Here is a 129,700-nt window from a genome sequence, read left to right on the forward strand (position 1 = left end):
GATGAGCTGGGGAGCCAGTGGCCCGCCATACCCTGCACTGTAGGATAGGAACCAATCAGCAGCTAGGCTGACCTGATAGGGAACTGAAGCCTGTCTGTGCTTGTGTGACTACAGGGCTGTGATTGGCTCTCCCCCTCCTACTGTGCTTCTGGCAGGGACCGTTAGGACACACCCACCCCTCATTTGAAACCCAGACAGGGACCTGAGAGGATCTATAGGGAGCTCCAATAAAGGGGCCATTGTTACAGATAGGGTTAATGTTTAGCCCAAAGGGAAACCAGCACCGTATATTATTCATAATTGCCTACAGGGTTAGGGGTTTTCCCATATATCCAATATGTCCCCCTTTACATTTGCAGTTCTAATGACTCCTAGCTGCATAGAAGGTCTGTGACAAGTGCTCTCTCATGTAGAAACAATATATGGTAGAACGTCTCCTTCTCAATCTTCCCCCAGGCCCTGACACAGTCATAGAGTTGCCTCATCCTCTCCTGGGGGGTGCCCTTGCTTCTCACTGTGTCGTACTGTTCTTGCTTCAGGATGTCATTATTCAGCAGCCCATCCAGGATTAGATCAATGTTGGACACCCTGGCAATCAGAGCTGCTCGGTGCCTTTCAATAAAGTGCTGCCCGTCTGTGGGAGGGAAGGTAAAGCAAAAAACATTGCTGTAAACCAGGGGTGGGCAAACTACGGCCCACGGGCCACGTCCGGCCCCTTGGCCTTTTTAATCCGGCCCGCCGAGGACGCCAAGTCTCATCACGCGAGACTTGGTGTCATTGGCGGGCCGGAACTAAACAGACTAAGGGGCGTAACGCTGGCCTGGCCCTGCTCGCCCTGGCCCGGTCTGGCCCGGGGGTAAGTAATGTGGCCCGTAAGCCAAAAAGTTTCCCACCCCTGCTGTAAACAATCACATGTCACTATCACCCTTGTCAATTTTTTTTTGTTTCCCTATATATATCTCTCACTTGAATCAGTTCTTAGTTTAAAGGGGACATATTGTGGGAAAATCAATATTGTGCCAATGAATTGTACTCATCTAAATATAGAAGGAATGGGCTTTATAAAGTAGTGTTTAAGGCTGATTTATTGTAAATTTCTCCAAAACCCCCACTAGCCCCGCCCATCTGTGCCACTTCCTGCAAGATTAGTTTTTTTTATTGTTTACCTTATATGTCTCCCTTAAAGAATTTCTAGAACAGCAAATATTGAATTACCTTGAATATCACCCTATCCGATCCCCCACACACAAGTGGGGGTATCTACGAGAGCAAATGACCATTCTCCCCAAACTGACCCTAATTAATAAAACAATTCCAATTACTGTATATACTCAAGTATAAGCCGATCCGAATATAAGCCGAGGTACCTAATTTTACCTCAGAAAACTGGAAAAAGGTATTGACACGATTATAAGCCTGGGTGGGAAATGCAGCTGCTACTGCTAAGTTTCATCAAAATAAATACCAATGAAATTACATTAATTGAGGCATCAGTGGGGTATAAGTTTTTAAATATTTATTTCAAACAAAAACAGTAAACTAGCTCTGTAAGTGGAGAAGAGGATCAACAAAAACAATATGGTATCAACAATGATACTTTTAAGCTGGCCATACACATGGCGATCTGACGATGTTTCGTACGACCATCGGTCGCACAAAACATCGTCAGATCCGCCACACACCATTCAGGGCTGAATCGGCAGGTAAGGAGGTAGAAACAATAGGATTTCTACCTCCTTCTGCCGATTCAGCTCTGAAGGGAGAATTTTGGCCAGGCGCCTTCTATGGCACCCGATCAAAATTTTCTAACCTGGCCGATCGGCGAGCCGATTGATTTCAGCAGCTTCCTGCGATATCGGTCGACTCGCCGACATACCATACACGCACCGATTATCGTACGAAACAAGGTTTCGTACGATAATATCGGTGCGTGTATGGCCACCTTAAGAGTACTACCCCCTTAGCTCAATCAGCAACCAAGGTAAACACAAAGTAAAAAACCTTCAAAACTATGATTTATATAAAATATAAAGTGCAATTATGAAGATGAATTTGGGAGCGGGCCAGGGCACTGGAGGGTCTGGTTGCGGGAGGCCTAATTTGCACACAAAGGACAGAGGGTGCTAGTCTGGAGGGGCCCATGGCACCCGACTCGAGTATAAGCCGAGGGTGACTTTTTCAGCACATTTTGGTGCTGAAAAACTAGGCTTATACTCGAGTATATACAGTAACACCACATCTTAACAGCTACATGTGTATACCCCAAAGTAACGCCGGGCAGGGCAACTGTATGTAACCCAGTGATACAGAGCAGCGGCACATGGCTCACAAGTTAGAAACTAAAGGGAACACAGGAATATTTGCAACATTGGAAGAGAGAATACCAACCTTGTGTCACTTGGGCTTTTGGTTTCAAGTCTTCTAAAAGAGAAAACAGGGACAGGGGCATTAGTACCATAGGGCGGCGCATCTCTCAGGCATCTTTCAGCACAATGCAATGACGTTTTATAAAATAGTAGAACATGAGAAAACCAGACAGGATTAATAAAATCAATCCATTCGTAAAGCATTAAAGGAGACATACAGGATAAAACCCCTAACCCTGTAGGTAATTATGAATAATATCCGGTGCTGGTTTCCCTTTGGGCTAAACATTAACCCTATCTGTAACAATGGCCCCTTTATTGGAGCTCCCTATAGATCCTCTCAGGTCCCTGTCTGGGTTTCACATGAGGGGTGGGCGTGTCCTAACGGTCCCTGCCAGAAGCACAGTAGGAGGGGGAGAGCCAATCACAGCCCTGCACTCACACAAGCACAGACAGGCTTCAGTTCCCTATCAGGTCAGCCTAGCTGCTGATTGGTTCCTATCCTACAGTGCCGCCAGCCCCCTGCACAGCCTGGGAAAGGAGGCAGCAGGAAGTGGCACAGATGGGTGGGGCTAGGGGGTTCCTTCTATATTTAAGGGACATTATGGGGCAGATGTGTGGGATAAGATGTGGGATAAGAGCTCATCAAAGAAAAAAATCACCCACTTTCCATTCATTCCTATGGGACTGATAGAATTGTATTTATCAATAGGTGAAAGTTAGAGTTCACCATTTGATAAATATGCTTCTAAATATCCCACTGGAATGAATAGAAAGTGGGCAAATTAATTATCAAAATGTTAGATTAGAGTTCATCACAGAATATGTCTCCTTTAATTACTTTTGAGATGTAAAGTACTTAGAATTTGGCAGCTACTGCAGGGATGGGACGGCGCCAGTAGACAGACATGAGAGTGTTCCCATTAGAGAGACAGCAGATGAAAGTTACCTGCCCTGAGCCGGGTTTGCCATGCCAATGTATTTTCTCCTTCACATGTCAACTGTAAGTGTATTTTATCCTCTATTTCCTCCAAGTATATCTCACTGTAATTATACAGCTCTGACTTGACATTAAAGTACAGCTCCAGTTCCTGAAAGAGAAAATGTATTTACTCAAGTTAAGGCTTATAGGGATTCATAGATACCCTGCAGCTGGGGAACAGCCAAGGAACCTTCCTGCAGGGTAAAGCTGTTATTAACTGACCTCAAATAATAAAGGGGATAACTGGGGAACAAATTGGACTCTGCACCAACCCAATTCTGAGAAAGTACTGTATCATTTGTAAATAGTGATGAGCACGTTTTTTTTTTTTTTCGCCAGGCCTGGATTCGCTGTGACATTGCGCTTTTAGACATTGGCAAGTTTTTTTCTTGCAAAACTGTTGCAAAAATTTGCCGGGCCAAAAAATTCACTAAAAAAATGCCCATTGACTTTAATGTATTTGGAGTGAGAAAAAAGTTGCATATGTAAAGTAAATAAGTTGTGCGCATAAGAACAAATTGTCGCACATAAGGAGATCACGCTGTAGGAGTGAGGAAAAAATGCCCATTGACTTTAATGCATTTGGTTGGGATAAATGGAAAGTGATTGGGAGCTAAAGGTGACATCTGGCCAAGCTCTGAGGTGACCAAAATATCACAAAAACTCTGTATTTAATAAAGATGGAAAACAAACACAATTCCCTGGGTGCTTGTACCAAACTCACCTCTGGGTTTATCTCTGCATCCTCTGGCCCCCTAACAATGTATTGTCTGTCAGTATAAATAGTTCTGGTCCGAGGGGGTTTGTCCATCCAGTAAAACCCATTCCCAGTCTCCTTTTTATGCACAGCCTAAACATATATACATATATAAATATATATAAATTAGCCATAGATCAGATATCTGAGTGTTCTGTATCTGTGGGAGGAACATGGGAACTCAGTTACCTTCTTTAATGAGACATCATGTGGCATCAAGTAGAGATGGATGGTGTAACCTGTTTTGTATCTGCTGTATAACAGGACAATGCCGTGAGTTGGGATGTTCCGCCGGCGGCCATTGGGCGATGGTTGTAACTTAATAACCCCCACTGGGGAGAAGGTGGGATTTTCCAGTACAACATAAAATGGCTCAATGCTGGTTGGTGATTCCAGGATCATATTGTCATCTTTATAATGAGCCACTCGGAACGTCCTTATATCCACGTCTCCTCCTGTGGGGGAATCACATGATTAGCCTCTAATATTACCTACACTTATAATAACACATAGCAAGGGTTCTATCTATGGGCCCCCCAGAGTAAGTTTGAGCAGAATACTGTAGCTAATGATGCGCTGCTATTCATGGCTAATAAGTGGAAGGAAGTACATAAAATAAAACAGAATGTACCATACAAGAAGCACAGGAGCCAGCGCCATGGAACAGGCCATATGAGTTGGGTAACCAGGATTCGCTTATAAACACCTGGTGGTGGCACATTGGGTATTGGATAAGTACAAATGAGCTGTGCTATAGACTTGCCAACACACAGTCACTTCAGCCAGGAATGCCTGATAAACCAGCCAGCACTCCGTTCTTAAAAAGGACTGTTGTCATGAACACTAGGATATAGGCAACAAAACGAGTAAATCCCTAACTGATTGCTATTGGATTATTTTACTCATTTAGTGTTTCTGCTCCTAAACCCTATTGGTTACTTTCTCAGGGCGGCACTTACCCCTCAGACACACATAGTGGGGCAAATACACTGCTGATACCCGCCCAGATTTGACAGTGATGTTGAATAGGGGCCCCACAATATCATATCTGTATTGGTGCAGGAGCCTCAGGAATTCTACCCAGGAGCCAATTTCAATCTCAATATCGGCCGGTGATTCCACACGGAACTGTAGTCCTGTCTCTGAGCAGCGGAAGAGACCTTCCCTCGGTACAACCAACCTGTAACAGAATGGGTTAGGGTGAGCAGCATCCCACTGGGCTATTTATAATAGTGTTTTGCCCCCCATTTGCAGACACTATTCTCCCCCCTCCCCAGAAGTATCTATGATCTCAGCCACTCCCCCTTCTCACACAGGCCCCTCCCAGCACACAGATCCTTTGCTTTGGGTGCAACTGGCCGGCAATGCTGCTACGATGGCCAATCCAATGCCAGTTCCTGCACAGAGATTACTGACCACTCACTGTTTCCCCCTCCTATCAGATAAAAATATGAAACTATGCTGGGACATTACATTAGCAACCCCTATTACTTTCATTAATTAGAGACCTGCCCATGTATACCCCCAACAGAACCAGAACATAAAGTCTATATACAGATCCAGCACAGCCTCCCTATTAGCAGCAGCCACAGCAGCCACATCAGCCAATAACAAGATATGGGAATAAAGTTCTACCTGTATTTGGTGCCGATTCTCTGGGGATAAATCTGTGGAACTTCAGGAGCCTGAATAGAGACAGAACCTGTATTGGAACCAGACACTTCCATTCACTGGATACAGTAATAGTTATAGGAGATGGAAAGGCATTTTAGTGCACATTAGTACAAGCTAGAACACTATATTTATTCTGCAGAAAGCTTTACCTGCCTGAGTAACAGCCCTAGAAGCTCCCTGTTTGTTTAAAGGAGACATATCCTATAAAAATTATGAATGTACCAGGGAATTATACTCCTCTAGATATAGAAGGATTGGTCTTAAAGTTGTGTTTCTGACTGATTTATTGGGAAATTCCCCCAAACCCCACTAGCCCCGCCCATCTGTTCCACTTCCTGCTGGCTGAATTCTCTGGATGAGCTGGGGAGCCGGCGGCCCTCCGTACCCTGCACTGTAGGATAGGAACCAATCAGCAGCTAGGCTGACCTGATAGGGAACTGAAGCCTGTCTGTGCTTGTGTGACTGCAGGGCTGTGATTGGCTCTCCCCCTCCTACTGTGCTTCTGGCAGGGACCGTTAGGACACGCCCACCCCTCATGTGAAACCCAGACAGGGACCTGAGAGGATCTATAGGGAGCTCCAATAAAGGGGCCATTGTTACAGATAGGGTTAATGTTTAGCCCAAAGGGAAACCAGCACCGGATATTATTCATAATTGCCTACAAAATTAGGGTTTTCCCATATATCCAATATGTCTCCTTTAAGATAGCAGCTGCCATTTTAGCTCGGTCTCAGTAACCTCTGTGCAGCAGCTCTGGCTGCTGGGAGCTCAGATTACAAAGCACAGTTGGGAGGGGGAGCGAATACAGATGGGAGGGGGAGAGAGAGAAGGGGGGAGAGAGAAGGGAGGCGCAAACTGAGTGGATTTGTACCGTGCACTGAAGGATTTTTTTGAGAATAGAAAGTCTGACATTGAAGATCATGTATACAGAATAAAACAAACAAACAAACAAAAAAAAAGTGTTTCTTTTCAGTGCAGCGTTACTGTGAGTGCTTATGGCTGTATTTACATAGACCTTTCTGATAAAGCTACTGAGTTTGTACCTTCTCCTTTATATAGTTAAAAGACACATATTATGTGACACTCAATAATGTGCCAGAGCAGTTATACTCCTCTAAATATAAAAGGAATGTGCTTTAAAGGAGACATATAGGATAACTATATAGGGAACTAAAAACCCCTAACCCTGTAGGCAATTATGAATAATATCCGGTGCTGGTTTCCCTTTGGGCTAAACATTAACCCTATCTGTAACAATGGCCCCTTTATTGGAGCTCCCTATAGATCCTCTCAGGTCCCTGTCTGGGTTTCACATGAGGGGTGGGCGTGTCCTAACGGTCCCTGCCAGAAGCACAGTTGGAGGGGGAGAGCCAATCACAGCCCTGCACTCACACAAGCACAGACAGGCTTCAGTTCCCTATCAGGTCAGCCTAGCTGCTGATTGGTTCCTATCCTACAGTGCAGGGTACGGAGGGCCGCCGGCTCCCCAGCTCATCCAGAGAATTCAGCCAGCAGGAAGTGGCACAGATGGGCGGGGCTAGTGGGGTTTGGGGGAATTTCTCAATAAATCAGTCAGAAACACAACTTTAAGCACATTCCTTCTATATCTAGAGGAGTATAATTCCCTGGTACATTCATCATTTTTATATGATATGTCTCCTTTAAACCTCCAAATGTCCCCCAGTGCGCACGCGCACACACACACAATTTTCTGCTGATTTGATTACTTAGGGGAAACGGGTTGGGGGTGAGGGGTTAGTTAGTTAGTTGGGAAAAATACACACACACGCTGGATCTCATGTGCATAACGTTGCATCCGGCCCGGCATCCTCCTCAAGCTTCGACTGAGGAGAGGGGGCCGAGGCCGCCGTAGATGAGAGAACCGAGGAGGAGGAGGTACCACTACAAGAAGGCGGCGGGGGAGTGTGTGCTCTCTGGCCTGTTTTATACATAGGGGAAGTGCCGCAGCACTAATCAGGCGCTATTGTATATACATAGGGAACGGCTTGTGTACCTCACAGTAAGGCAGGGCTGTGGTAAAGCTGGGCTATAGTAATTCAGGGCTGCAGTAAAGCTGGGCTATAGTAAAGCAGGGCTGTAGTAAAGCTGGGCTATAGTAATGCAGGGCTGTAGTAAAGCTGGGCTATAGTAATGCAGGGCTGTAGTAAAGCTGGGCTATAGTAAAGCAGGGCTGTAGTAAAAATGGGCTATAGTAAAGCAGGGCTGTAGTAAAAATGGGCTATAGTAAAGCAGGGCTGTAGTAAAGCTGGGCTATAGTAATGCAGGGCTGTAGTAAAGCTGGGCTATAGTAAAGCAGGGCTGTAGTAAAGCTGGGCTATAGTAATGCAGGGCTGTAGTAAAGCTGGGCTATAGTAATGCAGGGCTGCAGTAAAGCTGGGCTATAGTAATGCAGGGCTGTAGTAAAGCTTGGCTATAGTAATGCAGGGCTGTAGTAAAGCTGGGCTATAGTAATGCAGGGCTGTAGTAAAGCTGGTCTATAGTAAAGCAGGGCTGTAGTAATGCAGGGCTATAGTAATGCAGGGCTGTGGTAAAGCTGGGCTATAGTAAAGCAGGGCTGCAGTAAAGCTGGGCTATAGTAGTGCAGGGCTGTAGTAAAGCTGGGCTATAGTAATGCAGGGCTGTAGTAAAGCAGGGCTGTAGTAAAGCTGGGCTATAGTAATACAGGGCTGTGGTAAAGCTGGGCTATAGTAATACAGGGCTGTGGTAAAGCTGGGCTATAATAATGCAGGGCTGTAGTAAAGCTGGCCTATAGTAAAGCAGGGCTGTAGTAAAGATGGGCTATAGTAAAGCAGGGCTGTAGTAAAGCTGGGCTATAGTAATACAGGGCTGTGGTAAAGCTGGGCTATAGTAAAGCAGGGCTGTAGTAAAGATGGGCTATAGTAAAGCAGGGCTGTAGTAAAGATGGGCTATAGTAAAGCAGGGCTGAAGTAAAGCTGGGCTATAATAATGCAGGGCTGTAGTAAAGCTGGGCTATAGTAAAGCAGGGCTGTAGTAAAGATGGGCTATAGTAAAGCAGGGCTGTAGTAAAGCTGGGCTATAGTAATGCAGGGCTGCAGTAAAGCTGGGCTATAATAATGCAGGGCTGTAGTAAAGCTGGCCTATAGTAAAGCAGGGCTGTAGTAAAGATGGGCTATAGTAAAGCAGGGCTGTAGTAAAGCTGGGCTATAGTAATGCAGGGCTGTAGTAAAGCTGGGCTATAGTAATGCAGGGCTGTAGTAAAGCTGGGCTATAGTAAAGCAGGGCTGTAGTAAAGCTGGGCTATAGTAAAGCAGGGCTGTAGTAAAGCTGGGCTATAGTAATGCAGGGCTGCGGTAAAGCTGGGCTATAGTAATGCAGGGCTGCAGTAAAGCTGGGCTATAGTAAAGCAGGGCTGCGGTAAAGCTGGGCTATAGTAATGCAGGGCTGTAGTAATGCAGGGCTGTAGTAATGCAGGGCTGTAGTAAAACTGGGCTATAGTAATGCAAGGCTGTAGTAAAGCTGGGCTATAGTAACGCAGGGCTGTAGTAATGCAGGGGTGTAGTAAAGCTGGGCTATAGTAATGCAGGGCTGTAGTAAAGCTGGGCTATAGTAATGCAGGTCTGTAGTAAAGATGGGCTATAGTAATGCAGGGCTGTAGTAAAGATGGGCTATAGTAATGCAGGGCTGTAGTAAAGATGGGCTATAGTAATGCAGGGCTGTAGTAAAGATGGGCTATAGTAATGCAGGGCTGTAGTAAAGATGGGCTATAGTAATGCAGGGCTGTAGTAAAGATGGGCTATAGTAATGCAGGGCTGTAGTAAAGATGGGCTATAGTAATGCAGGGCTGTAGTAAAGATGGGCTATAGTAATGCAGGGCTGTAGTAAAGATGGGCTATAGTAATGCAGGGCTGTAGTAAAGATGGGCTATAGTAATGCAGGGCTGTAGTAAAGATGGGCTGTAGTAATTTGGCCTCCCCCCCTGAGGCAGTGCAGTGTAGTAAGACATTTATTTGCAAATGACATAATGAAAAAGGACATACCTTTCCCACCCTAGGCTTATACTCAAGTCAATACGTTTTTCCAGTTTTCTTAGGTAAAATTAGGTACCTCGGCTTATATTCCGATCGGCTTATACTCGAGTATATACGGTAGTTACAGTATATAATTACCTTTCCACAGAGCTCACACTCCTCTGCACTCTCTCTGGGCCATGTCTCCCTGGGTTCTGCTTCCATTGTTCCAGAATCCATCTCTGCTGCTTGTTTAGAAGCTTTTTCTTTTATTGGGCCAGATTGTCCCTCTTCTTGTTCTGAAAAAATCAGTCAGGATCAAAATGATATTGTAATGTATCTGTCAGTGCTGCGCGCCCCACCCTAGGGAACTGTGTGGGGAAGGGAGCCCCTCTATTACTGACACTCCTGAGCAAAATGATTAGACATTTTGTATATTGGCTAATTGGGCTCTCTTTCTATATATATATATATTAGTGTTTTTGGCTAACTTTTATTAAAAGTTAAATTAATTTGTATCCAAAAACCCTGCTAGCCCCGCCCATCTGTTCCACTTCCTGCTGCCTCCTTTCCCAGGCTGTGCAGGGGGGCGGCGGCACTGTAGGGTAGGAACCAATCAGCAGCTAGGCTGACCTGATAGGGAACTGAAGCCTGTCAGTGCTTGTGTGACTGCAGGGCTGTGATTGGCTCTCCCACTCCTACTGTGCTTCTGGCAGGGACCGTTAGGACACGCCCACCCCTCATGTGAAACCCAGACAGGGACCTGAGAGGATCTATAGGGAGCTCCAATAAAGGGGCCATTGTTACAGATAGGGTTAATGTTTAGCCCAAAGGGAAACCAGCACCGGATATTATTCATAATTGCCTACAGGGTTAGGGGTTTCCATTTATCCAATATGTCTCCTTTAATACTGAGAAAAGGAACAAACACTGGATCAGATGGGATCATAAACAGAACATCTTCGTTTTTACAGATAGGATTAATGTTTTTAAAGGAGACATACAGTATAAAAAAAAATTAGAGGCAGCAGGAAGTGGAACAGAGGGGCGGGGCTAGTGGTGATTTGGAGAAATTTCCAATAAATCAGCCCAAAACGCTACTTTTTAAAGCCCATTCCTTCTGTATTTAGATGAGTACAATTCATTGGCACAATATAATTGTTAACACAATATGTTCCCTTTAACCTTTTGAGTGACTAAAAAGACAGATATCAATGCTCCCAAGGGGAATCTTACCTGGGGGGTCGGTCTTGTCACCATGGGTTACTGAGCTGCCAAGAACAGTTGGACTGAATCGCCTTCTTTTTTCCTTCATATGTTCATCCCAGTCACAGTCTAATAGTTCATTGCTTGAATCACTGTCAGAATACCCGCCCTGTGAAATGATGGCCAGTGTCTTGGCTCCCATCCCCCGCACATGGGGGCAGTCAGGGAAGGCGCGTCGGTGCCGGGTGAGGGGCACATCCCCAGGCTCCCAGTTCTCCAACTCCCCCCCGCAGGAGAAGCACCGCACCCGGTCCTCAGGCCCCACATAGTAGAATCCTGCCCGGGCCAAGCGCTGCTGGTTGTTATGGGGGAAATGGTGACAGTGCCCCTGGTAAGTCTCTAACCTGCTGTACTCATCACTCATGTCCCCAAGGGATTTCGCTACAGGGACACTGGAGTCACTTTCCCCTTCTGTAATGGGCTCCGCTTGCCTGTGATCCTGATCCTTTATCACTTCCTGCACACTGGGGCAATTAGAGCTGCTTCTCCTTGGATCAGTGCTGGCCGATGCAATCGGACTTTGAGCAAAGATGGGTGGGACCTTGGCATCCACCTCCTGCACATAGGGGCAGTCAGGGAAGGAGAGTCGGTGCCGGATGAGGGGCACATATCCAGGCTGCCAGTTCTCCAACTCCCCCCGGCAGGAGAAGCACCGCACCCGGTCCCCGGGCCCCACATAGTAGAATCCTGCTGGGGCCAAATTCTGCTGGATCCTATAGGGGAAATGGTGACGGTGCCCCCGGTAAGTCTCTAACCTGCTGTACCCATCACTCATGTCCCCAAGGGGTTTCGCTACAGGGACACTGGAGTCACTTTCCCCTTCTGTAATGGGCTCCGCTTGCCTGTGATCCTGATCCTTTATCGCTTCCTGCGCACTGGGGCAATTAGAGCTGCTGGGAACTGTTCGGCTTATTCTCTCTCCTTTGTCCCTCATATCCCAGTTACTGAGAGGTCTGGGGCTGCTTAACAATGGAAAATAACTTCTCCTTGTATCAGTGCTGGCCGATGCACTCGGACTTTGAGCAAAGACGATCGGCATCTTGGCTCCCAGCTCCCGCACATGGGGGCAGTCAGGGAAGGAGCGTTGGTGCCGGGTGAGGGGCACATCCCCAGACTCCCACTTCTCCAACTCCCCCCGGCAGGAGAAGCACCGCACCCGGTCCCCGGGCCCCACATAGTAGAATCCTGCCTGGGCCAAGCGCCGCTGGTTGTTATGGGGGAAATGGTGACAGTGCCCCCGGTAAGTCTCTAACCTGCTGTACTCATCACTCATGTCCCCAAGGGGTTCCTTCCCTGGGCTGCAGGAGCTGCTGGGGGGCACTAGTGTTCCTCCTTCTGCTTCCATTATAGTCCCTGTGCTTATTGGGTACTGATCATATTTCCAGGCTCTGTCGGCTCCCGTCCCCCGCACATAGGGGCAGTGAGGGAAGGAGCGTAGGTGCCGGGTGAGGGGCACATCCCAGGGCTCCCACATCTCCAACTCCCCCTCACAGGAGAAGCACCGCACCCGGTCCCCGGGGCCCACATAGTAGAACCCTGCCCGGGCCACGGTGCGCTGCTGGAAGTCAGAGGGCCAGGTTACATTACTTTCCCTAAAGCTCCGGTACCTGCTATGAAGGCTGCGCATGTCAGTATCCCTGCTGGTTGGAAGACCTACGATCTCAACTTTGCTTGTTATGTCTGTGACTTCAAGGCTCGTCAGGGGCCGGCTGAGGCTTGGCAAGAACATGTCATTCCCATATTCCAACTTTGGAGGGTAAAAATCATTTAAAATGTTATCATTTTGATGCTTGGTGTAGAGGACAGGGGGCAGGGGGGCAGCACCAGGATTGCTACTCATCTTACTGCCCCGGCCTGACCCTCCCGGCGTCTCCTCCATTGCGCTCTGTCACAGACACTTCTCTGCAATTTCCTGCACTTTGCTATTTCCTTCTAGAAGTTACACCCCTTATGTGTCATTCTAGCCCCTCCCCTTATGTACCGTAACCCTATCTTAGCTAGGAAAGGCCACTCCAGCTAGATGAGCTAAAGCATCAGTTACATTAGACTCTAACACACAAGAATGGGCCTTTGCTATATGGAACAAAGGGGAGAGTTAGTTGAACTATAACTCACTTAGGCTGTTGTCTTAAAATAAAAATAAAAGACACCAGGAGATTTTTTTGCAACAAAACAGAATCTTATTGACTAATCACATTTAAAGCACATTCCTTCTATATTTAGATACAATTCATTGGCACAATATTCACACAATATGTACTTTAATATACTCACAAGTAGTGATGAGAGAAATTTTCTGCCAGGCATGGATTCGCTGTGAATTTCTGTGTTTCACCATTGGCAGATTTTTCGTGAAATTAAAAAATTCCCAGTGATGAAAAAGTTGTGCACATCAAAAAAGTCAATGTATAAATTGGTGAAGCCCATATAAAGTCCAAAAATTTGCCACGAGACAAATAATTGTGTGCGTCAATTTTTTTTTTTTGATGCGCAACCACATTTTTTTAAGGACTCGTAACATTTCCGCTGTTTTGCGGATCCTTTCAATGATTCACGATTTGTCCGACAAAGTGAAATGGGACAGATTCGCTCATCGCTATATATTGTTATTCTGGATGGATCCCTGGGGCAACTAGAGAAAATACACTGATAGCGCTATTGTATCCAAAACTGCTGTAGGTGATATGAGATCAAATAATATAAAATACCCCATGCAGGGTGCCCTGTATATTAACATTAGGGATGTACCGAACCCACCTAGCAGGCCGAATCCTGAACGGAATCCTAATTAGCATATGCTGATTAGGATCGGAAGGGGTTAAAAATCGCAGCATGCGCAGAATTGGTCGAAACCGAATCCTTAAAAAATACGCCAGGATTCGCCCGAATCCTGAACTGAATCCGGGATTCAATGCATCCCTAATTAACATGCATTATTTTACCTGATATCAAATGGGATTTAACCCCTGCATGGATCACTAAACATAACAAATGAACAAAATGATCTTTATTTTACCCCTGCCAACACTGAGTAATGCTGAGCGAATCAGCCCTTGTCGTGCGCATCAAACAAATGACGTGTGTGACAATTTTATTTTTTTTTTTGTACGCAGGTGTCAATTTTTTGTAGCATGGATAATTTTTACACAGCGAATTTTGTTGCCCATTTTGCAAAACAATCCACCATTGGCAAAACATAGAAATTAATTTAAAATCCATACCTGCCAAATTATTTCACTAGTGATGGGCCAATCTGTTCCATTTCGCTTCGCCATAAAATTTGAGAACGACAAGAAAATTCCCGAAACGGAGAAAAACCAGTGAAATGTATTTGTTGTACAATTTATTTGTCGCCCGTAACTCAACCGTGCCCAATGGTGAAGTGGCCGCACCCAATGTTGATGTGACCACGCCCAATTTGACGCAACCGTGACTGTTTTTGACATGCAACAAATGTTTACAAAGGCAAATTTTTACAGAAGTTTTGCAAAACAATTCTCCAATGGCGAAATGCAGAAATTCACTGCGAATCCATGCCTGGCGAAAAAATTTGCTCATCACTAACACTGAGTAAATACAATTAAATCCCCAAAACCCATAAAATCAAGGCAACACTAGAGCAAGGGGAGGAGGGCCCCCCCCCACATGTGTCTAAAACCTTCTAATAGACTGGCATAACCAATGTTATAGCCTATACATGAATAGCGCTACTTTTATAAAATTTTGGCAAAAGTGCCGCTATGCAGAATGCTGTAAATAAATTCTCATAAATGTCCTGAATGGATCTTAATACAATCAGAACTAGTGGTTGTATATGTAGTTTATGTATGTGAGTGTATAGATGGGTAAGTATAGGTTGTGGGTGCTGGGTTTACTTGGAAGGGTTGAACTTGATGGACTCTGGTCTTTTTTCAACCCTATGTAACTATTAATACAGGCTAAGCCATAAGGATATTAGTGTATAGATTAGGCACTTGATTGCGTGTCTGTCCATCTGAAAGGATTGCGGTTGTTACTAAATGCTCCAAAGTCCCATGCAGCAAGAGAACAGTAAGTGGGTAAAAAGCCCTTTATTACATCACACGCGGCTTTCACAAAATGCCACTTCCGATGGTGAAAGGCAGAAGTTGCAGTGAATCCCTGCCTGCCGAAAGAATTCACTCGTCAAAAAATGACAGTGATATCAGTGTGTTTTCAGTTCAGGTAAGAGAGGGGCTCATTTATCCAGATTACGATTGAAAAGAGAATTTTTTTAATTCATTTGCATACACAGATGCGACGGGGCTTAAATCATGTCTGTAATGTGACTTGTTATACAAAGTGATTAGTAACTGTTTTTATGGAACTTTAAAGGAGACATATCCTATAAAAATGATGAATGTACCAGGGAATTATACTCCTCTAGATATAGAAGGATTGTGCTTAAAGTTGTGTTTCTGACTGATTTATTGAGAAATTCCCCCAAACCCCACTAGCCCCGCCCATCTGTGCCACTTCCTGCTGGCTGAATTCTCTGGATGAGCTGGGGAGCTGGCGGCCCTCCGTACCCTGCACTGTAGGATAGGAACCAATCAGCAGCTAGGCTGACCTGATAGGGAACTGAAGCCTGTCTGTGTTTGTGTGACTGTAGGGCTGTGATTGGCTCTCCCCCTCCTACTGTGCTTCTGGCAGGGACCATTAGGACACGCCCACCCCTCATTTGAAACCCAGACAGGGACCTGAGAGGATCTATAGGGAGCTCCAATAAAGGGGCCATTGTTACAGATAGGGTTAATGTTTAGCCCAAAGGGAAACCAGCACCGGATATTATTCATAATTGCCTACAAAATTAGCGTTTTTTCCCATTTATCCAATATGTCTCCTTTAACAATGTTTTTTGGTAGGAAAACCTCCAAATCTTTCGTCCCTAATTGGGCTCCGACATACACACTGAATTTTATAACTTTTCTGGAGATATGATGTGTAATATGGGTGAAATATGTCAAAGTATATTTTGAGTTTTTTTCCATAGAAAAGTTGATTTTACACACTTTTTCTGTTGCTTGTAAAAGCCCTGATACTCCCAAGTCCAACGATACCAAATATATGGTGGGAACCCCCTGTTCCTGTCCAGAAGGAACCCCCAAACTAACGCAGTGCTTTGTACAATATCCCACCAGAACAAAGTGGAAAAGCGCTTGTAACAGTTGATGCAGAATAACTTCTATGTAAATCTAAAATATCTCCTCATGCATACCTCCCAGCATTTGAAAAATGAAAAAAGGGACAAAAAGATTTGACACACAGTAGCCCCCCATACACAGTAGCCCCCCATACACAGTAGCCCCCCATACACAGTGCCCCCATACACAGTAGCCCCCCATACACAGTAGCTCCCATACACAGTGCCCCCCATACACAGTGCCCCCATACACAGTAGCCCCCCATACACAGTAGCCCCCATACACAATGCCCCCCATACACAGTGCCCCCATACACAGTAGCCCCCCATACACAGTAGCCCCCATACACAGTGCCCCCATACACAGTAGCCCCCATACACAGTAGCCCCCCATACACAGTAGCCCCCATACACAGTGCCCCCATACACAGTAGCCCCCATACACAGTAGCCCCCCATACACAGTAGCCCCCCATACACAGTAGCCCCCCATACACAGTAGCCCCCATACACAGTAGCCCCCCATACACAGTAGCCCCCCATACACAGTAGCCCCCCATACACAGTGCCCCATACACACAGTAGCCTAACACCCTTGGAACGGCAAACCTTACATATCTTTTATTAATAGTGATGGGCGAAAAGTTTCGCCAGGCATGGATTCGCGGCGAATTTCCGCGTTTCGCCATTGGCGGATTGTTTCGCGAAACAGATGGAAAATTTCGCCGTGGAAAAATTCGCCGCACGTCCAAAAGTTGTCGCCGGCGTAAAAAAATAATAGTCGCGCGACAAAATAATAGCCACGGGCGACAAAATAATAGCCGCATGCGACGAAACAATAGCCGTGCGGCAAAACAATAGTCGCGCGACAAAACAATAGCCGTGTGACAAAACAATAGCCACGCGCAACAATTTTTTTTGTCGCACGACATTTTCGCCGTTTCGCGAATTTTTTGCCGTTTCGCGGATCTTTTGAAAGATTCGCGAATTTTTCGGCGAAGCGAAACGGAACAGATTCGCTCATCACTATTTATTAAGTGTTGGTGGAATTTGTGCTATAAAATGCTTACCCACCATTCAGGCAACACTGTCGTTACCCGGCATGTCCGGAACCTTCTCTACCCCACCAAACAACAAGGCAGGGAGCAACTGCAGCAAATAATTGTAATAAGACAATCTGGGGCCTGGTACTGCCGCCTTGTAAACGACATAAGAATTATAAAGGGCCATTTGGATCATAGAAATTGCTGCTTTTTTGTACCAGGCCCTGGTTTTTCTGGTGGCGTCATAATAATTTTTTTTTTTTTTTAATTTTTAAATTTTTATTGGGTTTTATAACAATCCAACATTTGTAGCAGAGTAATATCTGCGCAGGTTTACAAAAATAGAAAGGCTTATCATACAATGCTTCCAGTTTTTAACATAGTATGTTGAGTGTAACATAGTAATATACAATTACAGTATAAAAGGCTTCAGAAAAAGTCTGTCCGTTGTCGGGGTAACGTGGCTGCTGGATTGAATTATTTTTTAACTGGGGGGGGTAGGGGGAAAGGGAGACCAGGCAGGGAGGTTGAGTGGGGATCGGAGTCAGCTGATCTTATATAGCCCTAATCTTAATATGGAATCTATATAATTAGAGAGACAGAAAAAAGGAGGAATTATCGGTTGTCTCAGTTACAGTTTTGATTCATTTTAGGCCTGGATAGTCTGTAGGAAAGTTGTGGCTCGGCAGTAGGGATGTAGCGAACCCGCGCAAAAATGTTCGCGAACCCGTTCGCGGACTTTCGCCAAAACTCGCGAATATTCGCGAACTTTGCGAACCCCATAGACTTCAATGGGAAGGCGAACTTTAAAACCTAGAAAAGCCATTTCTGGGCAGAAAACTGCCACGACCTGGACAGTGACATGCAGGAGGGGGATCAAGGGCAAAAACTTCTCTGAAAAATACTTGTAAAAAAAACGCCAAAAAAACCACAAAAAAATAACGCCAAACAAAAACCCGCAAGCTATTCCTATGTATATGCATAGGCGATAAAACGAAGCGAAAAAACGCGGCGGAAAAACCAAGGCGAAAAAACGCTGCGCCAAAAAAAAACCGCGGTGAACCCAAAGTGGCGAACATCGGCAAAAGTCCGCGAATTTGCGCGAACACGAACACCCGATGTTCGCGCGAATTAGTTCGCCGGCGAACAGTTCGCTACATCTCTACTCAGCAGGGCCTCCACCCTTGCTTTTAGTAGGACAATGTTTGCAGCATAACCAGTTAGCCCTGATCTTTTCCTAAATACGTTCGCCAAAGTCGCCAGGTGGTCCAGTGGTCTTGTTTGGCTTTGTAGGAGTCGGTATGTAAGTCCTCGAAATTGCGGATGTCCTCCATTTCCTGGGCCCATTCTGTGATGGTAGGTATTGTTGAGGATTTCCATTTTCTGGGAATTAGAATTTTAGCCGCATTGAGTGCGTATTGAGTGAGTGACTTCTTATATAGGGAGACCGGTTGGGTGTTATGGTGCAGTAGTACTGTTGCTGGGTCATTGCAGATATCTAGCTGTAGCTTGTCATTGCAGATCTGTATTATTTCAGCCCAGTATTTCTTTATCTCCGGGCAGTCCCATAGTATGTGTAAGAGAGTTCCTGGTGACTCTCCGCATCGCCAGCAGGTAGCCGAAGTTCCTGGAAAAATTTTGCTGAGTTTGGCGGGGGTGTGGTACCATCCGGTGAGGATTTTGTTATTGTTTTCTAATATTCTGCAGCTCCTTTGTCCCGTAAAGGATTTAAGTATTATTCCTTCCAGATCCTGTTCTGTAAATTGTATGTTTAACGCTTTTTCCCATTTTGAAAAATGTAGTGGTTTCGGGGAGGAGGCAGTTGTTCGCAATAATAAAGTTTGATATATAGTGGAGATATTGCGTGAGGGAGGCGATTTTTGTCGGCACATCTTTTCAAAGGTGGTGTAGAGTTGGTCTCCGGTGTTGCTTTTAAGGATGGGTGAGATAAAGCTTGTTAAAGGAGACATATCCTATAAAAATGATGAATGTACCAGGGAATTATACTCCTCTAGATATAGAAGGAATGTGCTTAAAGTTGTGTTTCTGACTGATTTTTTGAGAAATTCCCCCAAACCCCACTAGCCCCGCCCATCTGTGCCACTTCCTGCTGGCTGAATTCTCTGGATGAGCTGGGGAGCCGGGGGCCCTCCGTACCCTGCACTGTAGGATAGGAACCAATCAGCAGCTAGGCTGACCTGATAGGGAACTGAAGCCTGTCTGTGCTTGTGTGACTGCAGGGCTGTGATTGGCTCTCCCCCTCCTACTGTGCTTCTGGCAGGGACCGTTAGGACACGCCCACCCCTCATGTGAAACCCAGACAGTGACCTGAGAGGATCTATAGGGAGCTCCAATAAAGGGGCCATTGTTACAGATAGGGTTAATGTTTAGCCCAAAGGGAAACCAGCACCGGATATTATTCATAATTGCCTACAAAATAAGTGTTTTTCCCCATTTATCCAATATGTCTCCTTTAATAGCGGCCCAGTCCTTATAGTTGGCTGTCAGAGAGATGCCTAAGTAAGTCAGTTTATGTGCGGTCCAGGGGAAGGAGAACTTGTCTTTAAGGGCTAATACCAAGGTATGAGGTAAGCTAATGTTGAGTGCACTTGATTTGCTATAGTTTATTTTAAAGTTGCTTAATGAGCTATATTGTTCAAGTTCTGTTAACAGGTTTGGTAAGGCTGTGATAGGCTGGGAAAGAGTAAAAAGCAGATCATCTGCATATGCGCAGATTTTGTGTTGGGTCATGCCAACCTTAAAGTGATACTGACACGAAAAAACAACTTTTTAAAATATGAATCTACATAAAAAGTTGCCTATAGGTCGTGTTGATTATTTTTTGCCGATAGGTTTGCTTTTGTAAGTAATTGTTACTTGAAATCCCAAAACCTGCCTGTTTTGCCAGCCTGACTGTCCCTTCTCAGCCTGACAGTTATAGCTTCTAATGCTAACGGCCTCCTGCTGCACAAATATGGCAGCCCCCTCATTGAGGAACATGGGGGATCAGATAGGGAATGTAAAAGCTTGGACAAATACTTTTATGGCAAAATTATAAATAGCATGCAAAGACAATTTTATGACAATGTTATAAAAAAGGTTTAATTTCTGGTGTCAGTATCACTTTAATGCCTTGAATATTTGGGTTGTTTCGGATGGTTGACAGAAAAGGTTCTAAAGTTAGGACAAACAGGAGTGGGGAAAGGGGGCAGCCTTGTCTTGTCCCATTCTTAAGCTGTATAGGTTCCGAAAGGCTTCCGTTTAATTTAAGTCTGGCAATGGGGTTGGAGTATAACGATAGGATCCATTTCAAAGCGTTTTGGCCGAGCCCTATGTGTTTCAAACAGTGAAACATGAAGTCCCACCTCACTCTATCGAAAGCCTTTTCGGCGTCGGTAGAGAGGAAAAAGAGGGGGGTGTTATTACGTTCTCCAGCCATTATAACGTTAAGTACTTTGTTGAGGTTGTCTCGTGTTTCTCGTTTGGGAAGAAAACCTGCCTGATCTGTATGTATTATTGTGGAAAGGCCGGGCTTCAGGCGTTTTGCTAGAATGTTTGCTAGTAATTTCACATCGTTGTTAATTAGTGAAATCGGTCTATAGCTGGCTGGAGAGGTTGGGTTTTTCCCTTTTTTTAAGACCAGGCTGATGTGAGCTTCTAAGGAGGAGGGAGACCAAGTGTGTCCTTTTTTAATGTCATTAAATGCTTTGGTTAGGGGGGGGTAAGAGTAATGGTTTTAGTGCTTTGTAGAATCCCATTGAGAATCCGTCTGGACCTGGACACTTCCCTATTGGAGAGTTTTTAATCGCCTGCTCTAATTCTGTAGTGGTCATTTCTATTTCTATATCATTGATCCATTCCTGATCGCCCTGTCGCATCTGAGAAGCTGCTATATAGTGTTCATAATGAGTATGTGGGGCATTGGAGGGGAGTGAGGGTGCATTTTGGTTCCAGATCTGATAGAGCTTCCTATAGAATTCTGTCAAAATTTTTTGAGTCTCCTTAGGGGAGTCATGTATCTGGCCGTTGGGTGATTTCATTTTAAATATATGGTTTTTTTGTTCCTTAGATTTGAGCATTCTAGCTAACATTTTGCTGCATTTATTGCCATGGTCATAGAACATTTTTTTTTTTAGCAAAAATGAAGCCCTATTGGTCTCTGTTTGTAGAATAGATTTTAATTTCTGGCGGGCTATTGTAAGGTCTGTAAGAAGCTGTGATGTTTTGGGTTTTTGTGTAATAGCTCCAAGTTTTTAATGCGTAGGAGTATCTCCTGCTTCTTTTTAGTTCTTTCTCTTTTTATTTTTGCACCCTGTTGTATAGCTATACCTCTAATATAGCATTTGTACGCTTCCCATTCAAGTATAGCATTACTAGCTGTATTAGTGTTCTTTTCAAAGTATTCCTTGGTTGCTTTGGTTAGGGTTTCTAGAATATCCGGGTTTTTAAGTAGGCTATCATGAGAAATGTTTCTTGGAGATAGCGTTAAGTGCTAGGTCGAGGAATATTGGTGCATGATCTGACCAAGTAATTGAGCCTATATTAACTTTTTGTATCTCATCTAGTGCCTTAAGAGAGGCGAATATGTAATCTATCCTGCTATATGTGTCGTGACTATGCGAGTAGAAGGTATAGTTCTTATCTTGAGGGTAAAAAATTCTCCAGCTATCTGATAGTTGAACTGAATGTAGTTGTCGTTTGATTAGTTTAATATGGGTGAATGGAAGGGACGATGCTCCTGCGGAGCAGTCTAGTTTTGGTTCTAGTGGGGTATTCAAATCTCCGCCTACTATTAAAGTCCCTTCTGCAAATAACAGCAGCATATCATGTACCTTATTCATAGTGTCTACCTGTTCTTTGTTTGGTAGGTAGACTGAAGCAAATGTATATATGTTAGAGTTCAGTTTTCCCTTAAGGAATGTATAATTTCCTTGGGGATCTGTTTTAGTAGCTAAGATTTCTAATTGCAGGTCATTAGCAAGGACAATGGCTGTGCCTCTGACCTTTGTGAGTTGTGGGGCACTATGTATTATTGTGGAATAATGTCTATCAAACCATTTCGGGATCTGGTCTATTTTGTAATGTGTCTCCTGTATTAATGCCACCTGAATCTTGTTAGTTCTTAGTTCTTGGAGTAAGGCCCTCCTTTTCCAAGGTGAGTTTAAACCATTTGCATTGATTGTGTAAACTTTTAGGTTTGTTTTTTTAGGTGGAGATTGGACTGGTTCCTGCCTGGGGAGTGTTAGTTAAGGTTAAGGGGGTTGTTAGGTGAGAGGAAGTAGAGATATAAATGTCTTAGGTAAGGGGGTTGGGTCGGGGGAATAACTGGGGGAAGCTAAACTACAGAATAGTGTCAGGGGTAGGGGGGGAAAGGGAGGAGGGGAATGCGAGTTTTAGGAAGGAGGGGATGTGGGGATGTTTAACCACTAGAAAAACTGATTTGTCCAGTTATTTCTGTTTTCGTGGTGTAGGAGCGTGCTCCTCTGGGGGGTAGGAGTTGGCTAGGGGTTGGTGATTTTCTTCCGAGCTCCATGTCACAGACCTTCTAGAGAATGTTTTGTTAGAGTCTGGGTCATTTTTGTCTGGTTAGGGAATGCTAATTATAACATTATAACAGTTATTAAGTATGTATCAGTATCAAAAAGAGATAGAACTTTCGTGTAGCCTATTGGGTCTAATCCCCAGTGGCTACCTAAGGATAAGCCATCCCATGAATCAGTACCTCTTAGTTATACCGGTATTTGGGCATGAACTGGTATCAAAAGGGGGGTAAGACTTTCGTATGACCAGGTAGATCTAGCATAAGTCCTTGTCTCACCGCTAAGGTTCCTCTGAATTTCCAAATGCATCTCAATGCATCTCAATATTCCCTTATGGTTGTAGAGGGGGGTACGTCGTTCTTATAGCCTGATATGCCTAATGTAAGCCGGCTTCAGACAACCAGAGTTGCTGCGGGTTTCCAGATGAATCTCGCTGGCCAATGTCATTGCTCCCGCGTGGTCGGATAAGAGGAAAGCCGGTTCCTGGGTTATTTTGAAATATAGCTTAAGTTAGGTGTTTAGCTTACTGTTGGCGTTTGTCTCGGGGAACGCTTGGTGAGCGGGTTGGAGATTGTGTGTAAAGTCGCTTCCTCCATTGTCTGGATGGGGTCATCTCTCGTCTGGGGAGTGGTGTGGAGGGGATCTCTGGTGGGTGGTTCTGAGGGCTTTCTTCCGGTGTCCCCAACATGTAGTTTCGCCATTCTGTAATGTCTGGTACCGGTATGTCCAGATGTTGGCAAAATTGTTCCGTTTCCATGGGGTACCGTAGAGCAAAAGTTTTACCTCCTTTGTGTGCTAATATGGCAAAGGGGAATCCCCACTTGTAAGATATACCTCGTTCCCGTAGCATCATGGTTAGAGGTTTCAATAGACGGCGCTGGTTTATAGTGGATAATGCCAAGTCTTGGTATAGGTTAATTGTATTTTCTTCAAAGTGTATCCTGTTTGTATTGCGGGCTTTCTGTATGATTTGTTCTTTTATCTCAAATCGAGCTAAGCAGCACAGCACATCGCGAGGAAAGTTAGCTCTTTGGGGGCCCGCTCTATGTATTCTCTCTGTATGTATTTCCTGGATTTCAGTATCGTTTAAAACTTCCAGAAATAACTTATTAGCGACCTCCCATAGCTCATCCTGTGGTACCGATTCGGGTATACCAAGGTTTTCAAGATCTTCTTGGTATACCAAGGTTTTCAAGATCTTCTGTGTGTCGTCTCAGGTCCAGGATAGCTTGGTCGTGTTTTTGTATAGATTTAGTATTAGCCAACGTATCTGCTGTTAGATTGGTAATACTGTCCTCCATTTCTCCCAGCGTGTCCCTTACATTGACTAATTCTTGTTTAAGCGCTGCCATTTCCGTGTATATAGTGTGTTTAAGGTCCGTACCCAAAGTTTGTAGGTCAGATTTGCGTGGCATTTGTGCGAGTATGTTAAAGATCCCCTCCAGATTACTGCCTACCTCCGATGCTGTGTCTGATATTGCCTGTGATTCTGGGCTAGCGCAGGGCCTTTCCATCAGGTCTCGGGGCCTTTCCGCCATATTGTCTCCGCCCGGCGGTTCCGAAGTTTCCTGTGAGCGCGGAAAAAACTGCTTGATGCCGCCTGTTAGAGGTAATTCTTTATGTCTGGGATGGTTAGCAGTTGTTACATGCTTACCATGTTTCCCCATTTTTATCAAGATTGCCAGAAACTGCTTCTTGTACTGTCTGTGCTACAGAGCTCAGTGTATGTGCGTCTTACTCCCGCGCCATGCAGCCACGCCCCCCCGCGTCATAATAATTTTTTATTTGGTCGGTTTTATCAACACCCCCCATATGTTACTATATTCTTTATTACACAGGGGCTTTGAGGGCCTACCGCCACTTCTGTGTTGGATAATTAAGGTCTCATTGTGGATAGTAGTAAGCATAACAACTACTTTGGTGTCTGAATATTTTATGGCCAAGAGCTCATTGCTTCTTAGAGCTTGTACTTCTCCGCGCTTCAGTTTCTTATCCAGCAATTCCCTGGGCAGTCCTTTGTGTTTATGGTTGACTGTGCCGCAGGCCGGGGTGTCCAAAGTATGTAGGGCTCTAAATAAAGGGATGCTCGTGTAAAAGTTATCCATGTATAAGTGGTAACCTCGGCCCAGCAGCGGACTTATGAGCTCCCAAACAATTTTACCATTGGCAGTCAATTCAGTGGGACAACCGGGGGGGGGGGGGGGGGGGTCCAAATGAGTGTCCTTTCCCTCATACAGCATGAAATAACTAGTGTAGCCCGTGCTGCTTTCACAGAGTTTGTAAAATGTCCTCCCATAGCGAGAAAGCTTTCTAGGGATATATTGGCGAAATCTTAGGCACCCTTTGAAGAGCAAAAGGGACTCATCCACAGAGATATTTTGGGAGGGGGTGTAAACCTCTGCAAAGCGCTGAGACAGGCTATCTATAAGGGGCCTCAGTTTATAAAGCCTGTCATAACCGAGCCCTGGATCCATCAACGTCACTGCAAATTCAGCACCCAATAGCAATAAAAAAAGTTAAAATGCAATAAAATAACTAAAAAACAGAAATCAATTATGAAAACGCCAAAAAAACACAAAAATGCAACCAAATAAATACAAATTATAGAACAAGATCAGAAATAAAGTTTTAGTGAAAAAAAAGACTGCCAAAGAAAGCAAAGAAAGAAAAAAAAAAGTGTAAGTGTGTGTGTGTAAGTGTATGTGTGTGTGTGTGTGTGTGTGTGTGTGTGTGTGTAAGTGTATGTATGTGTGTGTGTAAGTGTATGTGTGTGTGTAAGTGTATGTGTGTGTGTGTGTGTGTGTGTGTGTAAGTGTATGTGTGTGTGTGTAAGTGTGTGTGTGTGTGTGTGTGTGTGTGTGTAAGTGTATGTGTGTGTGTGTAAGTGTGTGTGTGTGTGTGTGTGTGTGTGTGTAAGTGCATGTGTGTGTGTGTAAGTGTATGTGTGTGTGTGTATGTGTGTGTAAGTGTGTGTGTGTGTGTGTGTGTGTAAGTGTGTGTGTGTGTGTGTGTGTGTGTGTGTAAGTGTATGTGTGTGTGTGTAAGTGTATGTGTGTGTAAGTGTGTGTGTGTGTAAGTGTATGTGTGTGTGTGTGTGTGTGTGTGTGTAAGTGTAAGTGTGTGTGTAAGTGTATGTGTGTGTGTGTGTAAGTGTGTGTGTGTGTGTGTGTAAGTGTATGTGTGTGTGTGTGTGTGTGTGTAAGTGTATGTGTATGTGTGTGTGTGTGTGTGTGTAAGTGTATGTGTGTGTGTGTGTGTGTGTGTAAGTGTATGTGTGTGTGTGTGTGTGTGTGTGTAAGTGTATGTGTGTGTGTGTGTGTGTGTGTGTGTAAGTGTATGTGTGTGTGTGTGTAAGTGTATGTGTGTGTGTGTAAGTGTATGTGTGTGTAAGTGTGTGTGTGTGCTTGGCAAAGTTGTCTGTAAGTGTGTATGTGTGCAAAAGTGTAATAATGAGAAAGACAGAAGAAATGGGGGGGGGGAATATAGACAGTTTAGATAGAAATAAGCAAAAAAAAACAGTGGTTTAGAGTTGTAGTTCAGCTAACACAAGGCAGGTAGGCGATCAGGGCGACCAATCCGGCAGGAAGGCAGCAGGGGGTCCAGCAGTCACACGTGCGCAGCAGGAGTGGAGGAGGCGACGTTAGGGGGCGCTATTTAAAGGAACAGCAGTAGACACGTCATCATCGCGTGCCCACTGCTGTCATTGGCTGGGGACCGGACTGCGGCGGATTGGGGAGCCGATCGGTAAGTATTTCCTTCATTGCTCGTTGCCTAGGGGGATGTGGGGGGTTTACATGCGCTGCTTTAAAAGCGAGCGCAGCGCTTGTAGAATCTACGTCCTGTGGCACTTACAGGGTTAAGAAAGGCATTTTCCTCCTCTATATTTATAAAGCGTTGTGCTATATCATCTGTGAGCGTTTCTAGTTTGTCAGTTCTTTCTCCTATATCGTTTAACTCCCTTTGTATTTCTTTAAAGGACAAGGAAAGGTTAATATAAATTAAAAGTAAGTCTAAAGGCATTCTTTTTAAGTACTTACTGCTAGAGATGTAGCGAACCTCACAAAAAAAGTTCGCGAACCCGTTCGCGAACTTCCTGCAAAAAGTGCGAACTTTGCGAACCCCATAGACTTCAATGGGAAGGTGAACTTTAAAACCTAGAAAAGCCATTTCTGGCCAGAAAACTGATTTTAAAGTTGTTTAAAGGGTGCCACGCCCTGGGCAGTGACATGCAGGAGGGGGATCAAGGGCAAAAATTTCTCTGAAAAATACTTTGTTGGCACAGCGTTGCGTTTTGTGCTGTAAAGGGCAGAAATCACACTACATACGGAATATATTATTGTTGGTGGGAAAACATCGCTCAGGTGATTTTATTGCAATGCAATGTCACTACTATGTGTACACACTGGACACATTAAAGAACAGTAAGTTAAATAAAAAAAAATTAATAATAAAAAAAAAGTGATCTCTGGTTGGTGCTGGGGGTGAACTACTAGGAGCAGCACACCAGTCCCAACACAGCTAGACTAATAGCACTCGGCTCTATAAATTACAGTAGCAAAGTAAAAAAACACAAATAAAAAAAATGATGTGAATGTGTGGTTGGTGCTTAGTGCACTACTATGAGCAGCACACCTGTCTCCAACACACACAGACGGAGCTGCAGTACACAATGAAAAGAAGAGTAACAGTAATCAGAAAATAAAAGCAGTCCTTACAAGGACTATTGGGTTACAGCAGATGAGATCAGCAGGACAGCTGTCCCCAGCAGCTACATACAGAGCAGTAGAAAGTAGATTACTAGTCAGCAAAGCTACCTAAACTGTCCCTCAAATCCCTGCACAGCTCTCTCCCTATGCTAACTCATCAAGCACACACAGGCAGAATGTAAAATGGCTGCTGGGCTTCGGTTTATATATGGAAGGGAGTGGTCCGGGGGTGGTCCAGGAGGGAGAGCTGCCTGATTGGCTGCAACGTATCAGCTGGCTCTGGGTTGAGAGGTCAAAATTTGGCTCCAGCTAAGGCGAACCCAAATTGCGAACATCGCTAAAAGTTCGCGAACTTGCGAACTTGCGAACACCCGATTTTCGTGCGAATTAGTTCTCCGGCGAACAGTTCGCTACATCTCTACTTACTGCATATCTAAATTCCCAGATCCCTGCTTGCTTCTCTGAGATATGGTGCTGGCAGCCTACAGCAGTGTGAAGCCTACAGTGACATCACTGAAATCTCTCTCCCCTTCCTGTAGGTGCCAGCGGCAGCCTTCCTATTCTCTGAGCATGTGTGTAACTTGATCCTGTCTCCTGTTCTGAGCTACACATGCCCACCAGCCAATCAGAAGCGGATCTGGCAGAGGGGAGGGGGGAGGGAATGAAACACATGGGCAGTATGAAGCAAGGAGGGAAAGGAAGGGAGAATACCTGTTTAGAGATGGCTGCCTGTTCTAGAAAATGTGCAGTAAGTGTGACTGAGTAAATATGTGATTAGGTGAGCCAAAAGTGTGGCGTTTGTACTAAACAATAGGAGGGCTGTGGATACAGCCTGTGTGATAGTAGTTTGTAATGTACAGCAGTTTGCTTAGCTGATCGCTCAGTATTTGAGCTGTAAGTGGGGTGTTGGCAGCGGTGCTGTACATTTCAGGCTGAGAAGGTGAGTGTGGAGGCAACTCAAATGCTGGGGCGTTAGCGCTACTCAGAATCCGTCCGTGCAGGTTGCGATATTCTGCGCTGCATCTGACTCGGCGCCATCTTGTAGAGCCGCGTGTTTGTCAGGGCCTGCAGGCTTGTGGGGGTATGGCGACATGGTGGTGCGCTGGTCGCAGAGTTTTTTCCCCCCATTTTGTAGCCGGTGTCTCAGGGAGTTGCAGTGGCCGAGCTGTCTTCAGTTTGCCATCGGGGATGCTATTTTTCGGGCTGGAAAAGGGGTAATGGAGTTCTTGGGCTGTGCGTGTGCCTGCTTCCATGGTTGGCCACGCCCCCCTCACTGGTACATTGTTCATTTTTTATATGATACGTCTCTAAAAAACCCCTGTGAGGTGTGAAACAGAGTTAGTGAGACTGGCCGGCCAATGCACTAATACACAGCACTGACACTGAGCCAGCTTGTCTGAGTGCAGGGCTGTGATTGGCTCTCCCCCTCCTACTGTGCTTCTGGCAGGGACCGTTAGGAAACGCCCACCCCTCATGTGAAACCCAGACAGGGACCTGAGAGGATCTATAGGGAGCTCCAATAAAGGGGCCATTGTTACAGATAGGGTTAATGTTTAGCCCAAAGGGAAACCAGCACCGGATATTATTCATAATTGCCTACAGGGTTAGGGGTTTTCCTTTATCCAATATGTCTCCTTTAAAGTGACTGTTATATGACAAGTGATTGCCACAGAGGTGGATGGAGGGGAATTAGGGAATTGTGGTGCAGCTTCTGTGCTTGTAAAAATTGTAATCAAAATACTGTACCTGAAACCCCCACTGGTGTTACTGCCCTTCAGCTCCGCTGCTATAAACCCAAACTGCTCTGTCTCCTCTAGTGCAGCCGCTGGGTTATCAGCCAGAACATAGAATGACAGACTTTAAAGTCCAGGATTGTTGTTGTATATAACTTTTGACAAATTGTAATGTAGAAATTATTTAATTATACAGCATTGCTATCTATTGCAGCCTCATACAGAAATTATACATCATTCCCATCAGTCCCTGCCCCAGTGAGCTTACAATCTAAGGTCCCTATCCCATTCCCATCAGTCCCTGCCCCAGTGAGCTTACAATCTAAGGTCCCTATCCCATTCCCATCAGCCCCTGCCCCAGTGAGCTTACAATCTAAGGTCCCTATCCCATTCCCATCAGCCCCTGCCCCAGTAAGCTTACAATCTAAGGTCCCTATCCCATTCCCATCAGTCCCTGCCCCAGTGAGCTTACAATCTAAGGTCCCTATCCCATTCCCATCAGTCCCTGCCCCAGTGAGCTTACAATCTAAGGTCCCTATCCCATTCCCATCAGTCCCTGCCCCAGTGAGCTTACAATCTAAGGACCCTATCCCATTCCCATCAGTCCCTGCCCCAGTGAGCTTACAATCTAAGGTCCCTATCCCATTCCCATCAGCCCCTGCCCCAGTGAGCTTACAATCTAAGGTCCCTATCCCATTCCCATCAGCCCCTGCCCCAGTGAGCTTACAATCTAAGGTCCCTATCCCATTCCCATCAGTCCCTGCCCCAGTGAGCTTACAATCTAAGGTCCCTATCCCATTCCCATCAGCCCCTGCCCCAGTGAGCTTACAATCTAAGGTCCCTATCCCATTCCCATCAGTCCCTGCCCCAGTGAGCTTACAATCTAAGGTCCCTATCCCATTCCCATCAGCCCTGTCCCAGTGAGCTTACAATCTAAGGTCCCTATCACATTCCCATCAGTTCCTGCCCCAGTGAGCTTACAATCTAAGGTCCCTATCACATTCCCATCAGTTCCTGCCCCAGACATGAAGATTGTTAGAATCAATAATATTTACAAAGGGTATATAGTTCTAAGCATGACAAGTAGAAGGTTGCTTACCCATTGTATATGGATGGTCCGGGTGCTCATGCCCCAGACCCTCAGCACAGGGAGCCAAATAGGAAGCGATTCTTTAAGAGATAGGCAAGCACTGCGGCCAGCCTATGATTAAGTACCGAGCAAGGTACGAAACGCGTAAGGCTTTTTAGCATACATGTGTACTTATCAATAAAAGCACTTTGATCTTACTTCATACTTGGGCGGCAATTCAACTTTATTGGAATTCCGGAGTGCCTGCCTATCTCTAAAAGAATCAATTCCTATATGGTTAGAATCAAGCCTAGGACCCCAGCACCTCTAGACTGGGATACGCTCATTATTTTTATGGAAAATGAAAAATATGGCTAGGCCCATGTGAAATTTCAAAAATGATATAGTAAAAAAAAAAATAAAATCTGTTTGTGCTTTTAAAAAACAGATGACAATGCAGGATTCTGCTGGAGAAGCTCTATTAACTGATGGGTTTTGAAAAAAACATATTTTCCCGTGTCAGTGTTGCTTTAACCATTGTACCACTGATGTCAGACAAATGATTTGCTTGTTAGGGTCCCCCTGCAATCTGAATAGCTCAGTAAGATGGTATTAAAAAGACCAATTGAACCTGTCGCATTTTGCTTTGCCAAAAAATGTGAAAATCTTTTAAAAGATTAGATTCGCGCACAACAATATTTTTGAGAAATGGCAAAAATTGTAAATTCACTGTGAATCCATGCCTGCCGAATAATTTCGCTCATTTCTATTCCATATATCTCTAATGAGTGGCTTATTGTGCTTCTTTAATGACTGATAGAGTTTCTCCTTCTCAGGTTCCCCCCAGGATATGATACACTCATAGAGTTTCCTCATGTTCCCCTGGGAAGTCCCCTCCTGGCGCACAGCCTCATACTGTTCCTGACTCAAGATCTCTTCCTGCAGTAGATCATCCAGGATTGGATCAATGTGCGACGTCCTTCTAATCAGTGTGGATCGGTGCCTATCAATGAAGTGCTCCGTATCTGCAGGACAGAAGGGAAAACGATAAAGGCCGAGTTTTCAATTATCTCTCCGAATTCCGTAACTTCACATCGCTCACCATAACAAACCCTTTTACCATCTTAAGATGGAACCTTCTTTTCTTCTAATGTGTTGATTTCCTTGTATCCTCTGGAAGCATTAACTCTTTTACTGCCAAGCACTTATGTTATACGTGTTTCTCAGAAAAAGCACTAAGTGCCAAGCACGTATCACATATGTGCTTCACAAATTAAGCAGAGAGTCTAGTGCGCCCCAATCCCCTAGGCAATGAGCCAAGGGGGCTGGCAAGTCGGTCTTGCGACGCCATTGCCGCAGGACCAACTTTTAACAGCAGACACGATCACATCGTGTCTGCTGTTAAGAGCTTCCTTCCAGCCCTGCTAAGCCCGCCCACTCACTTCCTGCTGCAGAGACTCTGCGATCCTGGGACCCTGTGTACAGCTGAGGGCCCTCCAGCTCACAAAAAAGGTAAGTGGCCTTTTTTTTACCTATATACACACACATTTACACATACACACACACACACAACTCTCCTTTTACTAAATGTAGCTTTTGTTCTGCTTTTCTGCCTTTTCTTCTGCTTTTTTTTGTTCCTTATTTTATCATTTTGTATTTTGTTTTTTCCCTAAAAACTATTTACTTCACAGCTTGACCATTGGATCAGGTATTCTGACCACTAACCACACTGTAAAATAATAATAATTTTGTTATTTCATTGATTTGCATAATTGTATTTAATTTTTGTGATTTTATTGCAGTTTTAAACTTGCATTGTTGTTTGTTGCATTTTTTTAGCGTAGCTTTGCCGTTTGGTAGTTTTGTGTAGAAAAATGCCTTACCCTTGTTTGATTTATCAGAATGTGTACTTTCCAAAAATATATGGTTTTCTGGGGGTCTTTTTATAGTTAGGGGGGGTTATGGCAAATAATATGCAGTCGGGGGGCTCTGTATAGTTGGGGGGGTTACGGCACATAATACACTGACAGGGGGCTCTGTATAGTTGGGGGGGTTACGGCACATAATACACTGACAGGGGGCTCTGTATAGTTATGGGGGGTTACGGCACATAATACACTGACAGGGGGCTCTGTATAGTTAGGGGGGGTTACGGCACATAATACACTGACAGGGGTCTCTGTATAGTTGGGGGGGTTACGGCACATAATACACTGACAGGGGGCTCTGTATAGTTAGGGGGGGTTACGGCACATAATACACTGACAGGGGGCTCTGTATAGTTGGGGGGGTTACGGCACATAATACACTGACAGGGGGCTCTGTATAGTTAGGGGGGGTTACGGCACATAATACACTGACAGGGGGCTCTGTATAGTTAGGGGGGGTTACGGCACATAATACACTGACAGGGGGCTCTGTATAGTTAGGGGGGGTTACGGCACATAATACACTGACAGGGGGCTCTGTATAGTTAGGGGGGGTTATGGCACATAATACACTGACAGGGGGCTCTGTATAGTTAGGGGGGGTTACAGCACATAATATGCTGACAGGGGGCTCTGTATAGTTAGGGGGGGTTATGGCACATAATATGCAGTCGGGGGCTCTGTATAGTTAGGGGGGGTTACGGCACATAATACACTGACAGGGGGCTCTGTATAGTTGGGGGGGTTACGGCACATAATACACTGACAGGGGGCTCTGTGTAGTTAGGGGGGTTACGGCACATAATACACTGACAGGGGGCTCTGTATAGTTAGGGGGGGTTACGGCACATAATACACTGACAGGGGGCTCTGTATAGTTAGGGGGGGTTACGGCACATAATACACTGACAGGGGGCTCTGTATAGTTAGGGGGGGTTACAGCACATAATATGCTGACAGGGGGCTCTGTATAGTTAGGGGGGTTATGGCACATAATATGCAGTCGGGGGCTCTGTATAGTTAGGGGGGGTTACAGCACATAATATGCTGACAGGGGGCTCTGTATAGTTAGGGGGGCTTATGGCACATAATATGCAGTCGGGGGCTCTGTATAGTTAGGGGGGGTTACGGCACATAATACACTGACAGGGGGCTCTGTATAGTTAGGGGGGTTACGGCACATAATACACTGACAGGGGGCTCTGTATAGTTAGGGGGGGTTACAGCACATAATACACTGACAGGGGGCTCTGTATAGTTAGGGGGGTTACGGCACATAATATGCAGTCGGGGGCTCTGTATAGTTAAGGGGGGTTACGGCACATAATACACTGACAGGGGGCTCTGTATAGTTAGGGGGGGTTACAGCACATAATATGCTGACAGGGGGCTCTGTATAGTTAGGGGGGGTTATGGAACATAATATGCAGTCGGGGGCTCTGTATAGTTAGGGGGGGTTACGGCACATAATACACTGACAGGGGTCTCTGTATAGTTAGGGGGGGGTTACGGCACATAATACACTGACAGGGGGCTCTGTATAGTTAGGGGGGTTACGGCACATAATACGCTGACAGGGGGCTCTGTATAGTTAGGGGGGGTTACGGCACATAATACACTGAGAGGGGGCTCTGTATAGTTAGGGGGGGTTACGGCACATAATACACTGACAGGGGGCTCTGTATAGTTAGGGGGGTTACGGCACATAATACGCTGACAGGGGGCTCTGTATAGTTAGGGGGGGTTACGGCACATAATACACTGACAGGGGGCTCTGTATAGTTAGGGGGGGTTACGGCACATAATACGCTGACAGGGGGCTCTGTATAGTTAGGGGGGTTACGGCACATAATACGCAGTCGGGGGCTCTGTATAGTTAGGGGGGGTTACGGCACATAATACGCAGTCGGGGGCTCTGTATAGTTAGGGGGGGTTACGGCACATAATATGCAGTCGGGGGCTCTGTATAGTTAGGGGGGGTTACGGCACATAATACGCAGTCGGGGGCTCTGTATAGTTAGGGGGGTTACGGCACATAATATGCAGTCGTGGGCTCTGTATAGTTAGGGGGGGTTACGGCACATAATATGCAGTCGGGGGCTCTGTTTGCAGAAGTTTAGTTGGCAGGTGAAAAAATTCACATGCACTACTTTTATCTGGGGTCTGTACATAAGCACATACTTTGGTATATCTATGTATATGGGGCATCAAACTATTCAGTAGACCCCTGGCGTTCATATTTGGGGTGATTTGCTACTGTATGTAAAAAATTGAGTGAGATGAAAACGACAAATTGCAACGTTTTTGGGTGACTTTCAGAATTGACATAAAAACTTTGCAGTTTGGTACTTTGGTAAAGAAAGGCATCTTTACCCATGTTGGATTTGTCTGAATGTGTACTTTCCAAAAATATATGTTTTTCAGGGGTCACCCTATATTTTTGCCTCTTTTACCCCACATAAAACTGCCATGTGTTTATGAATTAGGTAAGGGTAAGCCATGAAATTAGTGGGCACAAGGTATATTTTGGGGTCTGTAAGTGCCATGTGCTTTGATAAACCTATGTACAGTGGGCATCAAACTGTTCAGTAGACCTCTGGGGTTCATATTTAGGGGGTTTTATATGGCTGCCTAATGACCAGGAAGAGAAAAGATGGTGCAAAGTGGAAGTTCTGAGTTGATTTTCAGAAGTTTCATCAAAATCCCCAATGTTAGGAAAGCTTTGCGGCTTGGTACTTTGGACTAGAAAGACACGGGTACCCATTTTAGATTTGGAGGATGTGTACTTTCCAAAAATATATGGTTTTCTGGGGTGAGTGTACTTTTATATATCTTTACCCCCATAAAATGAGGTAAATGTGTTGATTCTGCTAAAGCTAAAATGACAGAAATGACAGATCGTATGAGGTATCTTCACCTTACAGCAAACAACCTCACTAACATTAATATCCCAGTTACCCTGCCGAGTACAAACCATATCCCCATGATGATCTATTTCTAAGCAACATCACCCAGTACAATACAATTGCATCAAACAGTTACAGGGCTATTTATGACCTCCAACTCAAAAACAATGGGCATAATGCTGGCCTTTCCTTGTGTAGCATCGGGGCTGGTCTCTGCACTCCATTGCGCAGGAGGTCAATCTACCAGAAGACCTGTGGTGGAAGTAGGCCTCTGTATAGGAATTCAGGATTAAGCCTGAGGTAACCAGCATTTAGGGGAGCAGGGGCCCCATGAATGAGGTGTAGCTAGTGGCAGTTATAGCTCCTGTTATAGTACATCCCAGGGTGTAAGATAATCCTGCCAGTTACTAACAGTCCTGGCTCCACCCAGGAGATGTACTGGAGTTAATACTCCGGGGGACACCTGCCTGTGTGCAGCACATCAAATGGAACAGCAGTATATCTGGGATTATATACTAACTGTCACCCAGACATAAAAAGCTGTATAATAAAAGCCCTTTTCAAATTAAACATCAGACTCAAAATCATTTTTTCATTACCACATCCAAACCCATTATAAATTTTAAATCCCAGCTGTCAATCATATAATGCCTGCCCCGCCTCTATGCCTTAGGCAGACAGTTACTTTCACTTTCAATTCAGAACTTCTTAGATGTTGCTGCACCCCTCACATTCCCCCTCCCTCCTCACCATGTCATTGTGTAACCAGTGCATGGATATGGGCATCAGCTCCCCCCATACTGGCACAGAAACAAGATTTTGGCAGGATGCAATGCCTGCTTTGATAACAGTGTCTACAAAATGGCCCCTGCCTGCTTGCTGCAATTGTGAATTCCAAGGCTGAAGAAACTAAGATTAAAATAATTTATATAGTGTAAGTAAAGTTTATTTTGCTTGACAACCACAATAGAAAACAATTTGAAATTATTTCTTAAGGTGACAGGTCCGCTTTAACGTTCTGCTCTGCCGGCCTTAGGTCTTCTGAAACAGAAAAGAGGAAACACAATTATAAATATATTTAGAGCTTGTTTACAATAAGCGCGACACTAACCTCCCTTGGCTTTTATTAAAGGAGACATATCCTATAAAAATGATGAATGTACCAGGGAATTATACTCCTCTAGATATAGAAGGATTGGGCTTAAAGTTGTGTTTCTGACTGATTTATTGAGAAATTCCCCCAAACCCCACTAGCCCCGCCCATCTGTTCCACTTCCTGCTGGCTGAATTCTCTGGATGAGCTGGGGAGCCGGCGGCCCTCCGTACCCTGCACTGTAGGATAGGAACCAATCAGCAGCTAGGCTGACCTGATAGGGAACTGAAGCCTGTCTGTGCTTGTGTGACTGCAGGGCTGTGATTGGCTCTCCCCCTCCTACTGTGCTTCTGGCAGGGACCGTTAGGACACGCCCACCCCTCATGTGAAACCCAGACAGGGACCTGAGAGGATCTATAGGGAGCTCCAATAAAGGGGCCATTGTTACAGATAGGGTTAATGTTTAGCCCAAAGGGAAACCAGCACCGGATATTATTCATAATTGCCTACAGGGTTAGGGTTTTTTTTTTTTTTTGTTTATCCAATATGTCTCCTTTAAGATGTGAATAATCTGTGCAATTACACCACATGGGGAAGTGGCGCACCATGTAAGTGGTGATGGCGGAGGGCAAGAGAGTGCAGAGTAGGAGTAGGAAGAAGAGGTACCTGCCTAGCACCCCCATATTGTTGCACCCTAGGCAGTGCCTCTTCCTGCCCCTAGTTCTGGCCCTGCATAGGGGCATGTTTGAGTCAGACTCACGGCGGATTTATTTCTGCTGCAGTCGGTCCTGTCACTGTATATCTGTTTGTAGTGCACACGGGGCGAGTCAGCGGGGGTTTGTTAACTCGATAAAATTTATCTGTAGTCTCCTTGTCTTCTACTACCTAAATACAGAAACATTTCTATTAATTACATGACCAAATCTTATAGCAGTTGAAATTAAATATGTTACATTATACACAGAACTGGCTAAATTAGTACAGACTGAGGGAAGTACACAATGAAAAGAAGAGTAACAGTAATCAGAAAATAAAAGCAGTCCTTACAAGGACTATTGGGTTACAGCAGATGAGATCAGCACAGGACAGCTGCCCACAGCAGCTACATACAGAGCAGTAGAAAGTAGATTACTAGTCAGCAAAGCTACCTAAACTCTCCCTCAAACCCCTGCACAGCTCTCTCCCTATGCTAACTCATCAAGCACACACAGGCAGAATGTAAAATGGCTGCTGGGCTTCGGTTTATATATGGAAGGGAGTGGTCCGGGGGTGGTCCAGGAGGGAGAGCTGCCTGATTGGCTGCCATGTATCTGCTGGCTTTGGGGTGAGAGGTCAAAATTTGGCTCCAGCTAAGGCGAACCCAAAATTGCGAACTTCGCTAAAAGTTCGCAAACTTGCGAACACCCAATTTTCGTGCGAATTAGTTCTCCGGCGAACAGTTCGCTACATCTCTATCCTTTAACCTCTCGAGTGACTAAAAAGACAGATATCAATGCTCCCAAAGGGGATCTTACCTGGGGGGGTCAGTCTTGTCACCATGGGTTACTGAGCCGCTGGGACTGAGTCGCTTTCTTTTTTCCTTCATATGTTCATCCCAGTCACAGTCTAATAGTTTATTACTTGAATCACTGTTAGAATACCCGCCCTGTGAAATGATGGCCAGCAAATAGGGGCAGTCAGGGAAGGAGCGTCGGTGCCGGGTGAGGGGCACATCCCCAGACTCCCATTTATCCAACTCCCCCCGGCAGGAGAAGCACCGCACCCGGTCCCCGGGGCCCACATAGTAGAATCCTGCCTGGGCCAAGCGCTGCTGGTTGTTATGGGGGAAATGGTGACAGTGCCCCGGTTAAGTGTCTAACCTGCTGCACCCATCACTCATGTCCCCAAGGGGTTTTGCTACAGGGACACTGGAGTCACTTTCCCCTTCTGTAATGGGCTCCGCTTGCCTGTGATCCTGATCCTTTATCGCTTCCTGCGCACTGGGGCAATTAGAGCTGCTGGGAACTGTTGGGCTTATTCTCTCTCCTTTGTCCCTCATATCCCAGTTAGTGAGAGGTCTGGGGCTGCTTAACAATGGAAAATAACTTCTACTTGTATCAGTGCTGGCCGATGCAATCGGACTTTGACCAAAGACGGGCGGCATCTTGGCTCCCAGCTCCCGCACATGGGGGCAGTCAGGGAAGGAGAGTCGGTGCCGGGTGAGGGGCACATCCCAGCGCTCCCAGTTCTCCAACTCCCCCCGGCAGGAGAAGCACCGCACCCGGTCCCCGGGGCCCACATAGCTGAATCCTGCCTGGGCCAACTTATACTCCATCAAGTCGGTGGGCCACTTTACATGACTTTTCTAAAGCTTTGGCGCCTGGCAAAATATTTGTGGGGGTGATTAACCCGCCTAGATAAACGGCCTTTGATGTAATGTTCATTGGTTTTGCCTGTGGTTTCAAACTCCGACTGAGGGCTGATGCATTCATGCGAAAAGCTGCGCACATCCCCATCTTTATGTGACTGACTGGGTACAATGGGCAGGGGGGTAGCAGCCGGCTTCTTACCCATCTCACTGCCCCGGCCTGGCCCTCCCTGTATCTCCCGCAGCGGCTCCTCGGCCTCCATTTCACCAGCACTTCCGCGACACACACACCGTCCGGCACTTTGCTACTTCCTTGTAGAAGTAACTCTCTTACCTGTAACTCCGCCCCTCCCCTTATGTACAGTTACGTGACGTGTAGGTGGGAGGGAGGAGCTGAGCGCTGTTCACGCATGCAGGGGGGCGGGGTTAACAAATGGGGGCGGCCTCGGGGCTCTCGGATATGAAACCCGATGCTGGTCAGGTAGTTGCACAGTACCGTGAAGGCACAATGACAGCACTGAGGTACCGACCCTCAACAACTGCACAAACCAGAGCTCACATCGTTCCACTTTTAATAAACTTTATACCCCTCCCCCGGGTAATGTTTAGGCAGGCGGGTGGGGCCCTAGGATTCCCTCAGAAGTTCTGTTTAGTGATGGGTGAAATGTTTCACCAGGCATGGATTCGCAGCGAAAAAATTCACCACACATCCAAAAATTGTCGCCGGCGTCAAGAAAGAATAGCCGCGCGACAAAATAATAGCCGCAAATTTTTCGCTCATCAATAGTTCTTGTTCTGTGTTACCAGTACCAATGAGAGGAACAAAGGGGAGGGACGAGCTGCGCTGTAGGGTGTTACACATAATAACCATCATCCCAATACTATTTGTACCTTTGGTGCCGCTCCTCACTGTGGAATTTAGGATGAGCAGACACAGGGCGTGGCCTAAGGGAAGGCGGGCTGGCGCCTATTCTCCTTTGTCCCAGTTCCGGCCCCAGGCAGGTGTTTTGCTTCAGACAGGACAGTCCTGTTTTGAGCTCTCAGCCCTGCACCGCCTCAAGCACAACATTACTTTTTTGGGGCAGGAACTGAAGGTCACAATAACACTGACAGACTGTTATTATAATTCTATGTAACTGGGGTTGGTGCACCAACAATTCCTGCCCAACAGAACATACAGAAGTAGGTGCTACTGCCTTTAGTTTGTGGAGTAAGTTAATTCAGTCAGTATATGCTGTTCCTGCAAAACTAAAAATGAAATATTAATTATTTATTCACGGTTGTGCCCTCCTATTTGGAGATTTCGAAATGGCCGCCCTAGTCAAACCGGAATGCTAGGCGCCCACATGGAAACCTTAGGCCTTAGGCCAACTCCAAACTATTTTATGCCACTTCTCATCCAACCTCTTTATTTTTTTAGGTCATTATTTTGCATACCATAATATATTTGTAACCCCTTTTTGGCTAAAAAGCACTTTAAGTACCAGGCTAGGGTTAGAGCATGGGGCACATTAGGACTCTCACTAAAGGAGTGGGCCTTCGCTATGTGGAAGGATATAAATTAGATGATGTTGGACTATAACTCCCACAGGTGTTGTGCAAGGTATTTAAAGTAATAGGACGCCAGGAGCTCTTGCAGGTGAACTAAATGATTCTTTATTGTCCAAGACAGATGTAATTCCAGGGTAATTCAATATACTCACTCAGATTTGAGGTAGAACAGCATACAGAGGTACAAATGATATTACAGCAGAGTCAATAGGTGGAATATGATGCCTCCCTGGTTCTCCCTTCTCATCAAGATGTTGGGCAGGTAAAACACCAACAGAGTGATAGGCAAAGGCAGCTCACCGGTTAATCCCGTCTCGTAAAGAGGCAGGGTTATTTGCTATACCTAATTCCCTAGCACTTCTGGGTCCCTAACATAAGGAAAGTAAGCCTGTTAGGAGGACTATTCCTTTCCTATTACTTCTGGATGGGGCTAAGCTGCCCTTACTATATAAGTCTGACTGAACTCACCACTCCTAGAGGGGCTATGACAAATGCTGCTATTCTGTCTAAACCTCATTCACGGGCCCTGTCCCCGACTTCTCCTGCAGACCAGGTATTTGGGTCTGAGGTAAATTGGCTTGTACTGGGGCCTAGTCTGCCTCCAGGCTCAGTGGAGCTGTTGATGGAATACAGACAGGCAGCCAAAGAGGAAGCCACACCTCCTTGCTAGGCACTATATGAGGCTGCAAGGGGTGTGGACAACCACATGGTCCAATAAAGGATAGGCTTAACTGTAAACTGTTACACAGGCTTCTGCCCAGTAACAAGGGAACTATGTGAAGAGGTAGGGATATCACTCCATAAGGCATTTAACCCTATGGGTCCCAACATATTGTTCCATCTTTTTTCCTATTTGTTTCTGTACAGAAAATGAAATGGGCCTAATGTTTAGGAGCAGGAGGGCCACTGAAGCTGCGTCTTGGGGTGGAGACTGTGACTTTATACACCGACAACATGTTGCCCCTGCGCATGTGCTCACTGCCCGGGTGGGGGGTTGTTGGCGCTTCACACATGCGCACAGGGGGAGGTGGGGTAGATTTGGATTTGGTAAGAGTGGAAACATTAATCCTATCTGTAACAATGGCCCCTTTATTGGAGCTCCCTATAGATCCTCTCAGGTCCCTGTCTGGGTTTCAAATGAGGGGTGGGCGTGTCCTAACGGTCCCTGCCAGAAGCACAGTAGGAGGGGGAGAGCCAATCACAGCCCTGCACTCACACAAGCACAGACAGGCTTCAGTTCCCTATCAGGTCAGCCTAGCTGCTGATTGGTTCCTATCCTACAGTGCCGCCGGCCCCCCTGCACAGCCTGGGAAAGGAGGCAGCAGGAAGTGGAACAGATGGGCGGGGCTAGTGGGGTTTGGGGGAATTTCTCAATAAATCAGCCTTCAACTTTCAACTTTAAGCACAATCCTTCTATATCTAGAGGAGTATAATTCCCTGGTACATTCTTGGTACACTCCTTTAAGGCTGTGCAACCGGGGTACTGGGGCAGACTTGCAGGGGGGCAGTGCAGGCACCTAACCCATGGGCCCCTGCTGCCACCTGTCTGCCCTCCTGCTGCTCTTCTTAACTGATCTAAGCTGCACACACACAGCAGTGTAACTGCAACTCACAGCGCCCCATGGCAGTCACAGCTTCTCCCCTATAGTTACACCCCCTGCCCACACAGCTGGCATTTCATGAGGCTCAGCCATGGGCATTTACACCACCCTGACTGGCTGGAACATAAACTGGCCCATAACTTTATTTCCTGAGCCAATGGTATTTTTGGCTGCCTTGAAAGATTACTACCCACAATTCCGTGTAATGATCTGTATAATCAGTGAGAGGGTCTCTCAGATAAATCATTCCAATCAAGCCACCAAAGTATCCCCCATACAGGTACTGAATCCCTTACGCACAGCTTTCTGGCACACTCTGGCTCCTGAGTAATCATAAAGGGGAAAAAAATGAATGTAAAATTGCAGTTATAATTGGCAGTAGGGACATCCCATAATGTTCTGCTGTTACTGATGCAGGAAGCTGTATAAGACTGCTAATATGAAAATGAAAAGTAAAAATATAATAAATATATATAAATCTTGTATAGTAGTAATAATATAAACTCAAAGTAAAACTCAGAAGAGCACTCTGAGCGCTATAAAAGCATGACAAACCTGTGATCATTTGGACCAATCGCATTACAATGTAGGGGATAGGGGAAGTGGACCAAAGACATTAATGAGCCAATGTTAGTCTGACAGACAAAGCAAGCCCGCCCATCGACATCTGGCTGATTTTTGGACAAATATCATACCTCCCAACATTTGAAAAATGAAAAGAGGATCAAAAAGATTTGGCGCACGTAGCGTGGTAACTTTTTTGACCATGCCCACTTTTGTGGCCACACCCCAATTGCCACACCCCATCAATTTTTTTTCCAAAAAATACTCCTTTTATATAGTTGAGATTGTGAGATCAGACACAAATGTGCTATACCCTCATACTGTACTACCTAAGGAAAACAATATAGCAACTCCTACATATAAAATACAAATATAGAGAGAAGGCAGTCAGTGCCCACAATGGCCCAATAGACAGTACCCCCATACACAGTGCTCCCCATAGAAAGTGCCCCCATAGAGAGTACCCCCCCGTAGAAAGTGCCCCCAATTGCCCCATAGACAGTACCCCCCATAGAAAGTGCCCCCATAGACAGTACCCCTCGTAGAAAGTGCCCCCATAGACAGTACACCCCATAGAAAGTGCCCCCAATTGCCCCCATAGAAAGTACCCCAAATTGCACCCATAGACAGTTCCTCCCATACACAGTGCCCCAGTCCCTCTGCCGTGCCACTCTGCCAGTCTCTCTGCCTATCCCTGCACTGGCTTCCCCTACCATCCAGGATAAAATTCCCTCACATACAAAGCAGTTCATAACTCGGCCCCACCCTACATCTCTGAACTCATCTCTAGGTACCATCCAACCCGCTTGTTACCCCCCTACTGACCTGCTCCCCAACTCCTCTCTCATTCCCTCCTCACACGCTCACACAAGACTGTGCAAGGGATGCCCCCCTTCTCTGGAATTCACTCCCACAAACTGTCAGACTTTCTCCCAATCTCTCTGCCTTCAAGAGATCTCTAAAAACACATTTATTCAGAGAAGCTTACCCTAATCTAGTGTAACATCCCCTCAGTGTGCGGCTAAATACCCCCTGCCCCACCCCTCATAGCTCTGCCCATTCCCACACCTTGTGTCTCAACCCTTTCTCCTTGTAGAGTGTAAGCTCTTTTGGGCAGGGCTCTCTTCACCTCTTGTATCGGTTACTGATTGCTTTATATGTTACTCCTTGTAGAGTGTATGCTCTTTTGGGCAGGGCTCCCTTCACCTCTTGTATCGGTTACTGATTGCTTTATATGTTACTCCTTATAGAGTGTAAGCTCTTTTGGGCAGGGCTCCCTTCACCTCCTGTATCGGTTACTGATTGCTTTATATGTTACTCCTTGTAGAGTGTAAGCTCTTTTGGGCAGGGCTCCCTTCACCTCCTGTATCGGTTACTGATTGCTTTATATGTTACTCCTTGTAGAGTGTAAGCTCTTTTGGGCAGGGCTCCCTTCCTCTCCTGTATCGGTTACTGATTGCTTTAAATGTTACTCCTTGTAGAGTGTAAGCTCTTTTGGGCAGGGCTCCCTTCCCCTCCTGTATCGGTTATTGGTTGCTTTATATGTTACTCCTTGTAGAGTGTAAGCTCTTTTGGGCAGGGCTCCCTTCCTCTCCTGTATCGGTTACTGATTGCTTTAAATGTTACTCCTTGTAGAGTGTAAGCTCTTTTGGGCAGGGCTCCCTTCCCCTCCTGTATCGGTTATTGGTTGCTTTATATGTTACTCCTTGTAGATTGTAAGCTCTTTTGGGCAGGGCTCCCTTCCCCTCCTGTATCGGTTATTGGTTGCTTTATATGTTACTCCTTGTAGAGTGTAAGCTCTTTTGGGCAGGGCTCCCTTCCCCTCCTGTATCGGTTACTGATTGCTTTATATGTTACTCTGTATGTCCAATGTATGTAACCCACTTATTGTACAGTGCTGCGGGATATGTTGGTGCTTTATAAATAAATGTTAATAATAATAAGTTCCAGGGCCCATGGATCTGACCAAACACAAGTCTACAAGGCATGAGATCCCTCAAAAATATCTGTGACACTTTGCTTTGTGCAACACATTTGTTATTACCAATTGTATTGAGAAAGGCTCTTGTTAATTTTGTAAATTGATTAAACTGACACACACACATAAGTAAAAAGAAATATAAGAGATTTATTGAAACGGGACAGATTTGCTCATCACTACTAGACACGTACGTGGGTTCTGAGCAGAAGATAGTCACAACTACAGAACAAACACAGCACAGGGTTTATATAGACTTTGTGACAGTAACATATGTCATGAGAAACGTATGAGCACAAGGGGTACCAGTGTATGTGCATAGAAATATCTGTTCACAGCACAGAAAACAAGGTCTTTGCCAAATAGCTGGTTCTGTCCTTAAGGCTATAGTTGGTGTAACTAAGGCTAGTAAAGCTTGGGAACAGAGTCCATCCAAGTCAGGGGGGCCTGTAGGTGATTCTGCACACACAGAATATATTCCTTATCAATATTATATATGGCAAACAGTGTCACATTCCTTGACTTGCCAAAAGCTCTAACTGCCACCTTTATATTGTAGTTCTGTTCTCTCTGTCTTTTACGGAAGAGCAGTAGGGCCACCAAAAAAAAAAAATTCCGGTGAATTATGACTTTATAAAAATCGGAATTATGACTTTAAATCTCATAATTATGACTTTAAAAATCGAAATTATGACTTTTAATCTCATAATTATGACTTTTAATCTCATAATTATGACTTTAAAAATCGAAATTATGACTTTAAAAAGTCGAAATTATGACTTTTAATCTCATAATTATGACTTTAAAAATCGAAATTATGACTTTTAATCTCATAATTATGACTTTTAAAAGTCGAAATTATGACTTTTAATCTCATAATTATGAGTTTAAAAGTCATAATTATGAGATTAAAAGTCATAATTATGACTTTAAAAAGTCATAATTATGACTTTTAAACTCATAATTATGAGATTAAAAGTCATAATTTCGACTTTTTAAAGTCATAATTCACCGGATTTTTTTTTTTTTGGTGGCCCTACTGCTCTTCCGTAGAACAGAACCTTATTGCCCGAGCACATTTAAAGCACATTCCTTCTATATTTAGATACAATTCATTGGCACGATATTCACACAATATGTACTTTAATATACTCACAAGTAGTGATGAGAGAAATTTTCCGCCAGGCATGGATTCGCTGTGAATTTCTGCGTTTCGCCATTGGCAGATTTTTTTGTGACATTAAAAAATTCCCAGTGATGAAAAAGTTGTGCGCATCAAAAAAGTCAATGTATAAATCGGTGAAGCCCGTATAAAGTCCAACAATTTGCCACGAGACAAATAATTGTGTGCGTCAATTTTTTTATGATGCACACCACATTTTTTTTAGGACTCGTAACATTTCCGCTGTTTTGCGGATCCTTTCAATGATTCACGATTTGTCCGACAAAGTGAAATGGGACAGATTCGCTCATCGCTATATATTGTTATTCTGGATGGATCCCTGGGGCAACTAGAGAAAATACACTGATAGCGCTATTGTATCCAAAACTGCTGTAGGTGATATGAGATCAAATAATATAAAATACCCCATGCAGGGTGCCCTGTATATTAACATTAGGGATGTACCGAACCCACCTAGCAGGCCGAATCCTGAACTGAATCCCAATTAGCATATGCTGATTAGGATCGGAAGGGGTTAAAAATCGCAGCATGCGCAGAATTGGTCGAAACCGAATCCTTAAAAAAAACGCCAGGATTTGCCTGAATCAGGATTGAATCCGGGATTCAATGCATCCCTAATTAAAGGAGACATATCCTATAAAAATGATGAATGTACCAGGGAATTATACTCCTCTAGATATAGAAGGATTGTGCTTAAAGTTGTGTTTCTGACTGATTTATTGAGAAATTCCCCCAAACCCCACTAGCCCCGCCCATCTGTGCCACTTCCTGCTGGCTGAATTCTCTGGATGAGCTGGGGAGCCGGCGGCCCTCCGTACCCTGCACTGTAGGATAGGAACCAATCAGCAGCTAGGCTGACCTGATAGGGAACTGAAGCCTGTCTGTGCTTGTGTGAGTGCAGGGCTGTGATTGGCTCTCCCCCTCCTACTGTGCTTCTGGCAGGGACCGTTAGGACACGCCCACCCCTCATGTGAAACCCAGACAGGGACCTGAGAGGATCTATAGGGAGCTCCAATAAAGGGGCCATTGTTACAGATAGGGTTAATGTTTAGCCCAAAGGGAAACCAGCACCGGATATTATTCATAATTGCCTACAAAATAAGCGTTTTTCCCCATTTATCCAATATGTCTCCTTTAAGTGTCAGACAGACACAAAACACATCAGGCTTTTTTTTAGATGAGTATATAATAAAGTTTTTCTCTTTTTAACTATGGGACTGGCCTGTTTTTGGATCACCAGAATTCCCTTCCCCTGTTATTTCTTGTTATAATAAAGTTTGTCATTGTATCAAATGTCATATAAAAAAATAGGGCAGTAAATTCTGATTAACTTCACTTCCCCTTCCCCGTATTATTATTATTTATTTTTTTTTTGGTTAAATCTTTTTCTGGTGAGTGTTAATATTCCTGGTTGTAATTTTATAATGAAGGTCCCTGCACTATTACAGTTGTTCCTACATTCAACTGTCCATTATTTTCCCATCATTACATAATGGCCTTATAACAATACAGATCATTACCTTAAGCCAGTGCTGTCCAACTTCTACGGTGCCGAGGGCCGGAATTTCTCTAGCGTACATGTTGGAGGGCCGCTAATGGAAGCCAGTTTTGGCCACTCCCCTTTTTTGAACCACACCCACTTCAAACCACACCCATTTTATCACAATGGTGGTAGTGCAGCAAAAACCCAAATGCTTGGTCCTCATTGCAGGGATATCAACAGTTATTCATATATGAAAGAATTATATTATGTCATATTAAGACACACCCTTAAATCCATATGCCTCCTCCCCTGTGGATAACACAGGAACCCCCAGCATATAATTACACACCTTAGGGACCATTTAATGACTGTTTCCAACTACTAACAAACCCCTGTCAGGTTCACCTCTCGCAGGCAGAGTATGGCACACACAGGCAGCACTCTGCCTCCCTTATGCTGCCTGTGTGCCATACTCTGCGTTCCCTATGCTTTCTGTGTGTTCCATACTCTCCCTGCCCTATGCGCCATACTATGCCTGCCCTATGCTTTCTGTGTGTTCCATACTCTCCCTGCCCTATGCGCCATACTATGCCTGCCCTATGCTTTCTGTGTGTTCCATACTCTCCCTGCCCTATGCTGCCTATGTGCCATACTATGCCTGCCCTATGCTTTCTGTGTGTTCCATACTCTCCCTGCCCTATGCTGCCTATGTGCCATAGTATGCCTGCCCTATGCTGCCTGTGTGTGCCATACTCTGTCTGCCCTATACTTTCTGTGTGTTACATACCCTCCCTGCCCTATGCTGCCTATGTGCCATACTATGCCTGCCCTATGCTTTCTGTGTGTTCCATACTCTCCCTGCCCTATGCTGCCTATGTGCCATACTATGCCTGCCCTATGCTTTGTGTGTGTTCCATACTCTCCCTGCCCTATGCTGCCTATGTGCCATACTATGCCTGCCCTATGCTTTATGTGTGTTCCATACTCTCCCTGCCCTATGCTGCCTATGTGCCATACTATGCCTGCCCTATGCTTTATGTGTGTTCCATACTCTCCCTGCCCTATGCTGCCTATGTGCCATACTATGCCTGCCCTATGCTTTATGTGTGTTCCATACTCTCCCTGCCCTATGCTGCCTATGTGCCATAGTATGCCTGCCCTATGCTGCCTGTGTGTGCCATACTCTGCCTGCCCTATGCTTTCTGTGTGTTACATACCCTCCCTGCCCTATGCTGCCTATGTGCCATACTATGCCTGCCCTATGCTTTCTCTGTGTTCCATACTCTCCCTGCCCTATGCTGCCTATGTGCCATACTATGCCTGCCCTATGCTTTCTGTGTGTTCCATACTCTCCCTGACCTATGCTGCCTATGTGCCATACTATGCCTGCCCTATGCTTTATGTGTGTTCCATACTCTCCCTGCCCTATGCTGCCTATGTGCCATAGTATGCCTGCCCTATGCTGCCTGTGTGTGCCATACTCTGCCTGCCCTATGCTTTCTGTGTGTTACATACCCTCCCTGCCCTATGCTGCCTATGTGCCATACTATGCCTGCCCTATGCTTTCTGTGTGTTCCATACTCTCCCTGCCCTATGCTGCCTATGTGCCATACTATGCCTGCCCTATGCTTTATGTGTGTTCCATACTCTCCCTGCCCTATGCTGCCTATGTGCCATACTATGCCTGCCCTTTGCTGTCTGAGTGTTACATACCCTCCCTGCCCTATGCTGCCTATGTGCCATACTTTGCCTACCCAATGCTGCCTGTGTGTGCCATATACACAGGCAGCATAGTCCAGGTACTACATACAATGTCTGAGGTGTGAACAGGGGAACAATGGGGGTGATTACAGCCTAAGACTGAGGTGTGAACACTGCAGGGAGTAAACAATGCAGAAACTAAAAGGTGTGAAAAACACAGGGAATTACATTATTAAACAATACAGAGGGATTACAGCCTGAATCTGAGGTGAGAACCATGCAGGGGGGCAGTTAATCTCAGTACTGATACCATTTAAAGCTTACACAAAGGTAAGCCATCAAAGCAGCCAGACAGGTGGGGGGCCACACAGAGGGGGGTCGCGGGCCGCCAGTTGGACAGCACTGCCTTAAGCAAAGGTAACAAGTTACAGAGAGGAAAGTATCAGCACAAATGGCTTTAGTGCAGTAAATGAGCAAAGGTTCCCAGGATTCAATGCGTGGGGATCCCCATACATTCCCAGTGCAGTTGATCAGATCACTGGGGGCTTGGGCTGCACTGTAGGTCCCTGATGAGAGCTCTGTTGTGAGACTTCAGTGCCTGGTACAGTTCATGTTTCTCCGGATCCCCCCAGGCCCTGACATGGGCATAGAGCTGCCTCATCCTCTCCTGGGGGGTTCCCTTGCTCCGGACTGTGTCGTACTGTTCCTGGGTCAGGATGAAATCAGACAGGAGATAATCCAGAACTGGGTCAATATTGGAAGTTCTGCTGATCAGCGCCTCCCGGTGTCTATCAACAAAGTGCTGCCCGTCTGTGGGACACAAGGAAAACTCATCAAACCTCCTCTGTCCGGTCTATTTACATTATAATTGTACGGCCCACTGCCTTATAGTGCCCCCGACTCTATCACTTACTTACACCCAACCTTCCCCTATTCATAAACTCCAGCAACCAAATTGTCTAAATCAAAGGATTAGTCCTAAATTCCTGATGATAAATGACTAATCCATCTTACCCACATTATGGCACCCCATATAATGGCACCCCATAAGACATGATGTTTAACTCAGTTTAACATTTCAAAATTTGGCATCCCCTGCTTGTTTCAATTTACTTGGGTAGAGTCTCCTGAGGAACTTATTAACCTGACACACCAATCCTTCTGTTTGTTTACAGGAGACATATTGGATAAATAGGAAACCCCTAACCCTGTAGGCAATTATGAATAATATACGGTGCTGGTTTCCCTTTGGGCTAAACATTAACCCTATCTGTAACAATGGCCCCTTTATTGGAGCTCCCTATAGATCCTCTCAGGTCCCTGTCTGGGTTTCACATGAGGGGTGGGCGTGTCCTAACGGTCCCTGCCAGAAGCACAGGAGGAGGGGGAGAGCCAATCACAGCCCTGCACTCACACAAGCACAGGCAGGCTTCAGTTCCCTATCAGGTCAGCCTAGCTGCTGATTGGTTCCTATCCTACAGTGCCGCCGCCCCCCCTGCACAGCCTGGGAAAGGAGGCAGCAGGAAGTGGTACAGATGGGCGGGGCTAGTAGGGATTTTGGAGAAATTTACAATAAATCAGCCGGAAACACTACTTTATAAAGCCCATTCCTTCTATATTTAGATGAGTATAATTCATTGGCACAATATTATTTTGGGTTATTTTTGAGCAGCCCACATGGAAGTTGTGCCTATGGATTTTTGTCCAGGGTATAACTACTAACTGCACATATGATGGTATTAATATTTAATAATCTGTGTTAGTCTTTTGGGTCACACACTTAAATAGATGCTACATCAGTGAGTAGAAATCAGGCAATTTGTCCAGAATATTACTTATATTAAATCCCACCATTCATGACTATGGGGGCCATTTACTAATGGTCAGATTGTTTTTTTCTATCCGATTCAGATCACCAGACAAAAAAAATTAACTATGTGACAAAACTAAAAATTCCCAGTTATCATGTGACAAGTTTAAAAAAAAATTGCAGTTTTAATGACTCTTCCTTAAGTTTTTCCCGCATGTGCTTTTTTAATTCAGATGTCAGACATTAGTGGAAATGAGTTTATGCAAATAAAAAAAAAAAAAAGTTGAGAAAAATTCGAGTTTTAGTAAAACTGCCTCCACGCGTTACCCGTCCCCTGTCCCAGATGGCTCTCTGTATCTCAGGCTCTTGCTAATATTCCACATTATGGTTGAACGTGATGGACGTAAGTCTTTTTTCAACCTAACTTACTATGTTATCATGTGACTTAAAACTCCCCTTACTATTGGCAGTGGTAGAAGGAACCAAGAAAAGCCATAAAGCAGATCCTTAAAGGAGAAGGAAAGGTAAAAACTCAGTAGCTTTATCAGAAAGGTCTATGTAAATACAGCCATAAGCACTCACAGAAACGCTGCACTGAGTCCTCTACTAAAAGAAACACAGGATTTCTTGTCTCTTTTTTTTTCTCCTGTGCCAGAGACACACAGCTCTCTCTGCTACTCCCCCCTCTCATAAGAATGCTAAGAACTCCCTCCCCCCCTTAGGAATGTGGATCTCAGCCAATCAGCAGGAAGCTTCCTCGTAGTCTTACAAACTTATGTACAGCAGTCTTGGTGCAGGAGCGAGGCATTATGGGAACTTTCTTTACAGATCTTGAGATTAACTATTTATTAGCCTCTCCTTCTCCTTTATATTCTGACTTGTTAGAAGAGAGAGGAGTGAGAATAAATGCAGTTCTGCTGCTTCTCTTGGTTCCTAATTCTGCTCTATGTGCAACTCACTACAGTCAATACTGAATTTATATCCATAAGATCAGTAGAATAACATTATATTATATATATATATATATTCACCCCCATTTCCGTTCCTTTAGGAGCTGCCATAGCAATTTCAGCAACATCTGGTCGCCAGATGCAGACAGACCCCTCCCATCACTACATACATAGACTAGTCCTTTCCATTTCCCCTCCCCTTCCAAGAAAGAATCAGAACAAGAAGTTACTCCTGTGATACAAATTAAAAAAATAAAAAAAATTCTAATGATTAAAGAGAACATATAGAATAAAAACAGAATATCAGAGAGGAGGAGATACCTACAAGAAGCCGCTTTGGTCACGGGTCTGCTCCTTGATCCTAAATCCTCTGAAAACAAAAAGTAAAGGAGTATTAATGTGAGTAAGAGGCAGCGCTACTGTAGAACAATAAATATCATTTTTATTTACTCATTCATCATATGGTGCAGTATCACGTTTGATAATGTTGAGGAGCATTAATAATAACTAATACATTCTATTAAAATATAGAGACAATACCAGAAACTAGTGATGAGAGAATCTTTGACCTGATAGGGAACTGAAGCCTGTCTGTGCCTGTGTGAGTGCAGGGCTGTGATTGGCTCTCCCCCTCCTACTGTGCTTCTGGCAGGGACCATTAGGACACGCCCACCCCTCATGTGAAACCCAGACAGGGACCTGAGAGGATCTATAGGGAGCTCCAATAAAGGGGCCATTGTTACAGATAGGGTTAATGTTTAGCCCAAAGGGAAACCAGCACCGGATATTATTCATAATTGCCTACAGGGTTAGGGGTTTTTTTCAATTGACCCTTTATGTCTTAGCAGTTTTTATTAAAAATTCTGAAATCACCCTAAAGTTTGCACATTACAGCACATTATCTCCTATGTCATTAGGAACCAAAATAAAACAAGATAAATATGACTGGCAGGGACCTGCTGAACAGCTGGATGTCAGATATGCACAGGATTAGACAAGAGAACTGCACCTCCAGTTAGTACAACAAAAATGGTTCAATTGTAGTGATGAGTGAATCTGTTCCATTTTACTTCGCTGAAAAACTTGTGAAACGACAGAAACATTCATGAAACGGCGAAAAAAAACCTCATCTTTTTTGCTATGACCATGCCCATTTTGACACAATTACATCTGTTTTGACGCAGTCGTGACTTTTTTTGACACACGGCTTTTTTCCGCGGCAAATATTTGCAGAAATTTCACAAAACAATTCGCTAATGCCAAAATGCAGAAATTCGCTGTGAATCCGTGTCTGGTGAAAACATTCGCTCATCACTATTAAATAGTATTCTCTGCCAGAGTTCTTCGGCCGGTGGAGTCGGTGTCATATAACTAAATACAATACTAGTCAGTAGGGGTCAGATATCCCTCTAAATAGTGTTTCACTAGTGACACAATTTCATGTAAATGATTGGCTAATGGGAAACCCTCAGGCTGAAAAATGCCAGTGGAGGATTCACCCCACATGAACAGCCCTTACGGTGGCCATACATGTAGCGATTTCCGATGGATTGTTCCCACTCTCCACCGACGTTCAGGGCTGAACCGTTAGATATGGGGGTAGAAGCAATAGGATTTCTACCTCCTTCTGCCGACTCAGCCCTGAACGTAGATTTTGCTCAGGAGCCTTCAATGGCGCCCCATCAAAATCTTTTAACCCACTCGATTCCCAGCCTTTTGCACCACATGCACCAAAACGATGTTCAGGGCCAGCTTTAGGGTAATCATAGCAAATCTGTTTGACAGATACAGATATCGAGCATGTAGAATGTCTCTCATATAACAGATACACTGACATTCAGTAGTGGAAGAAAACAAAGGTAGCTGGCACATAGAATGAGGGGTTAGTGCAGTGCTGAGCTGGACTCCAGCCCCGTCTGCAATGTGCATGTACCTTGTGTTCTTCCCCATGTGTGGGTTCCACTGAGCACTCTGCCCCCCACCCCCCCCCACCCACTACTAATACACACAGAGAGGTTACTTGGTTCAAGAAAAAACTGACCTTAGTGTTTCAATATCATAGAGAACCTAGAGTGTAAGCTCACTGAGGCAGGGACTGATGGGAATGTGATAGGGACCTTAGATTGTAAGCTCACTGGGGCAGGGGCTGATGGGAATGGGATAGGGACCTTAGATTGTAAGCTCCACTGGGGCAGGGGCTGATGGGAATGGGATAGGGACCTTAGATTGTAAGCTCCACTGGGGCAGGGGCTGATGGGAATGGGATAGGGACCTTAGATTGTAAGCTCACTGGGGCAGGGGCTGATGGGAATGATGAATGACAGTTACCTCTCCTCAGTAGAACATCCCAAATGGCGCTTTGGCTCTGTGTGCACCTCACAGTCAATGAGATCTCGTCAGTCACATCCAGCAGGTAGATCTCACTGTAAGGGTACATGCTTGGGTTGTCATGAAATCTCAGCTTTAGATCCTACAATACATTTAATAGTAAAGTGCAATGTGTCTCCTATAGATTTATTACATTACAGTTCGATGTTAGTATGGGGGAGCCATTGATGAACCTCCCCCCCCTGCCAAATATTACAGTGTATCTATACTGACTACAGGGGCTATCATATGGGAAGTGTCCCTTGGCAGTTTGGAGATTGTTTGCAACATAAGGCAGTCACAGTGCACCCAAACTGCATGGGGTCCAGCAGATTTATGGGTGCATAGAATGTTAGGAGACTAGGGGTAAGAGATAGGGGGTAGCTAGATAGACAGAATGAGTCAAGTATAGCCTTTTCAATGCTGATTACACAATGTACTGGAAGGACCACTGTCCTGGATCCATGGGAACAACTCCCCCAGAGACACAGAGTAGGAGACAAGCTCCTCACCCCCCACAAGTGAAGTGGCACGATCCTCCCTCCCCATATGAAGGTTACATGGGATACCTGCCGGTAGTGGATCAGGGATTGGGCAGCTTGGCCACAGCAGAGGCTTACCTGCCCCTAGGAGTCCCTCCCCCAGTCTCCCGCTGTCAGTTGGGGGGGGGCAGAGAATGTGGCACTTAGATGCTTCTGGCAGCACTGGTCTCACTAGTAACCCTGTAGGAAATCATGAAGGACTAAAACTCACCCTTGGGTTTATTCTCGCAGTCTCGGGCCCTCCCACAAAATACCGTCTCCTACTATACACAGTGTTTGTCTGAGGGGGTTTGGCAACCCAGGAAAATCCGCTTCCATCCTCCTTCTTGTGCAGCTCCTACACACACAGCATTAATGATTATTTATATCGGAATGTTCCACAGATCCATAGTAGGGATAAGAGCGGCTTACCTTTAGTAACGAGGGGTCCTGTGGCACCAAGTACAGGTGGAGGGTATAACCGGTGATGTATCGGCAGTATATAAGGATGGCTCCGTGAGTCGGGATTTTTTTCCTAAATATGCCGGGTAAAGTCCTCATCATAACGACCCCAATTGGGGAGAAGGTCGGTTCTTTGAGTACAACATAAAATGGCTGAACTGCTGCCGGGGTCTCCAGTACCATATTCCCATGTTTGTAATGTGCCACTCTGAACCGCTTAGTATCAACCTGCCCCCCTGTAGGAAACACTAACAGTTACCTTCCAGCTAAACCCTCAGGGCCTGGGCACACAAGCGCTTTGTCCATTTCTCTCAGTCTGCGCTCAGGAGAAGATCCACCCTCACAGTCTGAATAAAAACCACAGGCTGAGAGAAATGAACAAACGCTCAGTGTGCCCAGGCCCTAAGGCCAATGCCAGACAGGGCAGATTCTCCCCCTCTCGGTGCCTCTGCTTTGATCCTCACCACACAATTATTTTTGCTCTATCACAGCCTTGCTCCCCAATCCATATACACCTTCCTACCTACCTGTGCCCCAATCCCCTTACTAACCCTCCCCACAAACCTCACTGCCCACGTCTTCCTTGTGCTTCATGGTCTCTGACTCCAGAACAGCTCTTTGCCTTCTGCCATATCTACCCCTAATCTACCCGACTGCCACAGCTGTGCCCAACCCAGAAGTCTTTGCATCCCGCTGCCTGGTCCATTCAATAACAGATCCCCTCCCACCCCACCACTAATGTATGGCAGCTTTGTTGTTATCATGTGGTCAGTAGGTTGTATCTCGTTTAACTTCAGCACTGAAGGTTTTTCAGGTCCTGTCAAATATTAGCGGATCAGTGTGGGACTTACCCCTCAGACACACGTAGTGAGGCAGATACACCGCTGATACCCGCCCGTATCTTATTGTGATGTTGAACAGAGGGCCGACAATGTGATATAAATATTGCTCCAAATATCCTAAATATTCTTCCCAGGAACTGAGCTCAAATTCAATAAAGGTTGGGGATTCCACACAGAACTGTATTCCTGTTTCTGAGCAGCGGAACCGACCTTCATACGGCAGCTCCAATCTGTAATGGAATATCCAGAGGCAATTACACTATAAATATATATCATCCTTACAATAGGGTTAGGTGTTGGTGTCTATACGGCTACAAACTATCTGCTTATTATGTACCCCCTACTGTAAATGATAAGGATATTAGCAGTCACTGAGGGGTTCTGTGCCCATATAAAGGCACAAGGCTGCAGGCTGAGTTATACAGGGAACTCTGAGTATCACTCATGTATTATAAGGGATAATGTACCCCCTACTGTAAATGATAAGGATATTAGCAGTCACTGAGGGGTTCTGTGCCCATATAAAGGCACAAGGCTGCAGGCTGAGTTATACAGGGAACTCTGAGTATCACTCATGTATTATAAGGGATAATGTACCCCCTACTGTAAATGATAAGGATATTAGCAGTCACTGAGGGGTTCTGTGCCCATATAAAGGCACAAGGCTGCAGGCTGAGTTATACAGAGAACTCTGAGTATCACTCATGTATTATAAGGGATAATGTACCCCCTACTGTAAATGATAAGGATATTAGCAGTCACTGAGGGGTTCTGTGCCCCCCATATAAAGGCACAAGGCTGCAGGCTGAGTTATACAGGGAACTCTGAGTATCACTCATGTATTATAAGGGATAATGTACCCCCTACTGTAAATGATAAGGATATTAGCAGTCACTGAGGGGTTCTGTGCCCCCCATATAAAGGCACAAGGCTGCAGGCTGAGTTATACAGGGAACTCTGAGTATCACTCATGTATTATAAGGGATAATGTACCCCCTACTGTAAATGATAAGGATATTAGCAGTCACTGAGGGGTTCTGTGCCCCCCATATAAAGGCACAAGGCTGCAGGCTGAGTTATACAGGGAACTCTGAGTATCACTCATGTATTATAAGTAATGATGAGCGAATCTGTCCTGTTTCACTTTGAACACTTAGCAAAACTGCTGAAAATTTGCGAAATGATGAAAAATTAATGAAATGCGGCTACCGCAGGTTTTTGTGTGCATACCATTTTTTTGCCGCGACCACAACTTTTTCCTCTCTGGGCAAATTTTTGCAGCGGTTTTGTGGAAAATCAGCAATGGTGAAAATCCACTCATCACTTATTATAAGGGATAATGCAATGCCAGGCTTAGGACATGTTAGTATAATACAGGTATGGGATCCCTTATCCGGAAATCCATTATCCCCATAGACTCCATTATAAGCAAACAATTCTAATTTTTAAAAATGATTTCCTTTTTCTCTGTAATAATAAAACAGTACCTGTACTTGATCCCAACTAAGATATAATTACCCCTTATTGGGGGCAGAACAGCCCTATTGGGTTTATTTAATGGTTAAATGATCCCCTTTTCTCTGTAATAATAAAACAGTACCTGTACTTGATCCCAACTAAGATATAATTACCCCTTATTGGGGCAGAACAGCCCTATTGGGTTTATTTAATGGTTAAATGATTCCCTTTTCGGGGGGCGTGGCCAACCGCGATGGTGTGAGCACGCAACACTCAGGAGCTCCGTTCAGCAAGGTCATAAAATGTCCTGAACATAAGCATTAAGGAGCGCTTTTTATTAAATCAGGAAGGAAACTGCAACGGAAGGCACCAGCTACCGAATGATGGGCAAACGGAAGCCTAAAGAGCAGCGGACCACGATGTCCCCATATCTGCACAAGACTCCAGGAGAGAAGCGCGCTGATAGCCAAGATGGCGGCGGCAGCGTGACCCTTGAAACGCATTCAGAATTACACTCCCCGCCACACTCTCCAGCCTCACTATATAGCGAGGACGACCCAGCAATACAGCATGAAACAGGTCAGTCAGCTGAAAGGGGCACATCTTACACAAATGCGGACACGCTAGATAACTCCCCGGTAACAGCACAGACACTGGCCCACCAACTCTCTCTGCTTAAAGAAGGCCTCTCAGCCACACTCTCTAAAGCTGTAGCGGATGCAGTAGCCACAGCAATTAAAGACATTCATACCGAAATTAGAGAGCTGGGAGACCGCACCGACAAACTAGAATACCTCACTGACGAAGTAATACAGAGGCACACCAACCTGGAAGATGAAAATATGGCGCTTAGGGAAGAAATTTCTCAACTCAAAAACACCTGTGAGGATCTTGAAAACAGATCCCGAAGGCAAAATTTACGTATCAGAGGGGTACCAGCAGAGGTAGGGACAGCGGAAATCCCACAATACCTAAAAGGACTGTTTACTAAAATCTGCCCAGATCTCTCACCCGACAAATGGGAATTTAATAGAGCACACCGCTCTCTGGGCCCAAAACCACCTCCAACCAAACCCTCTAGAGACATTGTGGTCTGTTTCCACTATTATGCACAAAAAGAAATGGTACTAACAAACGCTAGAACAGCATCTTCACTGGAGTACCTTAACCACAGGATCCAAATATTTGCGGATCTCTCCCCAACTACTCTAGCTAAAAGGAGAGAGTTCAGACCACTGACACAGCTTCTCAGGGATAATAAAATTCCCTATCGATGGGGCTACCCCTTCAGACTTATAGTTCAACACCGCGGGCAAAGCTACACTCTGCATAGCCTGGAAAAACGCCAGCAATTACTGCAAACACTTGGCCTCACTAGCCCAAGACAAAGCAGCCCAACCAAACACTCCCCACTTAAAAGGAGGATAAGCCCACAATGGCACAAAGTACCCGGATCTCCCTCACCCCAAAAGCTGGCCCTAAGCTCATCCGCATCGTCGGGATCCCCAGCCCAAATTACCTGCGATAATGGTATGAATCTACCTTACTGGACCCTGATTTCGAGATGAGAAATACACAAGACAACTACACAGATTGCCTTCTGTAAAACAACCATACAAACCTGCAAGAACGCGAGACGACAACTCACTCTTCACCGGTTCGATTTCTACCATACTTTGATACTTAACTTTTAAGGTGCATTTTACACCCCCCCTTGGAGAGCTGGGAGTCTCCCATTAAGTTCAATAATCACTGAACTTACTTTATTTTACGCTGAAATTTAGCAAGCATTACGCCTACATCACACAGTCTGATTTCCGTTATTGTTAAAGACTACTATTTACAAGTTATTTTACTATATATTTCTTTCCTACTTTATTCTATATTCCTACGAATGTTATATTTACAATACTATACCTGCTGGTTAATCTATGTTATAATATGTTTTGGCCTAGGTGGTCATGTCCCGGATGGGGTGGATCTCCTGCAGGGCGCAGAATCAATAATAGGCAGAAATTATTTCCTTAAACATGGTAAATTTTATATCCTTAAACTGTAAAGGCTTAAATTCAATTAAAAAACGTTATCTCGCTGTCAAGGAACTTAGAAATCTAAAAGCAGATGTTGCGCTACTGCAGGAGACTCACTTCTCCAGACTTATTGCATGTAAAGTATACTCCAAATACTACCCCGTGGTTTACTACGCATCTTCTGACACTAAAAAGGCAGGGGTCGCCATAGTTGTGCATAAAGATTGTCCCCTACAAGCCTACCTTATATTAGAAGGCACCCTAGCTGGCCAACCCCTACTTATAGCAAACATTTATGCTCCAAACAAAGGGCAAATTAAATTCATCAGAAAAGTGCTAAATAAAATAGCCACCTACCCTACACCCTATGTAATAATTGGCGGGGACTTTAATACCCCTCTATCACAGATAGAGGACAGGTCATACCCCTCCCCAGATACTAGCTCCCATACAATCTCCCGAGAGGTACGGCATCTAGTTAATAAGGCCTCTTTATTTGATATATGGCGTATAGACCACCCAAGGGCCAGGCAATACTCTTTCTATTCCACAGTGCATAAAGTTCATACTCGCCTGGACTACTTTCTGGTATCCCAACCATGTCTTAGCATACAATACTCAACTGAGATCGCACCAATAACATGGTCTGATCATGCCCCAATACAGCTTACACTTAACTTAACAAACTGCCCAAAACGAACATCACACTGGAGGTTAAACGAGACCCTCTTACATGAACAAGACTCTTACAAAACAATAGAACAAGCTATAAAGGAGTACTTTACACTAAATGAAGGCACAGTATCATCCCTTCCCACCTTATGGGAAGCCCATAAGGCTACCATAAGAGGCTCTCTTATTGCTATAACTTCAGCAAAGAAAAAAACACAGAAACAACAACTTTATACTCTACTAAACCAATTAAAGGCACTTGAAGCCCAATATAACCAAAACAACTCAGATACCCTGCTCAAAGAGTTACTATCTCTCCGGGCAGATTTGAAAACTTTGCAATTAAAAGAGGTCGAGAAAGCCCTTGTCTGGACTAGACAAAAATTCTATCAGAATGGCGACAAACATCACACAATACTTGCCAGAAAACTAAAAGATCAGACACTAACATCTACAATAAAAAATAACTCAGGCCAGTCAATATATAACCCAGATCAGATTGCGGAACAGTTTTATAACTACTACACAGAACTGTACAACATCAGAAAAGATAGCACCTTACCCTCACCCGACTTGGAGAATTTCTTTCAAAAAGCTAATCTACCTGTATTTCAAGATAGGGACTTATTTCTTGATTTAGTAATTCTAACACTAGAAGAAATCACAGCTACCATTAAACACCTACCAAACGGCAAAACACCAGGCCCAGATGGATTTCCATACCAATATTACAAATTATATCAGCAAATCCTCGCCCCATACCTGGTCAAACTTTATAACCAATACTAACAAGGGGAGCCTATCCCCTCCTCAGACCTCACATCATACTTATCCCTTATCCCAAAGGAGGGCAAAGACCACACATTATGTGCAAACTACAGGCCGATAGCTCTTTTAAATTCGGATCTAAAAATATTTTCTAAAATATTAGCAAACCGACTGGCCCCATTACTCCCAGTATTGATCAACTCTGACCAAGTGGGCTTTATACAAGGACGCCAGGCAGGAGACAATACAAGACGAGTCATAAACACTGTAGAAATAATGCAACGTCAAGGGCACCCAGCTATTGTGTTAAGTTTGGATGCAGAAAAGGCCTTTGACCGACTTGACTGGCCCTATATGTTTATGCTGTTACGACAGGATGCTGCCGCTTTGCAGAGCGATTTGACAAAATTAGATAACTGGGCAGCAAACTGGAAAATGAGGTTCAATGTTGATAAGTGCAAAGTTATGCACTTTGGTAGAAATAATATAAACGCAAACTATCTACTGAATGGTAGTGTGTTGGGGGTATCCTTAATGGAGAAGGATCTAGGGGTTTTTGTTGATAACAAGTTGTCTAATTCCAGGCAGTGTCATTCTGTGGCTACTACAGCAAATAAAGTGCTGTCTTGTATAAAAAAGGGCATTGACTCAAGGGATGAAACATAATTTTGCCCCTTTATAGGTCCCTGGTAAGGCCTCACCTTGAGTATGCAGTGCAGTTTTGGGCTCCAGTCCTTAAGAAGGATATTAATGAGCTGGAGAGAGTGCAGAGACTGCAACTAAACTGGTAAAGGGGATGGAAGATTTAAACTATGAGGTGAGACTGTCAGGGTTGGGGTTGTTTTCTCTGGAAAAGAGGCGCTTGCGAGGGGACATGATTACTCTGTACAAGTACATTAGAGGGGATTATAGGCAGTTGGGGGATGTTCTTTTTTCCCATAAAAACAATCAACGCACCAGAGGTCACCCCTTTAGATTAGAGGAAAGGAGCTTCCATTTGAAGCAGCGTAGGTGGTTTTTCACGGTGAGGGCAGTGAGGTTATGGAATGCCCTTCCTAGTGATGTGGTAATGGCAGATTCTGTTAATGCCTTTAAGAGGGGCCTGGATGAGTTCTTGATCAATCAGAATATCCAAGGCTATTGTGATACTAATATCTACAGTTAGTACTAGTGGTTGTATTTATAGTTTATGTATGTGAGTGTATAGATTGGTAGGTGTGGGTTAGGTGTGCTGGGTTTACTTGGATGGGTTGAACTTGATGGACACAGGTCTTTTTTCAACCCTATGTAACTATGTAACTATGACACCTAAAGCTACAAGGTCCATATCTGACAGCACTTAAAGCTCTCTACTCTACACCTAGTACCTACTTGAAACTACCTGGGAAAACTAATGCCTCTATCAAAATATCTAATGGGACCAGGCAGGGGTGCCCCCTCTCTCCCCTTCTATACGCGCTAAGTATAGAACCACTGGCCGCTAGCATAAGAAATGACCCCCAAATTAAAGGAGTCACGATGGGAACAGCAGAATTTAAGATTGCACTGTACGCAGACGATGTAATCCTGACTATCACTTCCCCACATACCTCCCTGCCGGCATTACATAACTTGCTAGAACAATATGGCCTATTGTCAGGCTACAAGGTAAATATTACCAAGACAGAAGCATTAACTATACATATGCCGGACCCAACAGCCCAAACCCTTAGAGCTAAATATAAGTACAAATGGAAAACAGACTACATCTCATACCTAGGAACCAAAATCACCTCCAAATATGAAGACTTATTTACCCAAAACTTTACCCCACTAGCCAAAATGACTAAAGCAAACTTTCGCAAATGGGACACATTAAGTATATCCTGGTTTGGCAAAATAGCCTCAATTAAAATGAATATATTACCCAAATTTTTATACCTTTTTGAAACTTTGCCTATAGAAATCCCACTAAGATTCTTTAAAGAAATGCAAACCACTTTTAACGATTTTGTATGGGGTCACAAATACCATAGGATCAATAAAAAGGTACTCAACACCTCCAACACCCAAGGAGGCCTAGGGCTTCCAGCCCTCCAAAGGTACTATGAAGCAACACATACCCGACAAATCTTAGCCTGGTCATCATGGTCTTCTGAAATAGCATGGGTAAAAATGGAAAATATACAATTTAATCCATACCACCCTAACATATGGTTCTGGTCACACCAAAACCACGCATTACCTAAGGTTAATACGCTAAAAGCAACTGCGTTTACACTTAAAATATGGGGAAAGGTCAGATCAAAGTATAAACTCAGCTCTTTATACTCCCCTCTGACTGCAGTTCTGGGCAACCCAATGTTTCAACCCCTGGTCACAGCCTTACCCACCCAGGCCGGAGAAAGAGTCTCCTTATTTACGGTTAAAGACATGCTTAACCCCAACTTAACGTCCATTTTACCTCTTGAAACCTTACAACAAAAGATCCCAAGTTTCCGACTCCACTGGTATATATATTTCCAATTAAGACATTTCCTAGAACCGTTTATAAAGCACTTTAGGGATAATCCACATACCCTATTTGAGTCTTTGGCATATAGAGGTCTTCCCCAAAAGGGCTTGATATCTAGAATATATGCTCTGATTAATGACCCATTTCTTGAACAGGGCTACAAACATTCCTATATGCTGAAATGGGAAGAGGTAATAGGAGTAGAAACTACAATGGAGGACTGGAACCTCATTTGGGGGAATGCAAAAACAAGCGTAACATGCACCAAACAAAAAGAGAACTTGTATAAAATACTAATGTTCTGGTACCTCACCCCAATGAGACTGAACAAAATATACCCAGAATGCCCACGGACGTGCTGTAGGTGTGGGGGGGCTACAGGAGATTTACCACATATATTTTGGTTCTGTCCGCTTCTGCAAACTCTATGGGATGAGGCCCGAGACCTGCTGACATCCCTTATGCATCAAACGATTCCAAAAAGCATAACTACTTTCCTACTAGGCAGACCTATAACTGGTCTTACCAGATCACAGCAAAAACTCGCCAACCACACCCTAACTGCAATACGCATATCCATAGCATCCAAATGGAAAACAGCAACTCTCCCAACTTGGAAAGAACTCTGCCAAAGAATTGAAAGTAGAGATGTAGCGAACTGTTCGCCGGAGAACTAATTCGCACGAAAATCGGGTGTTCGCAAGTTCACGAACTTTTAGCGAAGTTCGCAATTTTGGGTTCGCCTTAGCTGGAGCCAAATTTTGACCTCTCACCCCAGAGCCAGCAGATACATGGCAGCCAATCAGGCAGCTCTCCCTCCTGGACCACCCCCAGACCACTCCCTTCCATATATAAACCGAAGCCCAGCAGCCATTTTACATTCTGCCTGTGTGTGCTTGATGAGTTAGCATAGGGAGAGAGCTGTGCAGGGGTTTGAGGGACAGTTTAGGTAGCTTTGCTGACTAGTAATCTACTTTCTACTGCTCTGTATGTAGCTGCTGGGGACAGCTGTCCTGCTGATCTCATCTGCTGTAACCCAATACGTTACACATAGTAGTGACATTGCATTGCAATAAAATCACCTGAGCGATGTTTTTCCACCAGCAATAATATATTCCGTATCCACTACTGCGGCGTTTTGTCTTTGCGTGTGAACCGGCCGTAACCTTTACACGACTTGATTGGCATGTAGGCGCCGGATGTTTTAAAGCAGTTTATTACACAAGTTTAGAAATGTAGTGTGATTTCTGCCCTTTACAGCACAAAACGCAACACTGTGTCAACAACGTATTTTTCAGAGAAATTTTTGCCCTTGATCCCCCTCCTGCATGCCCCTGCCCAGGTCGTGGCACCCTTTAAACAACTTTAAAATCAGTTTTCTGGCCAGAAATGGCTTTTCTAGGTTTTAAAGTTCGCCTTCTCATTGAAGTCTATGGGGTTCGCAAAGTTTCGCACTTTTTGGCAGAAGTTCGCGAACGGGTTCGCGAACTTTTTTTGTGAGGTTCGCTACATCCCTAATTGAAAGCAATAGGAACTTCGAATCTAGGATTGCTCACCTCCACAACAAGACCCCGACATACCTAAAAGTCTGGTCCACATGGGAGCTCCGAACACCCATACAAGGAGAATAAAGACATGCTGAGGTAACAACGAAAAACTACCAACACCCCAGGATCATCACAGCCAGCAGAACTTAGGCTCACTACCATTAATATATTTACCATGTCTTTTTCTGTTCTCTTTTCCTTTCCCTTTTTCCTTTTTTTTCTCTTTATCTTTGTTTAATACTCTTTATTTGCTGTATAAACAGTTATATGCAAAAAAACAATAAAAATATAATAAACAAAAAAAAAAATGATTCCCTTTTCTCTGTAATAATAAAACAGTATCTGTACTTGATCCCAACTAAGATATAATTACCCCTTATTGGGGCAGAACAGCCCTATTGGGTTTATTTCATGGTTAAATGATTCCCTTTTCTCTGTAATAATAAAACAGTACCTGTACTTGATCCCAACTAAGATATAATTACCCCTTATTGGGGCAGAACTGCCCTATTGGGTTTATTTAATGGTTAAATGATTCCCTTTTCTCTGTAATAATAAAACAGTACCTGTACTTGATCCCAACTAAGATATAATTACCCCTTATTGGGGCAGAACAGCCCTATTGGGTTTATTTAATGGTTAAATGATTCCCTTTTCTCTGTAATAATAAAACAGTACCTGTACTTGATCCCAACTAAGATATAATTACCCCTTATTGGGGCAGAACTGCCCTATTGGGTTTATTTAATGGTTAAATGATTCCCTTTTCTCTGTAATAATAAAACAGTACCTGTACTTGATCCCAACTAAGATATAATTACCCCTTATTGGGGCAGAACAGCCCTATTGGGTTTATTTAATGGTTAAATGATTCCCTTTTCTCTGTAATAATAAAACAGTACCTGTACTTGATCCCAACTAAGATATAATTACCCCTTATTGGGGCAGAACTGCCCGATTGGGTTTATTTAATGGTTAAATGATTCCCTTTTCTCTGTAATAATAAAACAGTACCTGTACTTGATCCCAACTAAGATATAATTACCCCTTATTGGGGCAGAACAGCCCTATTGGGTTTATTTAATGGTTAAATGATTCCCTTTTCTCTGTAATAATAAAACAGTACCTGTACTTGATCCCAACTAAGATATAATTACCCCTTATTGGGGACAGAACAGCCCTATTGGGTTTATTTAATGGTTAAATGATTCCCTTTTCTCTGTAATAATAAAACAGTACCTGTACTTGATCCCAACTAAGATATAATTACCCCTTATTGGGGGCAGAACAGCCCTATTGGGTTTATTTAATATTTAAATTATTTTTAACAGACTTAAATTATGGAGATCCAAATTACGGAAAGATCGCTTATCCGGAAAACCCCAGGTCCCGAGCATTCTGGATAACAGGTCCCATACCTGTATAACTTTATAATAAGTTGAAAATGAGCGCCTAAGTTCTTACATTGCCGATAACAGTAAGGCATTTTTGGCAGTTTTTTGCCTTTTGTGGAAGTTTTGGACAGAGCAGAGAGAATAGAAATTAGCAATAGGCGCCCATTGGAAAGTTACAGGTTAGACATTCTTTTCTTATATCCTTATATATCTTATTTGTGGTTACATAATCCATGCACTGTGAGTTTGGCCATTAGAGGAAGCAGTGAGATCCATTACCCAAATTATAATGACAATCAAAAAATAAAAAAAATGCGTCATACTCATTGGGACACAGGCTGCAATCCTTCCTGCATTGCCCTGCAGTGAGGCGGAGGTGTCCGCTGCACCCAACAATTAGTGTGGCCATACACTGCACCTATACAACTGCCCCGCGCCTATACAACTAGACATGCCTATACAACTGCCCGTGCCTATACAACTGCCCGTGCCTATACAACTAGTAACGCCTATAAAACTAGACACGCCTATACAACTAGACATGCCTATGCAACTAGACACGCCTATACAACTAGACACGCCTATACAACTAGACACGCCTATACAACTAGACACGCCTATACAACTGCCAGCCCCTATACAACTGCAATAAAGTGCAATTAATCAGCTCATTCTCTTAGATTCACTTAAATCTCCCAAACACCAGTGTGCAAGAGGTTTAAGATGAGTCCATTATTAAGGGGCCCATCCATGTACCCATTAGCAGATGACATTCTCGGGGTGCTGACATGCCGGGGGGGAGTTGCTAAATGTCCTCCTTTAAAGTGGTAAAAGACTGGACACTTTCCTTGCTATCCACTTATTCAGTCTGTACATGGTGCTCAGATGTCTGTAGCCATATTGCTGGGATCCTCTTTGTCTTGAAGTGGACTGAATGCCAACGGGAAGATGTGACCCCTGTCCCTCCTACACTCCTATTCACTCTCTATTCACTCCAGTTCTGACTGTAGCAGCGTCACTGTAAATCAACTACATAGAACAGTAATAACACTGGAATAAACAGATTCTATATTATACCTATATGTATCATCAAACTTTCTCGGATGAACTTCTGTCGCTTCTGGAACCTGAAATGATCAATACAATTAGTTTTCTAACAAACAAAGATTTCATACAAGATTTGGTTTGGTATTTTCCATCTTGGCTGTGAGCAATCACACTAAAACATATACACATACCCATACATTGTGTGACAGAGTGGGGCCTTTAAAGTGGGATTTAAAATCTAAGTATCTGGATATAGAAACCGTAAAAGAAAGGACTCACCTCTCCACAGATCTCACATTCCATTGATCTTCCTCTGGGCCAATCACAAGGCTTCTCTACTTGCTCAATTAAGTCTGTTTCCAGCCCCCCAGCCGCTCCCATTCCCCCGGCGGCTCCCCCTCCCATTCTGCCTCCCTCTCCCATTCCCCCGGCTGCTGCCTCCCCGATTCCCCCAGCGGCTCCCCCTCCCATTCCGCCTCCCTCTCCCATTCCCCCGGCGGCTCCCCCTCCCATTCCACCTGCGGCTCCCCCTCCCATTCTGCCTCCCTCTCCCATTCCCCCGGCTGCTGCCTCCCCGATTCCCCCGGCGGCTCCCCCTCCCATTCCGCCTCCCTCTCCCATTCCCCCGGCGCCTCCCTCTCCCATTCCCCCGGCGCCACCCTCTCCCATTCCCCCGGCGCCACCCTCTCCCATTCCCCCGGCGCCTGCCTCTCCCATTCCCCCAGCGGCTCCCATTCCCCCGGCGCCTGCCTCTCCCATTCCCCTGGCCGCTCCTTCTCCCATTCCCCCGGCGGCTCCCCCTCCCATTCCCCTGGCAGCTCCCATTCCCCCGGCGCCTCCCTCTCCCATTCCCCTGGCAGCTCCCATTCCCCCGGCACCTCCCTCTCCCATTTCCCCGGCGCCTCCCTCTCCCATTCCCCTGGCAGCTCCCATTACCCCGGCGCCTCCCTCTCCCATTCCCCCGGTGCCTCCCTCTCCCATTCCTCTGGCTGCTCCCTCTCCCATTCCCCCGGCGCCTCCCTCTCCCATTTCCCCGGCGCCTCCCTCTCCCATTCCCCCGGCGCCTCCCTCTCCCATTCCCCCAGCGGCTCCCATTCCCCCGGCGCCTCCCTCTCCCATTCCCCCAGCGGCTCCCATTCCCCCGGCGCCTGCCTCTCCCATTCCCCCGGCGGCTCCCCCTCCCATTCCCCTGGCAGCTCCCTCTCCCATTCCCCCGGCGGCTCCCTCTCCCATTCCCCCGGCGGCTCCCCCTCCCATTCCCCCGGCGGCTCCCTCTCCCATTCCCCCGGCGGCTCCCTCTCCCATTCCCCCGGCGCCTGCCTCTCCCATTCCCCCAGCGGCTCCCATTCCCCCGGCGCCTGCCTCTCCCATTCCCCCGGCGGCTCCCCCTCCCATTCCCCTGGCAGCTCCCATTCCCCCGGCGCCTCCCTCTCCCATTCCCCCGGCGCCTCCCTCTCCCATTCCCCCGGCGACTCCCTCTCCCATTCCCCCGGCGCCTCCCTCTCCCATTCCCCCGGCGCCTCCCTCTCCCATTCCCCCGGCGGCTCCCTCTCCCATTCCCCCGGCGCCTCCCTCTCCCATTCCCCCGGCGGCTCCCTCTCCCATTCCCCCGGCGCCTCCCTCTCCCATTCCCCCGGCGGCTCCCTCTCCCATTCCCCCGGCGCCTCCCTCTCCCATTCCTCCGGCGGGTCTCTCTTCCAGAACTCTTCCAACTTCATCTGAAACAGGTGCATTAAAGAAGACAGATAAGTGAAAAAATCTTGCAGGCAATTCTAAATAATATATAGTACCTGATATGTGTCTGGGTTTCAAATGAGGGGTGGGCGTGTCCTAACGGTCCCTGCCAGAAGCACAGTAGGAGGGGGAGAGCCAATCACAGCCCTGCAGTGGGCTCTATAAAATGACAAGTACTTTATTTGATTCCAAGGAAGCGGCTCTAGCACACTGGCTGCTGTCTGTACCACCTTCCCGCTCCTACTTTGTACCTGATTGGCTACTGCTCCCTCAGTGTGACTCTGCCCTATAGAAATATGGGGCAATAACGCTGCTGCAGCACCGGCAATATATAAATACTGTTAAAGGGGTGGTTCACCTTTATTCACATTCTTTCTATATTTAAAGGAGTATAATGTACTCTTGTGACAACCTTGTTTTTGTTTACACAGAAAAAAAACACTTTCACGAAAAATAGAGTTTTACACTGTCATACCTCCCAACTGTGGGACAGTCCTGATTTTAACAGCTCAGCCCCAGTCCCAGATTCTTACTGGAAAGTCCCTCATTCCCTTTGATTTCCTGCACTGAATGTCAAAAAAAGATACAAAGTTTCTCAAACTTAATTAAATAAGGGGGCTTTTGGCAGAGAGCCCAGAATACTCAGCCCCTGAGATACAAGTGTAACTAATAAGCTAAACAGGTCTCTTATGGGAACTGAGACTAACAGCTTAAAGGGCAACTTCACCTTTTTAGCAAAACTGTAATAACACATAAAACAAGACCCCCAAACCCCCAGAAATGTGTTCAAACTTTAAAGGAGACATATTGGATAAATGGGAAACCCCTAACCCTGTAGGCAATTATGAATAATATCCGGTGCTGGTTTCCCTTTGGGCTAAACATTAACCCTATCTGTAACAATGGCCCCTTTATTGGAGCTCCCTATAGATCCTCTCAGGTCCCTGTCTGGGTTTCACATGAGGGGTGGGCGTGTCCTAACGGCCCCTGCCAGAAGCACAGTAGGAGGGGGAGAGCCAATCACAGCCCTGCACTCACACAAGCACAGACAGGCTTCAGTTCCCTATCAGGTCAGCCTAGCTGCTGATTGGTTCCTATCCTACAGTGCAGGGTACGGAGGGCCGCCGGCTCCCCAGCTCATCCAGAGAATTCAGCCAGCAGGAAGTGGAAGAGATGGGCGGGGCTAGTGGGGTTTGGGGGGAATTTCTCAATAAATCAGTCAGAAACACAACTTTTTAAGCACAATCCTTCTATATCTAGAGGAGTATAATTCCCTGGTACATTCATCATTTTTATAGGATATGTCTCCTTTAAATAACCTGCCAAATTTAGTCAAATGGGAGCGGTATTTAGGGGGTGTGGTCATGAAAACAGGTGCAATCAAATAATTTTTGCTGCGCTACACGGGGCATCTCTTTTTATACTGCTTTCCATTTTCGGAATGTTGGGGTGTATGCAATGTTATTAGGGCAATTTACAAGGTGCTGCTCTTCAACTTTTCATTTGATCTTTTTTTTTTTTTTTAATAGTTTTTGAATGACATATGGGGCACATTTATGGAAAAAAAAAAAAAATCAGGCTAAGAGCTCACCTGGAAACACCCACTTTCTATTCATTCCAAAGGGATTTTAAGAAGCAAATTCAGCAAACGCTGAACTCTAACTCTCACCCATTGATAAATATGCTTTTAAAACTCCCATAGCAACCAACAAAAAGGGAGTATTTCTGCGCTGAGCCCTTAGCTGACATTCTGATAAATCTGCCCCTATGTCTCTGGCAGCTTCCAATTGTGTTACAGCTGTAAAGAACTGCAGCCCTGCATACTCCTCACCTGAAGAATCAGGACTAAATCTGCCTATGTCCTGGGCAATCTCATAGTAAACCACATGGGCATCTAGGTCGCCATAGGTGGAGTCATGGGGGTCGCCATAACGGACAATATCGCGGCGCTTCTTGCAGCAGCAGCAGCGGAACATTGTGGTTGAACCGGCAGAACTTCAGCTCTCACTCCCCCAGGGCCGCCCTGCCTGTTGCGTTGGTTTAGCCCTTATATAAACCCGGAAGAATCCAGAAGCCTTTACTTTTATAGTCGCTGAGTTCACTCATTATTCCAACCCCCCCGTTATTCCCGAATGGCCCCGCCCCTTTAGCCACACAGCCCCGCCCCATTTAGCGGCATCGCACGGACTGGGAGCCACACGGGGCTCCAACACAGGGGCCTGACTAACTTATTCGCCAACAAACACTTGGAACAGCCGAGCGCCTGTGGGGCTTTGCCCGCTGCCGTACAGCTCCTATTCCTCTGGGGACAAACGGCAAATAAACTCACTTGGAAGCAACTCTGTTTGTATCAGTGCGCTACATGTATATAGACTCTGAGGTACCAACATAAGCGCTAAACTGCGGCATTGCTGAAAGGGAGCGCACTGTCCCGCAACAGCGCCTGATACTGACGCCCTGGGGGGGAGTGGGCTGAGTCAGGGCCCCCTGAAATTCCATAGTGATAAATCTCGATGTAGAAAAGGAAGAAACTGTCCCATGTACAGGGAGTCCGTAAAGTGAGGAAAATCCCAGAAAAATGTTGTAAAAAAATACATAAAGTAAATCAGCTACCAAAGTATCTAGACAATTCTATATAATTCTTTAGAGCCAAGTTACAGTTACACAGTTACAGTATATTGGGAATAGTGGATAGAATGATACATTACTATAGGCTGTTACAGAACTAAGGGGCCGGAGTTGCCTGAGGCTCAAAATCAGCATTTCTGCAGGAAAAACAAGGGGGGGGAGGGGGGACGTAATTAGAAAATTCCCATAATAAACCACGATATTATGAAAAGCGAGACATGGTAAATTCCTCCTTTAAACCTCCACAGAACTTTGTTTTAAAGCCCATATTGACAATAAGTTGACACACGTATCAAAATAATTTGTTACACACTTTTTTTTAATCATTTTCACAGTTTCGCTCATCTTTTCAAAGACTCATCAAAATAAGCGCGATTGCGTCAAATTGGGGTCCTGTTTTGATGCCGCCGTAATTTTTTTTTTTTACACACAGCACATTTTTTGTGCAAAACAATTTGCCGATGGAACGCAACATGTCGCCGCAGGCACAAACGCTTGGGAGTAGCGATCAGCGAATCTGTCACGATTTCAAGCTTACGAATCTGTGAAAAAATTCACAAAATGGCGAAAGTTTTGCAAAAACACGAAAAATGACGTCAAAAAAATGTGCTGCGCGCAACAATTTTTTAGACCTTCCTGTCATTTTTCTTTTATGCCAACAATTTTTTGGATGTCCAAGATTTTTTTTTTTTTCTGCTGCAAATTTGTGCCCGTTTCGAGAAAAAATCCACCAATGGATTTCACTCATCACTAGCGCCATGTTATCTCTTCACTTCTACCAGGGTCAGAATGAGCCATCCAACCCCAGCGGCCCAGACTAATCCTTTTGCAGCTCCCCAAGTGGTGGGGCCTCCAGAGCTGCCAGTCCTGGCTCATTGTAACTCAGCCCCACATACAGAATTATAGAGAGAAAGAACCATCAAACCATAGAAATAACAAGGGAAATCTGGGTAAAAAGTTGTAACTCAATTCCAGGCTGAATGTCAGCTCTTTGGACATGAGGCTCCAGGCAGTTTCCCCGCATCGGCCCAACTGTAACACATTCCCTGCCCCAAACCTTCCAGCTCATTCCCAAACAGCTGCACTTCAGCAATAATAGGATTTACTGGCGGGAATTCAGTAAAATCGTTTCTATTGAGCTTTGCAAAAACCCTTCACAAAGTATCACAGCGCTCGTTTGTCCGATACAAATACAGCGACTTCACTTCACCTTGAGATACGATCTATAGACTAGAGTGCCGGGTATTCCTGCAAGAAGAGACGGGAATAACTACAGCCCAGGGCGGCGCCACTGAGGCCTGAGTCGTACGGGTATTGTGTTCCCTATACAGATAGTGCGGCGCCTTTATACTAACCAGTTACAGATCTTATAGGGAGGGGGTGGGGGCCCTTAGAAGAGCCTTTGTGTTGCCGGGAGTAGGGCAGGAGATGGGGCAGCAGTTACTTGGCGCTGGTGTACTTGGTGACAGCCTTGGTGCCCTCGGACACGGCGTGTTTGGCCAGCTCCCCAGGCAGCAGCAGGCGGACCGCGGTCTGGATCTCCCGGGAGGTGATGGTGGAGCGCTTGTTGTAATGAGCCAGGCGGGAGGCTTCCCCTGCGATGCGCTCAAACACATCGTTGACAAAGGAGTTCATGATGCTCATGGCCTTGGAGGAGATGCCGGTATCGGGGTGCACCTGCTTCAGCACCTTGTACACGTAAATGGCGTAACTCTCCTTCCTTGTCTTCCTGCGCTTCTTCCCATCTTTCTTCTGGGTTTTGGTCACCGCTTTCTTGGAGCCTTTCTTCGCGGCTGGAGCGGATTTGGCTGGTTCAGGCATGCTCAACTATCCTTACGCTTTCCGATAAACGAGAAAACTGTTCCCTCCGCCTCCCGGGCTGCTGCTTTTATAGCCATCCCATGCAAATAAGGCTGCCTAATAGCACAAACTATTACTGGTTAGTTTTGTCACATGGTATAAAACCGCCCATCTACAGCTATGGATTGGTGTTTCTGAAAGCATCTGTGTGATTGGCTGCAATTAACTCACCCAATACAAAACGGAGAAATGCAAGTAGAGCAATTGATTGGTGCTTCCAAAACCTACAGTTTGATTGGTTGCATTGGAACTCACCCAATTAGAGAAGAGAGGTGTGTCCAGCGCGGCCTACTAAAACCAGTACCTGGGTGGGAAAGCGTTACATTCTGCAATTTCTTTGTGTTTGAGAATTACTTGCAACTATGTCTGGAAGAGGCAAACAAGGCGGGAAGGTTCGGGCTAAGGCCAAGACCCGCTCATCCCGGGCTGGGCTGCAGTTCCCAGTTGGCCGAGTTCACAGGCTCTTGAGAAAGGGCAATTATGCTGAGCGGGTGGGAGCCGGAGCTCCGGTCTATCTGGCCGCAGTGCTCGAATACCTGACCGCTGAGATCCTGGAGTTGGCCGGGAACGCTGCCCGGGATAACAAGAAGACCCGTATCATCCCCAGGCACCTGCAGCTCGCTGTGCGCAATGATGAGGAGCTGAACAAACTGCTCGGAGGAGTCACTATCGCTCAGGGCGGGGTCCTGCCCAACATCCAGTCCGTGCTGCTGCCCAAGAAAACCGAGAGCTCCAAGGCGGCCAAGAGCAAGTGAGCTGCCCGGTCACAGCGCCCCCATCAGGAAACAACACAAAGGCTCTTTTCAGAGCCCCCACACCGGCTACAGAGGGCTGTATTCACATACATGGGGAGGGAGATACATAATATAAACTCGTTTACACAATAGACATTACAGTACAATGCTTAGTGCCGCCTTGTTACTTTCAGGTCCGTTATAAAGTTCTTTGTGGGTTGGATTAATCCGTCCAACTATATCCGCTCCCCCTTTCTATTGTACAGACTTTATGAATAGAAACAAGAGGCGCTGTGCCGGGGAGAGACACAATCTGATACCGAGGGCTGATCCCTTCCGTGCTCTTTTATTCAGTCCCCGGTACAACCCATAGGAGTATCTGGCAGTGCGGATCTATTAGAATGTTACCCGGTGCCTAAGGGTTAACCTTCCCAGTTACTCAGAGACAGAGGGAGACACGTTATTAGCAGATGGGGGTTCGCAGAGTGACGGGGGATCCCATAGCCGATCCGGCGCGGAACAAGAGCGGCTGCTGTATGGGATGTAGATACGGAGCTGCTTTATCTGCTGATGATCCGCAACAAAATCGAATTATTCAGTGGTTTCATTATAATCATTTCATTGTACAACGTTTCAATTCTAGAATAGCCAATGGCACGTAGACATTTTGGCGGGATTTTTGAACTCAGTCGAAGCACCGGGTGTTTATGGGGAGCCAATTATAGGGAGTTAAACTCAATACTAATATTCTCTGCAGAATGAAATCACGTTTGTCCCACGATCAGTAAACTGACAGGAGGTTCCATCGGAGGGACCTGCAGCTCAGTCCGTGTATAAATAGGGATCAGTAATGAGCCGGTTCCTATTACAGAGCCCGGGGGAGATAGAGCCGCTTCCGGTGCAAAGGGAGTCAGTAACTTGCCTGTGGGTGTCAGTGAGCGGGAAGTTACATACACAGAACTAGAGATAATGGCTATAAGTTGGAACAAGCAGTAACAGCTCTAAATAACTGAGTGAGTGGGTGGCTCTGAAAAGAGCCTTTGGGTTCGATAGATCAGTAGCCGGGAAATGAATCAGATTCAGCCCCCGAAGCCGTAGAGAGTGCGGCCCTGGCGCTTGAGAGCGTACACCACATCCATGGCGGTAACGGTCTTCCTCTTGGCGTGCTCGGTGTAGGTGACGGCGTCCCGGATGACATTCTCCAGGAAAACCTTGAGGACCCCCCGAGTCTCCTCATAGATGAGGCCAGAGATGCGCTTGACTCCCCCTCTCCGTGCCAGGCGGCGGATGGCGGGCTTGGTGATGCCCTGGATGTTATCCCGCAGCACCTTCCTGTGCCGCTTGGCGCCTCCTTTCCCCAAACCCTTCCCGCCTTTGCCGCGTCCGGACATAACGATATCTTCCTCTCACTCCTATTCGAGAATAATTTCTGTAGCGCAGCCACCCGCTTATATACACAGGCACAGGACCTGAGCGGGAACTTCAGTGGGGGCGGAGTTTAGAACGCCTGGGAAATTAGGTTCTTGATTGGACAATACAAACGTTCCTCTGTATTCTTAAAGCCAATTAATGAAGCACAAAGTGAACCGTTAAGAATTTCAATTCGCCCGCCAAAATAATTTCCTCTGACTTGAATCCACTCAGACAAAGTATTGCGATTGTATTGTATTAGTAACATTATTAATAGATTTATTAGGATAAAATCGGCCCGTATATAATCTATACTGTGGCACCGAGTCTATTTGGCTACTCCCCCCTATACCGAGCAAAGCGTCACTGCGCTACTCTGTGCGGGAAAGTGACAGTAAGTATAAGGGAGCGGCACCAGGCTGGGACTGATCAGCACAATACGCGCCCCTCCGCTTCAGATGCTGCATTTCTGCATAAAACCCCGGAACCCCTTCAGTTCCTATCGCTATTCGGGAATAATTGTAATTTGCACCGTTGGTTTTAGCTCTATTCCGTTTCACTCAATAGGGAAGAGGAAAAAGTCTTCTGACAAATAATCCCTATTGCAGTTCTGTAGCCGTGTGTTACCGACCAATCAGCTCCCAGATCGCTACATATGAGCTGTGGGTTGGGGCAATGTATCGGCCTCAGGCTGTAACCTCCCCGCAGTGTCACAGAGTAACGAACTGTTATTGTTCTATTTCTCCTCAGTAACGTTACTGCGACTGTCGGGTTTATCACTAAAGTCACTAACGACTGGGGGGGAAATGAGATCAGGTACCGAAATGCCCCTGAATATTGTACTCGCAGCCCAACCTCCCGCCAGAAATAAATGTACCCCCGACAGATTCTTCCCGGTCCCAATGTTACACCCACCGGCTCTACTGTAAAATTCCCCTACAACAAGGAATTCCCGGGTTTGATAGTGACATCAGCCTTTCCTGGGGAACTTGCCAACTCGCTGCAGTTTTCATAAGGAGCTTGGATGAGCCGCTGGCAGGGAGAGGGTTACAGGTTTAGGCGCCTCTGTTAGTTCTGCTATGCACTTAACATGCCACTTGGAGACGCTGTTACCATACACTGCGGCTTATTGAGCCAATGCCGGACATTTGTACTTTGGGGCTGTGGGAGTTGTTGCAATTTGGACAGAGAGAAGGCTACAATCAAGTGGAAGAAAATTGTATTGACATTGTATATGTTTCCCCACACAAAGAATAGTTTTATCAGCTAGCATAATATATGGTAAAAAAAATCAAACAAATCAGTGTGGCTTTCTTTGAATTGCACAGGATTCAAAGCGCCATCTTTGCGGCGTTGTCCTCTTCCCTCTTCTGCTCGGTCACTCACCTACTTTCCGTACAGAAATTTATCAGACAAGGCCAGAATGACCGGTGCTCTACACGCTGGGGGGCTAATAACTTAGTAGGATCGTGCCTCACCCCCACACTCCCATTGAGTAACCCTTGCATGGCCGGCTGTTAGGAAGAGTAGAAAGGGAAGCGGATTTTTCGGAACAGGAGCACTGGTAGCGCCACGTAGAGATAAAAAAAAGTCTCAGCTCGTTTGATTGGGGATTTGGGGGCTCTGAAAAGAGCCTTTGTGCTGCTGGGAGAGAAGCTGCCGATGATCTAAGCCCTCTCGCCTCGGATCCTGCGGGCCAGCTGGATGTCCTTGGGCATGATGGTGACCCTCTTGGCGTGGATGGCGCACAGGTTGGTGTCCTCAAAGAGACCGACCAGATAAGCCTCGCTGGCCTCCTGCAGAGCCATGACGGCTGAGCTCTGGAAGCGCAGGTCGGTCTTGAAGTCCTGAGCGATCTCCCGGACCAGGCGCTGGAAAGGCAGCTTGCGGATGAGCAGCTCGGTGGATTTCTGGTAGCGGCGGATCTCACGGAGAGCGACTGTGCCGGGTCGGTAACGGTGAGGTTTCTTCACTCCACCGGTGGCCGGAGCGCTCTTCCTGGCTGCTTTGGTTGCCAGCTGCTTGCGGGGAGCTTTCCCTCCTGTAGACTTACGGGCGGTCTGCTTGGTACGGGCCATTCTGTAACACTAACACTGCGGAACAGAGTATCCTGAACTGGCCGCAACCCGGGTTTCTTATAGGAATAAACTCAAATTGATTGGCTAATTATAAACACGCCCCTGCCTTCCCAGCGAACCCAAGTTACTTTTTTGAATGCCGCGTAAATGCTTCTGTGTCATTGGCTAATTTAAATGGTCCCGCCTCCCACCTTACGCCCTATTGACTGATTGGTTGGATTTCAGGCGGCCGCCAAATTATCCCATAGAGGGAAATAGCGAGTCCGATACAGGTTACCGGGTGGCGCTTCTGTGCGATGTATTTGCAGTTATATTTAGGTACATAGCAGACGTGGGAGCGAGATGTGCAGTTAGGGTATAAAGTGCAGCTAAAATGGGTGGGAAAACGTGGGTCCCTGTGATGATCCGATCTGTTCGGGTATCAGGGACAAGTAGCTCTGCAATGCCAGTAGTTACTACTAGTGTCCAGCAGGGGGAGCATCTTTACTTGTTTCCTCCAGGCAACCGCTGTCTAAACCGGGCCATAAACCCCCAGTAAAGCTTCTCACTGATACAGGAAATAGAAACCCTTAGCCCGTGAGTGATAGAATGAACCTTGGTGTTTGGGCGACACCTAGTGGTAATTTGGGGTTTTTAAACAAACACGGCAGGACATTAGGGAATTTACAGCGCCCAAATAACCCCGGTCTTTCCCTTTTTGTTGGGGACAATGAACGTTGTTTTTTCATTCGGACCTGAATGTCACCTCTATAGAAACCGGCATTGTGATTGGCTGAAGTGAGAATCAGCCTCATTCACTCGCCCCGATACCGACTATAGGCAAAGAATAAACCTGTCACGCCTGTCAGATTATTGGGGCGAGTATACACCGGGGTAGAGATTATGGGAACAGGGCCGGATACGGAGTGTTATGAAACAATTAAAGAGAATTGGGACCTTATATTAACCCTATAATTAGCGGATTACACAGGTATCGGCTCTTTAGATGGAGGAGGTGGGGGCTCTGAAAAGAGCCTTTGGGTCAGTGCGCAGGGGCCCCGGGGCCGAATTACTTCTTGGGCGCCGCCTTCTTCGCTTTAGCCGCTTTGGGTTTGGCTGCCTTGGCCTTTGCGGGGCTCTTTGTAGCTTTAGGCTTTGGAGCCTTTTTAGCCGGGCTCTTGGCAGCTTTGGGCTTGGCGGCCTTTTTAGTCGGGCTCTTGGCCACCTTCTTGGGTTTGGCCGCTTTGGGCTTCTTGGGGCTTTTGGCGGCCTTTGCCGGTTTCTTGACCCTCTTGGGGCTCTTTGCTGCTGCCGAGACCTTCTTGGGCTTTTTAGGGGACTTGAGCGCCTTCTTTGCCACCGCTGGTTTCTTGGCTTTGGGCGCCGCTGGCTTCTTCTTGGCCGCCTTCTCCTTACTCTCCAGCGGCTTCTTGTTCAGCTTGAAGGATCCGGAGGCTCCGCTCCCCTTGACTTGGCTGAGAGTCCCCTTAGTGACCAAGGCCTTGAGAGCCAGCTTGAGGCGGCTGTTGTTCTTCTCCACATCGTAGCCTCCGGCAGCCAGAGCCTTCTTGAGAGCGGCCAGGGACACCCCGCTGCGCTCCTTAGAGGCGGACACGGCTTTCACGATCAGTTCGGACGCGCTGGGCCCGGCGGGTTTCTTGGCTTTAGCGCCTCCCTTCTTGGGCTGCTTCTTCTTGGCAGCGGCGGGTTCAGCCGGGGGAGGGGCGGGAGCGGTCTCAGACATTCTAAGCGCTAAACTCGCGTAGAGTCACAAGTAAGAAATAACTATACGTTTTGTTCGTGTAACTCCGCTATATATACATTTCCCCTTTGCACCGATTGGTCACTTCTCTAGCTAGACGTCCCTTTCTATTGGGTAAATGTTTATTTCCCCGCCCACTCACTCTCTCCCTCTCTCCCCTGTAGCCCGGTGTCCGAGAGACGGAATATTGTGCTGTTTCTCTCGGCTCTGAGTATAAATGTGCCCCAGTCTGTATGGGATCAGCTGCCCCAGTAAGTGCCCGGGTCTGTGCCACTAATTCCCATTCTATTGGCTGCATATATTGCCCAGAGCAGCTCCTGGGAACTCAGTCCCGCTCCCCGGAAAGGCTCCGCTTCATTTCTCTCCTTCCCATTTGTGGGAATTGTTGGGGATGAATAGAAACCCTTCCCCTCCCGCTGTTCCCCCAGAGAAATAAGGGGGCCCGGGTATAATATGGGCAGGTGAGTGAGAGAGGGGGAGGCTATAAAGGGAGTGTGGGGGGGTCGGAGTCCCAGGCAAGTAGCACAGTACAGGGAGCCATTGCTGGGGGAGTTTGGCTGCAGCACTCAGGGAGGGGTCGGTCCCACTGACTTGGTATAAGGTTATTGGCTTTCTAGTTCAAATATGGCGTCCTAGTAGCACTGACTGTCACTAGTGATGGGCGAAATAGGGGACAAAATCTGCAGCATGACAACATTGTCCTCGGCATAAAAAAAAATTGTCAATTGACAATTTATTTTTGACATGCAACATTTTCACGTTTTGCAAATATTTTCAAAGATTCACAAATTTCCAACGAATCACTAATTGGCACCCAGGTGAGTATCAAGATGGCACCTCTTGGCTGCAGTAGATATGGTATCTGGGTTTCATTGGGTGGAAGTATAAAGTATAAAGATGGAGCAAGTGAAGATCCCTGTGGTTTGGTGTTTCTTTTGGCAGAAGTTTTAATTCTATTAACCTCCTGTAGGAAGAAATGCATATTGGGGCTGATGGTGAGTAAATCGTAGGCAAAGACTCTCTGATATGTCTTTTTACACTTGTGCCTTCAGGGATATTGAGCAGAAGACAGGGAAAGAGACAGAAGCAGTGTGGGACTGAGACGGCAGGGCCACCCAACCCTGGACCATCGGCCCCACTCTCAGTACTTTAATTTCTCCTCTCTTCACTCAAACTCTTTATTATCCAAGTCTCTTTTCTCTATATACTATTCTCTATTCTTCCATCTATCGAGCTTCCTTGTTCCCATACAGAAATTAGAATTCCTATGATATACCGTATATACTCGAGTAGAAGCCGACCCGAATATAAGCCGAGGTACCTAATTTTACCTAAGAAAACTGGAAAAACCTATTGACTCGAGTATAAGCCTAGGGCTGGTGCGAGCGAGCCAGAACACGAAGCACAAGAAGTACAACAGGATAAACTCATAAGAAATGAGTTTATTTGGGAAAACATAAAACATTCCTTTACCAGTCGTGATAATTTAATTTCCACTTAAAGAGGGCATGAATAAACATGATGGTGACTGTATATTTATTTCAGCTTTGTCATTTATCTAATTTTCTTTTCTATTTTTGTATATTTTTTGGTTTGTGTGAAATGTTTTGAGGAAATGTTCAACCATAGCTGTGAAAAATAATAGACCATCTGTCATTTGTATGTGGAAGATATAAACTGAAGCACTGCTTTGCTTTAGAAAAATATAGGCCTTATCAGAAAGAACACTTGCTCTCCACTGTTAATTATAAGTCAATACAGTAATGTTATGTGTATAGTTACAGCCCATCCCTCTAATACCATCTTGCCTTACTCTAAAGCCCCACACTGCACGGACAAAAACTCCTGCAAAAGTCGCAGTATTACTTACCGGCACCTGCGACTTAAAGTTCCCTCAGTCCCGCTCTCTGCCTATGCCAGCTTCCCAGAACCGCCATCCTGCTGTGAGCTCTTCTGCTGTGCTGGGCGCGCTTCTGCTCTGCTGGGAGCCGCAGTCGCGCCAGTGAGTTACGCGCCCCCTTCAGTTACGCGCCCCCTTCAGTTACTCATGGTCTTATCTTACACCTTGTAAGATAAGACCATGAGTAACTGAAGGGGGCGCGTAACTGAACGGGGCGCATGACGTCACTGGCGCGACTGCGGCTCCCAGCAGAGCAGAAGAGCTCACAGCAGGATGGCGGTTCTGGGAAGCTGGCATAGGCAGAGAGCGGGACTGAGGGAACTTTAAAGGAGACATATTGGATAAATGGGGAAAAATGCTTATTTTGTAGGCAATTATGAATAATATCCGGTGCTGGTTTCCCTTTGGGCTAAACATTAACCCTATCTGTAAAAATGGCCCCTTTATTGGAGCTCCTTATAGATCCTCTCACTTCTCTGTCCAGTGTGAAATGGAGAGTGGGCGTGTCCTAACGGTCCCTGCCAGAAGCACAGTAGGAGGGGGAGAGCCAATCACAGCCCTGCACTCACACAAGCACAGACAGGCTTCGGTTCCCTATCAGGTCAGCCTAGCTGCTGATTGGTTCCTATCCTACAGTGCAGGGTACGGAGGGCCGCCGGCTCCCCAGCTCATCCAGAGAATTCAGCCAGCAGGAAGTGGCACAGATGGGCGGGGCTAGTGGGGGTTTGGGGGAATTTCTCAATAAATCAGTCAGAAACACAACTTTTTAAAACACAATCCTTCTATATCTAGAGGAGCATAATTCATTGGTACATTGTTATTTTTTATAGGATATGTCTCCTTTAAGTCGCAGGTGCCGGTAAGTAATACTGCGACTTTTGCAGGAGTTTTTGTCCGTGCAGTGTGGGGCTTTAGAGTTGGTTGAGGGTAGGCTGTCATATTGGCGGGGGCAGCGGGAATCACCAGCAGGGGAAGTCCGTGACTCGAGTATAAGCCGAGGGTTAATTTTTCAGCACATTTTGCGTGCTGAAAAACTCGGCTTATACTCGAGTATATACGGTAGGCTAAACAGATAGAAGCACTGACACCTGGGCCCACCGGGAGTTTTCCTGGCATCCTGCTGGGCCAGTCCCACACTGGACACAAGGAAAAGATAATGGACAATAAGATATGCCAGGTTTGATGATGGCGGCTGGGTGCTCTGAACCTCAAAAAGTTGTGTTTCAGACTGATAGTGTCCTTACCTGGCTGACACATCTCCCCAAAGTTTGCCCAGGAGCAATAACCCACATCAGCCAATCAGGTGTTTCAGATGTAATTATTATTATTATTATTATTAACATTTATTTATAAAGCGCCAACATATTCCGCAGGGCTGTATGTAATCAGTAATTGCCCCCTGCTGACTGATTCCTATAGGTCAGTGCTGTCCAATGTGGCTCCTGGGCTACCAGTAGTGATGAGCACATTTTTTTGTGATAGATTCGCAGGGAATTCCTGCATTTTGCCATTAGGGAATTGTTTCACTAAACTTGAATTTTTCTCCATTTTGCAAATTTGCAAATGTTTCCATAGTTTCACTAATTTTTCAGTGAAGCAAAACAGGACAGATTCGCCCATCACTAGCTCCCAGTTGGCCAGTCCTTCTGTGCTAAACCTGTGGCAAATAGTGTTTCCTCTGCAAAATGATGATGGAGCTTGTGTACTAAAAGGAGCCCAATCAGGAGGAACAAACTGAGCTCCTTAGAGATGAAAGAAAAGGAACAATAAAGCTAAAGGGGGGGGGGGGGGGGGGGCATTAGGGTGGGAGCAGGTTTCTTTAGTTTGGCCAGACAGCCATTTGCCATTTGGTATCAGAGTGATTCCCCCACCCCCGCTCTTTCCTCTGAACATTACTTAGGGTGTCAGTTTGTTTGTAGCCACAGTTGTTACTTTTGTTGTTTGTTTGCAGTTCCAGCTGTTGGGTCTCTCAGAGCCGCGTCTGTCTCCCCCCCTAACAGAGCCGAGTCAGCAAAGAACTAAACACGACTATTTCCAAAGCTCCAGGTGTCTGTTTGTTGGTGCAGCTTCGACTTTTTGTAAGTGAAATCTTCTCCCCGCCCCCTGCGCCAGAGTCTCCGCCCATTTCAATCTCTTTGGTGGGGGCTGCACTGTAGCTGCAGGGACTGTTGTGTAGTTTTATGGCAGGAAACCCATTGTCCCAGCTTACACCTTCCCAGTTGCGAGATATCTATTAACCCATTGTGTGCCTCAGGGCTCACTGTGGAATATACAAAATGCAGTGGAAATAGGAGGTGTGAGAGTCGTTGCATTTCATGAGAGGCCATTTGCCTTGGGCAGGTGGGGCGGCACATGGGTCGGGGCCATAAGGGACGTAAATAACTCAGTGCAGTTGGCAGAATAAAAGGGCTAATTACAAAAGAGGTTACAAGAAATTTAAGACCAAGTGACTACAAATGACACAAAGCCTATATGGGGCCCAGCAGTAGAGATGTAGCGAACTGTTCGCCGGCGAACTAATTCGCTCAAACATCGGGTGTTCGGGAATGCGCAACTTTGCAAACTTTCCGCGTATGTTCGCAGTTTGGGTTCGCGTGGCGTTTTTCCGCTGCGTTTTTTCTCGGCCTAAAGACGCTGCGCAAGCCACACATGGCATTTTTCAGTAAATTCCGTTTCCATGGGGGTAAAAGCGCGAAATAGCAAAAAACGCTGCGTATTTCCGCTAGGTCTGCCAGCTGCCTTTGCAGTTTTACGCAACGCTGTGTCAACAAAGTATTTTTCAGAGACATTTTTGCCCTTGATCCCCCTCCTGCATGCCCCTGTCCAGGTCGTGGCACCCTTTAAAGGAGACATATTGGATAAATGGGAAACCCCCTAACCCTGTAGGCAATTATGAATAATATCCGGTGCTGGTTTCCCTTTGGGCTAAACATTAACCCTATCTGTAACAATGGCCCCTTTATTGGAGCTCCCTATAGATCCTCTCAGGTCCCTGTCTGGGTTTCACATGAGGGGTGGGCGTGTCCTAACGGTCCCTGCCAGAAGCACAGTAGGAGGGGGAGAGCCAATCACAGCCCTGCAGTCACACAAGCACAGACAGGCTTCAGTTCCCTATCAGGTCAGCCTAGCTGCTGATTGGTTCCTATCCTACAGTGCAGGGTACGGAGGGCCGCCGGCTCCCCAGCTCATCCAGAGAATTCAGCCAGCAGGAAGTGGCACAGATGGGCGGGGCTAGTGGGGTTTGGGGGAATTTCTCAATAAATCAGTCTGAAACACAACTTTTTTAGCCCAATCCTTCTATATCTAGAGGAGTATAATTCCCTGGTACATTCATCATTTTTATAGGATATGTCTCCTTTAAACAACTTTAAAATTAGTTTTCTGGCCAGAAATGGCTTTTCTAGGTTTTAAAGTTCGCCTTCCCATTGAAGTCTATGGGGTTCGCAAAGTTCGCGAATATTCACGCTTTTTGGCATAAGTTCGCGAACGCGTTCGCGGACTTTTTTTTTGAGGTTCGCTACATCACTACCCATCAGTTTTAACTCCCTATTAATTGGACTGTCCCATCTCCAGTCCATAATGAATACTGCTGCCAGGCTCATACACCTCTCCAACCGCTCCTCCTCTGCCAGTCCCCCTGCTGTGCCACTCTGCCAGTCCCTCTGCTGTGCCAGTCTCTCTGCCGTGCCACTCTGCCAATCCCTCTGCCGTGCTGCTCTGCCAGTCTCTCTGCCGTGCCGCTCTGCCAGTCCCCCTGCCGTGCCGCTCTGCCAATCCCTCTGCCGTGCCGCTCTGCCAGTCTCTCTGCCGTGCCGCTCTGCCAATCCCTCTGCCGTGCCACTCTGCCAATCCCTCTGCCGTGCCACTCTGCCAATCCCTCTGCCGTGCCACTCTGCCAGTCCCCCTGCCGTGCCGCTCTGCCAATCCCTCTGCCGTGCCGCTCTGCCAATCCCTCTGCCGTGCCACTCTGCCAATCCCTCTGCCGTGCCACTCTGCCAGTCCCCCTGCCGTGCCGCTCTGCCAATCCCTCTGCCGTGCCGCTCTGCCAGTCTCTCTGCCGTGCCGCTCTGCCAGTCCCTCTGCCGTGCCACTCTGCCAATCCCTCTGCCGTGCCGCTCTGCCAATCCCTCTGCCGTGCCGCTCTGCCAGTCTCTCTGCCGTGCCGCTCTGCCAGTCCCCCTGCCGTGCCGCTCTGCCAATCCCTCTGCCGTGCCGCTCTGCCAGTCTCTCTGCCGTGCCGCTCTGCCAGTCCCTCTTCCGTGCCGCTCTGCCAGTGCCTCTGCCGTGCCACTCTGCCAGTCCCTCTGCCGTGCCACTCTGCCAGTGCCTCTGCCGTGCCACTCTGCCAGTCCCTCTGCCGTGCCACTCTGCCAGTCCCTCTGCCGTGCCACTCTGCCAGTCCCTCTGCCGTGCCGCTCTGCCAATCCCTCTGCCGTGCCACTCTGCCAGTCCCCCTGCCGTGCCGCTCTGCCGTGCCACTCTGCCAGTCCCTCTGCCGTGCCACTCTGCCAGTCCCTCTGCCAGTCCCTCTGCCGTGCCGCTCTGCCAATCCCTCTGCCAGTCCCTCTGCCAATCCCTCTGCCAGTCCCTCTGCCGTGCCGCTCTGCCAGTCTCTCTGCGATGCCACTCTGCCAATCCCTCTGCTGTGCCTCTCTGCCAGTCCCTCTGCCGTGCCACTCTGCCAGTCCCTCTGCCGTGCCACTCTGCCAGTCCCTCTGCCGTGCCACTCTGCCAGTCTCTCTGCGATGCCACTCTGCCAATCCCTCTGCTGTGCCACTCTGCCAGTCCCTCTGCCGTGCCTCTCTGCCAGTCCCTCTGCTGTGCCACTCTGCCAGTCCCTCTGCCGTGCCACTCTTCCAATCCCTCTGCTGTGCCACTCTGCCAGTCCCTCTGCCGTGCCACTCTGCCAGTCCCTCTGCCGTGCCACTCCCTCTGCTGTGCCACTCTTCCAATCCCTCTGCCGTGCCACTCTGCCAGTCCCTCTGCCGTGCCACTCTGCCAGTCCCTCTGCCGTGCCACTCCCTCTGCTGTGCCACTCTGCCAGTCCCTCTGCCGTGCCACTCTGCCAGTCCCTCTGCCGTGCCACTCTGCCAGTCCCTCTGCTGTGCCACTCTTCCAATCCCTCTGCCGTGCCACTCTGCCAGTCCCTCTGCCGTGCCACTCTGCCAGTCCCTCTGCCGTGCCACTCCCTCTGCTGTGCCACTCTTCCAATCCCTCTGCCGTGCCACTCTGCCAGTCCCTCTGCCGTGCCACTCTGCCAGTCCCTCTGCCGTGCCACTCCCTCTGCTGTGCCACTCTGCCACTCCCTCTGCTGTGCCACTCTGCCAGTCCCTCTGCCGTGCCACTCCCTCTGCTGTGCCACTCTGCCAGTCCCTCTGCCAATCCCTGCACTGGCTTCCCCTACCATCCAGGATAAAATTAAAACTAATGACTCTCACATACAAAGCAGCCCATAACTCTTCCCCCCCTACATCTCTGAACTCATCTCTAGGTACCATCCAACCCACTTGTTACCCTCCTCTACTGACCTGCCCCCCAACTCCTCTCTCATTCCCTCCTCACACAAGACTGTGCAAGGGCTGCCCCCCTTCTCTGGAATTCGCTCCCACAAACTGTCAGACTTTCTCCCAATCTCTCTGCCTTCAAGAGATCTCTAAAAACACATTTATTCAGAGAAGCTTACCCTAATCTAGTGTAACATCCCCTCAGTGTGCGGCTAAATACCCCCTGCCCCACCCCTCACAGCTCTGCCCATTCCCACACCTTGTGTCTCAACCCTTTCTCCTTGTAGAGTGTAAGCTCTTTTGGGCAGGGCTCCCTTCCCCTCTTGTATCGGTTACTGATTGCTTTATATGTTACTCCTTGTAGAGTGTAAGCTCTTTTGGGCAGGGCTCCCTTCCCCTCTTGTATCGGTTATTGATTGCTTTATATGTTACTCCTTGTAGAGTGTAAGCTCTTTTGGGCAGGGCTCTCTTCCCCTCCTGTATCGGTTACTGATTGCTTTATATGTTACTCCTTGTAGATTGTAAGCTCTTTTGGGCAGGGCTCCCTTCCCCTCTTGTATCGGTTACTGATTGCTTTATATGTTACTCCTTGTAGAGTGTAAGCTCTTTTGGGCAGGGCTCCCTTCCCCTCCTGTATCGGTTACTGATTGCTTTATATGTTACTCCTTGTAGAGTGTAAGCTCTTTTGGGCAGGGCTCTCTTCCCCTCCTGTATCGGTTACTGATTGCTTTATATGTTACTCCTTGTAGAGTGTAAGCTCTTTTCGGCAGGGCTCCCTTCCCCTCCTACTGTGCTTCTGGCAGGGACCGTTAGGACACTTGTACACTTATTGTACAGCGCTGCGGGATATGTTGGCGCTTTATACCGTATATACTCGAGTATAAGCCGAGTTTTTCAACCCCCAAAATGTGCTGAAAAAAGCTACCTCGGCTTATACTCGAGTAACCCCCTTCGCTCTGTGCCCCCCTCGTCAATAGGACAGGCCCCCACCAACAGGACAAGCTACCCGCTAAGCCCACATGTAAACAAACAAAACGTGCTGTTATCGGTAAATACGGCACTTCAGTGTTAAGTCCCGCTCCCGCCCCCCTCCGCTCTGTGCTCCCCTTCCACTCTGTGCCAACCTCTGTGCTCCCCGCCGCTCTGTACCCCCTTCCGCTCTGTGCTCCCCGCCGCTCTGTGCCAACCTCTGTGTTCCCCGCCGCTCTGTGCCCCCTCCGCTCTGTACCAACCTCTGTGTTCCCCGCCGCTCTGTGCCAACCTCTGTGTTCCCCGCCGCTCTGTGCCAACCTCTGTGCTCCCCGATCCTACCCCACTCTGTTCCAGATCTCTTGCTGCGCTCCTCGTGCGCTCTTCAGTGCGCTGCTGTCTCACCTGAGGAGGAAGTGACATCACGAGCCCCTTCATGGCCTCTTCGGTACTTCTCATTCTTACTTTGCTGTATAGTTACCATAAATATTATATAACGGTTCCACTGGTATATTAAATGCATAAAGAGTTAATGAATACCTAAATATAATCTAATTATAGTTAAGAATTATTGATTGAAGTTAAACGTGTGTTTAACACATCATGTGTGTTTAACTTTAATCAATCAATAATTACCTATAATTAGTACCTAATTACAGTATTTCCAATTATTTCCGCTCTGTGCCCCCCTCCGCTCTATTATTAGCAATGCTGATCAGATATATCCATATCATGTGATTAGTATTGCTAATACAGGTGAATAGTGTAATTTAAAGTTACCCATCCTCGGCTTATACTCGAGTCAGTAAGTTTTTCCAGTTTTCTTAGGTAAAATTAGGTACCTCAGCTTATACTCTGATCGGCTTATACTCGAGCAAATACGGTAAATACATTTATTATTTTACTTATTACCCCTCACATATCCAGAATCTTCTGGTAGTGTCTCACCCCACATGAGCAGCTTCAGCCCTGCCAAAAATAATTGTACCCCAGACATTCTTCCTGATGCCAATGTCACTGGCTGTTGTACAGCAGTTTTTCTCCATTAGCCACAACATCCACACAAATAAACGCTCATTCACACTACAAAGACCTCCTATAGCCAATAACCATTTACAGATCTTATAGGGAGAGAGTGGGGGCTCTTAGAAGAGCCTTTGTGTTGCCGGGAGTAGGGCAGGAGATGGGGCAGCAGTTACTTGGCGCTGGTGTACTTGGTGACAGCCTTGGTGCCCTCGGACACGGCGTGCTTGGCCAGCTCCCCAGGCAGCAGCAGGCGGACCGCGGTCTGGATCTCCCGGGAGGTGATGGTGGAGCGCTTGTTGTAATGAGCCAGGCGGGAGGCTTCCCCTGCGATGCGCTCAAACACATCGTTGACAAAGGAGTTCATGATGCTCATGGCCTTGGAGGAGATGCCGGTATCGGGGTGCACCTGCTTCAGCACCTTGTACACGTAAATGGCGTAACTCTCCTTCCTTGTCTTCCTGCGCTTCTTCCCATCTTTCTTCTGGGTTTTGGTCACCGCTTTCTTGGAGCCTTTCTTCGCGGCTGGAGCGGACTTGGCTGGTTCAGGCATGATCAACTATCCTTACGCTTTCCGATAAACGAGAAAACTGTTCTCTCCGCCTCCCGGGCTGCTGCTTTTATAGCCATCCCATGCAAATAAGGCTGCCTAATAGCACAAACTATTACTGGTTAGTTCTGTCACATGGTATAGAGACCGCCCATCTACAGCTATGGATTGGTGTTTCTGAAAGCATCTGTGTGATTGGCTGCAATTAACTCACCCAATACAAAACGGAGAAATGCAAGTAGAGCAATTGATTGGTACTTCCAAAACCTACAGTTTGATTGGCTGCATTGGAACTCACCCAATTAGAGAAGAGAGGTGTGTCCAGCGCGGCCTACTAAAACCAGTACCTGGGTGGAGAAGTGTTACATTCTACAATTTCTTTGTGTTTGAGACTTACTTGCAACTATGTCCGGAAGAGGCAAACAAGGCGGGAAGGTTCGGGCTAAGGCCAAGACCCGCTCATCCCGGGCTGGGCTGCAGTTCCCAGTTGGCCGAGTTCACAGGCTCTTGAGAAAGGGCAATTATGCTGAGCGGGTGGGAGCCGGAGCTCCGGTCTATCTGGCCGCAGTGCTCGAATACCTGACCGCTGAGATCCTGGAGTTGGCCGGGAACGCTGCCCGGGATAACAAGAAGACCCGTATCATCCCCAGGCACCTGCAGCTCGCTGTGCGCAATGATGAGGAGCTGAACAAACTGCTCGGAGGAGTCACTATCGCTCAGGGCGGGGTCCTGCCCAACATCCAGTCCGTGCTGCTGCCCAAGAAAACCGAGAGCTCCAAGGCGGCCAAGAGCAAGTGAGCTGCCCGGTCACAGCGCCCCCATCAGGAAACAACACAAAGGCTCTTTTCAGAGCCCCCACACCGGCTACAGAGGGCTGCATTCACAATATTCCGAGCTCTGTTACACAATAGACATTACAGTACAAGGCTTAGTGCCGCCTTGTTTCAGATCCGTTATAAAGTTCTTTGTGGGTTGGATTAATCCGTCCAACTATATCCGCTCCCCCTTTCTATTGTACAGACTTTATGAATAGAAACAAGAGGCGCTGTGCCGGGGAGAGACACAATCTGATACCGAGGGCTGATCCCTTCCGTGCCCTTTTATTCAGCCCCGGTACAACCCATAGGAGTATCTGGCAGTGCGGATCTATTAGAATGTTACCCGGTGCCTAAGGGTTAACCTTCCCAGTTACTCAGAGACAGAGGGAGACACGTTATTAGCAGATGGGGGGTTCGCAGAGTGACGGGGGATCCCATAGCCGATCCGGCGCGGAACAAGAGCGGCTGCTGAATGGGATGTAGATACGGAGCTGCTTTATCTGCTGATGATCCGCAACAAAATCGAATTATTCAGTGGTTTCATTATAATCATTTCATTGTACAACGTTTCAATTCTAGAATAGCCAATGGCACGTAGACATTTTGGCGGGATTTTTGAACTCAGTGGAAGCACCGGGTGTTTATGGGGAGCCAATTATAGGGAGTTAAACTCAATACTAATATTCTCTGCAGAATGAAATCACGTTTGTCCCACGATCAGTAAACTGACAGGAGGTTCCATCGGAGGGACCTGCAGCTCAGTCCGTGTATAAATAGGGATCAGTAATGAGCCGGTTCCTATTACAGAGCCCGGGGGAGATGGAGCCGCTTCCGGTGCAAAGGGAGTCGGTAACTTGCCTGTGGGTGTCAGTGAGCGGGAAGTTACATACACAGAACTAGAGATAATGGCTATAAGTTGGAACAAGCAGTAACAGCTCTAAATAACAGAGTGAGTGGGCGGCTCTGAAAAGAGCCTTTGGGTTCGATAGATCAGTAGCCGGGAAATGAATCAGATTCAGCCCCCGAAGCCGTAGAGAGTGCGGCCCTGGCGCTTGAGAGCGTACACCACATCCATGGCGGTAACGGTCTTCCTCTTTGCGTGCTCGGTGTAGGTGACGGCGTCCCGGATGACATTCTCCAGGAAAACCTTGAGGACCCCCCGAGTCTCCTCATAGATGAGGCCAGAGATGCGCTTGACTCCCCCTCTCCGTGCCAGGCGGCGGATGGCGGGCTTGGTGATGCCCTGGATGTTATCCCGCAGCACCTTCCTGTGCCGCTTGGCGCCTCCTTTCCCCAATCCCTTCCCGCCTTTGCCGCGTCCAGACATAACTATATCTTCCTCTCACCGCTGTTGGAGAATCATTTCTGTAGCTCAGCCACCCGCTTATATACACAGGCACAGGACCTGAGCGGGAACTTCAGTGGGGGCGGAGTTTAGAACGCCTGGGAAATTAGGTTCTTGATTGGACAATACAAACATCCCTCTGTATTCTCAAAGCCAATTAATGAAGCACAAGTAAAACCGTTACGAATTTCAAATCGCCCGCCAAAATTATTTCCTCTGACTTGAATCCACTCAGACAAAGTATTGCGATTGTATTGTATTAGTAACATTATTATTAATAGATTTATTAGGATAAAATCGGGCCGTATATAATCTATACTGGGGCACCGAGTCTATTTGGCTACTCCCCCCTATACCGAGCAAAGCGTCACTGCGCTACTCTGTGCGGGAAAGTGACAGTAAGTATAAGGGAGCGGCACCGGGCTGGGACTGATCAGCACAATACGCGCCCCTCCACTTCAGATGCTGCATTTCTGCATAAAACCCCGGAACCCCTTCCGTTCCTATCGCTATTCGGGAATAATTGTAATTTGCACCGTTGGTTTTAGCTCTATTCCGTTTCACTCAATAGGGAAGAGGAAAAAGTCTTCTGACAAATAATCCCTATTGCAGTTCTGTAGCCGTGTGTTACCGACCAATCAGCTCCCAGATCGCTACATATGAGCTGCGGGTTGGGGCAATGTATCGGCCTCAGGCTGTAACCTCCCCGCAGTGTCACAGAGTAACGAACTGTTATTGTTCTATTTCTCCTCAGTAACGTTAGTGCGACTGTCGGGTTTATCACTAAAGACACTAACGACTTTCGAAGAACTGGGGGGAAAATGAGATCAGGTACCGAAATGCCCCTGAATATTGTACTCGCAGCCCAACCTCCCGCCAGAAATAAATGTACCCCCGACAGATTCTTCCCGGTCCCAATGTTACACCCACCGGCTCTACTGTAAAATTCCCCTACAACAAGGAATTCCCGGGTTTGATAGTGACATCAGCCTTTCCTGGGGAACTTGCCAACTCGCTGCAGTTTTCATAAGGAGCTTGGATGAGCCGCTGGCAGGGAGAGGGTTACAGGTTTAGGCGCCTCTGTTAGTTGTGCTATTCACTTAACATGCCACTTGGAGGCGCTGTTACCATACACTGCGGCTTATTGAGCCAATGCCGGACATTTGTACTTTGGGGCTGTGGGAGTTGTTGCAATTTGGACAGAGAGAAGGCTACAATCAAGTGGAAGAAAAATGTATTGACATTGTATAGGTTTCCCCACACAAAGAATAGTTTTATCAGGTAAAAAAAAAAATCAAACACAAAATCAGTGTGGCTTTCTTTGAATTGCACAGGATCCAAAGCGCCATCTTTGCGGCGTTGTCCTCTTCCCTCTTCTGCTCGGTCACTCACCTACTTTCCGTACAGAAATGTATCAGACAAGGCCAGAATGACCGGTGCTCTACACGCTGGGGGGCTAATAACTTAGTAGGATCGTGCCTCACCCCCCTTGCATGGCCGTTAGGAAGAGTAGAAAGGGAAGCGGATTTTTCGGAACAGGAGCACTGGTAGCGCCACGTAGAGATAAAAAAAAGTCTCAGCTCGTTTGATTGGGGATTTGGGGGCTCTGAAAAGAGCCTTTGTGCTGCTGGGAGAGAAGCTGCCGATGATCTAAGCCCTCTCGCCTCGGATCCTGCGGGCCAGCTGGATGTCCTTGGGCATGATGGTGACCCTCTTGGCGTGGATGGCGCACAGGTTGGTGTCCTCAAAGAGACCGACCAGATAAGCCTCGCTGGCCTCCTGCAGAGCCATGACGGCTGAGCTCTGGAAGCGCAGGTCGGTCTTGAAGTCCTGAGCGATCTCCCGGACCAGGCGCTGGAAAGGCAGCTTGCGGATGAGCAGCTCGGTGGATTTCTGGTAGCGGCGGATCTCACGGAGAGCGACTGTGCCGGGCCGGTAACGGTGAGGTTTCTTCACTCCACCGGTGGCCGGAGCGCTCTTCCTGGCTGCTTTGGTTGCCAGCTGCTTGCGGGGAGCTTTCCCTCCTGTAGACTTACGGGCGGTCTGCTTGGTACGGGCCATTCTGTAACACTAACACTGCGGAACAGAGTATCCTGAACCGGCCGCAACCCGGGTTTCTTATAGGCACAAGCTCAAATTGATTGGCTAATTATAAACACGCCCCTGCCTTCCCAGCGAATCCACGTTACTTTATGGAATGCCGCGTAAATGCTTCTGTGTCATTGGCTAATTTAAATGGTCCCGCCTCCCACCTTACGCCCTATTGACTGATAACGGTTGGATTTCAGGCGGCCGCCAAAATATCCCATAGAGTGAAATAGCGAGTCCAATTCAGGTTACCGGGTGGCGCTTCTGTGCGATGTATTTGCAGTTATATTTAGGTACATAGCAGACGTGGGAGCGAGATGTGCACAGTTTAGCCATAAGCCCCCAGTAAAGCTTCTCACTGATACAGGAAATAGAAACCCTTAGCCCGTGAGTGATAGAATGAACCTTGGTGTTTGGGCGACACCTAGTGGTAATTTGGGATTTTTAAACAAACACGGCAGGACATTAGGGAAGTTACAGCGCCCAAATAACCCCGGTCTTTCCCTTTTTGTTGGGGGATAATGAACGTTGTTTTTTCATTCGGACCTGAATGTCACCTCTATAGAAACCGGCATTGTGATTGGCTGAAGTGAGAATCAGCCTCATTCACTCGCCCCGATAGCGACTATACGCAAAGAATAAACCGGTCACATCTGTTGGGGCGAGTATAAACCGGGGTAGAGTTTATGGGAATAGGGCCGGATACTGAGTGTTATGAAACAATAAGAGAATCGGGACCCTTATATTAACCCTATAATTAGCGGATTACACAGGTATCGGCTCTTTAGATGGAGGAGGTGGGGGCTCTGAAAAGAGCCTTTGGGTCAGTGCGCAGGGGCCCCGGGGCCGAATTACTTCTTGGGCGCCGCCTTCTTCGCTTTAGCCGCTTTGGGTTTGGCTGCCTTGGCCTTTGCGGGGCTCTTTGTAGCTTTAGGCTTTGGAGCCTTTTTAGCCGGGCTCTTGGCAGCTTTGGGCTTGGCGGCCTTTTTAGCCGGGCTCTTGGCCACCTTCTTGGGTTTGGCCGCTTTGGGCTTCTTGGGGCTTTTGGCGGCCTTTGCCGGTTTCTCGACCTTCTTGGGGCTCTTTGCTGCTGCCGAGACCTTCTTGGGCTTTTTAGGGGACTTGGGCGCCTTCTTTGCCGCCGCTGGTTTCTTGGCTTTGGGCGCCGCTGGCTTCTTCTTGGCCGCCTTCTCCTTACTCTCCAGCTGCTTCTTGTTCAGCTTGAAGGATCCGGAGGCTCCGCTCCCCTTGACTTGGGTGAGAGTCCCCTTAGTGACCAAGGCCTTGAGAGCCAGCTTGAGGCGGCTGTTGTTCTTCTCCACATCGTAGCCTCCGGCAGCCAGAGCCTTCTTGAGAGCGGCCAGGGACACCCCGCTGCGCTCCTTAGAGGCGGACACGGCTTTCACGATCAGTTCGGCCGCGCTGGGCCCGGCGGGTTTCTTGGCTTTAGCGCCTCCCTTCTTGGGCTGCTTCTTCTTGGCAGCGGCGGGTTCAGCCGGGGGAGGGGCGGGAGCGGTCTCAGACATTCTAAGCGCTAAACTCGCGTACAGTCACAAGTAAGAAATAACTAGAAGTTTTTGTTCGAGCAACTCGGCCTTATATACATTTCCCCTTTGCACCGATTGGTCACTTCTCTAGCCAGACCTCCCTTTCTATTGGGTAAATGTTTATTTCCCCGCCCACTCACTCTCTCCCCTGTAGCCCGGTGTCCGTGTGTTTCCAGAGACGGAATATTGTGCTGTTTCTCTCGGCTCTGAGTATAAATGTGCCCCAGTCTGTATGGGATCAGCTGCCCCAGTAAGTGCCCGGGTCTGTGCCACTAATTCCCATTCTATTGGCTGCATATATTGCCCAGAGCAGCTCCTGGGAACTCAGTCCCGCTCCCCGGAAAGGCTCCGCTTCATTTCTCTCCTTCCCATTTGTGGGAATTGTTGGGGATGAATAGAAATCCTTCCCCTCCCGCTGTTCCCCCAGAGAAATAAGGGGGCCCCGGGTATAATATGGGCAGGTGAGTGAGAGAGGGGGGGCTATAAAGGGAGTGTGGGGGGGTCGGAGTCCCAGGCAAGTAGCACAGTACAGGGAGCCAGTGCTGGGGGAGTTTGGCTGCAGCACTCAGGGACTCTGGGACCCACTGACTTGGTATAAGGTTATTGGCATTCTAGGAGTTCTAATATGGCGTCCTAGTAGCATCTGACTGTCACTAGTGATGGGCGAAATAGCAACAAAATCTGCCCCATGACAACATTGTCCTCTGCATAAAAAAAAAATTGTCAATTGACAATTTATTTTTGACATGCAACATTTTCACGTTTTGTAAATCTTTTCAAAGATTCACAAATTTCAAGCAAATCACTAATTGGCACCCCTCTTGGCTGCAGTAGATATGGTATCTGGATTTCATTGGGTGGAAGTATAAAGTATAAAGATGGAGCAAGTGAAGTTCCCTGTGGTTTGGTGTTTCTTTTGGCAGAAGTTTTAATGCTATTAAATTCCTGTTGGAAGAAGCTGCTGGAGCATATTGGGGCTGATGGTGAGTAAATCGTAGGCAAAGATTCTCTATGTATTTTTACACTTGTGCCTTCAGGGATCATAATGAGCAGAAGACAGGGAAAGAGACAGAAGCAATTTGGGACTGAGCGGCCACTCTCAATACTCAATGCTCCTCCCTCAAACTCTTTATTATCCAAGTCTATTTTTTCTACACTATTCTCTATTCTTCCATCTATCGAGCTTCCTTGTTCCCATAAAGACATAGGGAATAAACAGGAAATAGGCTAAACAGATAGAAGCGCTGACACCTGGGCCCACCGGTAGTTTTCCTGGCATCCTGCTGGGCCAGTCCCACACTGGACACAAGGAAAAGATGCAGGACAATAAGATTTGCCAGGTTTGATGATGGCGGCTGGGTGCTCTGAACCTCAAAGGAGACATATCCTATAAAAATTATGAATGTACCAGGGAATTATAATCCTCTAGACATAGAAGGATTGTGCTTAAAGTTGTGTTTCAGACTGATAGTGTCCTTACCTGCACTGTAAAAAATGATTCTAAGGCGATGTAAAGGAAACACAAAAAAATGTGTATTTTTTACAAATTATAATTTTGTTTAAGTGAAAACTTTAGAGTATTAAGTAAAATCTATATATTTACTTAATTTGGACTTGTAAACATTACACATTCAGCAGTCAAGTAAATGTTACTTATGATTCTTTGACAAATCTGAACGAATCAATAGAGTACTTATGTACCTTTAGAAAATCAAGTAGAATTTAAGATTATTTTAGGTAATCTGACAGGAAGCTGTGAGACAGGAAGCTGTGAGACTGTGACACTGTTGAGCGAGCCCGGGAACCCTTACATCTGGCCACCTGGTATTTTAAGTAAGTTCCCGGCCGGGACTGCAATCTATATTTTTATCTAATCACCCTTTACTTTAGTGGGCTTAACTGAGTTGTTCGAACGATCCGCTTTGGGAAATGAACCGGCCCATGGCTGCAGAAGTGAAATGATAGTCGGCTCTGTTTTTTACAAGTTGTGCTATTGCAGCCAAGTTGCATGAAGGATATTGTCACCTTAAAGGAGAAGGAAAGGCTAAGTCACTTGGGGGTGCCAAAATGTTAGGCACCCCCAAGTGACTTAGATCGCTCACCTCATACCCCGGGCTGGTGCCCCTGTACGGAGAGAACAGCACCAGCCCGGGGTAGCAGCGATTGCTTCCTCCTTCCTGTAGCGCCGCGCGCGCATGCGCAGTAGAGTGAATAGTGGAACTTAAAAAACAAAGTCGGCTTTTTACTCTACTGCGCATGCGCCGGCCGACGGATTTCGCCCGGAGAAGAGAGAGGAATGAGGAAGCGCTTCCTACAGGTACCCCGGGCTGGTGCTGTTTTCTCCTAACAGGGGCACCAGCCCGGGGTACAAGGTAAGCGATCTAAGTCACTTGGGGGTGCTTAACATTTTGGCACCCCCAAGTGACTTAGCCTTTCCTTCTCCTTTAAAGGACATGGCCACGTGTTTCCAGTGGGGCAGTTCGGTATGGCTAGGGTAAAGGGAGTTCACAGTCTTTTTAAATTTGAATCTTGTTGCAAGGATATTGATAGAAATGGCGATTCTGTTGATATGAAATACATACATTTTAAACATAAACTAACTTAGGCTATAAGAACTATCTGGTATTATTGATCTGATTTTAAATTAATTCCATCCATTTTTAAATTTTAACTAATCTATTTATCCATATATTGGCATTAATGAATTATCCTGAACCCTAATTTACTTATTTTTAATGTTTGCACCTTTGGAATGATTAATGGTCAATACACAAGAAGTATTTCTTTTTTTGTATATATATTAATTGTGTAAAATAGAAATAAAGTGTGTATTACTTTTATAAAAAAAAAAAGCTATGGCCCTGTAATTTAATGTGAGCGCCAACTCATTGTGGTTAATTACTGATTGATATAAGGATTAGGTGCGAGGAAGGCAGCTCATTGACCCAAATTATCTGGTTCTAAGGTACTTAACACTTTATGAGGTGGGGAGAAGGGGGGGAAAAAACCCTGCTTTTTCTTTTTTTCCCCCCTCTTTTCTTAATCAGTATTAACAGGGCCAGGACCTATTAGCCGCAATTGGGCCCGCACCCCTGCACCCCCACCCCAGATTCCGGAATTAGTTTAATTGATTTGCGCCTCCCGTGCCACCCCCGTTTATGCTATCAAATGGTGCGATCCAAGCATATATATATTTGATTTGGCGGGCTTACGGCGCACATACAAAATGGCGGATGTCTGCGCATGACGCGCTATCATACTGCATCGCACCGTGGGACACAGCACGTTACCACCAGCTTCCCCGGACCGCCTTCCACACCAGCACCGCTACCACCACCCAGCTGCTCTCCATCCTGTGCGCTGGCAGCGCTTACTCCCTCCCTGGATGCACTCACCGCCTGGCCCTGGCCTGTAGGGATGTAGCGAACCCGCGCAAAAATGTTCGCAAACCCGTTCGCGGACTTTCGGCAAAACTCGCGAATATTCGCGAACTTTGCGAACCCCATAGACTTCAATGGGAAGGCGAACTTTAAAACCTAGAAAAGCTATTTCTGGCCAGAAAACTGATTTTAAAGTTGTTTAAAGGGTGCCACGACCTGGACAGTGGCATGCAGGAGGGGGATCAAGGGCAAAAACTTCTCAGAAAAATACTTGTAAAAAAAACGCCAAAAAAAAGCGCCAAAAAAAAAAACGCCAAAAAAATAACGCAAGAAAAAAAAAAACGCAAGCTATTCCTATGTATATGCATAGGCGATAAAACGCGGTGGAAAAACGTGGCGGGAAAACCAAGGCGAAAAAACGCGGCAAACCCAAAGTGGCGAACATCGGCAAAAGTCCGCGAATTTTCGCGAACGCGAACACCCGATGTTCGCGCGAATTAGTTCGCCGGCGAACAGTTCGCTACATCTCTACTGGCCTGTCCACGTGCTGCACACAACAAGTAGTAAGTCGGAGGGTCACAGTCAGGACTGTGACTCCTCTCTCCTCACCTCTTGCCCCTGGCCTGTCCTCAGACACTCTGCCCTACTTTATTAAATAATTTCATCATATTGAGTATAAAGTCAGTATTGAGTATTGAGTATATAAGTCAGTCATCGGTGTATATTTTTTTTATTGTTTGGTTTTGGGAATTATTGGGATTATAATAGATTATACTGTAATTTCTGGTTAATTACTTTCCTCAAAGCTCCCACCTCCACCTGTTAACTATTGTGCAGTAAATTAGTCGGTTTTTATTTTATTTATTATTTGTGTGTTTTATGCCTTATGTTTGCCTTATATATTAGAATCTTGGTTTCTGCCTTTTTTTCATTTTTCATATATCCATTGTGCATTATTTTTACTGTTAACTGATCGCTCCCTGGCTATGTCTACAGTTATTTTACTGGCAAGTCTGGTGTTAATTGAGTGCTTCCTGGCTATTTCTGCAGTGGTTCACCTTGAGGTTAACTTTTAATGTTATAGAATGGCCTATTCTTAGCAACTTTTTAATTGGTCTTCATTTTTTATTTTTCTGCTTTTAAATTGGGGTCATTAACCCTGACAGTCCATAAATGATTGTTCTGTGAGGCTGTTTCTTTTTATTACTTATTCAGTCCCTTTCATATCCCAGTCTTTCATTCAAACCACTGCCTGGTTGCTAGGTTAAACTGGACCCTAGCAACTTGATGCTGCTGAAATTCCAAACTGGAGAGCTGCTGAATGAAAACCCAAATAATTAAAAAAAACACCAAATGAAGACCAATTGCAAATTGTCTCATAACTTCTACATTATACTAAGTTTATTTAAAAGTGAAGTGCTAAATTCAATTTTTTTAATGATATGTTGGGAGGTATGCTGCCACAATGAGTGTGTGTGAGTGTGTGTGTGTGAGTGTGTGTGAGTGTGAGTGTGTGTGTGTGTGTGTGTGTGTGTGAGTGTGTGTGAGTGTGTGTGTGAGTAAGCTGTTTGTGCAAGATGTGGAGGGCCCACTAAGAGGGGGAAAAAGAGCAGTGAAAAGAACAGAAAGTAAGCAACATTTTGCACTTGCACATTTTATTTATGTTTAATGTGTATGATTCAGTGCCTGTGTCCTATGTGTACATAAAAATGCCCTGTTTCCAGTGCAACAGTGCAATAACTGTTTTTATGATCTGACAGTTTGTTTCTGCTCTGTGGATAATATAATTGGTTGTATAGTACTCACTGAATTAATATGCTGACTGTCACTGTCATGAAAATCAGGAAGGCATTCTTATATTGGCCCCTTAAAGGGATGGTTCACTTTTAAGTTAACTTTTAGCATGTTCTGGAATGGCCAATTTTAAGCAAATTTTAAACTGGTCTTCATAATCCAAAAACTATACAAAATAATTTGCCTTGTTCTTCAGACTTTCCAGCAGCCAAAAAAATATTGCTCTGTGAGGCTACAATTTTATTGTAGTTACTTTTTATTACTAACTACATAATTACAGCACAAAAAATATTAATACCAAAAAGAGTGCCACATTTGCTAAATTCTATAATCTGATGAATATTATGTAATTTTTGATTTACTGCATCTGATATATCTTGTTGTTTTAGATATTCAGTTCTATGTTTCATCTGCTCGTGTCTGGTGTAGATAATAGTGAGTCGGATCTGAACACACACGTTGTCAAGGTTACGCGCCTGGCCAAAGTTAAGTTTACACTAAGGTAATTAACTCATTTTATTTTGCTTTTCCAAAATATTCTGCTTTGTTATTGATTACTTGTGATAGTCTACTGGAAATTAGTGGGCCGCAAAGGCAGTTTGTTTATGGTGTTGCCAAAGAAAATCATCGGATTGCTGTTTCGTTCAGGAACTTTCACTTTTCATCTTATTCTGGGTGCAGCAAATAATGTAAAACAGATTCTTATGTTTAGCCTTGTTTGTTTCATCATCAGATGAAAGTATTGTGAATGTATTTGTAAATGGTATTTTGCAGATTACTAATTACTACTTTTTATGTTTTCTATATTGCAGAATATATTTCTTATGTGGATTCTGTCAGCTGTATTATCTTTGCTACAGACCAGTTGGAAGGGAAACAGAAAAGACAATTAGTTGTGTTCAGTCCTCACTGGGGTACAGTTTATTAATTAACCAAGCTTTTTAGTATGACCGAACTTTGTTTAGTATGTGGCTATGCAAAAAATGTAACTTTACTGCATCTAAAAGATCAGAACTACTAAAACATTACAGACTGAAACACTGGCACAGCACACAAAACCACTCAATTCTTTGTCCATACTCAGATTGTCCGTGTTGCTTCAGGACTTATAGTGGACTGTACTCTCATTTGTCCAGAGATCACAGAGAGTCACTGGATGCAGGGCAGCCTGTCTCTTTTAGGTGTCTAGTTTGTAATTCTGTAAGTCACCATTCAGAAAAACAATACTTTAAGCACCTTCGAGGTCATCTAAAAAAGTATGAAACAGTGACCTGTGTTTTTAATAACTGTGAGTTTAGAACAAATATATATTCAACTTTTGCATCTCATAAAAGCAGGAGGCATACTCCCCACTCACTTGAGCACTTTAAAGGAGACATATCCTATGAAAATGATGAATGTACCAGGGAATTATACTCCTCTAGATATAGAAGGATTGTGCTTAAAAAGTTGTGTTTCAGACTGATTTATTGAGAAATTCCCCCCAAACCCCACTAGCCCCGCCCATCTGTTCCACTTCCTGCTGCCTGAATTCTCTGGATGAGCTGGGGAGCCGGCGGCCCTCCGTACCCTGCACTGTAGGATAGGAACCAATCAGCAGCTAGGCTGACCTGATAGGGAACTGCAGCCTGTCTGTGCTTGTGTGACTGCAGGGCTGTGATTGGCTCTCCCCCTCCTACTGTGCTTCTGGCAGGGACCGTTAGGACACGCCCACTCTCCATTTCACACTAGATAGAGAAGTGAGAGGATCTATAGGGAGCTCCAATAAAGGGGCCATTGTTACAGATAGGGTTAATGTTTAGCCCAAAGGGAAACCAGCACCGGATATTATTCATAATTGCCTACAAAATTAGCCATTTTTCCCATTTATCCAATATGTCTCCTTTAAACCATCTGTCTTTCAAAATTACACCTGCCAGAGGATACAGATTTAAGTGTTGATGAAAGTGATTCATGTGAGCCTGTTGAGGAAGAACACGATTTTGTCAAAATAGTCAACAATAAGTTAGGTTGCCTTTTCATCAAATTAGAAAGCATTTTTAATGTGTCTAATAGGTGCATTGATATAGTTGATGAGTTGCAATTCATATCATCAGCTGCTTTGAGACCAGTTATCAAACAGATAATTGAGACTACTTTGCAAAGGAATAGCTGCAATGTTGATGAATCTGTAGTTTCAGACTTGGTAGAAAATCTTACCTCCCTTAACCCTTTAAATGCAGCTCTTGGGGTGGAGGGTCCTTTCAACACCTCATACAAAAGAGGTAGATTTTTTTAAGGAGCAATTCTGTATTTAACCTGTAGAGTATATACTAGATGAAAAAAGCACATTCCAGTATGTTCCAATTTTGAAAACATTGTTACAGGTATTAGAAAAGAATGTGTTAAAGTGTTAAAGAATGTATATGGTTCTAGGAGTACTTATTAAACCTTTTGTGATGGCTCACATTTTAAAGAAAATAGCTGTTTGTCTGGAGATGATGAAAGAATCTCTCTTATACTCTACGCCTTACCACACCCAATTTAAAAAAAATACTTTTATGTAGATGAAATGGCCATACACAGTAGCCCCCCAATACACAGTGCCCTCAAATACACAGTGCCCCTCAAATACACAGTGCCCCTCAAATACACAGTGCCCCTCAAATACACAGTGCCCCTCAAATACACAGTGCCCCTCAAATACACAGTGCCATTTATTTGGCTGTGCTTTGTAAAGCAAATGATGCAAAGAAGTATGGATTTTCTCAAGTGCTTGAACCATTGTTAACTGATCTGAAGTTTGGAGGAAGATGGTGTTTTTGTGTGCTCTCTTGGAGGATTCATCAAGGGCACTGTTTTCTGTGTGATTGCTGATAATCTTGGGGCCCATGCAGCTGGAGGGTTTCTAGAAAGCTTCTGCGGGTCACATATTTGCAGATTTTGTACTGGGGAACGGTCCCAATTCCAAAAGTCAGAGGTCAGATCTGGTGCATTTTCTCAAAGATCTAAACAAGAGCATGAATTGCATGATGACAAGGCTTGGCAGTTGCTTATGACACTCAAAGATGTTGTTGATCTTGCTCTGTCACCTGCTTTTTCTGATGCAAGCCTTGGTTTTCTCGATAGCAAGATATCTGAGCATCGATACAGGTTTCTTCAACTTTTTCAACAAGAAAAGCTGCTTCCAAAACATCACTTTCTTGGGCACTATCCTCAGGCCATTAGAGATTTTGGCCCCCTTGTGGCATTATGGACTATGAGGTTTGAAGCAAAGCATCACTTTAAAGGAGACATATTGGATAAATGGGAAAAATGGCAAATTTTGTAGGCAATTATGAATAATATCCGGTGCTGGTTTCCCTTTGGGCTAAACATTAACCCTATCTGTAACAATGGCCCCTTTATTGGAGCTCCCTATAGATCCTCTCACTTCTCTGTCCAGTGTGAAATGGAGAGTGGGCGTGTCCTAACGGTCTCTGCCAGAAGCACAGTAGGAGGGGGAGAGCCAATCACAGCCCTGCAGTCACAAAAGCACAGACAGGCTGCAGTTCCCTATCAGGTCAGCCTAGCTGCTGATTGGTTCCTATCCTACAGTGCAGGGTATGGAGGGCCGCCGGCTCCCCAGCTCATCCAGAGAATTCAGCCAGCAGGAAGTGGAACAGATGGGCGGGGCTAGTGGGGTTTGGGGGAATTTCTCAATAAATCAGTTAGAAACACAACTTTAAGCACAATCCTTCTATATCTAGAGGAGTATAATTCCCTGGTACATTCATCATTTTTATAGGATATGTCTCCTTTAAGAGGGTTCTTCGGCAAACTGGGTGCTTCAGGAATGTTTTGCTGTCTCTGGCAAGGAAGCATCAATCCATGATTGCGTTCCATTTGTATGACTCTGATCATGAAAAGCCTGCCATTTCTGTGACTTCAATGAAAAAAGTGCCACTGGAAGTGCTAGATTGTTTAAACTGCAGAGTGCTTGGTACAATGAACATCTTAGGTGTTTTACTTTAGAAGCCACATGTAATATTCAAATCCTTCAAGCCCAGCTAACAGATCTTTATCCATTGGCAGCTTACACAGTGGCAGTACAGCAGATGGTGTCACTGAAGCACTTCATTTGCATTGACTAAGAGGTAATGTACCTAATTTATAATACATTTCTGTTCATTTTTACAAAAAATCGGTCATGGTTATTTTTTAGATAATAGTAATGTAAAGCAGTGTAGATATAATTGTGTGTGTAAACTACATTTTGTTAGCTTTTTCACAATGTAAAATGCCCTTATTTGTAAGCTACTGTATACTCAAGTGTAAGCAGAGTTTTTCAGCACAAAAAATGTGCTTAAAAAGTAACCCTTGGATTATACTCAAGTCTGGTCTATAGGCATGGGCAGCTACATGTTACCTTCTGGCCTAGCAACTGGATCCTGTCTGGCACGATGTGCAGAGTTAACACGCACCCCCCCCCCCCCAACGGACGTACCTGCACGTACGTACGTCCATTGGGGGGGGCCAAGGAGCTCATTAACTCTGTACATCGTGCCAGACAGGATCCAGTTGCTAGGCCAGAAGGTAACATGTAGCTGCCCATGCCTATAGACCAGCAGTTGTGACTGGATGGCCAAGCATTTATAAACTTAAAAACTATTTTTCCCTTGTTTGTTCTGTGTGGCCTATTTTAGTTGGCCTATTTACCGAAAACCTGTGACAGTGAATAAGGGAACTTTATTACCTGCGTCACCTTGAGCAAGTTGTTATGATGGGGAGAATGTTTATTTTTATGGAAAGGTCAGGCACTGGTTCTGATGGACTAAATTATTTAGAATCATTATTTGATTCACTGGTGATAAAGGGAGCAGTCACATGGGTGTATCCAGCGGCCACTCAAGAACTAGTTGTTGACTATGGTGAATGTTCTAGGTGTTATATAGTTCTATGGCTAAAATAACAAAAGGCTAGTGGGAAGTGTCCTAGGCAAGATCCCCATTGAGTCATCCTCCAGTAGGCCAGTCTGTCCTAAAGTTTTCTGTTTATCTGTTATTTATTTGATTATTGAAACTTAACAGTAGCTGCTGCATTTCCCACCCTAGGCTTATACTCGAGTCAATAAGTTGTTCCAGTTTTCTTAGGTAAAATTAGGTACCTCGGCTTATACTCGACTATTTACGGTACTTTGGGCAAAAGGGTGTAATTATGTTTGTATATGAAAGAGAATAAACGTGTGCAAGTGTGTGTGAACATGTGAGAGAGCGAGACTAGGCTAATACCCATTCTTTATTTTTTTTTTTAGTTTAAGGTTGTGAAAAACATCAACAATGTCTTCACCTTGCCCAGCTATGCTACGAGTTATACTTGGAGAGCATGATATACAAAAATTGTTACTTCCATCTGGGATTCCAAACACAGTTGATGATCTTCTATCAGTTATAAAACAAAGTTTTCAGTTGGATGGACATTTGAGACTCATGTACATGGACACTGATTTTGGTCAGTTTTTCACCCTGAACTCTGTTGAAGACCTTAAAGACAAAGACTCAATTAAGGTTGTTCAAGTAGAAGAGCCATCTGTCATTCTGACATTGTCACCTGTTTCAACAGATTTTGAACAGTTTTCTACAGATACCCAAGCCTCAGACAGTTCCAGGGACACAGTGATGTTGCCACCATGTCAGGGTCGCTTAGAAAAGTGGCCAGACAGATTTGAAGTTCCCCAGTTTACTTTTGATGTAGAAAGAATTCTTCAAGCTGGAAATCACGCATTTTTTGAAGATGGTACTCTCCTTCATAATCAAGGTGTTAAATCTGACATCATGCAAAAGCTTGCTGAATCTATATTTAAATACACAGCATATCCCACAAATCTCCAGATTCTGTCAGTTGTAGAGGCTTTGATAGAGAAGTTCCCATGCCTGAAGGAACCAGGAAGTTTTTCGGGAATGTATGGCTGGCAACAAAGTCTTAAGTACAAAATGGGTAACTTTCGTTCCAAGTTAAGAAACCAGAAGCTAGACTTCCCAGAGCTTGAAGTAAACTCCCTCAAAACAAAGCAGCCAAATGATAGAGTTCCTAGCAAAAATGTCAAGAAACCAAAAAAGGCTGAACTAAACTATCTTCCTCCACACCCACATGGGGAATCCTTTGAGAGTTTAGAAAATGAGCAGAAAGCACTGCTGGATGAAGTCAAAAAGAAGAACAATCAGAGAGTCATCGTGGAGAAAATGTCTAAAACATTCTCATACAGGAGACATGAAGTTGTCAACCTCACTCCACCAATTAAAGATTTACAGCAGAGGTGGCCTGCTTTATTCACTGAAGCTCAGGCAAGTTAATCCAATTACAATATTATAGTTATTATAGATCTTTTAGCAAGGTGTAAACACTGGTCTATAGAAGCACTTCCAGTTTAATTTTTGCTTTTATTTCACTCGTATAATTGTCTTAAAGATGTTAAACAATTCAATTCTAAATGTTCTGTTAATTGTGTTTTGTTCTAAAGTTTGTGTATGTTTCTAGACATCCTGTAAAATGGCTTATATTCTGGAAAGTTATCTTGATAAATTTTTGGTGTTCATAAAGGATGTTGCATTTTTTTGGTGATTATCTACCAAAGTTACTAATTTTAACTCTTTTACAGATAAAGCAGGAATTCAGAATAATTACTGCTGTTGCCCTTGAAGAAACATTTATGTCCAAACTAGACGGTTACACGCCAAAACTTTTGGAGCTTACGAACGCTAAGGGAGGTGTTGCCCGGCTCAAGATGAAGCCTGTACTTGATGTATTGCTTCAGGTATGTGCCTGTATAAACCAGATTGTTTTAAATTGATTTTGTATAGGCTGCAATAGTTTTATGTATCATTTTGCAAATCTAGTGCTTATTTGTGCTGTTAAAGGAGACATATCCTATGAAAATTATGAATGTACCAGGGAATTATACTCCTCTAGATATAGAAGGATTGGGCTTAAAAAGTTGTATTTCAGACTGATTTATTGAGAAATTCCACAAAAACCCCACTAGCCCCGCCCATCTGTTCCACTTCCTGCTGGCTGAATTCTCTGGATGAGCTGGGGAGCCGGCGGCCCTCCGTATCCTGCACTGTAGGATAGGAACCAATCAGCAGCTAGGCTGACCTGATAGGGAACTGAAGCCTGTCTGTGCTTGTGTGAGTGCAGGGCTGTGATTGGCTCTCCCCCTCCTACTGTGCTTCTGGCAGGGACCGTTAGGACACGCCCATTCTCCATTTCACACTGGACGGAGAAGTGAGAGGATCTATAGGGAGCTCCAATAAAGGGGCCATTTTTACAGAGAGAATTCATTTTTAGCACAAAGGGAAACCAGCACCGGATATTATTCATAATTGCCTACAAAATTAGCGTTGCCCCCCATTTATCCAATATGTCTCCTTTAAGCAGTTTTGAGCTCAGTCAAGACATTGTCAAACATATATTTTTGTCTTTTTGGAATATCAGGTCAAAGCACTGATTTATTTAGAAAACTAAACATGATGCGCTACTTGCCGCAAAATGCCAAATGCTTTTCAGTAGAGATGTAGCGAACTGTTTGCCGGAGAACTAATTCGCACGAAAATCGGGTGTTCGCAAGTTCGCGAACTTTTAGCGAAGTTCGCAATTTTGGGTTCGCCTTAGCTGGAGCCAAATTTTGACCTCTCACCCCAGAGCCAGCAGTTACATGGCAGCCAATCAGGCAGCTCTCCCTCCTGGACCACCCCCGGACCACTCCCTTCCATATATAAACCGAAGCCCAGCAGCCATTTTACATTCTGCCTGTGTGTGCTTGATGAGTTAGCATAGGGAGAGAGTTGTGCAGGGATTTGAGGGAGAGTTTAGGGAGCTTTGCTGACTAGTGATCTACTTTCTACTGCTCTGTATGTAGCTGCTGGGGACAGCTGTCCTGCTGATCTCATCTGCTGTAACCCAATAGTCCTTGTAAAAGCAGTTTATTACACAAGTTTAGAAATGTAGTGTGATTTCTGTCCTTTACAGCACAAAACGCAACACTGTGTCAACAAAGTATTTTTCAGAGAAATTTTTGCCCTTGATCCCCCTCCTGCATGTCACTGTCCAGGTCGTGGCACCCTTTAAACAACTTTAAAATCAGTTTTCTGGCCAGAAATGGCTTTTCTAGGTTTTAAAGTTCGCCTTCCCATTGAAGTCTATGGGGTTCACAAAGTTCGCACTTTTTGGTAGAAGTTCGCGAACTTTTTTTGTGAGGTTCGCTACATCTCTACTTTTCAGCCTGACAATCTTTTAGGAGTAGGGAATGGTGTCCTTAGCTCAGTGTTCGCTTCTCGCTCTCTTCTTTCCTTGGGGAAACAATGTTCTTTTGTCTTCTCACCTTCCTACAGGTCACAACCCCTGTTAGTTAAAATCAACATTGTGTTCCTGTCTCCTGGACTCTTACTTAGTAAAATTTTTTTCAAAACTGTTTAAAATTTCAGAAAATTCATAGGTTGTTTGGACACATTTTTTTTTGTTTTGTAACTAATGTATTTGAAGTTCATAGTTCAATCTTTCAGTATTGTTTAATACAAAATTTCCTAACAGGATGACAGGATCGAGACGAGACGAGATGCAGTAATCCGCAGTCTAATTGTGTATCTCGGAGAAGTGGCAGATAACCTATTCAAAGACAGCAAAGTAAGTCCCAGACATGATAGTTTACTCCAAATTTGCTGTTCATTTACTCACCCTCCGGCCAAAGGTGGAGGGTGACTTTTTTGTTTGGGGAGGTTAAAGATGGCCCATACACAGACTGACCTACAGCTAATGTGACACTTAGTGGACTCGCTGATGGTGTAAAAAATGAAACTCCCAACTACCTCTTATGGTTCCCACTGACTGGGTGGGAGAGCTGTTTTACCCTAAAATGCTTAGGATGTAAAAGTATTCATACGCGCACTTCTGTGAGGGGATCTTCATCCACTTGTGTTTGGGATCAGTTAGCTTAAAGGGGTAGGTCACCTTTATATTAATTTTTAATATAATGTAGACATTTATATTCTGAGACAATTTGCAATTGGTCCTCTTTTTTATTTTTAATAGTTTTTCAGTTATTTAGCTTTTTGTTCAGCAGCTCTCCATTTGGTATTTCAGCAGCTATCTGGTTGCTAGGGTTTAAGTTATCCTAGCAAGCAGGTAGTGGTTTAAACAACAAATGGGAATATGTATATTTAAGCGGTCTGCATGGAAAAATAAGGAACAATAATAAAATTGGAGCCTCACAGAGCAATACTTTTTGGCTGCTGGGGTTAGTGACCCCCATTTGAAAGCTGGAAAGAGGCAAATTATTCAAGAACTATAAAAAAATTAATTAGGAAGACCAATCTCACTCTATATCATACTAAACGTTAACTTAAAAGTGAACCTCCCCTTTTAAATGTGTTTTGGTTAGCTTTATAGAGAGAGGCAGTGGGTACTGATATCCCAGGCACATAACAGTGAAACGCAGTCTGTAATTCGTAATTCTGTAATTCCAGTCTTGAATTTAACTTTTTAAAATTTTTCTTTTTTCCCCTCATCTAATTTATATAGGATGGCAATCAAGAAGACTTCAGTAATGATGTCATGAGAATTCTTGTCCATGGAAATGGAGATGAAGAGCCAGACGTGTCCATTGTTCTAGAAGGAAACAAGGTCCTAACAAAATGTGAAAATACTGCCAAAGCTTGTGCTCTTCTGATGGGACTGATTTATGCCTTAAATCTACAGTATCCATCAAGTCTGAAATACACTTTCGAGGTTTTTCAGAAACTCATTCTGGATCTTGATGGACTTAAGCTTTCTCATAAAGTACGGTCTTTGAAAACCAAGCTGCACACTTGAAATATTTTTGTTCTCAGAAAACTCATAGGCCATAATCTGTCTTGTTTACCCAAGTTTGTTTAAACATTGTAACATTGTGTGAAAATATATACCCTGAAACATGCTGAATGATTGTTGCTTATACCATTTACATTTGTACTGGTTTCTTGTACATTTTATATTTATTAGAACAGTTTTTCAATTTTGAAAAAGAGCACTTGGCCATGGACTTGCTGCATTTACTTGAAAGACAGGATTTATTTGTAAAAGCAGTCTGTTAATATTTGGTCTAATACTTACTCAAATTAAAGGAACAGTAACAACAAAAAATGAAAGTGTATAAAAGTAACTGAAATATAATGTGCTGCTGCCCTGCACTGGTAAAAGTTGTGTGTTTACTTCAGAAAGTCTATTATAATTTATATAAATAAGCTGCTGTGTAGCCATGGAGGCAGCCATTCAAAGGAGAAAAGGCACAGGCACATAGCAGATAACGGATAAACACTATTGTATTCTACAGAGCTTATCTGTTATCTGCTATGTAACCTGTGCCTTTTCTCCTTTTTTCCAGCTTGAACGGCTGCCCCCGGGGCTACACAGCGGGGTATTTATATAAACTATAGTAGGGTTTCTGTAGCAAACACCCCAGCTGTACCAGTGCAGGAATGGCTGCCCCCGGGGCTACACAGCGGGGTATTTATATAAACTATAGTAGGGTTTCTGTAGCAAACACCCCAGCTGTACCAGTGCAGGAACGGCTGCCCCCGGGGCTACACAGCGGGGTATTTATATAAACTATAGTAGGGTTTCTGTAGCAAACACCCCAGCTGTACCAGTGCAGGAATGGCTGCCCCCGGGGCTACACAGCGGGGTATTTATATAAACTATAGTAGGGTTTCTGTAGCAAACACCCCAGCTGTACCAGTGCAGGAACGGCTGCCCCCGGGGCTACACAGCGGGGTATTTATATAAACTATAGTAGGGTTTCTGTAGCAAACACCCCAGCTGTACCAGTGCAGGAATGGCTGCCCCCGGGGCTACACAGCGGGGTATTTATATAAACTATAGTAGGGTTTCTGTAGCAAACACCCCAGCTGTACCAGTGCAGGAATGGCTGCCCCCGGGGCTACACAGCGGGGTATTTATATAAACTATAGTAGGGTTTCTGTAGCAAACACCCCAGCTGTACCAGTGCAGGAATGGCTGCCCCTGGGGCTACACAGCGGGGTATTTATATAAACTATAGTAGGGTTTCTGTAGCAAACACCCCAGCTGTACCAGTGCAGGAATGGCTGCCCCCGGGGCTACACAGCGGGGTATTTATATAAACTATAGTAGGGTTTCTGTAGCAAACACCCCAGCTGTACCAGTGCAGGAACGGCTGCCCCCGGGGCTACACAGCGGGGTATTTATATAAACTATAGTAGGGTTTCTGTAGCAAACACCCCAGCTGTACCAGTGCAGGAATGGCTGCCCCCGGGGCTACACAGCGGGGTATTTATATAAACTATAGTAGGGTTTCTGTAGCAAACACCCCAGCTGTACCAGTGCAGGAATGGCTGCCCCCGGGGCTACACAGCGGGGTATTTATATAAACTATAGTAGGGTTTCTGTAGCAAACACCCCAGCTGTACCAGTGCAGGAACGGCTGCCCCCGGGGCTACACAGCGGGGTATTTATATAAACTATAGTAGGGTTTCTGTAGCAAACACCCCAGCTGTACCGGTGCAGGAATGGCTGCCCCCGGGGCTACACAGCGGGGTATTTATATAAACTATAGTAGGGTTTCTGTAGCAAACACCCCAGCTGTACCGGTGCAGGAATGGCTGCCCCTGGGGCTACACAGCGGGGTATTTATATAAACTATAGTAGGGTTTCTGTAGCAAACACCCCAGCTGTACCAGTGCAGGAATGGCTGCCCCCGGGGCTACACAGCGGGGTATTTATATAAACTATAGTAGGGTTTCTGTAGCAAACACCCCAGCTGTACCAGTGCAGGAATGGCTGCCCCTGGGGCTACACAGCGGGGTATTTATATAAACTATAGTAGGGTTTCTGTAGCAAACACCCCAGCTGTACCGGTGCAGGAACGGCTGCCCCCGGGGCTACACAGCGGGGTATTTATATAAACTATAGTAGGGTTTCTGTAGCAAACACCCCAGCTGTACCAGTGCAGGAATGGCTGCCCCCGGGGCTACACAGCGGGGTATTTATATAAACTATAGTAGGGTTTCTGTAGCAAACACCCCGGCTGTACCAGTGCAGGAACGGCTGCCCCCGGGGCTACACAGCGGGGTATTTATATAAACTATAGTAGGGTTTCTGTAGCAAACACCCCAGCTGTACCAGTGCAGGAATGGCTGCCCCCGGGGCTATACAGCGGGGTATTTATATAAACTATAGTAGGGTTTCTGTAGCAAACACCCCAGCTGTACCAGTGCAGGAATGGCTGCCCCCGGGGCTACACAGCGGGGTATTTATATAAACTATAGTAGGGTTTCTGTAGCAAACACCCCAGCTGTACCAGTGCAGGAATGGCTGCCCCCGGGGCTACACAGCGGGGTATTTATATAAACTATAGTAGTGTTACTGTAGCAAACACCCCAGCTGTACCAGTGCAGGGCAACAGTGCATTATATTTTTATTACTTTAAAGCTTTTATTTTTTTGTGTTACTGTTCCTTTAAGAGTCTGTCCAGTCTTTGTGTAAGTTAAGAAGGCTTGAATAAGCAAAAGTTTTATAATCAAAAATGTCATTGCACTTTACTGCTGCTTGAGCTATTTAAATATTAAGCATTGATCTTGTTTATATATGGGCATGTTAATTCCTTTAAATGAAGCTCTTAATAAATGTACAATCGAGTTTTTTTTGCCACAGTACTATTTTGTCTCATTTTATTTCGGACTCATTTTATTTTTTTAAAATAATTAACATTGACTAAATTAAACAATTAAAATTTACTTAAAACATCAACTAATTACAACAGATCATTAAGTAAATACTACTTAACATAGTTTAAATAGGCCATGGTATATGTAAGTATTTACTTTGTTAGTTTTACTCAACTTCTTAAGTAAATTTTACTAAATTTTCACAAGTGTAAAATTTAACTTGAAAAACCTTAGTGCAAAAACTTGCAAAATAAAAATTAAGTAAATTTAACACGTTGTTTTTTACAGTGTGGCTAACACATCTCCCCAAAGTTTGCCCAGGAGCAATAACCCACATCAGCCAATCGGGTGTTTCAGATGTAATCCGTAATTGCCCCCTGCTGACTGATTCCTATAGGTCAGTGCTGTCCAATGTGGCTCCTGGGCTACCAGTAGTGATGAGCACATTTTTTTGCCAGGCATAGATTAGCAGGGAATTCCTGCATTTTGTCATTGGTTAATTGTTTCACTAAACTTAAATTTTTCTCCATTTTGCAAATTTTTCCATAGTTTCACTAATTTTCCAGTGAAGCGAAACAGGACAGATTTGCCCATCACTAGCTCCCAGTTGGCCAGTCCTTCTGTGGGTCCTTAAAGGAGACATATTGGATAAATGGGAAACCCCTAACCCTGTAGGCAATTATGAATAATATCCGGTGCTGGTTTCCCTTTGGGCTAAACATTAACCCTATCTGTAACAATGGCCCCTTTATTGGAGCTCCCTATAGATCCTCTCAGGTCCCTGTCTGGGTTTCACATGAGGGGTGGGCGTGTCCTAACGGTCCCTGCCAGAAGCACAGTAGGAGGGGGAGAGCCAATCACAGCCCTGCACTCACACAAGCACAGACAGGCTTCAGTTCCCTATCAGGTCAGCCTAGCTGCTGATTGGTTCCTATCCTACAGTGCAGGGTACGGAGGGCCGCCGGCTCCCCAGCTCATCCAGAGAATTCAGCCAGCAGGAAGTGGCACAGATGGGCGGGGCTAGTGGGGTTTGGGGGAATTTCTCAATAAATCAGTCAGAAACACAACTTTAAGCACAATCCTTCTATATCTAGAGGAGTATAATTCCCTGGTACATTCATCATTTTTATAGGATATGTCTCCTTTAAACCTGTGGTAAATAGAGATGTAGCAAACTGTTTGCCGGCAACTAATTCGCGCGAACATCGGTTGTTCTCAAGTTCGCGAACTTTCGGCGATGTTCGCAATATTGGGTTCGCCTTCGCCACACGTGGCGTTTTTCCGCTGTGTATTTTCTGGGCCTAAAATCGCCGCACAAGCCACACATGGTGTTTTTCAGCCTAGTACTGGTGGCCTAAGCAAATCCCGTTTCCATGGTGCTAATAGTGCAAAATAGCAAAAAACGCTGCGTATTTCCGCTAGGTCTGCCAGCTGCCTTTGTGTATACATAGGAATAGCTTGCTGTGCAAATACTGGCGTATTTCGGCCAACGCTTGAAAAATCCGTGCTAAGGTGTTTTCTAGCGTATTTCCGCATTGTGTGGTTTGCTTCGAGTATTTTCAAGTTATTTCTATGGATGATGATATCGGGCGTTTTTCAGCCGCTGAGAGAATTAGAAAATACGCAGTGTAAAAACGCCACGTGTGGCATCAGCCCTCCTTGTAATTTTTCAGAGAAATTTTTGCTTGATCCCCCTCCTGCATGTCACTGCCCAGGTCGTGGCACCCTTTAAACAGCTTTAAAATCAGTTTTCTGGCCAGAAATGGCTTTTCTAGGTTTTAAAGTTCCCCTTCCCATTGAAGTCTATGGGGTTCGCAAAGTTCGCAAATATTCACACTTTTTGGCGAAAGTTCGCGAACGGGTTTGCAAACTTTTTTGTGAGGTTCGCTACATCTCTAGTGGCAAATAGTGTTTCCTCTGCAAAATGATGATGGAGCTTGTGTACTAAAAGGAGCCCAATCAGGAGGAACAAACTGAGCTCCTTAGAGATGAAAGAAAAGGAACAATAAAGCTAAAGGGGGGGGGGGGGGGGGGGGCATTAGGGTGGGAGCAGGTTTCTTTAGTTCGGCCAGACAGCCATTTGCCATTTGGTATCAGAGTGATTCCCCCACCCCCACTCTTTCCTCTGAACATTCCTTTGGGTGTCAGTTTGTTTGTAGCCACAGTTGTTACTTTTGTTGTTTGTTTGCAGTTCCAGCTGTTGGGTCTCTCAGAGCCGCGTCTGTCTCCCCCCTAACAGAGCCGAGTCAGCAAAGAACTAAACATGACTATTTCCAAAGCTCCAGGTGTCTGTTTGTTGGTGCAGCTTCCACTTTTTGTAAGTGAAATCTGATTAATTCTCCCCGCCCCCTGCGCCAGAGTCTCCGCCCATTTCCATCTCTTTGGTGGGGGCTGCACTGTAGCTGCAGGGACTGTTGTGTAGTTTTATGGCAGGAAACCCATTGTCCCAGCTTACACCTTCCCATTGCGAGTTGTAATGGAAAGGCGAGATATCTATTAACCCATTGTGTGCCTCAGGGCTCACTGTGGAATATACAAAATGCAGTGGAAATAGGAGGCGTGAGAGTCGTTGCATTTCATGAGAGGCCATTTGCCTTGGGCAGGTGGGGCGGCACATGGGTCGGGGCCATAAGGGACGTAAATCACGTTGGCAGGATAAAAGGGCTAATTACAAAAGAGGTTACAAGAAATTTAAGACCAAGTGACTACAAATGATACAAAGCCTATATGGGGCCCATTAGTTTTAAAGGAGACATATTGGATAAATGGTAAAAATGCTACTTTTGTAGGCAATTATGAATAATATCCGGTGCTGGTTTCCCTTTGGGCTAAACATTAACCCTATCTGTAACAATGGCCCCTTTATTGGAGCTCCCTATAGATCCTCTCAGGTCCCTGTCTGGGTTTCACATGAGGGGTGGGCGTGTCCTAACGGTCCCTGCCAGAAGCACAGTAGGAGGGGGAGAGCCAATCACAGCCCTGCACTCACACAAGCACAGACAGGCTTCAGTTCCCTATCAGGTCAGCCTAGCTGCTGATTGGTTCCTATCCTACAGTGCAGGGTACGGAGGGCCGCCGGCTCCCCAGCTCATCCAGAGAATTCAGCCAGCAGGAAGTGGCACAGATGGGCGGGGCTAGTGGGGTTTGGGGGAATTTCTCAATAAATCAGTCAGAAACACAACTTTAAGCACAATCCTTCTATATCTAGAGGAGTATAATTCCCTGGTACATTCATCATTTTTATAGGATATGTCTCCTTTAAACCTGTGGTAAATAGAGATGTAGCAAACTGTTTGCCGGCAACTAATTCGCGCGAACATCGGTTGTTCTCAAGTTCGCGAACTTTCGGCGATGTTCGCAATATTGGGTTCGCCTTCGCCACACGTGGCGTTTTTCCGCTGTGTATTTTCTGGGCCTAAAATCGCCGCACAAGCCACACATGGTGTTTTTCAGCCTAGTACTGGTGGCCTAAGCAAATCCCGTTTCCATGGTGCTAATAGTGCAAAATAGCAAAAAACGCTGCGTATTTCCGCTAGGTCTGCCAGCTGCCTTTGTGTATACATAGGAATAGCTTGCTGTGCAAATACTGGCGTATTTCGGCCAACGCTTGAAAAATCCGTGCTAAGGCGTTTTCTAGCGTATTTCTGCATAGTGGGGTTTGCTTCGAGTATTTTCAAGTTATTTCTATGGATGATGATATCGGGCGTTTTTCAGCCGCTGAGAGAATTAGAAAATACGCAGTGTAAAAACGCCACGTGTGGCATCAGCCCTCCTTGTAATTTTTCAGAGAAATTTTTGCTTGATCCCCCTCCTGCATGTCACTGCCCAGGTCGTGGCACCCTTTAAACAGCTTTAAAATCAGTTTTCTGGCCAGAAATGGCTTTTCTAGGTTTTAAAGTTCCCCTTCCCATTGAAGTCTATGGGGTTCGCAAAGTTCGCAAATATTCACACTTTTTGGCGAAAGTTCGCGAACGGGTTTGCAAACTTTTTTGTGAGGTTCGCTACATCTCTAGTGGCAAATAGTGTTTCCTCTGCAAAATGATGATGGAGCTTGTGTACTAAAAGGAGCCCAATCAGGAGGAACAAACTGAGCTCCTTAGAGATGAAAGAAAAGGAACAATAAAGCTAAAGGGGGGGGGGGGGGGGGGGCATTAGGGTGGGAGCAGGTTTCTTTAGTTCGGCCAGACAGCCATTTGCCATTTGGTATCAGAGTGATTCCCCCACCCCCACTCTTTCCTCTGAATATTCCTTTGGGTGTCAGTTTGTTTGTAGCCACAGTTGTTACTTTTGTTGTTTGTTTGCAGTTCCAGCTGTTGGGTCTCTCAGAGCCGCGTCTGTCTCCCCCCCTAACAGAGCCGAGTCAGCAAAGAACTAAACATGACTATTTCCAAAGCTCCAGGTGTCTGTTTGTTGGTGCAGCTTCCACTTTTTGTAAGTGAAATCTGATTAATTCTCCCCGCCCCCTGCGCCAGAGTCTCCGCCCATTTCCATCTCTTTGGTGGGGGCTGCACTGTAGCTGCAGGGACTGTTGTGTAGTTTTATGGCAGGAAACCCATTGTCCCAGCTTACACCTTCCCATTGCGAGTTGTAATGGAAAGGCGAGATATCTATTAACCCATTGTGTGCCTCAGGGCTCACTGTGGAATATACAAAATGCAGTGGAAATAGGAGGCGTGAGAGTCGTTGCATTTCATGAGAGGCCATTTGCCTTGGGCAGGTGGGGCGGCACATGGGTCGGGGCCATAAGGGACGTAAATCACGTTGGCAGGATAAAAGGGCTAATTACAAAAGAGGTTACAAGAAATTTAAGACCAAGTGACTACAAATGATACAAAGCCTATATGGGGCCCATTAGTTTTAAAGGAGACATATTGGATAAATGGTAAAAATGCTACTTTTGTAGGCAATTATGAATAATATCCGGTGCTGGTTTCCCTTTGGGCTAAACATTAACCCTATCTGTAACAATGGCCCCTTTATTGGAGCTCCCTATAGATCCTCTCAGGTCCCTGTCTGGGTTTCACATGAGGGGTGGGCGTGTCCTAACGGTCCCTGCCAGAAGCACAGTAGGAGGGGGAGAGCCAATCACAGCCCTGCACTCACACAAGCACAGACAGGCTTCAGTTCCCTATCAGGTCAGCCTAGCTGCTGATTGGTTCCTATCCTACAGTGCAGGGTACGGAGGGCCGCCAGCTCCCCAGCTCATCCAGAGAATTCAGCCAGCAGGAAGTGGAACAGATGGGCGGGGCTAGTGGGGTTTGGGGGAATTTCTCAATAAATCAGTCAGAAACACAACTTTAAGCACAATCCTTCTATATCTAGAGGAGTATAATTCCCTGGCACATTCATAATTTTTATAGGATATGTCTCCTTTAAAAATGTTGTATTTCAGGCTGATTTATTGAGAAATTCCCCCAAACCCCACTAGCCCCGCCCATCTGTTCCACTTCCTGCTGGCTGAATTCTCTGGATGAGCTGGGGAGCCGGCGGCCCTCCGTACCCTGCACTGTAGGATAGGAACCAATCAGCAGCTAGGCTGACCTGATAGGGAACTGAAGCCTGTCTGTGCTTGTGTGACTGCAGGGCTGTGATTGGCTCTCCCCCTCCTACTGTGCTTCTGGCAGGGACCGTTAGGACACGCCCACCCCTCATGTGAAACCCAGACAGGGACCTGAGAGGATCTATAGGGAGCTCCAATAAAGGGGCCATTGTTACAGATAGGGTTAATGTTTAGCCCAAAGGGAAACCAGCACCGGATATTATTCATAATTGCCTACAGGGTTAGGGTTTTCCCATTTATCCAATATGTCTCCTTTAAGAATAATCCTTCTATATCTAGAGGAGTATAATTCCCTGGTACATTCTTAATTTTTATAGGATATGTCTCCTTTAACTTCCTATTAATTGAATTGTCCCCTCTCCAGTCCATAATGAATACTGCTGCCAGGCTCATACACCTCTCCATCCGCTCCTCCTCTGCCAGTCCCTCTGCCGTGCCACTCTGCCAGTCCCTCTGCCGTGCCACTCTGCCAGTCCCTCTGCCGTGCCGCTCTGCCAGTCCCTCTGCCGTGCCGCTCTGCCAGTCCCTCTGCCGTGCCCCTCTGCCGTGCCACTCTGCCAATCCCTCTGCCGTGCCTCTCTGCCAATCCCTCTGCCGTGCCACTCTGCCAATCCCTCTGCCGTGCCACTCTGCCAGTCCCTCTGCCAATCCCTCTGCCAATTCTTCTGCCGTGCCACTCTGCCAATCCCTCTGCCGTGCCTCTCTGCCAATCCCTCTGCTGTGCCTCTCTGCCAATCCCTCTGCCGTGCCACTCTGCCAGTCCCTCTGCCAATCCCACTGCCAATCCCTCTGCCGTGCCACTCTGCCAGTCCCTCTGCCAATCCCACTGCCAATCCCTCTGCCGTGCCACTCTGCCAATCCCTCTGCCAATTCTTCTGCCGTGCACTCTGCCAATCCCTCTGCCGTGCCTCTCTGCCAATCCCTCTGCTGTGCCACTCTGCCAATCCCTCTGCCGTGCCTCTCTGCCAATCCCTCTGCCAATCCCTCTGCCGTGCCTCTCTGCCAATCCCTCTGCTGTGCCTCTCTGCCAATCCCTCTGCCGTGCCACTCTGCCAGTCCCTCTGCCAATCCCACTGCCAATCCCTCTGCCGTGCCTCTCTGCCAATCCCTCTGCCAATCCCTCTGCCGTGCCACTCTGCCAGTCCCTCTGCCAATTCTTCTGCCGTGCACTCTGCCAATCCCTCTGCCGTGCCACTCTACCAATCCCTCTGCCGTGCCACTCTGCCAATCCCTCTGCCGTGCCTCTCTGCCAATCCCTCTGCTGTGCCACTCTGCCAATCCCACTGCCAATCCCTCTACCGTGCCTCTCTGCCAATCCCTCTGCCGTGCCTCTCTGCCAATCCCACTGCCAATCCCTCTGCCGTGCCTCTCTGCCAATCCCTCTGCCGTGCCTCTCTGCCAATCCCTCTGCCGTGCCACTCTGCCGAGCCTCTCTGCCAATCCCTCTGCCAGTCCCTCTGCCAATCCCTCTGCCGTGCCACTCTGCCAGTCCCTCTGCCAATCCCTCTGCCAATTCTTCTGCCATGCACTCTGCCAATCCCTCTGCCGTGCCACTCTGCCAATCCCTCTGCCGTGCCTCTCTGCCAATCCCTCTGCTGTGCCACTCTGCCAATCCCTCTGCCGTGCCACTCTACCAATCCCTCTGCCATGCCACTCTGCCAATCCCTCTGCTGTGCCTCTCTGCCAATCCCTCTTCCAGTCCCTCTGCCGTGCCACTCTGCCAGTCCCCCTGCCGTGCCCCTCTGCCAATCCCTCTGCCATGCCACTTTGCCAATCCCTCTGCCGTTCCACTTTTCCAGTCCCTCTGCCAGTCCCCCTGCCGTGCCACTCTGCCAATCCCTCTGCCGTGCCACTCTACCAATCCCTCTGCCATGCCACTCTGCCAATCCCTCTGCCGTGCCTCTCTGCCAATCCCTCTGCTGTGCCTCTCTGCCAATCCCTCTGCCAATCCCTCTGCCGTGCCACTCTGCCAGTCCCTCTGCCAATTCTTCTGCCGTGCACTCTGCCAATCCCTCTGCCGTGCCACTCTACCAATCCCTCTGCCATGCCACTCTGCCAATCCCTCTGCCATGCCACTCTGCCAATCCCTCTGCCATGCCACTCTGCTAATCCCTCTGCCGTGCCACTCTGCCAGTCCCTCTGCCAATCCCTCTGCCAATTCTTCTGCCGTGCCACTCTTCCAATCCCTCTGCCGTGCCACTCTGCCAGTCCCTCTGCCGTGCCTCTCTGCCAATCCCTCTGCTGTGCCTCTCTGCCAATTCTTCTGCCGTGCCACTCTGCCAATCCCTCTGCCGTGCCACTCTGCCAGTCCCTCTGCCGAGCCTCTCTGCCAATCCCTCTGCCGTGCCTCTCTGCCAATCCCTCTGCCGTGCCACTCTGCCAGTCCCTCTGCCAATCCCTCTGCCGTGCCACTCTGCCAGTCCCTCTGCCAATCCCTCTGCCAATTCTTCTGCCATGCCCTCTGCCAATCCCTCTGCCGTGCCACTCTGCCAATCCCTCTGCCGTGCCTCTCTGCCAATCCCTCTGCTGTGCCACTCTGCCAATCCCTCTGCCGTGCCACTCTACCAATCCCTCTGCCATGCCACTCTGCCAATCCCTCTGCTGTGCCTCTCTGCCAATCCCTCTTCCAGTCCCTCTGCCGTGCCACTCTGCCAGTCCCCCTGCCGTGCCCCTCTGCCAATCCCTCTGCCATGCCACTTTGCCAATCCCTCTGCCGTTCCACTTTTCCAGTCCCTCTGCCAGTCCCCCTGCCGTGCCACTCTGCCAATCCCTCTGCCGTGCCACTCTACCAATCCCTCTGCCATGCCACTCTGCCAATCCCTCTGCCGTGCCTCTCTGCCAATCCCTCTGCTGTGCCTCTCTGCCAATCCCACTGCCAATCCCTCTGCCGTGCCTCTCTGCCAATCCCTCTGCCAATCCCTCTGCCGTGCCACTCTGCCAGTCCCTCTGCCAATTCTTCTGCCGTGCACTCTGCCAATCCCTCTGCCGTGCCACTCTACCAATCCCTCTGCCATGCCACTCTGCCAATCCCTCTGCCATGCCACTCTGCCAATCCCTCTGCCATGCCACTCTACCAATCCCTCTGCCATGCCACTCTGCCAATCCCTCTGCCATGCCACTCTGCCAATCCCTCTGCCGTGCCACTCTGCCAGTCCCTCTGCCAATCCCTCTGCCAATTCTTCTGCCATGCACTCTGCCAATCCCTCTGCCGTGCCACTCTGCCAATCCCTCTGCCGTGCCTCTCTGCCAATCCCTCTGCTGTGCCACTCTGCCAATCCCTCTGCCGTGCCACTCTACCAATCCCTCTGCCATGCCACTCTGCCAATCCCTCTGCTGTGCCTCTCTGCCAATCCCTCTTCCAGTCCCTCTGCCGTGCCACTCTGCCAGTCCCCCTGCCGTGCCCCTCTGCCAATCCCTCTGCCATGCCACTTTGCCAATCCCTCTGCCGTTCCACTTTTCCAGTCCCTCTGCCAGTCCCCCTGCCGTGCCACTCTGCCAATCCCTCTGCCGTGCCACTCTACCAATCCCTCTGCCATGCCACTCTGCCAATCCCTCTGCCGTGCCTCTCTGCCAATCCCTCTGCTGTGCCTCTCTGCCAATCCCTCTGCCAATCCCTCTGCCGTGCCACTCTGCCAGTCCCTCTGCCAATTCTTCTGCCGTGCACTCTGCCAATCCCTCTGCCGTGCCACTCTACCAATCCCTCTGCCATGCCACTCTGCCAATCCCTCTGCCATGCCACTCTGCCAATCCCTCTGCCATGCCACTCTGCCAATCCCTCTGCCGTGCCACTCTGCCAGTCCCTCTGCCAATCCCTCTGCCAATTCTTCTGCCGTGCCACTCTTCCAATCCCTCTGCCGTGCCACTCTGCCAGTCCCTCTGCCGTGCCTCTCTGCCAATCCCTCTGCTGTGCCTCTCTGCCAATTCTTCTGCCGTGCCACTCTGCCAATCCCTCTGCCGTGCCACTCTGCCAGTCCCTCTGCCGAGCCTCTCTGCCAATCCCTCTGCCGTGCCTCTCTGCCAATCCCTCTGCCGTGCCACTCTGCCAGTCCCTCTGCCAATCCCTCTGCCGTGCCACTCTGCCAGTCCCTCTGCCAATCCCTCTGCCAATTCTTCTGCCATGCACTCTGCCAATCCCTCTGCCGTGCCACTCTGCCAATCCCTCTGCCGTGCCTCTCTGCCAATCCCTCTGCTGTGCCACTCTGCCAATCCCTCTGCCGTGCCACTCTACCAATCCCTCTGCCATGCCACTCTGCCAATCCCTCTGCTGTGCCTCTCTGCCAATCCCTCTTCCAGTCCCTCTGCCGTGCCACTCTGCCAGTCCCCCTGCCGTGCCCCTCTGCCAATCCCTCTGCCATGCCACTTTGCCAATCCCTCTGCCGTTCCACTTTTCCAGTCCCTCTGCCAGTCCCCCTGCCGTGCCACTCTGCCAATCCCTCTGCCGTGCCACTCTACCAATCCCTCTGCCATGCCACTCTGCCAATCCCTCTGCCGTGCCTCTCTGCCAATCCCTCTGCTGTGCCTCTCTGCCAATCCCACTGCCAATCCCTCTGCCGTGCCTCTCTGCCAATCCCTCTGCCAATCCCTCTGCCGTGCCACTCTGCCAGTCCCTCTGCCAATTCTTCTGCCGTGCACTCTGCCAATCCCTCTGCCGTGCCACTCTACCAATCCCTCTGCCATGCCACTCTGCCAATCCCTCTGCCATGCCACTCTGCCAATCCCTCTGCCATGCCACTCTGCCAATCCCTCTGCCGTGCCACTCTGCCAGTCCCTCTGCCAATCCCACTGCCAATCCCTCTGCCGTGCCACTCTGCCAATCCCTCTGCCAATTCTTCTGCCGTGCACTCTGCCAATCCCTCTGCCGTGCCACTCTACCAATCCCTCTGCCGTGCCACTCTGCCAATCCCTCTGCCGTGCCTCTCTGCCAATCCCTCTGCTGTGCCACTCTGCCAATCCCTCTGCCGTGCCTCTCTGCCAATCCCTCTGCCGTGCCTCTCTGCCAATCCCTCTGCTGTGCCTCTCTGCCAATCCCTCTGCCATGCCACCTTGCCAATCCCTCTGCCGTTCCACTTTTCCAGTCCCCCTGCCGTGCCACTCTGCCAATCCCTGCACTGGCTTCCCCTACCATCCAGGATAAAATTCAAACTAATGACTCTCACATACAAAGCAGCCCATAACTCTGCCCCACCCTACATCTCTGAACTCATCTCTAGGTACCATCCAACCCGCTTGTTACCCCCCTACTGACCTGCCCCCCAACTCCTCTCTCATTCCCTCCTCACACGCTCACACAAGACTTTGCAAGGGCTGCCCCCCTTCTCTGGGATTCGCTCCCACAAACTGTCAGACTTTCTCCCAATCTCTCTGCCTTCAAGAGATCTCTAAAAACACATTTATTCAGAGAAGCTTACCCTAATCTAGTGTAACATCCCCTCAGTGTGCCGCTAAATACCCCACCCCTCCCACTCTGCCCATTCCCACACCTTGTGTCTCAACCCTTTCTCCTTGTAGAGTGTAAGCTCTTTTGGGCAGGGCTCCCTTCCCCTCCTGTATCGGTTACTGATTGCTTTATATGTTACTCCTTGTAGAGTGTAAGCTCTTTTGGGCAGGGCTCTCTTCCCCTCTTGTATCGGTTACTGATTGCTTTATATGTTACTCCTTGTAGATTGTAAGCTCTTTTGGGCAGGGCTCTCTTCCCCTCTTGTATCGGTTACTGATTGCTTTATATGTTACTCCTTGTAGAGTGTAAGCTCTTTTGGGCAGGGCTCCCTTCCCCTCTTGTATCGGTTACTGATTGCTTTATATGTTACTCCTTGTAGATTGTAAGCTCTTTTGGGCAGGGCTCTCTTCCCCTCCTGTATCGGTTACTGATTGCTTTATATGTTACTCCTTGTAGATTGTAAGCTCTTTTGGGCAGGGCTCTCTTCCCCTCTTGTATCGGTTACTGATTGCTTTATATGTTACTCTGTATGCCCAATGTATGGAACCCACTTATTGTACAGCGCTGCGGGGTATGTTGGCGCTTTATTATTTTACTTATTGCCCCTCACATATCCAGAATCTTCTGGCAGTGTCTCACCCCACATGCAGCTCTATTGATGTCATTTAAAGGAGACATATCCTATAAATATTATGAATGTACCAGGGAATTATACTCCTCTAGATATAGAAGGATTGTGCTTAAAGTTGTGTTTGACTGATTTATTGAGAAATTCCCCCAAACCCCACTAGCCCCGCCCATCTGTTCCACTTCCTGCTGGCTGAATTCTCTGGATGAGCTGGGGGGTGGGGTCAGCACTGTAAAATAGGAACCAATCAGAAGCCTCTAGGAAGCACCTTACTCACAGCCCAACTTCTCCCTGCGCCTTAGAGCAGCTTTAGCACCGCCAAAAATAATTGTACTCCAAACATTCTTTCTGATGCCAATGTCACTGGCTGTTGTACAGCAGTATTTCTCCATTAGCCACAACATCCACCCAAATAAACGTTCATTCACTCTACACAGACATCCTATAGCCAATAACCAGTTACAGATCTTATAGGGAGAGAGTGGGGGCTCTTAGAAGAGCCTTTGTGTTGCCGGGAGTAGGGCAGGAGATGGGGCAGCAGTTACTTGGCGCTGGTGTACTTGGTGACAGCCTTGGTGCCCTCGGACACGGCGTGCTTGGCCAGCTCCCCAGGCAGCAGCAGGCGGACCGCGGTCTGGATCTCCCGGGAGGTGATGGTGGAGCGCTTGTTGTAATGAGCCAGGCGGGAGGCTTCCCCTGCGATGCGCTCAAACACATCGTTGACAAAGGAGTTCATGATGCTCATGGCCTTGGAGGAGATGCCGGTATCGGGGTGCACCTGCTTCAGCACCTTGTACACGTAAATGGCGTAACTCTCCTTCCTTGTCTTCCTGCGCTTCTTCCCATCTTTCTTCTGGGTCTTGGTCACCGCTTTCTTGGAGCCTTTCTTCACGGCTGGAGCGGACTTGGCTGGATCAGGCATGATCAACTATCCTTACGCTTTCCGTTCAACGAGAAAACTGTTCCCTCCGCCTCCCGGGCTGCTGCTTTTATAGCCCTCCCATGCAAATAAGGCTGCCTAATAGCACAAACTATTACTGGTTAGTTTTGTCACATGGTATAAAACCGCCCATCTACAGCTATGGACTGGTGATTCTGAAAGCATCTGTGTAATTGGCTGTAATTAACAAAATGGAGAAATGCAAGTAGAGCAATTGATTGGTGCTTCCAAAACCTACAGTTTGATTGGCTGCATTGGAACTCACCCAATTAGAGAAGAGAGGTGTGTCCAGAGCTGCCTACTAAAACCAGTACCTGGGTGGGAAAGCGTTACATTCTGCAATTTCTTTGTGTTTGAGAACTACTTGCAACTATGTCCGGAAGAGGCAAACAAGGCGGGAAGGTTCGGGCTAAGGCCAAGACCCGCTCATCCCGGGCTGGGCTGCAGTTCCCAGTTGGCCGAGTTCACAGGCTCTTGAGAAAGGGCAATTATGCTGAGCGGGTGGGAGCCGGAGCTCCGGTCTATCTGGCCGCAGTGCTCGAATACCTGACCGCTGAGATCCTGGAGTTGGCCGGGAACGCTGCCCGGGATAACAAGAAGACCCGTATCATCCCCAGGCACCTGCAGCTCGCTGTGCGCAATGATGAGGAGCTGAACAAACTGCTCGGAGGAGTCACTATCGCTCAGGGCGGGGTCCTGCCCAACATCCAGTCCGTGCTGCTGCCCAAGAAAACCGAGAGCTCCAAGGCGGCCAAGAGCAAGTGAGCTGCCCGGTCACAGCGCCCCCATCAGGAAACAACACAAAGGCTCTTTTCAGAGCCCCCACACGGCTACAGAGGGCTGCATTCACAATATTCCGAGCTCTGTTACACAATAGACATTACAGTACAATGCTTAGTGCCGCCTTGTTTCAGATCCGTTATAAAGTTCTTTGTGGGTTGGATTAATCCGTCCAACTATATCCGCTCCCCTTTCTATTGTACAGACTTTGCCGGGGATGGGAGAGACACAATCTGATACCGAGGGCTGATCCCTTCCGTGCTCTTTTATTCAGCCCCCGGTACAACCCATAGGAGTATCTGGCAGTGCGGATCTATTAGAATGTTACCCGGTGCCTAAGGGTTAACCTTCCCAATTACTCAGAGACAGAGGGAGACACGTTATTAGCAGATGGGGGGTTCGCAGAGTGAATGGGGGATCCCATAGCCGATCCGGCGCGGAACAAGAGCGGCTGCTGTATGGGATGTAGATACGGAGCTGCTTTATCTGCTGATGCGGTTTCATCATAATCATTTCATTGTACAACGTTTCAATTCCAGAATAGCCAATGGCACGTAGATATTTTGGCGGGATTTTTGAACTCAGTGGAAGCACCGGGTGTTTATGGGGAGCCAATTATAGGGAGTTAAACTCAATACTAATATTCTCTGCAGAATGAAATCACGTTTGTCCCACGATCAGTAAACTGACAGGAGGTTCCATCGTTTCACTCTAATTAGAAGGTGTAACTGGGGCTCCAGCTGCTTTGGCGCATTATTATCCGATAGGGGATTCCCGGGAGTAACAAGTACAGGGGCTGAGAGCTCGGAGGGACCTGCAGCTCAGTCCGTGTATAAATAGGGATCAGTAATGAGCCGGTTCCTATTACAGAGCCCGGGGGAGATAGAGAGAAGCTTCTATGAATAAAATGTAATTATCTGCCTTCCCCACCGCATTATATAAAGCTAGAGAGGACCTGGAAGAGAACTCAAAGCGTATGGGCGGAGCCATTAGGGCGTGTTAGTCGCGTAATTTCTGATAAGGGAGTTTGCATGAGCCGCTGGCAGAGAGAGGGTTACAGGCTAGGAGCTTCTGTTAGCTGTGCTATTCACTTAACATGCCACTTGGAGGCGCTGTTACCACACACTGCAGCTCAGTGGGTCAGGCTTAGGAAAGCGAGTGCAGAGCGGAGTAGTTTCCTTGTTTGTACATTGGGGTCGTGGGAGTTGTTGCAGTTTGGACACTGGAGAAAGAATGCTACAATCAAGTGGAAGAAAATTGTATTGACATTGTATATGTTTCCCCACACAAAGAATAGTTTTATCAGCTACCATAATATATGGTAAACATCAAGCACAAATCAGTGTGGCTTTCTTTGAATTGCACAGGATTCAAAGCGCCATCTTTGCGGCGTTGTCCTCTTCCCTCTTCTGCTCGGTCACTCACCTACTTTCTGTAGAAAAATGTAATGTACAGAAATGTACAGAAAGGAGCCTACAGGCTTGTTGTTGACGTTCTTTTAAATGCACCTTCCAATCATCCCTCCACGTCACGCTGCTTCACTCCTGTGTGTGACACAGCACACTCACTCTGAAGCGTCCGGTTGCCTAGCAACCTGCTCAACCAGGAAGCGGCAAGCAATTGGCTTCCCCAGCCCTGCCACCCCCCACCTCTCTCTCCCTTACTCTGCATGGGGGGGGGGGGGTGAAGGAGCAGCACTGACACTTCTCTCCCATTAATGCCTCAGTGTAGGCGTGATCTTTCTCCCCACCCATCTGCATTCTGTCTTGTAGGTGACCGGGCAGCGTCTCTATGTGGGGTTGCCTAGCAAGAGAAAATGTATTTACACAAGGCTTATAGGGATTCATAGATACCCGGCAGCTGGGGAACAGCCAAGGAACCTCCCTGCAGGGTAAAGCTGTTATTAACTGACTGAGCTCATAATAAAGGGGATAAACTGGGGAACAAATTGGACTCTGCACCAACCCAATTCTGAGAAAGTATCATTTGTAAATAGTGATGAGCGAATTGTTGTGCCAGGGCTGGATTCGCAGTGAAATTCCACATTTAGCAACTGACAATTTTATTTGCAAAACTGTCAAAAATTTGCTGGGCCAAAAAATTCACTGAAAAAAAATGCCCATTGACTTTAATGTATTTGGAGTGAGAAAAAAGTTGCATATGTAAAATAAGTCACGCGCACAAATTTGTTGCACGCAGGGTCGGACTGGGCCCAGTGGGCCCCAGCGGCCCAGTCCGACCTTTGCCGGCGCTCCCCCTACTGACTGTTCCTCCCCTGACGCGTTCAATTTATACGCGCTCGGGGAGGACGTCAGGCGGGGGCCCTGCAACCCCCAGTCCGACCCTGGTTGCACGTAAAACAAAGTTGTTGCCTAAAAAATCTCCCTGTAGGAGTGAGAAAAAAAAAAAACAGCCATTGACTTTATTGCATTTGAAGTGACAAAAAATTATCATGCCTAGAAAAAAATGTTGCTCGTTGGCATCAATGCATTTTCAACAGTTTTGTAAATTTTTGGCAAAGCGAAATGGGGCAGATTCTCTCATCACTATGTAACCCTTTCTTGGCTGTAACAAGCCAACAGCACGGCTAGATAGGCCTTGAGCATGGGGTACACGTGACTCAGTCCTTCAGGGTGGGCCTTCGCTATGTGGAAGTAACCAAACGGAGCTATGGTGTAGTGCAACTACAACCCACTGTAGCTGTGTGCAGTGCAGAATAACAAATGGGCGCCAGAAGGTTCTTGCAGTTTAACAGTAGAACTGGTTTATTTTCAGCAACAAGCAACTTGCAGGGTTATGCAATATACTCACACATCAGTTAGCATAGCAGTCTCTGGGGACAGCACAGAGAGGGTGCACACCCGCTCCCCCCAACTCCCCTTGAGCCCGGGCAGGGTCAGTGCCACCGGTTCAGTTGCTCACTCTGTGGAACAGCTAGCTGGGTACCACACTCCTCAGGCCCCACAGCAACTTTGGATCAGGGTTCAATCTACCTGCCTCCTAGGTCTAAACCGTGGCCCTACACTAAGGCACAGTGCCTGTCTGGAAGGGTACTCCCACAGCTACTTTCCTCTGAGCCAAACTGCTCGTGCTCTCTTCCCTCACTATCTCACTTTCCTACAAAGTGCTCCACAAAACTTGCTATCTAACTGGTCCTCATTCACGGGGTCCCTGTCCCCGACTTCACCAGAGTGGCTGACACACTCTGGGGCACATGGCTTTACTGGGGGCCTAGTCTTCTCCCTCCAGGCTCAATGCTCCTCTCTCTCAGGACACAGGCAGCCAAAGAGACAGACCCACCCCCTGCTAAACACTATATCTGTGTCCCAGGGGAGTGGTCTCCCTGTGAACCAATAATCACACATCTGAACTCAAAACTGATACAGGGGTCTTTGCCCAGTAACAGCACAAAACCAGGAAGCTGCAGGGTTTAAAGCCATAGGGACTAGTTAACCCTATGGATCCCTACATTCACCCGGGGGAAAACCCATTCCATCCCGGCAATGGTTCAAACACACATTTCAAGCATAATATACAGTGCAACACACAGTACCAAACATCCTCTTCAGGTACCC

General features: G+C 46.5%; 14 protein-coding genes and 1 long non-coding RNA gene across 17 annotated transcripts; 4 read left to right on the forward strand and 11 right to left on the reverse strand.

The window, feature by feature from the left end:
• Positions 1-258: 258 nt before the first annotated feature.
• LOC108648783 (NACHT, LRR and PYD domains-containing protein 1b allele 3) lies at positions 259-10,064 on the reverse strand. 2 transcript variants are annotated; one of them, XM_031893058.1, is made up of 8 exons: positions 9,928-10,064; positions 5,741-5,790; positions 5,065-5,285; positions 4,295-4,560; positions 4,073-4,198; positions 3,316-3,457; positions 2,389-2,421; positions 259-634 (listed from the first exon to the last, which is right to left on the reverse strand). In XM_031893058.1, the coding sequence occupies exons 1-8, from the start codon at positions 10,006-10,008 to the stop codon at positions 372-374; spliced, it is 1,182 nt and encodes a 393-aa protein (XP_031748918.1). In that variant the 5' UTR covers positions 10,009-10,064; the 3' UTR covers positions 259-371. The 2 variants fall into 2 exon arrangements, with proteins under 2 accessions (XP_031748918.1, XP_031748919.1); XM_031893059.1 differs by lacking the exon at positions 9,928-10,064 and having other exon boundaries at positions 259-632; positions 2,387-2,421; positions 5,741-5,848.
• Positions 10,065-10,948: 884 nt separating this feature from the next.
• Positions 10,949-12,913, reverse strand: LOC108648784. Its single transcript, XM_018097183.2, has one exon. It carries the CDS (start codon positions 12,911-12,913, stop codon positions 10,949-10,951), a length of 1,965 nt encoding a protein of 654 aa, XP_017952672.2.
• A 23,134-nt stretch (positions 12,914-36,047) lies between these two features.
• Positions 36,048-38,922, reverse strand: LOC101732977. The gene is made up of 3 exons (XR_004220428.1): positions 38,762-38,922; positions 36,973-37,097; positions 36,048-36,160 (listed from the first exon to the last, which is right to left on the reverse strand). It is a non-coding gene; the product is annotated as an uncharacterized LOC101732977 (long non-coding RNA).
• A 10,038-nt stretch (positions 38,923-48,960) lies between these two features.
• On the reverse strand, positions 48,961-67,354 carry LOC101733344 (NACHT, LRR and PYD domains-containing protein 1b allele 2). The gene is made up of 8 exons (XM_031893065.1): positions 67,262-67,354; positions 67,013-67,062; positions 55,582-55,802; positions 54,701-54,966; positions 54,501-54,626; positions 53,709-53,850; positions 51,706-51,750; positions 48,961-49,430 (listed from the first exon to the last, which is right to left on the reverse strand). Exons 1-8 carry the CDS (start codon positions 67,283-67,285, stop codon positions 49,156-49,158), a joined length of 1,149 nt encoding a protein of 382 aa, XP_031748925.1. The 5' UTR covers positions 67,286-67,354; the 3' UTR covers positions 48,961-49,155.
• A 5,149-nt stretch (positions 67,355-72,503) lies between these two features.
• On the reverse strand, positions 72,504-73,234 carry LOC101735218 (histone H2B 1.1). The gene has a single exon (XM_031893116.1). It carries the CDS (start codon positions 73,163-73,165, stop codon positions 72,785-72,787), a length of 381 nt encoding a protein of 126 aa, XP_031748976.1. The 5' UTR covers positions 73,166-73,234; the 3' UTR covers positions 72,504-72,784.
• Positions 73,235-73,536: 302 nt separating this feature from the next.
• On the forward strand, positions 73,537-74,019 carry LOC101735276 (histone H2A type 1). Its single transcript, XM_004913848.4, has one exon. It carries the CDS (start codon positions 73,567-73,569, stop codon positions 73,957-73,959), a length of 393 nt encoding a protein of 130 aa, XP_004913905.1. The 5' UTR covers positions 73,537-73,566; the 3' UTR covers positions 73,960-74,019.
• A 2,943-nt stretch (positions 74,020-76,962) lies between these two features.
• On the reverse strand, positions 76,963-77,458 carry LOC101730415 (histone H3). The gene has a single exon (XM_031893096.1). The coding sequence runs from the start codon at positions 77,424-77,426 to the stop codon at positions 77,016-77,018; it is 411 nt and encodes a 136-aa protein (XP_031748956.1). The 5' UTR covers positions 77,427-77,458; the 3' UTR covers positions 76,963-77,015.
• Positions 77,459-78,423: 965 nt separating this feature from the next.
• On the reverse strand, positions 78,424-79,199 carry LOC116407574 (histone H1B-like). The gene has a single exon (XM_031893083.1). It carries the CDS (start codon positions 79,147-79,149, stop codon positions 78,475-78,477), a length of 675 nt encoding a protein of 224 aa, XP_031748943.1. The 5' UTR covers positions 79,150-79,199; the 3' UTR covers positions 78,424-78,474.
• An 8,851-nt stretch (positions 79,200-88,050) lies between these two features.
• LOC108648865 (histone H2B 1.1-like) lies at positions 88,051-89,384 on the reverse strand. Its single transcript, XM_018097424.2, has one exon. The coding sequence runs from the start codon at positions 89,114-89,116 to the stop codon at positions 88,736-88,738; it is 381 nt and encodes a 126-aa protein (XP_017952913.1). The 5' UTR covers positions 89,117-89,384; the 3' UTR covers positions 88,051-88,735.
• A 97-nt stretch (positions 89,385-89,481) lies between these two features.
• Positions 89,482-89,971, forward strand: h2aj (H2A.J histone). The gene has a single exon (XM_002942850.5). It carries the CDS (start codon positions 89,519-89,521, stop codon positions 89,909-89,911), a length of 393 nt encoding a protein of 130 aa, XP_002942896.2. The 5' UTR covers positions 89,482-89,518; the 3' UTR covers positions 89,912-89,971.
• Positions 89,972-92,873: 2,902 nt separating this feature from the next.
• LOC116407578 (histone H3) lies at positions 92,874-93,369 on the reverse strand. The gene has a single exon (XM_031893095.1). It carries the CDS (start codon positions 93,335-93,337, stop codon positions 92,927-92,929), a length of 411 nt encoding a protein of 136 aa, XP_031748955.1. The 5' UTR covers positions 93,338-93,369; the 3' UTR covers positions 92,874-92,926.
• Positions 93,370-94,164: 795 nt separating this feature from the next.
• Positions 94,165-94,938, reverse strand: LOC101730903 (histone H1B-like). The gene has a single exon (XM_004919847.3). The coding sequence runs from the start codon at positions 94,888-94,890 to the stop codon at positions 94,216-94,218; it is 675 nt and encodes a 224-aa protein (XP_004919904.2). The 5' UTR covers positions 94,891-94,938; the 3' UTR covers positions 94,165-94,215.
• Positions 94,939-100,297: 5,359 nt separating this feature from the next.
• Positions 100,298-110,198, forward strand: LOC116407561. Of its 2 annotated transcripts, XM_031893036.1 has the most exons (7): positions 100,298-100,587; positions 100,898-100,999; positions 104,139-104,200; positions 105,358-106,387; positions 106,702-106,857; positions 108,633-108,725; positions 109,620-110,198. In XM_031893036.1, exons 4-7 carry the CDS (start codon positions 105,383-105,385, stop codon positions 109,908-109,910), a joined length of 1,545 nt encoding a protein of 514 aa, XP_031748896.1. In that variant the 5' UTR covers positions 100,298-100,587; positions 100,898-100,999; positions 104,139-104,200; positions 105,358-105,382; the 3' UTR covers positions 109,911-110,198. The 2 variants fall into 2 exon arrangements, with proteins under 2 accessions (XP_031748896.1, XP_031748897.1); XM_031893037.1 differs by lacking the exons at positions 100,298-100,587; positions 100,898-100,999 and having other exon boundaries at positions 103,868-104,200.
• Positions 110,199-124,728: 14,530 nt separating this feature from the next.
• Positions 124,729-125,366, reverse strand: LOC116407591 (histone H2B 1.1-like). The gene has a single exon (XM_031893114.1). It carries the CDS (start codon positions 125,325-125,327, stop codon positions 124,947-124,949), a length of 381 nt encoding a protein of 126 aa, XP_031748974.1. The 5' UTR covers positions 125,328-125,366; the 3' UTR covers positions 124,729-124,946.
• A 323-nt stretch (positions 125,367-125,689) lies between these two features.
• On the forward strand, positions 125,690-126,170 carry LOC100494316 (histone H2A type 1). Its single transcript, XM_002944344.5, has one exon. It carries the CDS (start codon positions 125,718-125,720, stop codon positions 126,108-126,110), a length of 393 nt encoding a protein of 130 aa, XP_002944390.1. The 5' UTR covers positions 125,690-125,717; the 3' UTR covers positions 126,111-126,170.
• Positions 126,171-129,700: the final 3,530 nt, after the last annotated feature.

Source organism: Xenopus tropicalis, chromosome 9 (assembly GCF_000004195.4).
Source record: "Xenopus tropicalis strain Nigerian chromosome 9, UCB_Xtro_10.0, whole genome shotgun sequence".
NCBI lineage: Eukaryota > Metazoa > Chordata > Amphibia > Anura > Pipidae > Xenopus > Xenopus tropicalis.

Coding starts and splice junctions, on each gene's coding strand:
- LOC108648783 (XM_031893058.1), bottom strand. CDS start 10,008: ATGGATTCTGGAACAATGGAAGCAGAACCCAGGGAGACATGGCCCAGA. Junction 3,458..4,072: donor ATGCAGAGATAAACCCAGAG/GTGAGTTTGGTA, acceptor TTTCTCTTTCAG/GAACTGGAGCTGTACTTTAA. Junction 635..2,388: donor AAAAGCCCAAGTGACACAAG/GTTGGTATTCTC, acceptor TCCCTCCCACAG/ACGGGCAGCACTTTATTGAA.
- LOC108648784 (XM_018097183.2), bottom strand. CDS start 12,913: ATGGAGGAGACGCCGGGAGGGTCAGGCCGGGGCAGTAAGATGAGTAGC.
- LOC101733344 (XM_031893065.1), bottom strand. CDS start 67,285: ATGGAATGTGAGATCTGTGGAGAG. Junction 53,851..54,500: donor CTGCGAGAATAAACCCAAGG/GTGAGTTTTAGT, acceptor AATGTATTGTAG/GATCTAAAGCTGAGATTTCA. Junction 49,431..51,705: donor CGTGACCAAAGCGGCTTCTT/GTAGGTATCTCC, acceptor TGTGTCCCACAG/ACGGGCAGCACTTTGTTGAT.
- LOC101735218 (XM_031893116.1), bottom strand. CDS start 73,165: ATGCCTGAACCAGCCAAATCCGCTCCAGCCGCGAAGAAAGGCTCCAAG.
- LOC101735276 (XM_004913848.4), top strand. CDS start 73,567: ATGTCTGGAAGAGGCAAACAAGGCGGGAAGGTTCGGGCTAAGGCCAAG.
- LOC101730415 (XM_031893096.1), bottom strand. CDS start 77,426: ATGGCCCGTACCAAGCAGACCGCCCGTAAGTCTACAGGAGGGAAAGCT.
- LOC116407574 (XM_031893083.1), bottom strand. CDS start 79,149: ATGTCTGAGACCGCTCCCGCCCCTCCCCCGGCTGAACCCGCCGCTGCC.
- LOC108648865 (XM_018097424.2), bottom strand. CDS start 89,116: ATGCCTGAACCAGCCAAGTCCGCTCCAGCCGCGAAGAAAGGCTCCAAG.
- h2aj (XM_002942850.5), top strand. CDS start 89,519: ATGTCCGGAAGAGGCAAACAAGGCGGGAAGGTTCGGGCTAAGGCCAAG.
- LOC116407578 (XM_031893095.1), bottom strand. CDS start 93,337: ATGGCCCGTACCAAGCAGACCGCCCGTAAGTCTACAGGAGGGAAAGCT.
- LOC101730903 (XM_004919847.3), bottom strand. CDS start 94,890: ATGTCTGAGACCGCTCCCGCCCCTCCCCCGGCTGAACCCGCCGCTGCC.
- LOC116407561 (XM_031893036.1), top strand. CDS start 105,383: ATGTCTTCACCTTGCCCAGCTATGCTACGAGTTATACTTGGAGAGCAT. Junction 106,388..106,701: donor CTTTATTCACTGAAGCTCAG/GCAAGTTAATCC, acceptor ACTCTTTTACAG/ATAAAGCAGGAATTCAGAAT. Junction 108,726..109,619: donor ACCTATTCAAAGACAGCAAA/GTAAGTCCCAGA, acceptor TAATTTATATAG/GATGGCAATCAAGAAGACTT.
- LOC116407591 (XM_031893114.1), bottom strand. CDS start 125,327: ATGCCTGATCCAGCCAAGTCCGCTCCAGCCGTGAAGAAAGGCTCCAAG.
- LOC100494316 (XM_002944344.5), top strand. CDS start 125,718: ATGTCCGGAAGAGGCAAACAAGGCGGGAAGGTTCGGGCTAAGGCCAAG.